Source organism: Panicum virgatum, chromosome 5N (genome assembly GCF_016808335.1).
Source record: "Panicum virgatum strain AP13 chromosome 5N, P.virgatum_v5, whole genome shotgun sequence".
In the NCBI taxonomy this organism is placed as follows: Eukaryota; Viridiplantae; Streptophyta; class Magnoliopsida; order Poales; family Poaceae; genus Panicum; species Panicum virgatum.
The window spans coordinates 69,495,664-69,634,144 of record NC_053149.1 but is presented as its reverse complement, the minus strand read 5'-3'; the positions used below and the strand labels follow the sequence as shown (position 1 = coordinate 69,634,144).

At 47.1% G+C, this 138,481-nt stretch overlaps 13 protein-coding genes, 3 long non-coding RNA genes, 2 other non-coding genes and 1 pseudogene across 26 annotated transcripts; 12 read left to right on the top strand and 7 right to left on the bottom strand.

Annotated features, from left to right (window-relative positions):
- The first annotated feature begins 15,259 nt into the window (after positions 1-15,259).
- Positions 15,260-16,615, top strand: LOC120675117. Its single transcript, XM_039956206.1, has one exon. It carries the CDS (start codon positions 15,260-15,262, stop codon positions 16,613-16,615), a length of 1,356 nt encoding a protein of 451 aa, XP_039812140.1.
- Positions 16,616-28,756: 12,141 nt separating this feature from the next.
- On the top strand, positions 28,757-29,929 carry LOC120672227. The gene has a single exon (XM_039952550.1). The coding sequence runs from the start codon at positions 29,017-29,019 to the stop codon at positions 29,704-29,706; it is 690 nt and encodes a 229-aa protein (XP_039808484.1). The 5' UTR covers positions 28,757-29,016; the 3' UTR covers positions 29,707-29,929.
- Positions 29,930-32,280: 2,351 nt separating this feature from the next.
- Positions 32,281-32,931, bottom strand: LOC120675116 (uncharacterized mitochondrial protein AtMg00810-like). Its single transcript, XM_039956205.1, has one exon. The coding sequence runs from the start codon at positions 32,929-32,931 to the stop codon at positions 32,281-32,283; it is 651 nt and encodes a 216-aa protein (XP_039812139.1).
- Positions 32,932-37,621: 4,690 nt separating this feature from the next.
- On the top strand, positions 37,622-43,866 carry LOC120673169. 3 transcript variants are annotated; one of them, XR_005674539.1, is made up of 4 exons: positions 37,644-38,029; positions 38,138-38,219; positions 42,131-42,353; positions 43,369-43,866. It is a non-coding gene; the product is annotated as an uncharacterized LOC120673169 (long non-coding RNA). The 3 variants fall into 3 exon arrangements; XR_005674538.1 differs by having other exon boundaries at positions 37,646-38,219; XR_005674540.1 differs by lacking the exon at positions 42,131-42,353 and having other exon boundaries at positions 37,622-38,219.
- Positions 38,636-43,623, bottom strand: LOC120673168 (potassium transporter 5-like). Its single transcript, XM_039953892.1, has 9 exons — positions 43,433-43,623; positions 42,841-43,063; positions 42,162-42,410; positions 41,800-41,850; positions 41,439-41,699; positions 41,245-41,297; positions 40,895-41,009; positions 40,552-40,806; positions 38,636-39,951 (listed from the first exon to the last, which is right to left on the bottom strand). The coding sequence occupies exons 1-9, from the start codon at positions 43,589-43,591 to the stop codon at positions 38,993-38,995; spliced, it is 2,325 nt and encodes a 774-aa protein (XP_039809826.1). The 5' UTR covers positions 43,592-43,623; the 3' UTR covers positions 38,636-38,992.
- A 2,878-nt stretch (positions 43,867-46,744) lies between the features above and the next one.
- LOC120673170 lies at positions 46,745-47,749 on the top strand. Its single transcript, XR_005674541.1, has 2 exons — positions 46,745-46,801; positions 47,453-47,749. It is a non-coding gene; the product is annotated as an uncharacterized LOC120673170 (long non-coding RNA).
- Positions 47,750-48,459: 710 nt separating this feature from the next.
- Positions 48,460-49,860, top strand: LOC120673539. Its single transcript, XR_005674680.1, has 2 exons — positions 48,460-48,911; positions 49,681-49,860. It is a non-coding gene; the product is annotated as an uncharacterized LOC120673539 (long non-coding RNA).
- Positions 49,861-51,971: 2,111 nt separating this feature from the next.
- On the bottom strand, positions 51,972-53,501 carry LOC120673538. Of its 3 annotated transcripts, XR_005674679.1 has the most exons (3): positions 52,990-53,501; positions 52,465-52,874; positions 51,972-52,417 (listed from the first exon to the last, which is right to left on the bottom strand). XR_005674679.1 is itself a non-coding variant. In XM_039954417.1 (2 exons), the coding sequence occupies exons 1-2, from the start codon at positions 53,182-53,184 to the stop codon at positions 52,521-52,523; spliced, it is 549 nt and encodes a 182-aa protein (XP_039810351.1). In that variant the 5' UTR covers positions 53,185-53,501; the 3' UTR covers positions 51,972-52,520. The 3 variants fall into 3 exon arrangements, 2 of the variants coding, with proteins under 2 accessions (XP_039810351.1, XP_039810352.1); XM_039954417.1 differs by having other exon boundaries at positions 51,972-52,874; XM_039954418.1 differs by having other exon boundaries at positions 51,972-52,875; positions 52,994-53,499.
- A 3,943-nt stretch (positions 53,502-57,444) lies between these two features.
- Positions 57,445-57,525, bottom strand: TRNAL-AAG. The gene has a single exon. It is a non-coding gene; the product is annotated as a tRNA-Leu (tRNA).
- A 330-nt stretch (positions 57,526-57,855) lies between these two features.
- On the top strand, positions 57,856-58,559 carry LOC120675647 (anther-specific protein RTS-like). The gene has a single exon (XM_039956851.1). The coding sequence runs from the start codon at positions 57,928-57,930 to the stop codon at positions 58,288-58,290; it is 363 nt and encodes a 120-aa protein (XP_039812785.1). The 5' UTR covers positions 57,856-57,927; the 3' UTR covers positions 58,291-58,559.
- Positions 58,560-60,134: 1,575 nt separating this feature from the next.
- On the top strand, positions 60,135-64,865 carry LOC120675114 (annotated as a pseudogene).
- A 1,615-nt stretch (positions 64,866-66,480) lies between these two features.
- On the top strand, positions 66,481-69,263 carry LOC120675989 (carbonyl reductase [NADPH] 1-like). The gene is made up of 3 exons (XM_039957194.1): positions 66,481-66,846; positions 68,283-68,477; positions 68,595-69,263. Exons 2-3 carry the CDS (start codon positions 68,379-68,381, stop codon positions 68,991-68,993), a joined length of 498 nt encoding a protein of 165 aa, XP_039813128.1. The 5' UTR covers positions 66,481-66,846; positions 68,283-68,378; the 3' UTR covers positions 68,994-69,263.
- Positions 69,264-71,109: 1,846 nt separating this feature from the next.
- On the top strand, positions 71,110-71,190 carry TRNAL-AAG. Its single transcript has one exon. It is a non-coding gene; the product is annotated as a tRNA-Leu (tRNA).
- Positions 71,191-73,379: 2,189 nt separating this feature from the next.
- Positions 73,380-77,976, top strand: LOC120672427 (leucine-rich repeat receptor protein kinase HPCA1-like). Of its 2 annotated transcripts, none has more exons than XM_039952820.1 (9): positions 73,380-73,956; positions 74,251-74,378; positions 75,673-75,896; positions 75,997-76,178; positions 76,401-76,527; positions 76,611-76,682; positions 76,830-77,013; positions 77,157-77,277; positions 77,427-77,976. In XM_039952820.1, the coding sequence occupies exons 3-9, from the start codon at positions 75,749-75,751 to the stop codon at positions 77,688-77,690; spliced, it is 1,098 nt and encodes a 365-aa protein (XP_039808754.1). In that variant the 5' UTR covers positions 73,380-73,956; positions 74,251-74,378; positions 75,673-75,748; the 3' UTR covers positions 77,691-77,976. The 2 variants fall into 2 exon arrangements, with proteins under 2 accessions (XP_039808754.1, XP_039808753.1); XM_039952819.1 differs by having other exon boundaries at positions 73,380-74,098.
- An 85-nt stretch (positions 77,977-78,061) lies between these two features.
- On the bottom strand, positions 78,062-79,518 carry LOC120672428 (photosynthetic NDH subunit of subcomplex B 5, chloroplastic-like). Its single transcript, XM_039952821.1, has 5 exons — positions 79,201-79,518; positions 79,058-79,112; positions 78,858-78,926; positions 78,708-78,766; positions 78,062-78,534 (listed from the first exon to the last, which is right to left on the bottom strand). The coding sequence occupies exons 1-5, from the start codon at positions 79,465-79,467 to the stop codon at positions 78,298-78,300; spliced, it is 687 nt and encodes a 228-aa protein (XP_039808755.1). The 5' UTR covers positions 79,468-79,518; the 3' UTR covers positions 78,062-78,297.
- A 437-nt stretch (positions 79,519-79,955) lies between these two features.
- LOC120672426 lies at positions 79,956-85,647 on the bottom strand. Its single transcript, XM_039952817.1, has 17 exons — positions 85,631-85,647; positions 83,822-84,159; positions 83,149-83,243; positions 82,916-83,029; positions 82,664-82,768; positions 82,501-82,572; positions 82,031-82,143; positions 81,812-81,943; positions 81,666-81,734; positions 81,458-81,545; positions 81,271-81,342; positions 81,084-81,184; positions 80,870-80,987; positions 80,678-80,737; positions 80,463-80,573; positions 80,243-80,360; positions 79,956-80,161 (listed from the first exon to the last, which is right to left on the bottom strand). Exons 2-16 carry the CDS (start codon positions 83,928-83,930, stop codon positions 80,262-80,264), a joined length of 1,458 nt encoding a protein of 485 aa, XP_039808751.1. The 5' UTR covers positions 83,931-84,159; positions 85,631-85,647; the 3' UTR covers positions 79,956-80,161; positions 80,243-80,261.
- Positions 85,648-87,623: 1,976 nt separating this feature from the next.
- LOC120675200 (long chain base biosynthesis protein 2d) lies at positions 87,624-91,534 on the top strand. 2 transcript variants are annotated; one of them, XM_039956303.1, is made up of 12 exons: positions 87,629-87,974; positions 88,114-88,179; positions 88,790-88,878; positions 88,960-89,105; positions 89,209-89,333; positions 89,416-89,509; positions 89,592-89,755; positions 89,938-90,099; positions 90,195-90,321; positions 90,407-90,573; positions 90,738-90,845; positions 91,028-91,460. In XM_039956303.1, the coding sequence occupies exons 1-12, from the start codon at positions 87,849-87,851 to the stop codon at positions 91,121-91,123; spliced, it is 1,470 nt and encodes a 489-aa protein (XP_039812237.1). In that variant the 5' UTR covers positions 87,629-87,848; the 3' UTR covers positions 91,124-91,460. The 2 variants fall into 2 exon arrangements, with proteins under 2 accessions (XP_039812238.1, XP_039812237.1); XM_039956304.1 differs by lacking the exons at positions 89,209-89,333; positions 89,416-89,509 and having other exon boundaries at positions 87,624-87,974; positions 91,028-91,534.
- A 17,479-nt stretch (positions 91,535-109,013) lies between these two features.
- LOC120673411 (protein LAX PANICLE 2-like) lies at positions 109,014-115,561 on the top strand. The gene is made up of 5 exons (XM_039954232.1): positions 109,014-109,226; positions 109,303-110,044; positions 110,338-110,388; positions 110,857-110,935; positions 115,230-115,561. Exons 2-5 carry the CDS (start codon positions 109,452-109,454, stop codon positions 115,443-115,445), a joined length of 939 nt encoding a protein of 312 aa, XP_039810166.1. The 5' UTR covers positions 109,014-109,226; positions 109,303-109,451; the 3' UTR covers positions 115,446-115,561.
- A 93-nt stretch (positions 115,562-115,654) lies between these two features.
- Positions 115,655-119,694, bottom strand: LOC120673410 (RNA polymerase II subunit 5-mediating protein homolog). Of its 3 annotated transcripts, none has more exons than XM_039954231.1 (11): positions 119,110-119,691; positions 118,722-118,781; positions 118,468-118,570; positions 117,876-117,936; positions 117,067-117,416; positions 116,914-116,985; positions 116,755-116,785; positions 116,508-116,599; positions 116,281-116,337; positions 116,116-116,193; positions 115,655-116,013 (listed from the first exon to the last, which is right to left on the bottom strand). In XM_039954231.1, the coding sequence occupies exons 2-11, from the start codon at positions 118,730-118,732 to the stop codon at positions 115,939-115,941; spliced, it is 930 nt and encodes a 309-aa protein (XP_039810165.1). In that variant the 5' UTR covers positions 118,733-118,781; positions 119,110-119,691; the 3' UTR covers positions 115,655-115,938. The 3 variants fall into 3 exon arrangements, with proteins under 3 accessions (XP_039810165.1, XP_039810162.1, XP_039810163.1); XM_039954228.1 differs by having other exon boundaries at positions 115,734-116,013; positions 118,468-118,635; positions 119,110-119,693; XM_039954229.1 differs by lacking the exon at positions 116,914-116,985 and having other exon boundaries at positions 115,734-116,013; positions 118,468-118,635; positions 119,110-119,694.
- Positions 119,695-138,481: the final 18,787 nt, after the last annotated feature.

Sequence of the window (138,481 nt, the reverse complement as noted above, 5' to 3'; positions counted from 1 at the left end):
ACAGCAGTCCTGGATACTAGAGTACTTGTAACAGGGTAGTGAAGTACGTAAACTTAGGGTACATTACCAGGCTAAGCTACGCGGAGCTTCTCTACCCCAGGATACAAGCACCACTTCTCCAGAGCAGGTCCTCAGGGGTCCGGACTGCCTTCCAGCTAGAAGGGGTGTCTTCACCTGACCATAAGCTAGCAACTTAACTTGGATTGTTAGCAACAAGGAAAACTCCGTTTGGGAGGAAAAAATGGTTAACCGAAAAAAACAGCCAACCAGAAAGAATGAATGTAACCGGGGTGGAGCCGAGATAAGGTCAAGAAAGAAAATCTCCTTTATCATTGTGGTTATCATGGTATACATCAGAGGTCGGGATTACGAGGTCAGACCTCCACCGCTCCGGACCGCTTTTGCCTGTTTGTGTGATAGGGCCAGAGGTCGGGTTTACAAGGTCGGACCTTGACCGCTCTGGACACACACGTAGACGCCACGCTATTACAAAGGAGAAACTCTCTCATTCCTTTCTTAGGAGTAACCTACGGCTGCATGCTATACAGCGCGTTCTTCTTCGGAGGCGAAGGCGCCCTGGATGTGCCTGAACCGCATCATCCAGCATCACCTCGGGAGCTCGGGGGACCCCTCCTTGCCTAAGAGCTGTCACATGCCTAGATGGCATGAGACAAATTCTTTGGCTTTGAATGGGAGAGGCCCCCAGCCGTCGTCGTCGTCTGCCGATGGAAGCCAGACGCCCTTGCGCAGCAGATGGACCGGACGTGGAGCGCGGAGAGGTGCGGTCGTTCGCCGGCTTGTCCTTGGTGCTGTCTGTAACAGCACCAAGAACCTCAGGCGGTGCCGGACACGACGACACGGCCGGCTTCCTCCGGGATGGCCGTCGGCTCCAGGCTCCATATTGAGAGAAAGCCTTGAGCCGACACCATGCCACCGCAGGGGGAGCGTGGCCGTTGCTTGAGAGAAAACCTTGAGCCGACACCGGGATGGCGCGGGGCGGCACGCGACAGGCGTCGCCCCCGCGCACCAACGTGCCGGCTCTGAGGCGTCGCAGTGGCGACGCACAACAGGCGCAGCTGCCGTGCACCGTCGCACAGAGGGCGCTGGCGCCCCAGTGCCACAGCATGCGGCGTGGGTGACGCCCTGCCTTCCTTCATCTTCTTGTTCGTCGTTGCAGAGGATGAACACGGCCCCAGAAGCCTGAAGATCCAGTCAGCGCCTGTTCTTCCCCACGGACGGCGCCAAAATGTTGTGGGGTTCTAGGGGTACCCACAGCCGGGTGGTGGAACGCACCCGCCTATTCCCAGTGAGGGAGTACTCGGGGAAGTACTAGGCGATGGGGCTGGATCTACGCTGAGACAAGGACTCAAGAACACAGGATTTAGAGTGGTTCGGGCCGCCGGAGCGTAATACCCTACGTCCACTGGGAGATGTGTTGTTCTTGGTGGTGTGTATGAACCTATCCTCTGCTGGCCTTGGCTCTTGCCCAGCCTGAGGTTTTCTAGCGGCACCCCCCCTTTTATAGATCAAGGGGGAGCGGATACATAGGACGTTGATGCCCCAACAGGTGGGCCCAACGTGACTGTGGCTACAGTGGTAGCGAATCTTTCCTCCGATATGCACACTGCTGCTCTTCTGACTCAGGGGGGTCTTTTCTTGTCCCGTCAGCTAGGCGCCCGTTGGAGTAGCGTAGCTTGCGGCGTGGCCTGCTGAGGCTATTATGTAGCGTCATAATGAGCGAAGCTGAGCCGTCGTATCCATCTGTCACGGCAGGCTAGCAGATGCGGTATGGGCGGCGCCAGCGGCTTCACTGCCTTGGTAATACGCGATGAATAGTGTCCCCTGGTCAATGAAACGCCTCAGCTTCTGTCATATCAATGCAGACGTCCACCAACCGCAATGAATGCAATGGTGGGTGAACGTTAGTAAGGAAACCCAAACGGCCATATCTTGCAGACACGTGGCGTCCCCAGACCACCCCGACGCGGGGTGCCGATTTCTTCCCTTAGTGAGGGGTCCGGTTACTATACAGGGGGTCCGGGACCCCATGAGGGGTCCGGGACCCTGCGGGGGTCCGGTCTCCTTGGGAGGTCCGGAGCCCCGGCTGCTTGCGCACGAGTTCCTGCCTCTTCCGGGACACGTGGTGTCTCCGGACCTTTCCCAACTGTGGAACGGTCCGAGCCGCTGCTGGGAGAACAGGACTCCGGACCGCAGGGGTCCGGCTGTTTGGATGTAGTTAAGGATAACTACAAGATCCTTGCCTGGACACAGCAAGAGGGGGTACCCCAGTCCTGGGGTACCGACAGTGTCGATTAAGGACCGTATTGTTGTTGGCCCTGCTGATCAAGTTTGAATTGTACTAGCCACATACCGGGAGTAGGAGGTAGTCAAAACCGGTGAGCCTAGTACTGCCTCACTTCGAAAGTACAGAACTTCATCACCACCCCTTAGGGCAGTCGAGTAGCCGCGGAGAATTGGGATGCATATATTTATTTTTGGTGGTTTCTCGTAGGGCTCGGCTGACTATATGTAAGTGGGGTGGTTTTGTAGTTCGAGGCGGGGAGAGGAATGGTTGGCTCGTATAGTCTGACGGGGCAAATACGTGTCGTGTTGGTTAGGTCCACCTTGCAAGGTTAAACCGGATCGATTCGCCTTCAGTCGCTCTCGGATATGAGTACCTTGGTCACCGCGTCGCATCGTAGTAAAGGATGATATGGAAACGAGATGGTAAAGTGTGATGTTATCTAATCAATTGTTTTCCCACCCTGGTTGCTATAGAAATGCCAACTTAGAAGAATAGTCAATCAACTCTAATTTTGAGCTAAAATATTGAAAGTAAGGATTCATTTTTAGTTGTTTTTAGCAAAACAAACCCACTAGCCAAAAGCCTTACATACTAGGAGTCGGCTAAGTATATACCAATAGCCGGGTAAGTCTTGCTGAGTATTAGTTGCTCAGGGCTCTGTTGAACAATTATTTCAGGACCTGCACATGTGGATTTCTGTTCGTGCTGCGCCAAGTTCGTTCGCATGGACGCGGAGGGCTGGAACGTCGAGGACCCGGACGCGTAGTTTCGGAAGTACGAAATTGCGCACTCGTGGGCTGAGCGTGTAATTCATCTTGGCAAATATGTATATAGTTGTTAGTTTAAGTTTGTCAGACTTTGTTTCAAATGGCAGTTGGAGTGGAAAACTTATGTGAGGGTCGGAACTCGGTTTGTAAAACTTTATATGTCGTACTCAGTATGTAAAGAGTTATGTTGACTATGTCATATTTGTACCATTCGAGCCCACCTTCGTGTGGGACTACTAGTGTTGTTTCGATCGGGTTGTGGGTTGAAACAGGCTATCAAATTATATTTAATTAAGGTAATGTGCTTGATTTGTTCATTAATGGCCGTTACATTTAATATTAAGCTGATTTAATTTGGCGGTTCTGTCCCGGTCCTAGAGGCTCCGGGGACGAACGCCGATGAAGGCGTAGGTAGACCTTTCACATGGTTGGTCGTGTCGTGGGGCGACGCCGCGCGCCACCGGCACACCTTTCACATGGTTGGTCGTGTCGTGGGGCGACGCCGCGCGCCACCGGCACGGCGAACTGGGAGATCGCGCTGGCGCCACTGGCAACTCAAGATATCACTGCATGACCATTCTGTAATTAATGTGTCAGTCATATTTCAGTTAATTTTGGTGTACACCTATCCAAGACACAAGTTTGTTCTGTTTCAAAAAAACCAATACCTTGTCATACAAAAAGCAAGCAAGAAGACTGACAGCTCATTATGATTATTGCACGATAGAACTGAACAATATTGATCAAGATCAGGACCAATTCATATAGAACTGAACATTCACAATCAGAGGATCAGGACCAATTCACCAAGAACCAAACTAGGCATCATGATTAACTGAAATATTACTTGAAGTACCTTGTCCAAACTTAAGTAAAATTGAACCAAACTTAAGTACCATGGTTGGATCAGTAGCAGCTGGGATATCTTAAAAAGTTTCTTGAACACCATTCACTAGGAGGTCCATGTAATAGCCTGAATCCGTATCACCTGTGTTGTGGGGTTCTAGGGGTACCCACAGCCGGGTGGCGGAACGCACCCGCCTATTCCCAGTGAGGGAGTACTCGGGGAAGTACTAGGCGATGGGGCTGGATCTACGCTGAGACAAGGATTCAAGAACACACGATTTAGAGTGGTTCGGGCCGCCGGAGCGTAATACCCTACGTCCACTGGGAGATGTGTTGTTCTTGGTGGTGTGTATGAACCTATCCTCTGCTGGCCTTGGCTCTTGCCCAGCCTGATGTTTTCTAGCGGCGCCCCCCCTTTTATAGATCAAGGGGGAGCGGATACATAGGACGTTGATGCCCCGACAGGTGGGCCCAACGTGACTGTGGCTACAGTGGTAGCGAATCTTTCCTCCGATATGCACACTGCTGCTCTTCTGACTCAGGGGGTCTTTTCTTGTCCCGTCAGCTAGGCGCCCGTTGGAGTAGCGTAGCTTGCGGCGTGGCCTGCTGAGGCTATTATGTAGCGTCATAATGAGCGAAGCCGAGCCGTCGTATCCATCTGTCACGGCAGGCTGGCAGATGCGGTATGGGCGGCGCCAGCGGCTTCACTGCCTTGGTAATACGCGATGAATAGTGTCCCCTGGTCAATGAAACGCCTCAGCTTCTGTCATATCAATGCAGACGTCCACCAACCGCAATGAATGCAATGGTGGGTGAACGTTAGTAAGGAAACCCAAACGGCCATATCTTGCAGACACGTGGCGTCCCCAGACCACCCCGATGCGGGGTGCCGATTTCTTCCCTTAGTGAGGGGTCCGGTTACTATACAGGGGGTCCGGGACCCCATGAGGGGTCCGGGACCCTGCGGGGGTCCGGTCTCCTTGGGAGGTCTGGAGCCCCGGCTGCTTGCGCACGAGTTCCTGCCTCTTCCGGGACACGTGGTGTCTCCGGACCTTTCCCAACTGTGGAACGGTCCGGGCCGCTGCTGGGAGAACAGGACTCCGGACCGCAGGGGTCCGGCTGTTTGGATGTAGTTAAGGATAACTACAAGATCCTTGCCTGGACACAGCAAGAGGGGGTACCCCAGTCCTGGGGTACCAACAGTGGCCCCCGGGCCCACCTCGGGTGAGGTACGAACCCGCAGGTGGGGCCACCATCGTGATGTGTTCCTACGCAAGTTGATTGCGTTGGTGTGCTCATGGAGAGAGCGGGCATCCCGGACCCCTGAGTCCGGTATGCCTGTTGCCAGGTTCAAGTACTAGAGTGCTCTCCATTGGGCGACGAAGGTGTAGGCTTAGGGTACGGAACCAAGCTAAGCGGCTACACAGACTTCGGATCGCTCAGGGAGTAAGCACCACTTCCTGGACCCGGCTCTTGTCGACCGTGGCGAGCGGTCTCCGCCGGAGCGGGCCACCGGAGTGGACTTGTAGCGACCGTGGCGAGCTGTCTCCGCCGGAGCGGGCCACCGGAGTGGACTTGGAGCGACCGTGGCGAGCGGTCTCCGCCGGAGCGGGCCACCGGAGTGGACTTGGAGCGACCGTGGCGAGCGGTCTCCGCCGGAGCGGGCCACCGGAGTGGACTTGGAGCGACCGTGGTGAGCGGTCTCCGTCGGAGCGGGCCACCGGAGTGGACTTGTAGCGACCGTGGCGAGCGGTCTCCGCCGGAGCGGGCCACCGGAGTGGACTTGTAGCGATCGTGGCGAGCGGTCTCCGCCGGAGCGGGCCACCGGAGTGGACTTGTAGCGACCGTTGCTGACAATCTGATGAAGCATGTTACCGGACCTCATAGTAAGGTGCAAAGAAACCAAGCCTTATACTAGGAGGGAGCCCGGGACCTCTAAGGACAGCAGTCCTGGATACTAGAGTACTTGTAACAGGGTAGTGAAGTACGTAAACTTAGGGTACATTACCAGGCTAAGCTACGCGGAGCTTCTCTACCCCAGGATACAAGCACCACTTCTCCAGAGCAGGTCCTCAGGGGTCCGGACTGCCTTCCAGCTAGAAGGGGTGTCTTCACCTGACCATAAGCTAGCAACTTAACTTGAATTGTTAGCAACAAGGAAAACTCTGTTTGGGAGGAAAAAATGGTTAATCGAAAAAAACAGCCAACCAGAAAGAATGAATGTAACCGGGGTGGAGCCGAGATAAGGTCAAGAAAGAAAATCTCCTTTATCATTGTGGTTATCACGGTATACATCAGAGGTCGGGATTACGAGGTCAGACCTCCACCGCTTCGGACCGCTTTTGCCTGTTTGTGTGATAGGGCCAGAGGTCGGGTTTACAAGGTCGGACCTTGACCGCTCTGGACACACACGTAGACGCCACGCTATTACAAAGGAGAAACTCTCTCATTCCTTTCTTAGGAGTAACCTACGGCTGCATGCTATACAACGCGTTCTTCTTCGGAGGCGAAGGCGCCCTGGATGTGCCTGAACCGCATCATCCAGCATCACCTCGGGAGCTCGGGGGACCCCTCCTTGCCTAAGAGCTGTCACATGCCTAGATGGCATGAGACAAATTCTTTGGCTTTGAATGGGAGAGGCCCCCAGCCGTCGTCGTCGTCGTCTGCCGATGGAAGCCAGACGCCCTTGCGCAGCAGATGGACCGGACGTGGAGCGCAGAGAGGTGCGGTCGTTCGCCGGCTTGTCCTTGGTGCTGTCTGTAACAGCACCAAGAACCTCAGGCGGTGCCGGACACGACGACACGGCCGGCTTCCTCCGGGATGGCCGTCGGCTCCAGGCTCCATATTGAGAGAAAGCCTTGAGCCGACACCATGCCACCGCAGGGGGAGCGTGGCCGTTGCTTGAGAGAAAACCTTGAGCCGACACCGGGATGGCGCGGGGCGGCACGCGACAGGCGTCGCCCCCGCGCACCAACATGCCGGCTCTGAGGCGTCGCAGTGGCGACGCACAACAGGCGCAGCTGCCGTGCACCGTCGCACAGAGGGCGCTGGCGCCCCAGTGCCACAGCATGCGGCGTGGGTGACGCCCTGCCTTCCTTCATCTTCTTGTTCATCGTTGCAGAGGATGAACACGGCCCCAGAAGCCCGAAGATCCAGTCAGCGCCTGTTCTTCCCCACGGACGGCGCCAAAATGTTGTGGGGTTCTAGGGGTACCCACAGCCGGGTGGCGGAACGCATCCGCCTATTCCCAGTGAGGGAGTACTCGGGGAAGTACTAGGCGATGGGGCTGGATCTACGCTGAGACGAGGACTCAAGAACACACGATTTAGAGTGGTTCGGGCCGCCGGAGCGTAATACCCTACGTCCACTGGGAGATGTGTTGTTCTTGGTGGTGTGTATGAACCTATCCTCTGCTGGCCTTGGCTCTTGCCCAGCCTGAGGTTTTCTAGCGGCGCCCCCCTTTTATAGATCAAGGGGGAGCGGATACATAGGACGTTGATGCCCCGACAGGTGGGCCCAACGTGACTGTGGCTACAGTGGTAGCGAATCTTTCCTCCGATATGCACACTGCTGCTCTTCTGACTCAGGGGGGTCTTTTCTTGTCCCGTCAGCTAGGCGCCCGTTGGAGTAGCGTAGCTTGCGGCGTGGCCTGCTGAGGCTATTATGTAGCGTCATAATGAGCGAAGCCGAGCCGTCGTATCCATCTGTCACGGCAGACTGGCAGATGCGGTATGGGTGGCGCCAGCGGCTTCACTGCCTTGGTAATACGCGATGAATAGTGTCCCCTGGTCAATGAAACGCCTCAGCTTCTGTCATATCAATGCAGACGTCCACCAACCGCAATGAATGCAATGGTGGGTGAACGTTAGTAAGGAAACCCAAACGGCCATATCTTGCAGACACGTGGCGTCCCCAGACCACCCCGACGCGGGGTGCCGATTTCTTCCCTTAGTGAGGGGTCCGGTTACTATACAGGGGGTCCGGGACCCCATGAGGGGTCCGGGACCCTGCGGGGGTCCGGTCTCCTTGGGAGGTCCGGAGCCCTGGCTGCTTGCGCACGAGTTCCTGCCTCTTCCGGGACACGTGGTGTCTCCGGACCTTTTCCAACTGTGGAACGGTCCGGGCCGCTGCTGGGAGAACAGGACTCCGGACCGCAGGGGTCCGGCTGTTTGGATGTAGTTAAGGATAACTACAAGATCCTTGCCTGGACACAGCAAGAGGGGGTACCCCAGTCCTGGGGTACCGACAACCTGACACAGCAAGTTAAACAAAACATTTTATTCAACAATATGGCTACATAATTCAACGAAAAGGTAACAGGCAAACAGCATTGGGTCAAGGATACATCATGGAAAATAGTTTCCTGTCTAACCATGCACTTCAATTCTGCCTCTATTGACAATATGCTCTGATCTCTGAAAGGAAACATAGCTCCAGCTTCCCTAAAACACATGTTCAATTCACGGAACATATATATGCTAGTAATAATTGAAAATACATGTTCATACTCAAATGGTCTACTATTTCCCTAGAATCAAACCTGAACTGAATTTTTATATGCACCTATGATTCAGTGACACAGTTCTGTTACCATTCAGGGTGTTCGGTACAGCTGCTGCTGCTGCAACATTCAGCAGATAGAAAAAGGGTGACTTGTCTTGCAAAGTATCTCTAGAACATTCTATTTTATTTCTCAAAGGACGGCTTCAGCTAGTTGTTTTTAGTTGGTTGTATGAGTAGTTTTCAGTTTTCACCCCTCATAGTTAGATTTGTCTATAGCAAATTCATTGGACACGGCTTGAACAATGATATTTGTCTAAAGCAAATTTAAGCCAAGTTAGATTTGTCTAGATCAAATCATGCAAGTTAGATTTAAGCCCAGTTAGAGTTGTCTAGATCAAATCCATGGCTACAAATTCATACAAGTTGACACTCCAAGATTATTGATACTAGTAGACTCTTCATGGAAGTATGGAACATATCTACAACATCACAAACATCAATACTGGACTTCAGACTCGACCAAATGTCATTGTGAACCTAGCTTAATCAGCACTTCATTGTGACCCTACGACGATGCAGCGGAGGCCACGGCGCGGTCACCATAGCAATAGCCAATAAGGCGGGCCCTCCTCGGCTCATCAGTCAGCAGAGGCACCACGGGTACGCGAAGCTGGATGCACGCGGCTGGGAGGAGACGGGAGGCAAAGCTCGGGAACGATGCACTCCGCGCAGCGCCGCGGAGTCGCTGCCGGCAAGCAAGGTGGCCGCGTGCATGCAAGCTAAGGCGGGGATGAGAGGCGCCGGCGAGAGCAGAGGTAGTCCTAGAGGCTCCGGGGACGAACGCCTATGAAAGCGTAGGTATACCTTTCACCTGGTCGTGTTGTGTGGCGACGCCGCGCGCCACCGGCGCGGCGAACTGGGCAGAGCGCCGGCGCCGCTAGCGAGCGGTCCCAGCGGCATGCCGGCATCCCCGTCCAGGCCGGACGGTATTTCGTTTACCGTCCGGTCCCCCAGTTGCTTTGCGCCGTTGGATCTAAAGAGTGCGGTCACGATTAAATCTGTTGATCACCAAGCCGGAGCGCCCTCTGGGCCGAATGGAGGCCCAACTACCTGAGGCCTTTGATCAAAAAAAAAAAAAACTACCTGAGGCCTCGCTGCAACGTCGAAAACAAACGATCCAACCAAACTCTTGGATGCCTGGCTGGACACGCGCTTTCGATCCCTGCACGCCGGCCGCCGGGCGATCATGGCGGACGCGGCGACAGACACCGAGGGATGCACGGGCGGCGCTGCAGCACTACATGAGGACGTCCTCTTCGAGATCTTCTCCCGCGTGCACGACGTCAGCGACCTCCTCCGCTGCGCCATGACGTGCAAGCCGTGGCGGCGCCTCTTCACCGATCGCGCCTTCCTAGGGCGGCTCTGGCCGGAACAGGGCCAGGGGCACCGGTCACGCCTCCTCGGCTTCTTCCTCCAGATGAGGGGTTTCGTGCGCAGGAAGAAGATGATGAACGCACGTGTGAAGCAGCACTCCTCCGCCTTCGCGCCCGCCTTCCTGCCGGCGCCGGGGTCGCCGCTCGGCCCCGTGGAACGCGCCATCACCGCCTTCGTCGAGGACGACGACGGCACCTTCAACTACGCCCAGCCCCTGGCGGCGCGCCGCGGCATCGTCCTCATGCGCCTCGTCCCCCGCGACTGCTTCAGGAGGACGGCGACCACCGGCGGCCTCGCCGTCGGCCTCTGCAACCCATTGACCGGCGAGTGCCACGTCGCCCCGCCGCTGGAGTGCTGCACCTGCCTCGGCCGGCATGTGGACGGCTACGCCATCCTCACCGCCGCGGACTGCAACGTCGACTAGCGGCCATCGTCATTCTCTCGGCTGCTTCTCACCGGCTACCACCAGGACGACCGTCACCTCCACCTCCATTCGTACTCCGGCGCCACGCGCAGACAGAGTTCTAAATAGCCGGCTATAGCTTCCGCTAAAGGCGGCTATAGTCTCTAGGAAAGACAACCGCTATGGCATTTAGTCTACTAAAGTCAACTATAGCCCGTTAAATATCGGCTATAGCTCGCTAAACACTGTAACGGTGATCTTGCCGCTAAATGCCTTAGCCGGCGATTTAAAACCATGCGCGCAACTGGAGCGCCAATTCCGCCACGTGCCTCCACAGCGACCAATTCCGCATGGCCGGGGCGGCCGCCGCCGTCGTCCACCGGGGCGCGGCGCACTGGCTGTAGCGCAGACCCCAAGACGACAGGTACGACCTGTACGCGCTCCGCGCGGAGGTGAGCACGGCGCGCGTCTCCATGACAAAGCTCCCCGCCGCCATTGCCGGTTGGTCGCCGTTCCTGTGCGTCAGCGGAGACGGCAGGCTTTCCATTGCTAGCGTGCATGCCACGCGCGTGGAGGTTTGGACCCAGCAACACGGAGACGACGACGGTGATCCGGCAGCGGCATGGCTCAGAACTAGGTCGATCCAGATACCACCTGCGCAGCCGGCGGCGGTGTGCTCCTCGATGTTGCATAACAGATACTGGTTTCACTTGAACAAGGGCGCAATGCTTGCGGTGTACAATGGCGATGGTGCTGGTGCGGTCTTGGTCGTCGACATCGAGAAGAAGGTGGTAGAGAAGGTCATGGACTGCTCCCCACGATTTGGATATTACAGCTTCGTGCCGTACGAGATGGATTTGCCCGAGTTCTTCCTGTTACAGCTTGCTGGTCGTAATTAGAGGCAGAGTTTATTTATTAGTACTATTTATTAGTAGGGAAAAGTCTGTTTTTCAACCCTGAACTATCACGCTAGTCCGATTTTGGCCCTTGAACTACGAAACCAGACATCCTACACCTCCAACTAACGAAACCGTTTGAAAAACAACCCTGGCTCAGCCAAAGGCGGTTTTGCTACAGTAAAATTTCCGAATTTCTGGAATTTCACACATCTCTCAATTAAATAATAAAGAAAGCATAGTTAATATTGTCTAAAAATCATGATATTTTTTTGGGAGGTAGATCAAAAGACAAGGAATCTATTTTGGCTAGATGTGCTACAATAGACATAAAGGAATTTGAATTATAAAATTTTAAAAATAGGTAGAATTCAAAATTCCTTGAATTTTTAGGTCAGCTAAACCTATGATAAAAATGCATTAAAAATATAATAATTCATAATTTTTTATTTAGTTTAGTTAGGTACTTTTTATTGGCCCAAGTTCTATAGAAAATTCATAAATTAAAATTTGAGGAATCAAATTTGATTCAAATTTGAGCATTGCGAAGTAATTCAAAAACTTTCATAAAAACTTGGGCCAATAAAAAATACCTTATTAAACTAAATAAAAAATTATGAATTATCATATTTTTATTTCATTTTTATCAAAGGTTTAGTTAACCCAAAACTTCAAGAAATTTTGAATTCTACCCATTTTTAAAATTTTATAATTCAAATTTCATTATGTTTAATGTATCACATCTAGCCAAAATAAATTCCTTGTCTTTTTATCTATCTCCCAAAAAATATCATGATTTTTAGACAATATTAACTATGCTTTCTTTCTTATTTAATTGAGAGAGGTGTGAAATTCCAGAAATTCAAAAATGCTACTGTAGCAAAATCACCCTCAAAACAGCTTGCTACAGTGCTCGAGGGGGTGATTCGGACGGTTTTGCCAGTTCGAGGGCCTAGGTTACCCGGTTTCGTAGTTGGAGGTTGAAAAACGGACTTCTTAACTAGTTCGAGGTTGTAAAATAGACTTATCCCTTATTAGTACTAGCAGAGACACGCACGTGCCACATGACCTATAGTTACTCAACTTGGATTCTCGACTCGAGCTGGATTGAAAGCTTCTAATAATACGGATGATATTTGCTAATTTGCTATCTTTATTTTGGCAATTATATTTTTGCAACCTCCACACACGAAGATAATTATTCGCTATTTTTGCCGATGTGGTACGCCATGTCACCCGGCCAGAGAGCATGTGAAAAGACCATTGTACCTATTACCTTTCTCCTTCCCCAGCAAAAAAAAAAAAGAGCAAGCCACAGCCATAGCGTCTGCTTCTCCCTTCCATGCTCTTTATCCACTGAAGCAAGCAAGCCACGCCCACCAAATCCAAGCTCTCTACGCCATGGATCTCTGCTTCTCCATTCTCTGTTCCAATCCATTCTCTGTTCCAAGAAAAGTAGTACACAAGTTTGCAATCTACATCACATGCGACAAGCACGTGTTTTGAAAATATCCTTAACAACTTTGGATTATACTTGTCTGTGTAATGTAGCTTTTATCATGTAAAAGAAAAGGAGGAACTTTAAACATTGGGACAAACAACAACAGCAAACTTGTTAATTCTGGAACATAGTATAAACTTAAAAAGAAAAATATCACTATGAATATGGCCCATTTAGAGAAGTCCTCGTCAATAGTTTTGTTATACACTTTTACTCTAGAATATGGAATAAAGCATTTTCTGGTATAGAAATTCGTGACCATGAAAGTGATCATATATATGTTAAGTTGTTCTGTTGTTCACATTTGCATGGTGACTTGTTCATCTTTTCTCTTGCATTTTAAATGAAACATTTTACAGTACAGAAATCCATGAAATCGATCATAGATATTCAGATTTTCCATACAAGATCACTTCCATTAAACAATTTTTTGAAAGGAAAGATCACTTCCATTAAACAACCACCTATCTAGGCATCCCACCAGTTACAAACTCATATATAAACTCCAGGGCTCCGTTTAGAACCATGTCAGAACCAGAGTATCTATCGCCACAAAACCTTAACACCATTTACCTCCTTGGTAGGGGAAGTTGCATCAAGATCGATCTTGTATGTTCCCTCGTCTAGTAGACTCCATTTAGCTTGTCCTGAGTCTGTTCTCTCTAGATCAGATTTGCACATCCCACCAGGTCATGGAGCATATTATATTCAGTTCATGCCAAGATGTTGGAGCCACAAACTCAGTTCCATCAGCAAGTGCAATCTAATGGATAACATGCAAGGGAACTGCTCTCGCCTGGTCCTAGTCATGGATTATTTTTGAAAAAGATATCCTGTCTATTGATTGTAAAATATCACTGAGCCATCAAAAATCCAACTAACATTGCTCACATACGGACATGATGGCATAAGATGGTGTATCCATACCAATAAACATGATTAAACTGTAGACTTAAAACCAGAAAATAATTTTTTTCCTAACTTAGAGAGGTCATAATAGATAGAAAAAGCAAACTTACCCATCCATTTGTTTTTAGAATTCATAACATCCACATCAGAGCATTTGGAATCATCATTCATTAATTAAAAAACTTTAACAGACACCCCAAGCTAACTAAAACTGAAGTACAGTCATCATTCCTTGCATGTATTCAAGATAAATTTTTGAAGTAGACTGTCACCAATAAATTGTGGATGGCATACAGGTTAACTAATTACATTTCAGAATGTTTATGTAAATGCTGAAATCCAGTGCTTAATGCATCTAATTGACACTAAGAAATAAATGCTTATGCCGGAGTGGAAGTGCTTATAGATACACGAGCCATCGATCTGAAACAAAGACGTGATAACTTCACAGTGCAGCAGATTTAAAACTCCTGATGTGTCTAAGCTATCACCAGAGCACAAGCAGAAAGCAAGTGTTGCACAAGCACTTCATATTTTGAATTTAGATTAACAGTAGCAATCTATAGATGATTGTCAGTTGTCGCACAAGCACTTCATATTCTTCCATTTTAACTAAAATTGCAGTCAGATATTGGATAATTAGAATGAGATCAAAGGCCACATTTACTTCTAATGACAATTCATTTTAATTGTAAAGAAATTTAGATACGATACATGTACAAGCTGTTGTAGTTACCTTGCTCTGATCTTGCCTTAGCCTTTCACCACGCCCTGCCAGTCAAGCTGATTAAGATCCCTTAATCTCATGGTGTCAATTGCATCCAACATTGATGTCCTAAATCATTCGACAAGTTAAACTTAAGGTGGTGGCGATGGCCAAAAAAGAGATGAATGCTTCCAGAAATTCCACCGACAGTTACATATTAGTGTTTTTCATGACCAAATAAGCTTGCAGTCCATACTAATTTAGACACGCCGGTCTCTTCGAGCGCCGCGGTGCAGGCGGCAACAGGTCATGGCGTCAGCTCGGCCTCTCCCGGGCGGGGTACGGCAGGCTGGATAGAAATCGCGGTGACAAAAATAACTCTTTTTATGGGTCTCCACCTCCTCCCACCTATCTGGACCCTGACAGACGGATCCAACGTGAGGGGTAAGGTGGGTTCGATCTGAGTAAAAAATATTTTCAATTGTTTTCGATCTTTATAGAATAGATAGATAGATAATGCATGGTCAATGCTGTAAATTTGGGTGGCTTTGTTTGAAGCCAAACTACAATTTGGTTAAAAGCACACGCTTCTTACGATTATATTCCCAACGGCTGTGAAATTTGGGAACTGCTCATTAGTTGATGGCATGGAAATACGTGGTCGATGCCGAGTCGATGCCCTTTTCTTCTCCTACGCGGTGTGCTGACGGTCCCAACTTCGACTCCGATCAGTTTTTCTGCGCGATATTCAGACGGCGTTGTGTTATTACAAAAAACACAACAAAAATAAAAACAAAAGAAAATAAGGCACACAGATCGATCCTGAACAGGATCCAACAATCCACGTTCATGACCTACGCAAATAAGATCTAAGTTATCTTAAAAGGAGCCAATACGTAGACAGCACCTGCCCATCGCCCAAATCCATCCCTAGAAGCAAATCGTTCTCCACCCCTGCACGGACGCAGCAAGGGCTTACCGGGAGGATCATGGCGGCGGTGGCGGCTAACAAGAAACCGACAGGCGCAGACGGCATCGAGGCCTTACCGGAGGAACTCCTCTTCGAGGTCTTCTCCCGCGTGGGCAGCATCAGAGACCTCTTCATGTTCGCCGTGACATGCCGGCGGTGGCTGCACCGCTTCACCGACCCGGCCTTCCTCCGCGGGATCTGTCCGGGCCCCGGCCAGGGGCACCGCTCGCGCCTCCTCGGCTTCTTCTCCCAGCCGACAAGATTCGTGCGCTGTGAAAGGATGATGAAGATGCGGACGACCCAGCGCACCTCCGTCTCCGCGCCCACGTTCCGGCCGGTGCCGGGGTCGCCGCTTGGCCGCACGGATCGTGCCCTCACCTCCTTAGTCGCCGACGACGACGGCACATTCAACTACGCCGAGCCCCTGGCGGCGCGCCGCGGCGTCGTCCTGATGCGGCTCGTGCCCCGGACCTTCGTCCTCCACGGGATTGCAGACACCAGGAGGCACCTCCTCTTCGGCCTCTGCAACCCTCTCACCGGCGAACGCCACGTTTTCCCGCCCACCTGCTTCGGTCACTACGTGGCGTGCGGCTACGCCATCGTCACGGCCGCCGACGGCGACCTCGACGCGGAGCAGCGGTCGCCACCGCCGTCGTCAGGGCGCTCCACGTTCTCGCAGCTGCTCCTCATGGTCTATCTAAGTGGTAACTACTCCAAGCGGTACCTCCAGTCGTACTCCGCCGCCACGGGCACCTGGAGCGCACCCGCCATGTGCCTGGACGGCCGCCGCTTCGAGCTGGCGGGCGAGAGCTCCGCCGCCGTTCACCGGGGCGCGGCGCACTGGCTGTGCATCGATCACGCGGCCAGAGCGCTCGAGCCATGGGATGATCATTACCTGTACAGGCTCAGCGCGGAGCTGGGCGGCACGGCGCGCGTCTCCCTGACAAGGCTCCCCATCCGCGCCGGAGGCAAGCCGCACCTCTGCGTCGGCGGAGACGGCAAGCTCTCGGTCGCCTGCGTGTACCCCGTGCACGTGACCGTCTGGACCCAGCAAGACGGGGACGGGGACGACGGAGGCGAGGCGTGGCTCCGCACTCGGGTGATCCGGATGCCAGCGGCCGTGCCGGACCCGAACGGGCTCCAGCGCGACGAGGAGTGGTTCGAGTTGAGCAGGGGATCGATGCTCGTGCTGTACAGGGGCGGCGGCGCCTTCGTCGTCGACCTCGGCAAGGGGGTGATGGAGAAGGTCATGGACTGCTCCCCGCGCCAGTTCATCGACAGGTTGTACCATAGGTACGTGCCGTACGAGATGGACTTGGTGGAGTTCTTCGTGTCCTGTCTCGGTCGGTGGTCGTGTACTCGATTGCGTTCCTGAACGAAGACCAACAACGGGCTGTAATAGAAGAAAGCCCGTCGCTGCTAGCCTGCTATTAAAAGGCCCATGGGCTCAAACTAAACGGGTCAGTAGATGACTATGTTGGGCTCCTAGTTTTTCGTCTTGTACCTCGAAACCCAGTACTCTTCACGAGACACGAGTGCCAAGTTCTTTCCTCTCCTACGCTGGTCTGGACAGTGCTTACTAACTCCTATTTAAAAAAAGGGTTAGTTGGATCCATACCACTCCAATTTCTTGAAATTGGATCTCATGTTGAAAATTATGCCATTGAGTGGCATGATTTTGAACGTGACACCCAATTTCACGGAGTTGTGGTGGCATGAATCGAATTTTCCCTTAAAAAAATAGCTAAGTACTAACAACCATAGTTGATCACTCGATCTAGCCAATTCAGTGGTAGACGACGTTTCCGTCGACAGCGAGACGCCTGTGGTGACTTAATCAATCTCGAGGATTTGCTGACTCGGTCTTCAAATATGCTCATAATGTGTTTATAGGAGTGTGAGTGTGTTTACGTTGTGAGTGTCTGAGTTGTACCATGTAATTTAAAAAAAACTCGATCCAGCCAAAACCTAGCCGAGATGGAATGTCACGAGCTCGGGATCGAGATGGCCTTGGCCATGCCATCATGACAGCACAAATACAAGCTATGATTTGCCTGATGGACGCTGTCGCTCGGCAGAAAACCATGCCGGGCTCGCACTACCTGAGCACTTGATCAGCCGAGAGAATGGCGAAAGGGACCAAAAGGCCAGTGCCCACGGCACCGCCTGAAAAAACAACAATACTTGCGTGTATGCGCTGCGATCTTCTCTTTTTTGGCACGCATGGACTTTCCGGGGTTCAGAATCCTGCTTTTCTTTTCCCAGGCTTTCCAGAACAGAAAAACTTGAAAAGGCAGCGCAAGTTGGACTGGTTGCCGTCTCACGACGATGGATGTCTAGCGTCGATCCGTTCCCTGCTAAAACGAACTCCATGAGAGAGAAAGCACATAGCTAGGTGTCAACACTGACAGCTGCCTGCATGAAAAATTCTTCGTCCCTTTGAATGGAATTGCTAACTGGACCGACCGACATTAGCGCCGCACGACACGACCAAGCCTTTACAGTTTTTTTCTGAAAATCTTTTGCAGTGGCAACATAGATTAGAGGGTGATGGTTACCTGCACTGCACAAAGTAGCAGTATTTATGAGAAGTATGCAGGCTTTAATCTGGTCAGCTTTCAGGTCTTTTTTAGTTATAAAGCCCTTGGGGCTAGCTTAACTGATCCACTGATCCGTGACATGTCAAACTGTCAGAGTCCCGGGCGTGAGCACTTCCTTTAGTCCTATTTGTGGCTCGGGGTTGCTTATCTCAACTCTCAAGAATTGAAGAACAACCAACCCAAGTATGGTTCACATTATTGTTTGCCAAAAAGAAGGCCCTCACGTTGTTCTCCGTGCCTGCTTTTCCCTCGGGGTCCTGTGAAAAGGACTTGTTCAGGTGTGAGATGAAGTCCGGGGAGATGGCTCACGGCTGCCGCTTTGAGGCTGATCCGGCCGGTGTTGTCAAAAGGTCACCAGGTTAAGGAAACAAGATGCGAGCAACACGTGGCTGCCGCCAACCCGAGAGAAAACATCACTCTTGGATCATCTATTCATCCGATTGCTTGGTATGATTCCCCTGCAGCTTGATGCATGATCGCATGGAGTTGCCTTTTTGTCTCTGAATTTCTGAATGGTCCAAAACATTCAGAGAAAGGGATCAGGGCACTTGTCCTCCGCTCCCCAGAGCTGCTAGCTATTATTTTATTATTTGGCCAACAAACGAAGACTCCACATTCGCTCTCAAGGCCTAGAAATTCTCACGTTAATCAGAGAAAAAAAGAAAATTTAAAATTACACACTACTGCCATTACAAAAAAAAATTAGCCTAAAATACCCATATGCCTAATTAAAAATCACCCACCAATACCATTATGACAAATTAAATGTGAAGTACCATTTAGCTATGTATCAGTACAAACATATATTATTAATAAAAACAAAAGCTAACAACAATCAATCAAAATAAAACAAAAATAAGAATAATTATATGTATAATATTATTAAAGCTCAACAAATCAAATTGTTATTATAGGTAGATCAAATTTGAATTGTTTTAACCAACAATAAGACATAATTTACGATAATGAACATGGTGATGTATGGTAAAAAAAAGTATAATCTTTAAGTAAGAATATAACGACATGTGGATTTTTGAATTTTCAGTACTAGCCGCGCAAATGCGCGGGATATACGCCTAGTTTCCCTGATAAAGGGTTTATTTTTTTAATGTGGCATTCATGTCATCATATGTGCCAACATACAGCCGGCAGTAAACGGGCGTCCCGTTTTGTGGAAGAAAGAACAAAAAGTGCAGGCATGGCTGTAGAACACGGTAAAAGAACTCTCTCTCTCTCTCTCTCTCTCTCTCTCTCAATGAAGATTGATGCAGCATTGGCACCTGAAGGAAATATTGATACTCGTATTCATTTCCTGGTAGAAGAGGAGACGAAGTTGTAATATCGGTCGATGTCGGTGACTCGGTCCGGGTTTTCGTTGCCTCGTCGGTACTGTTTTCCGATGCAGTACAAGTACGTGCAGAGCAAGCTCTTGGCTTGGACTTTTGCATGCAGCAGCAAGGATGGCAAAACAGAATTCCATACACAGCTGGTAGGAATAATGCAGAATACTAATCATGGAATGCTTTCTTCCCTTTGAACCAAGAAGCTGGATGGAGCATCGCTACTTTGATTAATTAATCGGCAAAACCAAAACTGGACCGACAGGAGTAGTAACTTCAAGTCATGAATAGAAGCTATAGAGGAGAACTTTTTTTTTCAGAACAAGAGCTATAGATAGAGGAGATAAGATAATCAATCACCTTCATGAAGTGTGGATTAATTAGTTGGCCTTCAACTTTGGTCGCAATGCAAGTCCATGTAACGACTAACGAGAGCGTGAGCGTCCTGTCGGTAACCGTGGCTCTTTTTTTTTTAAAATTTATCAAGGAACGTATCCCAGATTTTATAGAAAGCATATAAAATGGGGAAAGCTATAGTTTGCTCGAGTGTTATTGGCGCGCCTGTCACTCGATTTTTGCCACCGTCCGATATCTGAGCTGTTTTGCCTCAACTCGTCTGATCTGCCTTGTTGATGATTTTTGTTTTTGCCGGCAGGCCTTTTGTGGGCCCAGTTTGTTAGCTTCTTTATTTAACTTTTTGGGAAGCACGCCCATTTTCTTATCACACGGATTGGATTCCTTCAGACGGACCAGGCGCTTTTCGCTTTCCCCATTTCGTCTTCTCGTCGGCTCCGTCCAGGCGATTCTTCCGAATCCACCTGGTGAGGTGCCGATTCCTCTCTTGCTTTTTGGTTCTGCTTGTTTGATTTTCATGTTGCTTGCCTGTGCTGTGCTTTTTGCTGGGGATCAGAGTTGTTTGGAGGCGTGTGGGTGGTCAATGGGGGTTGTTTGAGACACTAATTTTGTTAATATTTCTGAGGATTTCTTTTGCATTTTTCTAATCCCCGCGTTGTTCCCCATTCATCATCTGCTCTGGTTGCGTTGATTCCGCCCCGCGTTGTTCTCGTGTTTCTAGCGTTGATTCCACCCCGTGTTTCAATATGCTGTTTTAGGTTGATTCAGCTTGAACAACCCGCTCTGTTCGGTTTGTGTAGCATGCTATGTTGTCTGTAGCTGTTGCTCTGTAGTCTGATATTTTCTCGATCTAAATTGATCTGTTATGAATTTTTTGGTGTTACAGATCCGCCTGATCTGCATGGTCACCCACTTGAATTATAGTTGGATTTGAATGCTTAGGGTTAGCTCGTTTGTGATTTATTATTTGGATAGTTCCTTTTCCCCTTTGTGTGAGTCACGGAATGAGCCCATGTGGGTGTTGGACATTTTGGGGAATGCATTTACTTTCTGAGCCACATCATGTGTACATTTCGTTCTCTGCTGAGCGTATGAGTGCTAGGTGAGGCAAAATTGTGTAGTATTTAGATTATTTTCCTTTGTTATACTCATATATTTGGTGATTAGCTGGAAAGGTACTTTATCTGTATGTTGCGCCCTACTATCCTGTAATTTTATTTTTTCAAATCAATAGTCATGTCTGGAACCCATTTGTGTATGAACCATTCAATAAATAAAATGTATGACCACATGCATCTTTACAGTATACAAACTATTTTTTATCATCTTAACTAACATGTTCATCTAATAGATTTATAGAAATTGCTTTTCATCGCAACTGACATGTTCATCTAACACATTTACAGCTTCTTTATACTACATTTATATACCCATCGCAACTGTAATATGTACAAATTTCAGCTGTAATTTTTGTATAACTGATCTGTAAATTTAAAGTATGCCATTTTAAGATGTTTTTTTTTGCAATCTACAAACCGCCCATCCTATAATGTGTGCTTCTCCAAGAATTATTTGGCCCTCTCTAACTGTCCCTCCCTCCGATTTTTTGTTTTCAATGTATCTGAATCAACACTAGTTTTTTTCTGTGTGTTTTCAGATAATCCAATGATTTCCAAGTTTTTGATTCAGACGGGGTGGGTGGGGGTGTACTGGTCACCAATGTTTTATTTTTCAAATGATCCAATTTATTCTGCTCTGCAATCTGAAGAACTATTTATTGGAAGTCATCAAATCAGCATTCTCAAAGTATCAATTTGCTAATGCTCATCCCGTTGATTTGTTGGCGGGCAAGTTGATGTCAGTTTAACAGAACTATAATTACACTTTCTTTCTATTATATTTATATGCCCCGCTCAACCGTAATTTTGTGCAAACTGAACTGTAAGTTCATTCAATGATTATTGGGCCTTAGCATCGTTTTGGCTTCTCTATTTTCTGGGCCTCCCTCTCTTATTTATCCATGGATTAGGCCTGTTTGTTTTTCTTTATTTTTTTGGAATTCAAAGAGTCACCCATCAACAGTACCCCCACTAATGCCCCCGACTTCTTTCCTACTGGTGGGCGAGAGAATTTATTACCGCCTCCTCTGCTCCCTCTTAACCCCAAACCCCCCCTCCCCCCTTCATTTTTTTCTTGTTACCAGTGATCTCTCCTCTAGTGATCTTTCTGTTCTCCAACTTCCCAAGGATTCTTATCTTTGGCTCCACAAACCTTTTGGAGGTTGCAGTTTTTATTCATCTCTCCACCTCTTTTGTACTATGAATATATGTGTGTTTTTTGTGTTTTTAGGTGGAACGTTCCACTTTTCTGTTCACTCTATTCTGTTCAATATTTTTTAGAGTTCCATTGTAATTTCTTTTAGGTTGAACTATAGTATAGTTGATATAACATGATGGTGTGATTAATTTTTGCATTGGTGTGGTTAATGTTTTTTTTCTGGATTATGTACATGTAGCTTGATTTGTTCATCATATTTTAAGTTTTATATCTACATGTGTTGTTCTTACAACCTGTCAAGTAAGACATGTTTGACAGACTATATATCATTTGCTTGAGTTCTTTGGTGCTGATGTAGGTTGTAGGTTATCTTTATTCATCATGGCTATATATATTGGGGGGTAATTACATTTGTTGACAATTAAAATTACAGGCCCAGTAGTACTGTAATTTATAAACAAATAGACTGTAATTTATATTATCTTCAACTATAATAAAGTTGAAACAGATCATTTATGCATTATACATCTTGTGATTTGATTGATTATAGTAAATATTTGCTTTATTTGTTATTCACATGTCATTTTATTTTGCCACATGTGTTTCTTTTACATTCCCGTACTATTTGCATATGTAGGATTTCATTTACAAACCAGGAGGGAATTTTGTAATTTGACTGAATATAATATATATTTGCTAAATTTGTTTTTTCATATGTCTTTTATTTTGCATATGTAGGGTTTTATTTACAAACCTTTATCTCAGTTTGGCTCAGCAAATTAGCAGCTCAGTGTTTCAGCTTGAATTGTCATCCTATTCTGTGCTTTTGTGCATGTCGACATAGGAGTAACAGCTCACTCTTTTTAGCGTCTCATTTTTCCTTTTTGCCATCTCGTGCATTCAAGATCGACTATTCAATAGCTATTGGCTAATCATTGCATTGGATTAGTTTATTCACTTGTGCTAATTCTTCTTAAATTTGTGCTACCTTTTTTATATATAGAAATATAGCCTAAGGTTGTTAGCCCGAGTGGTGTGAAGTAACTGGCGGCACTCCACAGGTGGGAGGTTCGAACACCCACCGGGGCGAATTTCCCCGCCTGTGGGGAAAAAACCCCTCGCTGTGCTCCTGATGCTTGGGCTGTGTAGTCAGCCTGGCCCGGCCTGGCGTCATGGTTTCCCGGCCCAGTGGGTAACAGTCCCGGCCCAGGTAACGGTTCCAGGAAATGGCACCAGACCCAAGGTCAGAAAGAGCCGGGGTTCGGGGGGTTTCTCGGCCTGCGTTAGAAGGCCTCCTTCTTATAAGAATGCTCGGGGGGCGGCTAGCCCCTCGCAGGTCGAGTTTTTATATATAGAAATATAAGTAGTATAATCCTTATGTATATTGGAAAATTTTAAATCTTAAACTATGAAATCAAGTTAGTTATTATATAGATGTTTATAATTGTATTTTAGTACTTACAGTTCAATCATGTAAAAGTTGCAATGACTTCAAACTGTAATTCATATGTAATGGTGGTGTAACATGTTCATATATTTGCAAGGACTATGAGATCCCCCTGGTTTGGTATTAGGGACAATTTCATTTCTTAACTTAGTTATAGTAAAAGTTCTTATTGTTTATCTACTTCCCATTTGGATCAGCCTAGTTTTGTCCCCTACTTAAATTTAGAAGCCTAACTTAGTTAGAGTAAGCCTAGTTTCTTATTAGTGTTAGGCCCCTTGTTTTGGCTTCCACTCTATATGGCCTTTTTGTCTTTGGTTCTTCAGATGAGAGATAGGTACCTGTCAGAACATTTTACCACTTCAAAGGTATATGCTTATATCAAAATTATATGGTTCTCCTAAAAATTGTATTTTCATTAAAAGGAAAATGGTTGAAATAGATGCTCTCCTCTAATAAATATAGTTAATTTAAGTGCCTCTAACATTTTAATTTCACTTATTGATAATTTTTCTAGTCAATATGCATTTCGTATAAAATTAATTGTCATTGGCCCATGATTTAGTTGAAATTTTCATATCTGTGTTGTTTCATTCAGTCCAAACTATTTTTTGGCAATTGACTGAACATAGAAACAATGTTATCATTATATTTTCAAATTTGTCATTTGCATCTTATGGGTTTTGAACTTTCAATCAAGCCAAACTATGTATACTTTGACTGCCATAGAAATAATCTTAACTTCTATCACCTGTACATTCAGGATTCACTTAGGACCCAAGTTATGTTTATGACTATATGTATATGTATATTTGTCATTTGCATATGTGGGGTTTCACACATTTAGATAAACTATTTGTTATTTGACTAACCATAGAAATATTTTGAGTATTTGAGTTTTTTTTTCACTTGATATTTGTATTTTTTGGATTTCAGTTAAGACCCAATCTATTTTTTTGACGGGCCATAAAAATGGTTTGATTTTTTTTGTTCATTGCATCTTTATGGATTGACTTGGGACCCAAATTTAGTGTTATGACTACCATATTAAAAAGTTCTAAATATATTTCATTTTCCTCGGAGCACGTATTACCCAAAGACAATAGAATAATATGAAAAAAAATTATATTTTTTAATTGTTACTTGCATGTTTCTTTCTCAAGGTATGTTTTGTCTCTATATTTTTCATTTATTTTGTTCCAGTGCTACTCGTACCATCATTCGAATTCTAACAACCATATTTATTAAATACATTCCAATTTCAAAATTGCTCAAGTACTTACAGTTTCTGGATTATAAAATTCCAGTACTCAGTATACTGTAATTCCTATTGAATCAAGGTGTAAGCCTTATGATTTGGTATTTTTAGATTAAAAAGTTGTGACCTTGGTGGTTATTATGGAGATTATGTATAATATTGATCCAAGTGAAAATTTTATCCTTTATGTATACATGACTCCGGACATATTATATGTTTATCTTCAACTTAAGATAATTCATTATTATATATATTTATATGTAATGACTTCAAAATTATTTGAAGATAGTTTGTGCTCGAGGACTATACGTCTATGACTCTGCAAGTCAGGATTTGTTCATTATGTATCCTGTGTTTCTGTACCGATAGCTTATTCAGGTTGGACAAGGCCAGTGAACTTTGATTATCTAGTGAAAACCTTTTCTGCTACCATTTGAGTGTGACTGGTCAACAATGAAGGCTTGTGAGGACATGCTAGTTGATGGAGTATCTGCTCAAGTATGGTTCTATGGAACCTTTTTTATGAATTATATATATCAACTATGAAGACTTGTCGGGACATGTTAGTTGATTGAGTGTCCTATTGATACAGTTTGCTTGTGGTGCTGCACTTTGTGAATACATAAGAAATCTGGTGTCAGGGGATACTTGTTACATTGTTTGTAATCTAGTGTTGTGAGGTTAAACACTTATGAGCTCATGTCTATTCGATCAAGCTCTGCGAAACATGAATACAACTATTGTATATGCTTCTCTGTCCATGTGATTTGTGGTTTATTAAATTTCAGAATATTTGTCTCATTGGATGTCTGAGATATGAAATCTAAAATCTAAGTGTCACAACTACAATATACTAGGCGAGATGAGAGGACCAGCTGCACGTACCGTTAGTATATATGGTGGTTCTAAAATCAGGTGCTAGCTTCCTGAGAAACACTCGATTTTTAACCTGAGTGCATTGATGTGCCCAGGCAAACCAAAATGCTCGGGTGTTCAATCCTTCCAAAACACCCGAATTACAGATAGACAGATCCTATAAAATTTGAGTACATCATGCTGGGGAAACCAGCTTTCGACAGAGGTCCAGGAAAAGAAAAGCCGAAACGGACAGGTAGAAATAACAAGTCAATCCTTCCACAGACTCCTAACACAAACAACTACTCAAAGGAAAATGTCCTCCGCAATCCTGTGCCGCGCTTTGTTTGAAAAGTTCTTCAGCCACCGCTTTGAAAGGTTTCTGTACGTCTCCAACTTCTGACGGTCATCATCCCGCAGGAGAATCCTCCATTGCTGCATAAACACATCAGATTTATATAGCACGTCAATCGGAGAAGTAGGAAAAGTTTTTTCAATTGTCATCTTGTTTCTGTTCACCCAAATTGCCCACGCCACCACAGCAAATTGAAAAAGCTTTAGACGATAATCACTACACCCCAAAGGAAGCCAATTATTTAAGAAATCTGGTAGGTTCGCTGGAGGTCTATCCCACCCCAAGGCCTCCATGCAGCTCCGCCAGATGAAAGAAGAGATGACACACTCAAAAAAGATGTGATCAACTGATTCTACTACTCTGCACAAGATGCACCTGCCATCCCCCTTCCAATTTTTTTTAAGGCTTCCCCTGACTGCAGCCTGTTTTGGAACAGCAGCCACATAAACACTTTGAGTTTTGTGGGCATCCTGTTGTTCCATAAATTTTGCAGTCGTTTGTTGATCACCCCCTCAAAAGACAACAGTCTGTACATGGATTTGGTTGAGTACATCCCCGATTTTTCCAATTTCCATTTGATCTTGTCCTCACCTCCCCCAATCTGGACACTGGCAAGCTCTTGCATGAGGCTCTCCCATTCCTTTAATTCCAAATGTCCAAAATTCCTTCTGAAGTTAATATGCCAGTTTCCATTGGTAACCGTGGCTCTCAGAGCAAGGCTAATAGATTTCGCCTGTTGCCGGCGAATAGAAATGCCACGTCATCCGTTCATTCATTTTTTTATTCTTCCGCACCCTGCACATTTACTGCTCATCATACTATGGACCAATAGCAGCAGTAGTATCTGTATTCGCCCACACGAAGCTGGCGTCATGCAAACCGGCCGTTCCATTCTCTCCTCTCTTCTCACTCCTCTACGTAGGATCTCGCTAGCTACTCGTCTGACATAATACTTGCTCTCAAGGGCCGGCCGCTGCGTCGTCCGTCAACTTCACATTGTTTTCCGTGCCCAACGCTTTTCTTCCTCTCGGTCTTGTGTTCGCCGTGAGATGAAATGTGGCGGGACGGCTCGTGGCTGCTAGCACTTCGTCTTTGATTAGGTCGATCGGCATCGTCGTCCCAGGGTTTACGTTATCACTGATACATGGTTTATCAGTGCCCTCCGGTATCGATAATCGATTGGAAATTAGTGAAATATCGCTAAAATCGACTGATAAGGAAGGTCAAATTCAAATATCGATAATCAATGATTTATCATTGATAATCGATGCAAATCGGTCGATTTATCGAAAATTCGGCTGAGAAATGTATTTAGCAGATGGAAAATAGAAATTTTTATAGTATTTTTATTTGGTTTGTTAAGTATGGTATTTTATAAGGTAAATTATACATACATACGTAGCTTACGATAGAATTGCATTAGAAATAAACATGTACATATATTTTGGACATAAATTGAATAAACTATAGATACATATTACACATATCCATGTTATGTATAATTATGCAAACCACACAAATAGGCATACACCAAATGAAATTGCACATAAATACAAAAAAGTACATAGTCCATACAAACCACATTGTCCATATTAGCATAAATTGACACAAGTTTTATGCAAATTGGTAACAGACTCATATGACCACATCCATAATTCATACAGAAAGGCACTTAAAACATCCATTTTTCATAAATGACACTTTTTTATAATAATTATGTAAACCAGTTAGACATAGTTTTTTTAGTATAAGCATACATATTATAGTCAACATTGAAGCCTATTGTATCCTAACTGATTTAACAACAAGTCAACATTGAAGTCTTTCTTCCCACCACTAATATTTAACACTAATCTACATTGCAAATTATCAGTATAACCATCCATTTGTAGCATAATATACAACAATATAGTAAATACCCCATGCATATTTGGTCAAGTTGGTGAAAGGAAATAGAAAATCAACCAAAATTGTTGAATATCAACTGATTTGCATTGATTATCGATGGATTTGCATCAATTATCAGGCTTTAGTATTGGAAACATTTTTTTGTCTAAGCAAACGGTGGTTGTTTTTAATATGTGACATCATTCTAGACTATAGAGAGGCTCTAGTTTTTTATAGAATTTTTTCCACACTAGTTATAAATTTCTTTGAATTTTTGAAATTTGGATCGAAATCCATCGAAAAATCAATTGAAAACCGATATCAGTCAACATCGGTAACGGTAAATTTCACCGATAATCGCGATTATCGAGCGGTTTTGTATTCCATGTGTCGTCCTCAAAGGTCACCGGATTAAGGAAACAGGATGTGTGCGACACGTGGCTGCCGCCACAAGCACTGATCTTGACCTGCATGCTGCCTGCGATCCTAAAGCAATACCTCGAACCCTTTCCGCATGATCGCTGCCACGCAGCGTCGAACCTCATCACGCTACTACATACGACTCTCCATCGCCAGGACGCGTGACGACGACCGGAAACATTCACATGCGGCACAAGAGTCGATTAGTTGCTGCCGTGCAAGTGCGTGTCCTGCAGCTTTCATCTCGAACCGTGACCCAAAACTAATAACCGCGAACGAATCAGGCACGGGCAGACAGCCCGGCCCGCCGGCCGGTTGCAAAGAAAAGAACGAGAAAGGGGGGCCCGTGGGAGGCCGCTGGAGCTTCCCGAATCCTGATTCAGTCGTCCGGAGAGCTAGCCAGGCCGATCAGAGCACGCATGATCCGTACCAATCCCCTGCCGTGCTTTGGCCCGTGCAAATGTGCAATGCGAGCGGCGGTTGGGGTGGCCGGCGGGAGCGCCGCAAAGCAAGCGTCGGAAACTCGGAACCGGCGGCGCACGCAAAGCGGCCGCAGCAGGAGAGAAAAAGGCGGCATCCACTCCAATCAGAAGCGCCACAACGCACCTACCAACCAACCGATAACGCGACGGAAATATCCATCCATATATCCATTATGTCGCTCCCCGGCGGGCCACCGCCGCCTCACCGTCCGTCTCAGACGCGCGCGGCCATGCCTTCCAGGCTAAGCGAGCTACAGCTTCCTTCCTGCCGTGCCCGGCCGCCGGGGTTTACGTTATATATACCTCCACCACCCAGCCCGGCAACACCCATTGCCAAACACCACGACCCTACCGCCACCACAGCCTCCACAAGCCGCGCGCCCATCGGCTACCTCTCCTCCGATCCGATCCCACGCCCTGCTGCTCCGCCTGCTCGTGCATGACATTGATCGAGCCTCCTGTCCGACCACTCCCCCTCTCCTCCTATACCTACAGCGGTCATTAATGGAGGTGCCCGCGGCGCCGGCGGTGGGGAAGCGGATGTGGAGCTACCTGCGCGCGATCTTCTTCATGGCGCGCAAGGGCCTGCTCTCCAACAAGCGCAAGCTCCTCCTCGGCATGCACCTCCTCATCAAGCGCCGCAACAAGGCCGTGCCGCGCACCGTCGCCGCGCTCCTCTCCCACCACCACGGCAGCAACGCGCTGCGCCGCCGCGACTACGAGTTCTCCTGCAGCAACAGCCCGGACCCCGCCGCCGCCGGCTTCTCGGCGTCCAGCAGGCGCCACCTCGCCTACTTCCCCTGCCTCGGCGCGGTGGCCCAGGAGGACGACGGCCGCTACGTACACGGCTCCTCCCTGCAGCCCGCGCCCGTCGGCAGGATCGAGTACTACGCCGCCGCCGCCGCATCCCCCGCGCCGTCGTCGCCGGGGATCCTACTGCGGGAGCTCGCGCCGGGGGAGCCAGCTGCAGAGGATCAGTCGTCCTACTGCTGCGCGTCGCCCGCGCTGCAGCTCGGCGGCGGCGACGGCGCATTCTCGGTGCGGGTGTCCAACTACTCATCGGAGGACGAAGGGGGCGCCGGCGCCCAGGCCGTGGACGACGAGGTGGAGGAGTTCATCCGCCGCTTCTACGACCAGCTCCGCCGCCAGAACACCGTCGCGCTGCTCCCGTACATGCAGGAGTCCGCCGCGTGATCGATCACGCCGGCCCTCGCCGGAATTGCTTGCTTGGCGTGGTGTGCATGCAAGGAATGTTTGTACAGCAATGCATGTAGACAAGTACAGAACTACTACATCTACAATAGTTTGTAACGTGCCCACGTTTTGCATGTATGTATGTGTACGTATTGTAAGGAAAGATGTTGATTAGCCCCCATGCTGGTTTTGGTTGCTGGGACAGATTAATAATTTCAGTTAGTTGCGTAACACATACTTGCACACCCTTTTTTCCATCACATCTTCTATATATTTCCTCCGTCCTGAAATGTAAGTCATCCTGGGAGTGTTTTACTGTATCCAGATTCATAGAATATTCAATGAATCTGGACATACAGTTTTTCTAGGTTCAGAGAATGTTCAATAAATCTGGTAAAATGCCAGAATGACTTACATTTCAGAACAGAGAGGGTATATTTGTTTTTTAATTTATACAACAATAGTGTATATACCTGCACACCCTTTTTTCCATCACATCTTCTATGTCTGTTCTTTAATTTGTATAGCAATAATAGTATGTAGTCATAAGATAAATGATAGATCATATCTGATAGAACCCGCTGGGGTTAGTTCCCGATCTTTCAATGAGAGTGGGGGGATAACTCGATTTGAGGAGAATCGACGTTGTGCTGCCCGACTACAACACCACAAGGGCTGCGCTGCATCTTAGCGACAGTTACACCGCCTCCAATTTGTGTTGTTCTTGTTGTACCAAGAACAAACCTTGAACCTGCAAGCAAATCGAAGAAACTCGCAAGAACAAGTGAATAAGGACTGAAATCGCAAGAGAAATAACAAGAACTCAGCCTGGGTTGAACAAAAGTAGGGTTCCGAATACAAAGAGACAGGCGGCTGGATCAGCACGTGCGCTCCAGGAGAAGTAGCAAGTGATAGTTCATGAAAACAAAACCCAAGTGTTTTCTGGTGGCTGCTACTGGTTTATATAGGGGGGAGAGCAGCCAAGAGGGTGCTGAACACGAAACCCAAACTTAAAATGGCCCCTAGTGGGCTGGATGAGATACAAAAGACTCAGCCCAAGTATGGACGTCCGAACATCATTTTGACGATAATTCTTAGCTCCGTACGAATCTGATGATGAGGTTGGATCCATCTGAAAGTAGACTTCATAAGCTTTCCATGAAGTACTTGAACGCCCCAAACGAATTCCGGATGAAGTCGTGGGCGCTATTACAAGTTGGTGCTGTCTTGCTGTCCGAAACCAGTCCACGCAAAGCCGCTCCTCTTCTTATCCTCTCCATCATTCCTAAGCAAAACAAGAGTACGTGCGTTTCCATTGTATAAATATAATGAACACAAGGTTAAGAATGAACTTACTCGATGATTGAGTTGACGGGCACGAGCACGAGTAATGGGTCCAAGCGGCGGCGGTGCCGGTGTGGATGTATCGTTGGTGTTGATGTCCTCATCAATATCCATGGATATAACATATGGTGTAAAAATAAAGCATGTCAAGTACACAGTGCTTTGCCACCTTAAAAAGTGTCTTGTTCATCGCCATCCGGAAAACGCATGATTTGTATAATGTACTGGGCCGGAGTACTATCCTTTTTCTTTTCTGCTTTCTGAAATTAACTACTACTACTACTATATTATCTTCTTTGCTAGTCTTTGAGATGAGTACTGAAGGCAACAGCTGCACGCAGGGGCTGCTGCGTTAATTTGTGGAGGCACGCATAACACGCATCATCAGTTAAGCAACAGTGACAGTGTAGTCTCGGCCTTCAATAACAACAAGAAACGAGAAACTAAGTTTTCTTCAGAGTTCGGAACTACCACGATCCATCTGACAGTCTCTGAATACTTTCTTAACGTACTAGCGACTAAAAGTGAAGTGCCATGATGCGTGACCTGCACCAGCAAGCAGTGAAGATTGTGCCGAGCATACGAGACAAGACTATTATTGTTTCCATGGAATGGCTAACAACGGAATTAAGACGTGTGCTTGATGATTAATGTGGATAATGGATAATCCTCCTCCTCATCAATCATCCATGTAGAAAGAGTTTTGGATCAACCACACTTGTATTGATCCCATGAATGGGTATATATAGTTGTACAATACACATTCGGTTACAGGCAACGCATGGCGTGCGTGCCGGGCGCGCAGAGCGCGTCGAGCGCGGCATGCGCGTGATCGTGGCGAGCGTGGCGCGCGTCAGCTGAGCGAGTCACACGGGAGAACGCAGCGGCACAGCCTAACCACCATTCCAACGCCCCCCCCCCCCCCCCCCCCCCGCGCGCAGTCGAAGCAGTCGTGTCTCCGACGCAAAGGCTGGAACGGAAATCCTCAAACAAGGCGGTAGGAAGGCCCTTGGTGAAGACATCCGTGAACTGACGATCACTTGGAATCTGCAACACCCGAAGCTCGCCGAGCGCCACTTTTTCACAGACAAAGTGAATGTCCAGTTCGATGTGCTTGGTACGCCGGTGGTGGACGGGGTTGCGCGCCATGTACACGCTGGAGACATTGTCGCAGTATGCAACCGTGGCCTTGGGGACGTCGTAGCGGAGCTCGCGAAGAAGCTGTCGAAGCTAGGTGGACTCGGCCACGGCATTGGCGACGCCACGGTTCTCCGCCTCTGTGCTCGATCTGGAGACGATGGTCTGCCTCTTGGCGGACCAAGAAACAAGGGAGTCGCCGAGGAAGATGCAGAACCCGGAGGTGGACCGACAGGTGTCGGGGCAGCCCGCCCAGTCCGCGTCCATGTAGGCAGTCAGTGTCGGCGTGGCCGTCCCGTGTAGATGAAGGCCGAGATGCGTGGTGCCCTTGACGTAGCGTAGAACGCGCTTGAGCAGCGTAGCGTGGCTTGTCCGTGGCGCGTGCATGTGGAGGCAGACTTGTTGTACCGCGTATGCTATGTCCGGCCGTGTGAGCGTTAGGTATTGCAGGCCGCCGGCGATGCTACGGTACCAGGTGGAGTCGCTGATGAGTTCGCCATCACCGCTGGAGAGCTTGGCCTTGGTGTCAACTGGAGTCGGAGCTGGCTTGCAGTTCCCCATGCCCGCGCGTTCAAGAACATTGCGAGCATAAGAGGCCTGGCTAAGGACGAAGCCAGACGGCGTGCGGCGAACGTCGATGCCGAGGAAGTAGTGAACCGGGCCGAGATCCTTCACCTTGAACGCAGACCGAAGGTTTGCGATGATGTCACGGAGCAAGGCGTCGCTGGATGCCGACAGGATCATGTCGTCCACGTATAACAGAAGGTATGCGGAGGCGCCATCCCGACTGTACACGAAGAGGGACGTGTCGGAGCGTGACTGCCGGAAGCCGAGAGAGGTGACGTGCTCAACAAAGCGCTGGAACCATGCTTGTGGCACCTAACGAAGACCGTAGAGAGACCGGGAGAGGAGGCAGACCGCGTCCGGCTGGCTGGCGTCCTCGAAGCCGGTCGGCTGTTGATAGAGAACGCGCTCGGAGATGTTCCCGTGGAGGAAGGCGTTGGAGACGTCGAGTTGATGTGCCGGCCACTTCTTGGACGCAACGAGGGTGAGCACGGTGCGGATGGTTGCTGGCTTGACAACAGGCGAGAATGTTTCCTGGAAGTCAATGCCGGGGCGCTGGTGGAAACCGTGCACGACCCAACGTGCCTTGTATCGTTCGAGAGACCCGTCGGAGTTGAGTTTATGCTTGAAGACCCATTTACCGGTGATGACCTTGGCACCAGGAGGCCGGGGAATGAGAGTCCAGGTGCGGTTGCCCTTCAGTGCGTCGAATTCCTGCTGCATCGCGGCTTGCCAGTTCGGATCGCGGAGGGCGACACGAACGGAAGATGGCACCGGGGACAGCACAGGGGTGGGGGCAATGAAGGCATACTTGGGGTTCGGCTTGACGATGCCAGCCTTGCCCCGAGTCACCATGGAGTGGCGAGGAGGATTAACGGCTAGAGCTGGTGCGCTGATGTCAGACGCGGTAGGCGGTGCAGCGTGGTCGGCGACGGCAGAAGGTGCTGTGGCCGCAGTGGACTCGGCGACGAGCACGCTGTGCGGGGGCGTCTGGTCACTAGACGATGAGGACGCCGGGGCGGGAGCGCGGCGCGGAGCGTGGACGACAGGCGGGTCGTCGAGGTAGGGGTTGTTGACGTTGGTGGTCGTGGGCGCAGGTGAGGAAGCCGACTTCATGTCGTGGAACGGGAAAGTGTGCTCGATGAAGACAACGTGGCGTGATGTGTAGACGTGTCCAGAGGCGATGTCGTAGCAGCGGTATCCGCGATGGTCAGACGGGTAGCCCAAGAAGACACACGCGATGGACCTGGTTGCGAGCTTGTGTGTAGTCGTCGCTGAGGTGTTGGGGTAGCAGAGGCAGCCGAACACCCGGAGCTCGTCGTAGCGTGGCCGGCGTACTGAGGAGTAGCTGGTGAGGCGTGATGGAGCCGGTGGCGCGACATGGACGCCGGTTGAGCAGGTACATGGCTGTGTTTAGAGCTTCTGCCCAAAACTGAAGAGGAGCTGCACTGTGAATTAGCAACGTACGTATGCTATCGTTAAGGGTCCATAGACGCGCTCGGCCTTGCCGTTTTGCTGCGACGTGTGCGGGCATGAAAGGCAAAAGACGGTCCCCATGCTGGCGAGCAAAGAGTGCGTGGCATAGGAGTCGAACTCCTTCCCGTTGTCTGTCTGCAGGGCAAGAACGGGGAGGCCAAATTGTGTTTGAACGTAGGCAAAGAAGGAGCGAAGAACAGGGAGAACGTCGGACTTCTGCCGTAGAGGGAACGTCCAAACGTAATGTGTGAAGTCATCTAGGAGCACAAGATAATACTTATAACCAGAATGACTTGAAACGGGAGATGTCCATACGTCCGAATGCAATATGTGGAAAGGGAAATATGTTTGAGTCTGAGAATCAGAGAAAGGCAGCCGTGTGCTCTTGCCAAGATGACAGGAGTCACAAGAGTGCACGACAGATTTATTACATTGAAATTGAAAATCTTGAAGGACTTGTTGGAGGACTCGTGATCCCGGATGTCCTAGACGGCAGTGCCAAAGATCCACCGAAGCATGGGCTGTGGCGAGCAGGGACTGGTGAGGTGCAAGCCGGAGAGGGTAGAGGTCGCCGGTGCTCCTACAGTGGGCCTTCACTGCCTGAGTGTGAGGATCCTTGATGGAGAAACCATCGGAGTCAAATTCAACAGAGACATTGTTATCACGAGTCAATTGCTTGATGGAAATGAGATTCTTAACAAGAGAGGGAGTAACAAGAACATTGTGGAGGTAGAGGGGATGAGATGAAGTCGGGATGGGAAGGCTGCCGGTATGAGTGACCGAGAGCTGGGCACCATTGCCGACAGTCACAAAAGTGGAGTATGGAAGAGGGTGTGTGTGCACAAGGTTACCAGCAGTGGATGTCATGTGGGCGCTGGCGCCGGTGTCGAGGAACCACTCGCTGGCGCTGGGCGGAGTGGTGGCGACGCCGGCGGAGCCGAGAGCGGTGTAGAGCGCCTGCATGTCCCAGGGCTGAGCACCGGGTTCAGGAGTCGGCGCCGGGAACTGGAGCGTGGGCACCGTGGGCGCCGTGGGCTGGTGGTGCACCGCCATGGCCTGCTGCTGGGAAAGGGCAGTCGAGGGCCCATAAAGCCGGCAGCAGGTGCACGGAAAGGCATCGGCCATGCCTGGACGAGGCCCGTCCATGGGTTGTACCCAGCCGTCCACGACGTCGTAGGGGACGCAGGGCGTGGCGGCTGCTGCTGTTGCGGGGTGCCGGAGGAGCCACCGCCGCCGGAAGACTTCTTGTTCCTGGGCTTGGACTTGTTCTTCTGGCGAGATCCAGAGCCCGATCCGCCAGGGGAGGAAGAAGACTGACCGGGCGCGCCATGGCCATCATGAGCGGCGAGGAGAGCGTGACCGGCCTCCAACTTGTCGTCATACGCCATCTGCAGTTCTTCGAGCGCGAGGAACGACCGTGCGCTCAGGAAGGTGTGCGGCGGCCGCTTGGAGGTGATGACCGGCTTGACGTGACAGTACTTGGGGTTGAGGCCGCGCAGGAGGTTTAGAACTTGGCTGGACTCGGAGACGGGCTGCCCGATGTCGCGCAACTTGTCGGCGATCCGCTTGAGGGAGGTGCAGTACTCGTCGATCGTAGAGTCACCCTGGACGGCGGAGTGGAGCTCGGCCTCAAGGTAGACGGCGCGGTGCAGGTTGTTGTCGAGGAAGAGCCCCTCGACGTCGCCCCACAAGGTGAACGTCGAGGTGCGATGGCGATAGACGATGTCGAAGACGCTTTTGTTCACGGTGGTGTAGATCCAGTTGATGAGCGTCTGGTCGATCTGCCGCCACTCGGCGGTGCGCTCGGCAAGGGGAGGCACAGAACGCACGAAGTGGTCGAGCCCGAACTTGCCGAGAACCGACTCGAACAGGCAGCGCCATTGCCCATAGTTGCCGGAGGGAAGGTCGAGGGACACCGGAACGTGCTAGCGAATGTTGATCTGTTGCACAACGCTCGCTGGAGCAGGTTCAGGGGCGACGAGGGAGGAGACGTCGCCGTCGGAGGAGGAGCCGGGGGAGGAGCGCGTGTCGGACGCCATGGGGGCGTCGCGGCGAGCGGCGGAGAGAAGGAGATGCGGAAGCTAGAAACTAGGATCTAGAGGTAACCGATACCATGTAGAAAGAGTTTTGGATCAACCACACTTGTATTGATCCCATGAATGGGTATATATAGTTGTACAATACACATTCGGTTACAGGCAACGCATGGCGTGCGTGCCGGGCGCGCAGAGCGCGGCGAGCAGGCGCGAGACGCGCGCGGCGAGCGCGGCATGCGCGTGATCGTGGCGAGCATGGCGCGTGGTGGCGAGCGGGGCGCGCGGGGCGCGTCAGCTGAGCGAGTAACACGGGAGAACGCGGCGGCGCAGCCTAACCATCATTCCAACAATCCATGCGGGGCAGGCAATTATTAGTGCCGTCGTTGGCGCGTCCTTCCCCGACATTAGGTCGTGTTTGCTTTACACTTTGAGACCTTGGCACCGCACCTAAACAAACTGGAAACTGGGAAGCAATGCGAAGGCAAAAAAAAAAAAGGGCCACCTGACAGCGCAGCGCTGTCGTTTGGTGCACGGCAGCTCGCACAGCAACAGCACTGGGCTGGAGCTGGGCAATGATCAGGTCTACTCGTTCTAGCAACTACTACAGCTGCGGCCACTGCATGCCTGTCTTAAATCTTGACGCGACTTTATTTTGCTGCTAATTATGTGTACCATGATAGTAGCTGATGATAGCAGCAGCAGCTCAACCTAATCCACACTCGTGTACAGAACAAATTCTCGAGTCTGGAGTCGTGAATTAATTATTGAATTAACACAAAAAATTGGAGTACTATTAAACAAAGCAGAGCAACTCGTTTGAAAGCATAGCTGCCCGATTCTGTATCGGTATGCATGCACGCTGTGCGTCGCTAGATGCGGCTGTCTGCCCGACGTGGCCTCATGGTCTCCCGGTCCTCGGTAACCAACAAGCGACGTGGAATCTGACTGACTCCCCACGAACAGCAGACGATGCATGTCGGTCTGAACCGTCTGTCGATTGACTGTCCGAGTCAGTGCTGCCGCGCTGTCCATTTCTCGTCCAGGCCGTTCTTTTCTTTTCATGGAAGGTCAGGCAGAATTTGCACGAAGCGACTATATATTTCCACCTGGTGAAAAAGTCTGCAAAAATAACAAAAAAAAACGTCGATCGCCGCTACTAATCTTGCTGCGAAGCAGTGTCTTTCTGTCAGGATAACGGCTGCTACCATCGATCACCGTCACGGCATTACGATGAATTGGACCATATTGCCTCCAAGCAAGCCCGTCGTGTTACGGTTACGGCCCAAGAAGGGCCCGTGAACAACTGTGGAGACCTGGAGGGTCAATGGACCCGAGTTAGATCATGAAGAAAATCTATCTTAATGGCATGACCCAATACCACCGCGCTACTCGCTTCTGTCCACCATTGCTCCTCGCATGGGGCGACATGCCCTCCCGCTGCGGCTTCCGGCCGGTTCTACGCGGGCGCCATGGCAGCGGGCGAGCAGCAGCAGCCAGCAGCAACTCGGCACCACGCTGCGCAGCGGACTCAAGTCCGATGAGGAGAGAGGACGCCCATGTGTCGTGGACTTCCTCCGGGCCAAGCCCACATCATCAATGCGCTTCGAGATTTTCGTTTCGTGACGCCCGCGGCCCGCGCTTCCTTTTCGCAGGCGCGGCGCGAGACTGAAATTTCTCTCTCCACCGCGCTTCCGCGGCAATCGGCGGCGATCACTTCGGTCTCTCGGTCACGCCTCGCGGGGGGCAGCTTTCTCTGATCATCGCTGGTCAGCTTGTCTCTCTCACCGCGGTTTCCCCCCGTTCCATTTCCCTTTTTTTTTTTGGCATCCGAACTCTGGCACGATCTGCTGGGCACGCACTCTGATGAATCGCAGAAACGAAGTGGCGGATCGGGTACCAGTCGAGGTAGCAATGGTTCATCGAGCAAGTGAATCAGCCGGGGGGTGGGATGCCAAGGTACGATCTCGTCAAATGTCAAGGTGCTTCAGCTTTTTTTGCATTTTCCCTTTCAGCTGTTTGATGAAATGCCAAGGTACGATCTCGTCAAATGTTTGTTTGTTTTTTTGCATCTTCCCTTTCAGCTGTTTGATGAAATGCCCGTGTCCAGTCTCGATGCTCTGTTTTATCACTGTGGTAATGTTTGTTTGTTTTCGATCGGGACTTGTGAGATGGTTTGATCCTGTTGGTAGAGACGTCGATTTAGTTCCCCAATCGCTTGCTGATTTGGAGACTTGAGTCAGTGCCAATAGCTGATGCGTGTTTTGTCCGCATCTGCTTTTAGAAACAGAGTTGGGCCCGTTTGTTTTTAGTAAGAATTTGCCCACATCTGTTTTTAGGACTAACGAAGTAACAATATAACACCACATACAATCTGTAAGAGCATACTTAAATGGATTATTTAACTTAAAAAAGAACTAGTTGTTCTCCATTTTACCATGTGGCGTTATGCACTTTAGACTAGTTTTCAAAAGAAAACAATTGATCAATACCACTAGGAGCACAATTACATGCTCAATGCATGCTTTCTTCCAGTTTCTCCATCTGTAAGCATATAGAACCTTCAATCCCTTTAAAATTCACTCCAGTATGCTGGTTACTTGCCTGTACCATTTAGCATTTGCCTTTCCTTGCTTGATACTGAAAAAAGGTCTACTCAGTTGTCAAGTATCTAACTGCCTGGGTGTTTTTTGTTTACCAAATTATGGTATTTTACCAAGTCTAGCATTGCTCTAGATCTCGTATGTCATTCCCACCCGTAACAGTCTGTTATGAGGGACACAGGTTATCTTCTCTGGTTGCCTGAAGTTCTTCCTCATGAAATTGTAGGCATAGTCGACTATTATCTTCTTAAAGAAATATGCATTTGGCTCTGCCACCACATTAGTTTCTCCTAGCATATGGACAATACCGTCCTCCATCTCTTTCTGTATTATTTGGATCTCATTGATGCTTCCATTTGGTGGAGAAGTTGTGATTCTATCTGAAAAACTTTTGGACAATCTTGCCTCTTGAACTCCGACAGAAGGCTCTATTGTGTCTCCTAATTCTTCTGTTAGATGATATCGTTGGCTGTAGAATGATTCTTCATGTATGAATTGTTTCAAATGTTCAATTAGTAAGCCCTCGAATTCTCCTGGATCTTCTACTTTATCATTGTATCCATAACGCACCACACATCGAAATACCCTGTAATCTGTTGGCTCCACATATCGGAACAGGAACCGTTCGCTTGTTTCTATCTTACTGATCGGTAAATACTTTATTGAGATAATCACTAGAACTGAATGGATGCAAGGTACTCTCTCTACCAAGTGAGGAAGTATGGGTGGGATGCCTTGCACAAGCTCAGAGTACAAAAAGCCTATTCCTGGCAACCTGGCCAGATTTTGCCTTGAGGCCAATTCTGCCATATAGTTACTTGAGACTTTGTTTTGGAGCTCATAGTTGTATCGGTGAACATGGACATAGTGCCACGTGGCCATTATAAACATTAAGATCGCTGCAAAAACCAGCGGCAAGTACCCACCTTGAGTAAACTTGTAGAATGCTGAGGATAAATATATGAGCTCTGCTCCACCAAATATTACTAGAAAGAGTGCAATCCATAGCAGGCTTGTCTTCCATATCATAACCATTACTAAAGTGACTAGAAGTGTTGTTATAAACATCACAAAGACAACAGCAATACCTGCATAATATGATGATGGTATGAATATCTGATCATATAAGCAACTGATAATTTATGGATTGAATAAGATGATGTATTTAGGGATGTTTATCATTCTTTTATGGTATCTTACATTATCAGGATAAGCTAGCAGATCAGCCCCCTACTTGCTCTAACAAAAAACTAACAGATCACCATGCCATTGAAAATTGCACTATTTTTTATATATAATCAAATTGTCTTCATTCACACACTAGCACATCTTACTTTGGGGCTACTAGATCGTTAACAATCTACGATGGTTTCATTTGTTCTGCTTTCGCCTTTTGGTACTGATGGAATAATAACCTATCTGTTTACAATCTAAGGCAGATATATGAGAGTGCATATCAAGTTGGAAGCAACTTTAGTGCATCTTTTAGTATTGAAGTCCATTTGATGTTAAATAACTTCAAGCAATAGATACATGTTATGAACGACTAATAGAAAACTGCACTAAGCCACTAATCAGATTATTGCCAAAGAAAAATTATATCATTTAAAATGATTCTTCGGATACTGAATTATTAATTTCCTACTTTATATGTTGGGAGGGATACTTGTCTAGAGTTGAGAATTTACCATATGCATTGCCAATCTTTTCTGTTGTTTGGAAAATAGCTGTAACAGCTACACATAAAATCATCAATGCATAGTTGATCTCTGGGATGTAGACTTGTCCTTCATACTTTGTTGATGTGTGGGTCACACGAACACGTGGAAAGCAACCTAGAACTTGGGATTGAGCAATAATTGCAAAGGCACCAGATATCATAGCTTGGCTTGCAATTATAGCAGCAGCTACAGCCACCACAAATGTTGGCCAATATAATGGACCTGGCAACAAAGTACATGAGTTCGCATTAGATTTAATCATCAATCCCTAATCCATTCCATTCCTTAGTTAATTATTATATGCTCTTACCTGGAATTGATTTGTAGAATGTATTTGCAACATTTTCCGGGTAGACACGAAGATATGCAGCTTGTCCAATGTATGCCAGCAGTACTGAAGGGAACAGAACTACTGAGAAGCCAATCTGCAGTGCAATTAAACTTTGTCATAAATATCTAGCTGAAGCAACATAGAAAGCTAGAAATTTTGAATTTCAAGCTTCAAACTATTTCTATTAGAAGATGGAATAGTATTTCGCTTTTTAGGATTGTTTTCTCCACAAGCACAGCTTGCTGGAATCTGTTTCCTCCATGGCTCAGTTTTTGTGCACATACATTCAGAAAATAAATGGCTCAGACTTGGGAGAAGTCATTAATTACCTGAATGGCTCTAACATTGAAGTGACCAAGGTCGGCAAACATAGCTTCTGTTCCTGTTTTATAAAAATGTAATGCTCATTACAAAACTTTTGATAAAAATTTCCATGTTTTGTTGCTAGCAAAATATTAAGGTGAACTCATAGAGATCAGGGTATGTTGCAGAGCTCTATCATGGATTCTGGGAGTAAAAGTACCTGTAATGCATAAAATAACCCCTCCTAGAGAAATCCATCCCTGTTTTCCATTTCTTTTGAAATAGTCCACGATATATTTCGGATTGAATGCTTTCAGAACACCGGTATCATGTTTGGTCAAATTATAAATTCCAATACCAGCAATTAACATGAACCATGTCAAGATTACAGGGGCAAATGTGTACCCAACTTTGTCTGTGCCAAAGCGCTGAACAAGAAAGAGGACAATCAAAATGGCTATTGCTATGCCAGCAATCTGTCCTGTTGATTGGTCAAAAAATGTCAGATTAAGTTGTCTTTGTGAATTGTAAAGTTATTTAAACTGCCGTATCTCGCTGGCATGATGCATAGATTGGTGTACCTTGAGTCAGGGTTGTTGCTTTTTGCTTGATCCCCCCAACTGCACTAAGCACTGCAAAAGAAATATTTATGGGTTTCTTTTTGAAAAACAATCCTTATGAATATATTATATTGGCCAATGAACATGCATCGCCTGTCAGTAGTAGGATAATAGCTCTCTGTTTTGTTATTCTGATTGACAGTTTTCCTCTTTCATATTTGAACTCAGAGGACACTTCGAGCATTAGTGTATGGTGTGGAATTAGTTCATTAGAGTGATATCATGATTTATTTATTTATTTGAAGAATCCACATGTATTCAACTATCCACTGTATGCAACATTTCTTACCAGATATGAGCAAAAGAAAGGAGACTGAACTCACCTGAGATACATGGGGTTAGAACACCATCACCAATTACCATGGATGTTGCCAGGACTGTTACTAGGAAAAGCATGACCTTAAATTTTGGACTGTTTTCCATCTTGTTCTTGATCCAATGAGCCCTCTTGGTACGATTTGTGGGGGACTCTAACTTGTAGCGAGAGACCATTGCATCTTCAGCCTGCTGATTAGGTATCAAGCTAATCCTAGCATACCGTGATATCAATGAATAAAGTGCAAATGTGCCTCCTGCAATATTATTAATTGATAATACATGTCAACCTCTCCCATGAAACAAATAATGATGTTTGACTTTGGTACTTTTAAATTTTTCTTAGCAAATTGTGTGCTTGATGCTCACGGACATACTTACATATTCTTATGTTTAATGTCTTCATTAAAGGTAACCTACAATGTTTTTAAAAATTTAAAAAAAAACAAAAAAGATATTGTGATGGAGACTTCAAGTCTAGTTGATTTATCAATTTTTCACTCATCTGGCCCTTTGTGACCATTCTCCATTCATTTCTATATTTTTTAACATTCTTTTTAAGCAATTTTATTGATCGTAAATGGTAAAAAAAGCATTTTCTTTTCCAGTTCTTAAAAATGCTTGTCTGTAGGCATACTAGAAGTTGCATCGAGAAGATTTTTGGGCATATGGAGCTTATTTACTTACCATCACCGTTGTCATTAGCTCGCAGGACAATAAAACAATATTTTATCAACGGAAGGAGAATCACAGTGTAGATAATTAGAGACGTGACTCCAAGGAGGTCATCTGTGTTGTTGATCCCATCTGTAAAGGTGCTGGAGAAAACGTAGAGAGGAGAAGTCCCCATGTCGCCATAAACCACACCTATGCTCTGGAATGCGAAATGTAGTGTGGTTGCCCAGCCAGCCTTTGGTATTAAAGTGCAAACTTCGAATCAGATTGTGTTTAGCTCAAAAAAAAAACAGACCATATGCTTTTAATCATTCAATCCTTAGATGACTAAGTAGCTGCTACAGTGGTATGCTTAGTTTGTTCACATAAGATGGTGCTGGACATGATAATTCAATGATTACTTCAGGTGTTAGCAGAACCATGCTTTACAAAACTAAACATATATCGTCTAGACAGTTTTGTGCAAAATGATACCTTTGTATGAAAATATACTTTGAAAATCTGCTTAAATTGATGAGAATAAAAAAAATGTCCTTGCAGTTATTCAACTTCAAGCAATTGAAGGATCATTGTCTAATTGAAGAAGAGTAACTGGAGAACATACCTTGGCTGCATGTGTTGATACACCAGGGATCTTTCCAGCCTCCATATGAAGTGAATCGAATCTCTGTAACCTCTTTGGTGGCATTTTCTCTGATGCATATTGTGGGTCGGCATCACCATGAGCAGCTCCATTGCTGCTTGTGTGCTGAGGTTCAGCCATCTCCAAGGTATGGAGTCTTGCTCTGGCTGACCTTTTGTTTTATTTTCCATAAGTTGGCTTTTATAGGCGTACTGGGAGGGGGCAAGCATGATACCAGGCAGTTATTTTCTTGCCGCCGTAAATGCCTGGCTTACAATGCTGGAGTATGAACGTGCGCTTTCTCTCCTTTTTCAAAGACCAGTATGAACATCTTCTGGGATAGACAGGATGCTCGTGTGACAAACAGATTTCTCATTGCGTGCTGTTAAAGTCAGATGCTGTTATCATTCGCTTCACTTGCCAAAGTCTTCATTCAACGCTGCAGCCATGAATCTTGTGATATGCTTTACATAAGCCAGGAACGTGGATGGGTGGGAGGGTGTAACGAACATGGCACCATTTATGCCATTTCGAGTGATTTTGGTGATCGAATAACAACGCAATCAATGGGACTAATGATATTGTTAAGTGAACATTTCTAGATCCCAGGGATGAAGTAAAAAGGCCATGCAAAGCAAAACACGAAGAAAGAACTCAAAGAAACACTGAATTGGACGAGTTCTACTGAAATCAATAGCACCGGAAGAACCGATGCTATAGGCATCGGTGCATCCGATGGTTGCCGGATGATCCGACGGCCAGGCTATTGGCACAAGTCTGTGCGCCTCTGGAGATCATGTGAAGATCAAGTGAAGCACCGGTTGAACCGACGGCTTCAAGATAGGCATCGGTGCATTCAACGTACCATTTTCCAGAGACGATGTCAAGCGCGCAGGAGCCAAGTCTTCAGCACCGGTTGAACCGGCGAGGCATCGGAGCATAGCATCGGTGCATTGACGTCAGCAAAAGAGGGAGGCCCAACGGCTAGTCCAGTTGCTGTGTGTGACCGGTTGAACCGACGCCCTAAGCATCGGTCTAACCGATGGTCCCTGGAGTCGCTGCAACTGTGTCAGTGAAGCCAACGGCTACTTCAGTTGCTTAGAGTGACCGGATGAACCGACGCCATCCCTGGCAGAAGCATCGGTTCATCCGATGGTACGCAGATTTCTGCTGACCGTTGGAGCAACGGCTCCACGACTTGGAGGCCTATATATATGGCATCCCCCGGCCATTTGAAACTTGCTGGAGTTGCTGGAAGTCACACACACACCCAAGATCATCTCCAAGCCATACAAGAGCCCATTGATCATATCCTTAGCCTTTAGCACTAGCCTTGTAAAGTGTGAGTGCTAGATTAGCTCTTAGTGAGTGAGATTGCAAGGCCTTAAGCCTTTGTGTTGTGGTTCTTTAGTGAACCAAAAGAAGAGCTTGGTGTGCCGGCCCCTTGGAGCTGTGAAGCTCGCCGGCAACGTCATCGACCCTCCGACTTGGTGTGGAGCGGCGACAACACTTTGTGCGGGGGACGTGGAGACCCTCATCCTTTGTGGAGAAGCTCCTTAGTGAAACCCGGGGCCAAGGTGACCGTGATTGTGTTCACGAAAGAGACTTGGTGGCCGAGTAGCAATACTCTTAATGAGTACTACAACAACGTGGATGTAGGTGTGCCTTTGTGGCTAACCGAACCACGGGATAAATACCCGCGTCAAGAGTTTGCTATCTCCTATCCCGCTCATTAAGCTTCCGCATTTCATACTAGTAATTTGTATGTCTTTACTTTCATATAGTAGTTTCTCGATAGAAAAGGCTATAGGTTGCTAAACTCTTTTGGGATAGGGGTTTCACACTAGAACAACCATAGTTGCACATCTAGATAGTTTGTTTTAGTTTAAATTTTGTGCAAACTAGTTGGGGCCATAGGTCTAATTTTTTTTAGAAACTAGTTGAAGCCATATGTCTAATTTTTTTAGAGTACCTAATTCACCCCCTCCCCCTCTTATGCTAGAGCACCCGATCCTTACAGAGGGCATGGTGACTTTTCTTCATCAGCAGTTGTTGTCACTCGTAAGTGTGAAGCTGCACTAAAACTTCCCATAAGCATCGGCAACAGGGCACTTCAGTTCCAATTTTACACATATATACTCACTGACAATGAAAAAAAATCCTATGTAGCTAGCTATAGACGACATGTATGACTAAAAGAAAAATCAATAAATCATGTTGAGTGATATACGGATCATTTTTTGGCGTGTTTAGTTCGCGAAATTTTTTGGGTTCGGCTACTGTAGCACTTTCATTTTTATTTGGTAATTAGTGTTCAATCATGAACTAATTATGCTCAAAAAATTCATCTCATCATTTACAGCTAAATTGTGCAATTGGTTATTTTTAAAAATTATATTTAATATTTTATGCATGTGTCCAAAAACTCGATGTGATGGGAAATTTTGAAAAATTTTAGGAACTAAACATGGCCTTTGTAGAAGTCCAAAGCCTATTTTAAAATTTTGATAACACTTGTTTTTTCAACGCATATAGAATATAAGCATATTTATTACAACTCTGAAATTGAAATTCTAATTGTCACAAAAACCCTACACAGCTGCCTATCATATATTCCGAACTTCGCTTTCCTATTGTTGCACTTAGAGGTTCATTTAGGCAAGTTTGTATTTTCATTATCAATACGTAAGAAGACGGGATCTTTGAACAGTGTGCAACGGCCCAAAAGATGCTGCCAACAGTATTGACTTTGAATCTTCAATACAATGAGCAGCTATAGTTGGAAAATATCAGAGCCCTAGTGTTCCTTTGCAACTTGGTAGTTTTAACTCACTTTCGTGCTGGAGTGCACCGTGGACTTCCTCGAGCAGGCTCCGTTTGGAGGAAAGCTCTTTGTGATGGTGGCATGTGGAATATACCACTCACAACAAGTATGTGAATTCCTCGAAAGGATTGACAGCCTCAGCGACTGAGGCTCTGTTTAGTTCTTATTCCGTAAACGCAAAAAAAAAGTCACTTTCGACACATGTATGGAGTATTAAATGAAGTCTATTTACAAAACTTTTTGTATGAATGAGTTGTAAATCGCGAGACAAATCTAATTAGCCTACTTAATCTATGATTTTGCAACAGTGATGCTACAGTAACCATATGTTAATTATGGATTAATTAGCATCATTAGATTCGTCTCGCGATTTACAACTCATCTGTGCAAAAAGTTTTGTAAATAGATTTCATTTAGTACTTCAAATTAGCAAGATTTTTTCGCAAAAAAATTTTGCGTTTCAACTTTCAACTAAACAGGGCCTGACTGATGGGACAAGATCTTTGACCATGTGCGCAATTTGGAAGGTAAGTCTGGGCAACTAGGCTGCTTCTAGTACTGGTTGTACTGGTTGAACTTTCCAAGCTTAGTCTTTTCATAGTACATGTAGCATGGCCCAGTGGATTAAGGTGTGTTTAGTTCACTTTGCATTTTACATTTTTATGTTTTTGGAAAATAATCTTTAATATTTGAAGTATTAAATATAGATTAATCACAAAACTAATTACAGATTTCGTCTGTAAACTACGAGACGAATCTAATGAGCTTAATTAATCCATTATTAGAGCTTGTTTACTGTACTATTACTGTAGCAATTTAGTGTCTAATCACGTCCTAATTAGACTTATTAGATTTGTCTCGCGATTCACAGTCCATTTGTGTAATGCGATTTATTTTTTGACTATATTTAATACATCATGCAAACGATTTACAAAAATTTTGCATTTTGCGTTTTGGAATCTAAACCAGGCCTAAGAACTTGTAAACGCCATAATGTTAATGCTATTAGTCTACTTTCTATAATTCCTTTGTGAGCTGTACTGTGGAAATTTGTCTTGAATAGTGTCAGCTGTCGTTCTAAAAAAATTAGTGTTAACTGCATTATCAAGGCTTAGAAAGGATGTACTTGGATGAGCTCTGGCAAAACTCGTAATGACGAATTAGTGATGACTTTGTAGGTGCAGCCTATGCAGCATTCTGTTACAAGACTTTGCTGTACTGACGAAACTGCCTTGGCATCTTTCTCCTTATTTTCCCAATCTTCCACTGTAATAAAACTACGATTGAACAAACTGGGGAGTTCCTTGCTTGCCGATTAAGATATCTACTTTGGTTGGCACAGATCAAGAAGCGGTACGTAAGCTAGCTAGACATGCTCAGCGCCTGCTTTTGACGGGTTGTTCCTTTTGCTGGTCGTGTGTACGAGTGATGCCATAAATGCTCTCCGTTATATATCCAGTCTCCTTTCGGATCCAGAGCCCGTTTAGTTCCCTCCAAAAAATTTTTGAGTGCTACAGTAAGAAGTATCTGACAATATTTGACCACTAATTAGGAGTATTAAATGTGAATAATTGATAAAACACATTCCACGACCCCGAGTGAAATTGCGAGACGACTCTTTTAAGACTAATTGGACAATGTCGTGCTATAGTAACTAACTTCTAATGACAGATTAATTAGTTTTAATAGATTCGTCTCGTGATTTCCCGTCCATCCATATAATTAGTTTTATAATTAATCTATGTTTAATACTTCTAATTAGTGGTCAAACATTGTCTAAAACTTTTCACCCAAAAAATTTTGGGAACTAAACTCCCCCCCACCCCCCCCCCCCCCCCCCCCCGGTTGCAGCCATCCTTCTTGAACCTTGACCAATTTTCGTTCGTCTTTTCCTTTAATTAAAGAGCAGCGGCATGGCAGCTACCTGTATGTGTAGACAGTAGGAGTTTTACTTCCTCCCGTGAAAAGTAGATTTTTCTTGTCAGATGTGATCTACGTTACAGTTCCAATTAACCTCATATTAACACGTGCTGGGATTTGAATGTTGGATTCCAAGTTAATCCCATAACTGTTTTGGTATGAGGACTATTAGCAGTTGTGGGCTTTGTTGCCGTCCTGTTTTTTTTGTTTTTGAAAATAATCGACAAAACTATTGTAAAGGTAGGAAGCGCACATGATGGTAGCCAACTAGGCGATTTTAGCGAATCCAGTGGGCTACTGGTTCGGATAGACGAACACGCACAGCTACTGGGCTATAAAGCCCATTTTTTAGGAGTTTACTGGGCCTTCAGGTTTTGCTTCCCTTTTTTTTTTCGCGGTAGCTTTTGCTTCCTTTGACTTGTGGGCTGTGGCCAACACCCTCCTTTTCAATAGCACATAAACTAATCTTTTTTCCATTGCTCAGTTATTGCAATTTTCACTGTGAAAACCCCAAATTTAATTTTCACGTCTTCACTCATAGAATTTTCATGCTGTGAAATTCTTGTTGCTCTTCAGGAAAAGAAACACAATATATCATATGAATTCCAATTTTATCAGATGTCTCCAAAGAGAATATATCATATGAATTCTGTATGATGTAAGGACAACTCAGGTGGGCATCTGCTTGATACACTCCCAGCTGACTGACCGCAAAAGGTCAGTTTTAATCCTGTAAAATACCTGGCAATAGCACAAGTAACGTTTCAAAAAAAAATCAGCCTATAATGATCTTGACATTTTTCATATCTGAATTTGGTCATTCTGACCCCGTGAATTGTGACTGAACTCCCTTAGTGTAGTATTTATATCAACCTTCTAGTTGATATTGGTGTTGTCAATGGATGTCGTTCTCAGTGTCACACTATGGAATTTAAATACTAGTACATAGTACACAAGTGGCCCCTCAGGAATTATGCTGCAATTGTAGTGGAATTCCGAAGGCTGTCTCTTGTCTTTTACAAGTGGGCTTTTCCTGCTTTGTTCTTTCCCCCTGTATTCCATTTCGTTTTCGCTCTAAGTGAATCGCTCTTCCTTTAGGTCACCCACGTGGCAATTTCAAGCACGCTAAACTGCTAAAGGTGATGGCAACCAGATCATCTGAGCTGTGCTTGACTGCATTTGACTAATCCCACATGAAACTCCACTTGCCATTGCCAGATGTGCTTGTATCCTGTAGCTTAGTGCCGATTCTAATTTCTAGCTACCTTATTTGCATGTATCCTCTATTTAGCATACTCCTTGGATAAGCAGGCAATTTCTATGTGAAGTTCCAATCGAAAGGGATAAGCTTAGTGTTTCTCGTTTGCTTTATTTATAAGCATGTCACAGTCTGACAGTCGATAGAAAGATTTGTATGTGTGACGTTGTGGCACAGAAGCAGTATATCGGCGTTGCTAACGCGTTGCCTCCAACCATTTTCTTGCAGGATGACATATTGGGTGTGTTTAGATCCACCAAATTTTGGGAGAAAAATGGCACATCGGATACTATATCACACTGTAGCATTTTTCATTTGTTTGTGATAAATATTTTCCTACCATGATCTAACTAGGCTCAAAAGATTCGTCTCGCAACGTACATCAAAACTATGCAATTAGTTTTTTTATTTACCTATATTTAGTACTCTATACATGGATTATTTGTTATATTTAATGTTTCGATGTGATGGAAAGTTTGGAAATTTTGTGGGAACTGAACACAGCCATTATGGTGATCCAGGTAGCAGTTCCATGATGACAGTGATGATGACGGAGCAGGTATGTGGAAGTTGAGAACACCCCGGCGACATGTCAAAGTCCAAATCCGGGGCAATGGTATTTGAGCTTGACCTGCTTAAATTGAATTCGAGCTTTAACTTGATCGACAGAAACAACAAAGAGAATGCTTGAATTTTTAACTTCCAATCGAGGTGGCTTTATTTCAAAAATACTTCATCGCATATTTGCCGCGTTAGATTTGCAGTCGAATAGGAAGTGAATATTTATCATCTACAGTAATTTGGGGTTAATAACAAGGGACTTATTAGCAGAGTTACGAGTAGAATCTCTTCTCTCTTTTTTCCCAAACAGATTTAGTACCAGTCTTTAGTGACCGTGTCGAGGATAAAATTTCCAGTGCATGAACTCAACTTTCTTTCACAAAAGGGAAATCATTGCCGAGGATCATGGTACAGTACATTAGGTCTGGAGGATAGCATCAATCATTTATCAGCCACACCGCACTTAATGGTGATGGATAACCTATCTCCCTGGAAGAACGCCCTCGTTTCTCGCCTGCCGAATAGATAAAAGAAATCAGGAAGTGGGAGGCGATGGCGACAGGAATCGGGGAGCGCGGAAACAGGGGATGCATCCGTCCAGGCAGGACACTAGTGGGACAAGGCCCAAGAGTGCACGCGAGCACAAACTCGCCTTTCATTTCCTGCCTTTTGAATCACCAGCGACAAAGCTGTGTAGTCAAGCCCCCTCATGGCCTGGTCAGACTAATGGGGATAATCGTAGCTGTTGACACCCCGGCCCAACCTTTGAATACTTGAACAGTTCAAAACTACTCCTATACATGTGTTAGATTCTGCATCAGATTAAGTTGACAACAAGATTTGTCCTTGCTTGTCCATAATTCAGATTTGTCTCTTCTTAAAGAAATGAAAAGGAAAGGCAAACACCTACTATGTATACAGCTGACATAGTAGAGGCAAGAACGAGGTAAATTCAGACTTTAGAAGCTCACCAGGTGGACTAAGTAATAAAACTAAACAAAACACTGGGTTGGAGCAGTAGGAAAAAACCATGCACTCCAGACAGACATGACACTAACATGATGGTAAAACCAACAACAAGAACAAGGCGAGCAGGCAGAGACAAGCGCGCACGACTTGCTTGCTTGGTTGATTCTGTCGCCGGGCAGACGGCCGTCACCGTCACCCGGGCGGCGGCGTCGCCTCCTCTGCCTTTGCCTTGCCGCCCGCGCCCTGCCTGCTCCCCTTCTCGCTTTCTTCCTGGGAAGCTTCGTCCGCGGCCGCGGCGGATGCGAATCACAGCGATCCTTGGGTTGGGTGGGCCGGCACGTGATCGGCCGCGGTGAATCGTGTGGCCCTAGCGCGGGGAAAAGGCGGTTGCGGCTGGGCCGGGGTTCGTTCCCACACGCTCGACGCTCCGGTGCCCGTCCGGCCGTCCGCGTGTGCGCCCGACGGCGACGCAGCCGGCGCGACGTGGTGGCGTGCGCGTCGCAGGCCGAGAGCGGGTCGCCGTCCGGCGGTGGATGGAGCACCGTCGAAGCCGAGGCCGCCACGCCACTCCCCCCTCCTCACGGTCGTGTGCGCGGCGTGCCTGCTCCTCGGATCGGGACGGCGAGGAGGCGGTCAGTCAACGGCGCGTGCGGGCAGCGGCGACCGGCGACGGGGGTGGGGTTCGCCCTCGCCCGCCGGCCGCTCGCTGATTTCCATCCCATCCCACTGTCTACGACTACTACAGAGTGCAGCCAGGGATCTCAGTTGGTTTGGAGTCCGGAACAGCTCAGCCTGCCTGTCCAGGACGGAACGATTTGCTTGCTCCGGCACCAACCAGCCGGATCCCGAATTTCCCGTGGGAGGGGCGCTGCCAGTTGAGCCACCCACCATTCTTTCCCATGATGCCCATCATTAAGCTAGGCATGGCACGATTGCACGAACACGAGCGGATTTTTTTGTAGACAAAAAAGAAAGAAAGAAAGAAGATATGAACAGCTCAGAAATGATTGACTTCTTGATTACATATCATGTTATGTACACAGTTCTTTATACATACAACCATGGTTACATGGAGGCGGTAGCTTCACGGCTTGCTTAAGCAAGCAAAAGCCATCTTTGTTTACCATCCCAGGACGGACTCCTCACCTAGAACATTGATTGATATCTATATCTACAGGACGGGCGCCCGAACAACGAACAAGAGATGCTAGTTTACAACACAAGACGAGAAAACCTTGCTGCGAAAAAAATTTATAAGAAAAAAAATTCCTCTCTCCCTTTGACCATCCCCCTGCTGTGTATCAGTGATCATCAATCTACTCCTCTTCTTAACGATCTCTCTCCCTCTCAACATCCTATGCTGATCTGATCTGCTGTCAATAAAAAGCGTTTGCTGTATATACCACAAAACACACGTAAGCGTAGTAGTAAGCTAAGACGGCCGGCCGGCCGGCCGGCGAAAACTGTACAAGATTCGAGGTGTTCCCCCTGGGTTCGGCGGCGCCCCGGCTGCCGGAGCTCCGCTCCGCCTCTCGCGCTCACGCGCGGGCGGACAGCACGCGGCCGCCGCCGTTGGAGTGGGCGCTCCGGCACGCGGCGACGTCGAACCCCTGGATCCTCACGGCCGGCGCGAACGACGGGGCAAAACTGTTGCTGCTGCTGTTACTGCTAATATACGTGGGGCGGTGGCTGTAGTTGCTGCGGCTCTGGTGGTCAAAAATCCCGAGCTCCAACGGCGACGAGTCAGCGGGGTGGCGCTGGTTGAGCAGGAAGTGGGGGTCGTGCACGAGCGGGTTGTCCGCGCGCGCCGGCGGCGACCCGCCGAACAGCGCCCAGCCCCCGTCCTCGTCGCCGTCCGCCTCCGGCGCCTTGGTCTTGCCGCCCTCCTTGCTCTGTGATGGCACAGAGACAAAAGAGATCTTTGTCAGAGAACACGAACAGGAAGGGGCAAAAGGAGGGATTTTTTCCAAGGCAAGAACAGGGGTTGGTGTGGATTTGACCCGGTACCTTGTTGTTGCCGAGCAGGAAGGGCGGCGGGCCGAGGATGAGGTCGGCGCTGCAGGGGTGGACATGGGCCCTGCGCGGCCTCGGGGCGCAGAGCACCGCCGCGGCCGGCTCGGCCTCCCTGCCGCCGCCGCCGCCGCCGCCGGACGAGGACGACGACTCGACGAAGAGCAGCCGGTTCATCGCTCTGGAAGGCATCCTCCTCCTCCTGCAGGTCGTCTCGAAGAAAGATCTGACCCACGGAGAAGTTCCTTTCCCGGAGGAGCTCCGACGAGTCTCCCTGGCTATGTATCTATATATCTACGTCTCCTCCTCTCCTCTCGCTGCTGCTTGCAGGTCGGTCCAGGATTAGATATGGGGTGAAGGAAATGGGACGCAACGGACGAACTGAAGCAACGGGGGAGGAGGAGGGAGGGGACGGCTTGGCCTCGGCCTCGCCTCGCCTGCCCTTTCCTTGAGGCTGGTGAGGAGGCGGCGGCAATGCGGTGCTGACCGCCCCGGGGCACCACAAATATACCAACCAACCGCCGAGTTGGCGCCGGGTGGGCAGGTGGACCACGTCTCTCGCGCCCCTCTTTTTTTAGCTCCTGCTTTTCTTTTTATTCTCTGCAGTTTTTGTTTTTTATTGTATTTTCCTCCCTGTCCACCGCCTCTTCGCTAAACAAATGGGGAAATGTGTACGTACCGGAGAAAGGAAAAATATCAACGGTTGGGCCATCACGACTCCCTCCATCATTGCCCACTCTGTTTGCTGTTTGGTTCCACCAGCCAGCCAATAATATTTTTTTTTCACACAGTTCTAGCACCAGCCTCCAACCACCAGCCAATCAATAGTATTTTTCTCTCACATCACTCTAGCACCAAACATCAGCACCAGCACAACGAACTGAGTGGTATGCATACACACTCATGTGCACCACTCGTACTTGACTTAGTAGCCTGGAGATGTTCGACGGGTGATGACGAACTCTTAAGGAGGGATTTGAAATATCTGCTCCCTGTTTCTCCATTGCATAAGCGATCTCCTTTTTCAAACCCAGCGTTGCTCACTTTTCATTTTTCACAATCTTGTCTGCCTGGTCTGTTTCCAAAAAAAAAATAATCACAATCTTGTGTGTTTGATGTTCCCCAATTGCTTTGCTAATCCCTGGCCACCAATCACAAAATCACCATACTTATAACCTGAAGGGAAATAGATCTTCTATGGTACTTCTCCCTGCAGTGCAGTTGAGTCATTGATATGTGGACCCCAACTCATGCATCACTGATTTAAGTGCAACTGTAGCTACTACAGAGGATATCCCTGTCCAACCTAGGAAACCTGCATTGTGACCACTACTCCTAAAACCTAGCAATTCTCCTATCTTGTGATGCGAAAGGCCGGGCGGCCAGTTGGCTAGCCCGGTCCAGTAGCATCGCGCCCCAATAGGTTCTGAGTTCGATTCTCATCAGAAGCGAATTTCTGGTTGTTGAGGTAAAAAAAAACCCTCGCTGTGCTCGCCGCGAGGCTTGGCCCTCTCGGGCATGGGCCAGGGTTTGGGGGTTTTCTCTACCCGGGTAAGCCGGTGTGGCTTCCTCTTAATGAAAAAATGGTGGGGCTGTTTCCTCCCCCGGTAGAGTTTTTCTCCTATCTTGGCATGAGGATCAAGCCTTCGATGGTATTTTATCGTCTGTTATGTTATATAGCTCTTACTTAATCTTCCTTAATTGCTATGAAACCTCATCCAGAGATTAGAACCAAGCAAGAATCGCAACACCAACCGTGCCCATCAATTCGACTATTTGAGCCTCCTCTTGATGAGTTCGTCGCAAAAGCATCAGATTCTCAATTTGTAAACACACATAAACCACAAGAATAAGGATTATCTCCTCCTACTTAAATGTTGTCCACAACAACAAAACTCATCTCGGACCACAAATTTCGTGTACTCTACTAGATAGCTTTTCTTGCTCACGAGCAGAGCAACCCGTATTTTGATTGTTCCTTTTAAGAAGTATAATTCTCTCTATTTAGTAGGCGTAGAATAATCCTCCTAAAATTCTTGACACACCAAATTGTACCAAACAGTGGGGGAAATACTTTTAAAATCCTGAAAACGGGAAAGGACTTATCAGCGAATGGAAAAATAGTTCATTTCAGGATTTGAAAAACAGGTGTTTAATTACTAAAGATCTGCCGGTTGCTGGGGCAATTAAAAAAGGTACTCGTATTAGCTTTGGGGCTGTTCGGCTGATCTTGACACAACTTGTCTTGACTTATCTCTTCTCAAATAATACTATTTATTCTACCAATTAAGTACTATTCATTCTAACAATCAAACAACTTTTTGGTCCCGAGACGGGCACCTTGGATCTCACGCCAGCGATGCAGATCTTGGCCAGCATCGTCCTGACACGCACCACGCACCGACCACGTCCTGTCCCCTCTCTCCCTCTCTACACTTGCACAGGCCAGATTTTTTTCCCTCTCGCGACCAAATGACCAAACTGCCCCCCGCCCGTCAGGTTGAGTGCTTGACCCCGCTTCTCTCGCCGGCGGCCGGCCTCGTCGTCGTCTACGGCTACGTATGAATACGCCTTGCCGACTTGCCGCCGTAGACGACCCTGGCCGTCGGATCGGGGGTGGGTGCCCTCGCGGTGGTGGTTGGGAGGCGTGCCACCGCGGCTCCGGTACGAGGCGTGTGGGCCGGAGGCCCATCCGGGAATTGAATGGAAGGCTGCCATGCCACTTCGCTTTTCACTTTCCTGTTTCCGTAAGCAAGCCGCCCGCGCGCACGAGACGCCCATGTGACTGGGCCATGCGAGTGAGCTGTGTGCTGGTTTATCATTGCTTCAGCCTGAGCTAACCTTGGTAGTAACCTAACCTAACCTCAGCTAGTCTCCTGACTGGTCGTCGTTAGGGATGGCATCCGCGGACGCCGGTTTAGCGAAGATAAACTTGTGGGGTTGGAAAAAAACCTGCCCGCAAGTAGATTTGCGGGTGCATTTCTGGACCCGCACCTACACCCGTGGGTTTCGGGTGCCCTGGCGACAGGTATAATAAAAATTCATAAATTTATCAATTTAAACAATCAAACAAAATATTTCTATAAGTAATAAGGACAAACTAACAATAAATCCATAAGTTCAAAGTAATAAGAACAAACTAACAATAAATTCATAAATTTCTGTGCTCATTTTATAGTTACGATAGTTGGGCTGAACTTTATCTAAGCAGGCTAGACTGGTTTTTTTTGTTTTAGGATGGGTGTGGATCCGCGGCAGGTGGAATCTCAAACCCGTACCCGTACCCACAAATATGCGGGTACGGGTCCATTCATGAGTGGAACATCAGATCCGCACTCGCACCCTAAAATCCGCAGGTGGAATTGTCATCCTGGTCGTCGTCCGAACAGCTCAACCATTGGTCGGTGCTGGCTTCTCAGCGTTCATCATACATTTTTTAGTAGACATTTTGGCCTGTACGTTAAGCAGGCTGCTGTTGGATCTATGAGCATGTATGGGCTGCCCACCACCGCTTGTACCTTGTGCAGTGTGGGCTGGAGGCCCATATGGAAAGGCGAATTGCCTGGCCTTTTTTACGCAGCACGAAGGGTTTGGACTTCACAAATATTTCACCAAACGATGATGAATTGAAGATGCTACTGCTAAAATTGAGAATTGAAGATGTTGCTGCTAAAGTTGAGAATTGGGACTGGAGGAGGATAGTTTAGTGCAAAACTTTCACAAGCAGAACTTGGTGGGCAAGATAACTGAACGAGAAAGATACTCTGCCGGTCGACCGCTTGCGTGAGTGACGGCACAAATTAGCAGGTGAGAATCTGGTGGTTGTGGTGGTGCATTGTTCATGCCACACTGTCAGCCTGTCACCTAGGCACAAACACTGCCGATTAATGCTTGAACGCCTCAACTAATCCGACCACTGACCAACCACAACATGCGCATAGGCATAGCATAGTACTGCCGCGCCGCTCCCGTTCCTCCAAACAGCGACCTAACTTGTTCGCAGCCCCTTCCCTTCTTTACAACTCGCATCTAATCAGTCAGTAGCTGCACGTTGGTTCTCGAGGACTAATGGTCGCCGGCATGGCTGGCGGCGGGAGAATTGCCGTGTTGGTGGCGGTGGTCGCCGCGGCGCCTGGTCGGAGCGGTGCGTGCGGAGGTGCGAGAGGGGCATGCTGTCGTGCGCGGCGGCGTCGAGGTGTGGCCAGCGTGAGGGCGACCACGACCGCGTCGCGTCGCGGCGAGATGGAGGAGGAGAAGGTAGCTGGGCGTGCGGCATGCAGAGGGCGCGAGAACGAGTACCTTGGCTGCATCGACGTCTGCTAGATCATCTCTAATTCTCTAGTTCTCGGCCACACTCTTCTTCTTCCAGAGAGCTGGACAAATTCAGCACAAATCTTTTCATGCTATTTCGGAAGTTGATTGGAAAAACAAAATTGAAATCTGAAAAATACATGTTGAGAGTGGGATATGAACCCACGCCCTTTCAGACCAGAACCTTAATCTGGCGCTTTAGACCAACTCGGCCATCTCAACCTGATACATGCGCTGTTCAATTCACAATTCTTATTCGACCCACGTCTTATCCAACCTGGCCAACAGCTACCGTACCTGATGGATGGCTATTGTCGAGAACGGCAAGTACAGTTCGGCCGCAGTGAACATGCATGCTGCAGGGGCCTGTTTCTGTTTTGCTCACACAAGGCAAGTGAGCACGTTCCGTCTCGGGCGCTGCATGCTTCGTCACGTATCTCTCGTGATCGTGCTTGCACCTTCTCCGAAGCGACACGCCAACTCCGAGCCGAGCTACCTATGCATGTATATATAGCTCAACCAACCCAACATACAGCAGCTCTGTATCGATCGTCACCTTCATCATAGTACTCCTCATCAGCGATCGATCGGACTTCGAAGAATTAACGCGTGCGCGCGAGCACCATGAAGAAGGCCGGCGCGGCGACGCTCCTGCTGGCGCTGCTGGTCGCGGCCGCCGCCGTGGCCCCGTCGGCATCCGACGCGGCCAGGCTTGGCGACGGCCCCGCCGCGGCGGTGGCGAAGAACACCGGCGGCCTGCAGCACGGCCACGGCCCCCGCTGGCGCGACCACCACCACGGCGGCAACCGGTCCCCCCTGGCGGGGCTGACGGAGTGCGTCACCGTCTGCGGGACCGGGGTGACGGGGTGCATGCTCGACTGCTACAAGCCGGCGCTGGGGCTGGACCCAGTGCAGCTGCCCGTCTGCCTCCTCAAGTGCACCAACGACGCAATGGTCTGCGGCGCCAGCTGCTCAACCAACCTCTAGCTAGCTAGCTAAACGATATGATCACACACAAATATATACTATAATCCCGCACCACTAATTAAACGATACATGCCACCCCATGCATGCAAAACTGGTGGTATATATACCACTAAGATTAATTAATTATGCCCCTCCCACACATATGGTTGTACTTGAAGATGCATTCCATACTAGATACTACCTACCAATGGCTTGCAAACTCGTGCTTATCATGAATAATGCAATGGCTACATAATTATATACCTGATGATGGTAATCGTTCTAAGCTCTTCGTTCGTTTGTTTTTTTTTCCTTTTCTGCATAAACGAACTTCATTACTGCATGGCATGCCTGCAGTGAAATGGTGATCGCATTTTGACCACGTATACCTAATATGAAGTTTTCACATATATGAAAAATGTTATGAACAGCAAACTGGGCGATAGCCCAGCGGTTGAGCAGGTGTCGGTCCTGCCAATAACCGACTAGGGCTCGAACCCTGGAATTTGCACCAAAAAAAAAATCCTCCCCTACCACATGTCCCAAGCACAGTTGGGCTCACCGCGCCTCTGGTTGCTGGTCCCCAATGTGTGTGGATCGCCCATTCTCACGAGATACGGGCACTATGTACGGATGTGGTGGAGATTCGGAGGTTTTCTCGGCCTGTGTGATGGGGTGAGGATTCCGAGGTTTTCTCAGCCTTTGTGAGAAAGATTTTTTGTGAAAATACCATGAGGCGGTCCCCCCCCCCACAGTATAGGTCGATTTTTTTTAAAAAAATAGTATGAACAAAGATGGATAAGAAATTATGACAACACTTGAAATTTACAGATTTCCTTTTAGTTTGAGTGGCGTTCCGCGTTCCGCCCCGCGAAAAAGAGGCCCATAAACTTCCGTCCCTACTATTGGGCTTTGCCTGATGGCCATTTCCGATGGATGATGGAACTTCCCGAGTCCGAAACAAACTGTCCGCTAAATGATCAGGTCTAGTATAAATATAGATATACTCCCTCCATGTTGGTAAAGTTGTTTTGAGTTTGTCTTAAGTCAAACAATTTAAACTTTGACTATAAATAATTTTTTTTAGGTTGAGTTTGAAAATATGAAACTGTAGTTTCATAGAAGTATATATTACTATATTTTATAATTTTTTATAGCAAAAAGATAATGGTCAAAGTTATTTTTAGAAACCGTGTTGATGTCCGAAACAACTTCCTTTACCAACCTGGAGGAGTAGATTTATTTTGGATCAGAAATGAGAATAGGTATAACGAGAAACTCATGGTATAGATACAATAAGATAAGAGATTAGGTGATCTCTTATTCTGTACTAGTAACTATTTACAATAAAACCTGTTATAAATTTTTTAGTGTAATTATTTTCAGCCCGAAATAAATTTTAACTTTTTATTGTACCTATAATTATTTTCGGCTCGGATGGAGTGAAAGAGTGGAAGATAGAGAGGGGATTTTTTTGCGAAAGGGGTTGTATTAATACGAAAGCACAGTACATCCCTAGAGTTTTACACAAAACACCCTAGAAGAACAGAAAATTACAGCACAACACCGCCATCGGAGAGGCAAGCCTCTGAACTCCTGGCCGCCGGCGATGAGCACCCCAACCAAAGATGATCCACCCTCCTCCACGAGCGACTCCAAAGCATGGTTGCACCGCATGAGCCAACGCCTGGACACGTCAGCACGCATCATAGACCCTGAACGAACATCGGTCGCCGACACGCCGCCGCAGCCGCCATGAGCCCAAAAAGAAAGAAAGGAGAAGGGCACGTGACCCCGACAGCCGCCGGAGGATGACTCCAAGGCGGAGGACGAGTCGAAGGCGGAGGCTGGCGTCGAGGTCTCCAATGGAGACGCCGTCAGCCCCAAGAAGCAGTCCTTGCAATTGCAAGGTATGAAAGATGCTACCTCCCGACCAGTCAAGCCCAAGAAACCATCCAAGGAGGAGCGGAAGATGGCAAAAGCGGCGTAGCGCAACCAGAAGTCGCAGCCGCAGGAGGAGGGCGCTGGCGGAGACCTCGTGGCCGTCATCGCAAGGAGGTATGGCGACCTACCCGTGCGGTTCTTTCAGGCAACGCTCGCAAGCCCCCGACCCCGAATATGGGCGGATGTTATTGAAGTTGTCACGGATGCGGCTGGGCGTGCTGTGCTACTCCGTGGATGGGTCCAAAACAATTATGTTAGTCGGAAAGAAGATTGTATTCTTGATCTTGCGAGATCGTCTGTCTACGGTGCAGTGTGTTCTGGTCCGAGGAGACAATGCCTTAGCCAAGGACCAAATGCTGAGTTTTGTGCATGATCTTCCAAGAGAGAGCTTCGTTGAAGTAGAAGGACTTGTTTCTCTGCCAATCAAGCCTGTTAACTACACAATGCAGCAGATATAGTATATCGATCCTCTTTGCTTCATATCCTCTTCCCCTCATGGGCAAAAGCTATCTTTTCCACATATGCAATTGAAAGACCAAAAATAAAATTAATTGACATGTGGGTCATGGTAGCAATCCGAATCTTAGTGACTTTATTTTCTTACTGCAGTAAACATGTGGTTGAAATTTAGCTGTTCTAGAATTTGTATGTTTGTCTAAGAGATTTTTCTGATAAACACTGTGAAAAGACCCAAGGGAAAGGAGTTAAAGTTGCTTTCCAAGAACATGCCCATAAAATTTATCTTTTGTATCTATTGTTTGATTTAAATTGTTTGTTCACTGTGTCATTGCATGACTTGCCAGGTCGAGGTGTCAGTGGAGAGAATATACTGCATCAATAGATCAATCATTAACCTCCCATTTAATTTCGAGAATGCTGCCCGGAGTGCTGAGTAAGTTATGGATGCTGAAAGTGTATGTCTTGTATCATGCGAACATTGTGTGTCTCTTACTTTTAGTTGGTGCAACCAATAAAATTTTATTCAGGTTCTTTTATCCTATTGATCTCTTGATATGATTTTCAGAGAGGCGAGAGGCTGCCGTGTGTGACTTTAGATACCCGACTCGACAACCGAACCATTGATCTTAGAACATCAGTGAACCAAGCTTGTTGGGAAACGAAGTGGAACCAAGCTTGTTGGGAAACAAAGTGGCCCTAATACCCACTATGCAGAGAATGTACACCTAATATACATCAACTCACACTAGAGTCGGTTAGTCTTTTCAATTTCTAGCTACTTAGTGTATAAGGTCCGTTCGACGGCAGAGCCGCCTTCTCGCTTCCGGGTGGCAGAGCCTACAAACAGATGAAGCTGGCTTCCGGGAGGCAGAGCTTTCCTACGATGAAGCCCATACCCTTTGTGATCCCGGGTGACACCTACGATAGATCACAACTTATACACTAAGTACTTAGAAACTGGGAGACTAACACTTACAAGGTAACTCAAACCTTTATTCATAACTCAACATGATACAATACAAGATAACACTTACACTCTTTATGTGCATATCCTATGACTCACCATGACACACCTACACACTCACACCATGGCAACCTTGCCATGCTATCTAGGACTCAAATGGCACTCCAAGTCATAGCACTTGGGGGAGGGGTGGCACCCCTATTTATACTAGTACAAACATTCCACACTATTCTAGTCAAAATATACAACTCTAGAACATTCTTATACATATCCTAATATCTAGATATTTCTTACCATACATAAATATCAGGTTCTAGACTCTTCTTTACATTGCCATGAAGAAACAATTCCAGATTCTTACATGGCAAATATCTTCTCTTTTATGCTTTCCAAAATATTCTAGAATGTTCCACAAGTATGCATTGTCATAATTCAACAAAGCTATTTTCAAAATCCAGAGTTTTGTGGATTCTGTGAGTATTTTTGTAATTGTTCTCCAAAACCTTTACTACCAATTCATTCAGTTATTTACAGCTGCTAGTCATGAATTTCATGCAGAAGTTCAGTGAATATTTGCTATCCAGAGGCTTTATGGATATCCACACCCCTAAGATCACTCCTGGAATTAGTGAGGGTGGATCAGCTGTCTTCAAACTAAACTATGTTAATGGTGACATTGCATCTTTAGCTCAGTCGCCATAGTTGTATAAACAATTGGCTATCAATTCGAGGATGAAAAAGGTCTTTGAAGTAGGCACCATTTTTCGAGCAGAGAAGTCTAGGGCCTGCTTGGATTGGTGCCATGCCAAAGTTTTGGCTAGCCAAATGTGGGGCAAAAAACTTGTCCACATTTTGGTAGGGAAAATGTGAGAGGTGGGCAAATTTTGACACCCAACCAAATAGTGGCCAAAATTTTGGCTTGCCAAAACTTTGGCATGCCAAAATTTTGGTATCAATCCAAGCAGGCCCCTAATACCCACAAACATCTGTGTGAATACATAGGACTTCATGTCGAAATGGAGATTAAGGAGCACTATTTTGAGGTAATCAAGAAAAATCTGTGTTTATTTGCAATAGCAGCAGTGCAAAAATTAATAGGTTTTTCGTGTTTGTAGGTTTGTGATATATTGGGCACACTGTTTGATGATTTGGCTGAGAAGTGTGGTGCAGAACTTTTTATCATCAGGAAACAATTCCCATGTGAACCTTTAAAGGTACGGGTACTAATTTTATATTAGGGAAATTTCAGGAGCGGTGATTATCTGAATACCATCCCAAAGGTTCAAACTTTCGCCTATGTTAATGTTTTCCCTATTTTATACCATCTGAAAGGCCATTCTGCCCTCGGTGAATTAAGTTAGTGTTAATCTTTCGAAAAGTTAAGTCAGTGTTCCCTTGACAATTTAAAGGCAGATTTATTGCTTGATTCATCACACCTTCTAACGTTTGAAATTATCTCAACTGCAAAATTATGAATTATGATGCCTTATGTAGACATTTTAACCCTTAAGTTGTTATGAAATGTGTTGCCTTGAACAAATTACTTTCTGATCATGTATTTATGTCCGACATGTGGCCGGCAGTGTTATAACTTATAATTATATGGATGCATTGTTATGGCTGTGAATAAGTTGTCATTCTAAACACGCCAGTGTTGTGGACGAGATGGCTCTAGTGTAGTCAGGTGGCTCCTTATGCGAGCTGGTATAGCGTGGTCTGTGCTCTGAGTGGTATTTGGAGAACTGCAACTTAAGCAGTAGAAATTTCACCTAACTCTTAAGACTGAATACTCTCTCTCTCTCTCTCTCTCTCTCTCTCTCTCTCTCTCTCTCTCTCTCTCTCTCTCCTCTCTCTCATCTCTCTCTCCTCTCTCTCATCGTCTCTCTCTCTCATCTCTCTCTCTCTCTCTCTCTCTCTCTCTCTCTCTCTCTCTCTCTCTCTCTCTCTGTGTGTGTGTGTGTGTGTGTGTGTGTGGTCTATGCTCTGAGTGGTATTTGGAGAACTGCAACTTAAGTGGTAGAAATTAAATTTCACCTTTATATTGCATCTCTTAAGGCTGAATACTATCTTACTAATGCAGTACCACAAGGAGACTCTTAAATTGAGGTATGCTGATGCTAAAAAAAATTGAGGTATGCTGAAGGCATCAACATGTTAAAGGTGCTGAATGCCTAAATCTTTTACCCTGCTCCCACCTTTATTATTGTTACAATTTTTTTTTACTTTTGCTTCCCTTTCATGTTACTACTGTCCAGTGACATTATACCCATTTTCTCAAATGTAACTTAACTGCAGGAATCAGGGTTTAAAATTGAGCATGGCGATGATCTAACAACCCGAGCTGAGAAGAAGCTTGGTCAACTAGTTCATGACAGGTATGTTTTCTAGTGATTTTATCAAAACTATTATTTAAATTTAACTTCGTTACCCTCTGTTTTGCAGGTATAACACAGATTTCTTCATATTATACGAGTTCCCATTGGCAGTGCGGCCATTCTACACCATGCCTTGTGTGGAGAATCCAGAATATAGCAACTCATTTGATGCGTTCATTAGAGGTCAGTTATATGTTTTTTCGAGTTGATCTCAAGTGTTCAACTATACACATGTTGCATTTGACCCTTTTTTACTTGTGACTTCATCCATTTGAAAATGTTAAGGCATACACTGTTCTTAAGAAAATGATCATATCATCAGATCATGTGAAAATACTTTCAAATATAAATAAATCGAATTTGCATATTACAATGCTAATTGCTCTGAAGAATAACACATTTTGATTGTTGAAGCGTGTCCATGCTATTACCCTTGAAAAAGTGAAAAAAGTCTGAATATGCATTGATGTGATCTTAGGTGAGGAGGTCGTTTCGGGTTCGCAAAGGATACACTGCCGTGATCTACTCCTTCAAAGGATTTCCATGTGTGGAATCGCAAATGATACTTTGGCATATTTTACTGACTCATTTCAGTATGTTTCTCGTTCTACAAACATTCTCCGTTCTTACGTTTGCAAGCCTGATCACCTAATAAAGATTGCTAATTTTCTTTTAGAAAAATAAAGATTGCTAATTGCTGCCTTTTGTGCTTCTGCCTTTGTTGTAGGTATGGTTGTCCCCCACGTGGAGGCTTTGGTGCTGGCCTCGAAAGGATAGTCATGCTTTATTGTGGTCTCTCGAATATCAGATTAGCATCATTATTCCCACGAGACCCCCAGCGCCTAAAGCCATAGCTGAAACAAATGCCTGTAAAAATTCCCATCATACATAGCTCTAATAGATGATACATGGAGGTTCACAGAAGCTTACTAGTTGTTTGTACATGTGCGTCTGCCTGCCTTGATTGGTTGAACTTCTGAATGCATAAAGCTGTGCGAAGTGAAGCCTGATTGTAATTTTTTCAAGTGTAGTGCAGATTATTCCTTGAACGAATACGGATTTTGTATGTATATAAATGCAGTGTCCCTTTTGCTCCACTGTTATGTCATAGTAGATTGTATGGTTGACAGCAGTGTTTGTTGTTGGCCTGAATATAGGATGTTAAGCGTCATAGACAATGTCAATGTCATTCTGCTGCACTGAGATGCATTACTCTTATCGATCGAGTGGCGTACGCACATGAGCTGTCATTCCTGGGTAAGGTTTCCTTATTCCTTGCCACCTGGTCAAATTTCTTCGAGGTTTCCTTGTTCCTTTCTGTTTTTGATGTACTGAAAACTTCTGCTTCAGATTGATGAGTGATGACTCGTCTCATCATCCTGCGGTGCAAAGACGAAGCCCGGCTCTGGCGGTGCCGCTCCTTCCTCGAATGAGGTTATTGTTAGAAGCGACGGCGAACAAATGACAAAGAACAGAAAGATCAAATCACAGGAGACATAAGAATTTAACGTGGAAAACTCCTCTAATGCGAAGGGGAAAAAACCACGGGCGCCGACCAGCAAATCTTCACTATATCGGGGTGAGTGTTTATAGCACCAAGCGGCGGCTTATAAGAGGAATAACACAGCGAGGAGCAAACACTAAAGGGTACATGGGGCTCCGCCCCGCCCCCCTCCCGGCGACGGGCCTCCGCTACGCTCCGTCGGAAGTCGGCTTTTTCTTGTACAATGAATTTGGATCACAACATAATAGTTATCCTTTAGCTCCGTTTGTACCTCGAGATCCGGACGTGCACTCTATACGTGTACATGTTCAACTCCTTAACCTCCTGCACCGTGCGTGCGATGCGTGGTTGTAGCCGGCTCCCACGAGGGGGTGACCACGCGGATCGCGCGCTTCGCCGCCACCCTGACCCGGGAGACCGCCATCGACGTCGAGGGCGTCGTCTCCCTCTCCGAGAGTGGGAAGATCCTTGCCACCACTCAGCAGGTGGAGGTTCAGGTGACGAAGCTCCGTGCCATTGAGCATGGTTCTTCAACCAAGCTGCAGGATGATGGCAAGTTCCAAAGATCTCGGGCCAGCATCACCCCAAGGCCTGTCAAGGTGGAGGAGCGTGCGGTGGAATCATAGGGATACTGCTTTTCGTTAATGTTCTAATTTCTAAAGCAATTCGTTTAGTTAAAAATGGCTCTGTAAACAAGCTCCTATTTTAGAGTGGAGAGCAAAGTATGACATACGGCATCCTGGAGAATTTAGACAGTTTTAAAATAGTTTGTGTTTTAGCTTTTCAGCCTATGAATGATTTGTCTCGTCTTGTAAGATCATGATCATGCATGCAATCCTGAATCAGTCTGAAGTTGGGGCGAAACGCACTAAGGCCCATACATAGCGGCTGTAAGTTGTTACGGCCCACCAAAAAAAGGCCCACGTACTTCCATCTCACGCCACGCAGACGCGGCCCATACAGGGAAGGAGGCGGCGCGGGAGCGGCGCGAGCAGCGCCGCCGCGAGGTCACCCTCCTCCGCGCCCTCCCCTACGAGCCCCACCAGAGGTGGTGGGATCGACTGGAGCCGCGGGCCGTGGCGGTGGTCACGGGCGCCAACCGTGGGATAGGGTTCGAGGCCGCCCGCCAGCTCGCCCTCCACGGCCTCCACGTCGTGCTCACCTCCCGCGACGCCGCCAAGGGCCAGGACGCGGCCGAGAGGATTCGTGGGGAGGCTCCCGACGAGGCGTGCGTGAGCGTGGAGTGGCGGCAGCTCGACGTAGCGGACGCCGCGTCGGTGGAGGCCTTCGCAACCTGGGCTCTGGAAACCCACGGCGGCATCCATGTCCTTGTAAGCGCATTCTCATCCCCTTTACAAACAAACTCAATTAACCAGCAATGGTAGGCATCAATACTCGTTCTAGCACTTGTTCCTGGATGCTGCAGTCTAATTGATTGATAGAATGGGAGGAAAGGACTGGGGCAGTGGACAGGGGCGGGCCCAGAATTTGGGGTTGGGTATTCAAAATTTCAAGTAGTGAAAAAAATTATAGCCTAAAGTACACTGTACACAAGCACATAATTGAGTAATTGAGTACCGATAATACAAACTGTTCATAATTTGAAATTGTTTAACATATAAATAATAGACATACTAAATGGTCAACATATCAAATTAGGAATGTCTGAAATAAATGGAGGATATTGATAAGGATGCTTACAAATTACAAGATAGCCTTAGGTTCCATCATGGTTGCTAATTTTTCACAAATCCATTAGTAATCACAAATTACAACGACATATTTTCAGAAAATATGAATACATTTATTAATCCTTTGCTCACCATGGTTCACGGGCAGATTAGCTGGCTGTCTTTTTGGTCAATGGCTAAGTGCGCGTGCGCCACTGCCGGCCTGCCCCTGGGCGGCCCTATGCAGTGCGGCGGCGCCCCTGTGGCATGCGCCGCGGCGTGGGGTGGGCGCACGGCAGGCGGCTGGACGGCAGAGAGCAGGGGCGGGCTCGCAGCGGCGTGGGCACGCTGCAGGCGGCCGGAACAGCGGAACAGGGGCGGAGCCGCGAGAGCTAGCGCTGCGCCAGCCTGTGCGCGCCGGCCTCGGGCACCGGGGGTGACGAGCGTGGGCGGCCGGTGGCGCGCTAGGGCAGGCGCCAGGCGGAGGCGCGGAGCTGGGGAAATTGGCTGGGAGGGGCGTCGTCGGGCTCGGGTAGGAGCAGCCTGGCGTGGCGTCAGGAGGCTGGGCGAGTGGGAGGGGGATTGGGCTAGGGCAAACGAGTCTGACATGAGATTTGGGCCGTGTGAGGTGTGAGGGTACGTGGGCCGACGGTGGGGGTGGACTGCTGAGGGGTTTTTGGGCTAAAAGAGATATTTAGACTTGATCTGTTGTATGATTTTCATTTTTTTTGAATTATATACATGAAATATACTATATATACAATGTTTTTGTTCAAACAATAATGGGTATTCAATTGAATACCATTGAATTCAATGGGGCCCGCCCCTGGCAGTGGAGCCACGGCCAAGTCAGAAACAAACAGTAAAGACATCGGCCATGCGACATATTTGAATTGCGTTTTCAACTCCTTAAACGTGAAATGAGATGAAATATTTTTTTTTCAAAGGAAAGAGAAAGATGAAATAAGATTCTCTGTATTGTTATGCACATAGCCAAGCGGGTAGGAAGCCAATTCCTTAAACCTTAATATGCCTTGACAGTGTTGCTTACTGACAGATGCTTGCGTACATTATGCGTCTTCCTAACCCTTCTACAGGTTAACAATGCAGGTGTAAACTTCAACAAAGGACCAGACAATTCTGTCGAGTTCGCTGAACAAGTCATTGAGACAAATTATTATGGAACGAAAAGGATGATTGATGCCATGATACCACTAATGAAACCCTCTCCTTATGGTGCTCGGATAGTGAATGTCAGCTCAAGGCTTGGTAGAGTCAATGGCAGACGAAATGTAAGTATGCTTGACAGATTCCTATATATTGCCAATGTGATCTTGTGTGACCTTTAACATGAGGCGCCCTTGGATTGACCATTACTTTACTATTTATCGATCTTATTTTTATTTCAGAGAATTGGTGATGCCAGCCTAAGAGATCAGCTATTGAATGATGATTGTTTATCAGAACAGTTAATTGATGAGATGATCAAGAAATTTCTGGAGCAAGTAAGGCAAGGTACTTGGTCCTCCGATCAGTGGCCTCAGATGTACACTGACTATTCAGTCTTGAAGCTTGCTGTTAATGCTTATACACGACTCATGTCAAGGAGGCTCTCGGATCGGCCTGACGGCCAAAAGATCTACATGAACTGTTTCTGCCCAGGCTGGGTAAAAACTGCCATGACTGGCTGGGAAGGGAATATTTCTGCTGAAGAAGGTGCTGATACAGGAGTATGGCTGGCCTTATTACCCTGTGAACAAGGTACAAATGGGAAGTTCTTTGCCGAGAGACGTGAGATAAGCTTCTAAGGTGACTACCTTATTCATATTCTTGCTTCCAGGTGCAAGTAGGAAACTTTAGGACAAAAGATCTTTCAACCTATACTTGCAAAACTGCTTTGATTGCTGTTCACTTACTGGTATGTGGAACTATTAAGGTTTATGAGCTATAATAGCTACAGATAGAAGTTACCAAGCAAGATTGTGGAGAGTGCTCTTTGACTGTAGTGCTGTAACTGCTTTGCTTATCAAAATGGTTTCTTTGACGGTTTCTAATTTGGTACCATTCCTGTGTAATCAATATAGGCGCCTCATGAAGACTGGCATGCTTAAGAGCAATCATATGGCAAGCAGATAGTCAAGATCATTGATGGGTACCACTATGTCCCATTAATGGAAAGCCCATGACCTCTAATTTGTTAATTAAGGTGATCTACTAAATGTTTCTTGGTCATGAATGAAGTGTGATAAAACCGGAATGTTCATCAGGACCACCAGAATGGCAATGGGGAAGCATGACCAGCTGGCTGCTTCCTACTTGTGCTACAAGCCTACAAGAATGACCTGTATCGAAGTGCTCATCACCCCAAGGGTTGCGTTGGGTTTCGGCTACTTCCCTAGCGAGTTTCCCTTCTTCTGTAGTACATGTCTGGTTGGTTTTACCATTGCACTTGTGCTCCGGCCAGGATGAATCTGCAAGTCCAGAATTACTGTACCATCTTTCAGACTGAATGCCTGGACCTTCTAGGTGGGAAGCAGATTGGCTGTATGCTCGCTGAAGATGCCCCTCTCAAATCAACGGCGGTCAATCAAGCTTATCCCTTGCAGATAAAGAAGCACAGAGCCATGGATATCCATCGTGCTTCCAATCATATGAACCTGAAAAATCCAGAGCAAGGCCATGCCGGGCAGGAAAACATGCTGCTGCTGCATAGCTGGTCTTCAGAGGGTCATCCTCATCGTCATCATCCTGTGGCCTGTGGGCGCCATCGGTTTGTGGGGGTAGAAACTAGTAGGCAGGCGTCAACAATATTAGTTTAATTCGGCATCAGCCAGCCACTGCCTGCACATGTGGTGCTCGGGTTTCTAGGCCACCTCTGCCTCAACTTGCCTGCCTGGACCTTGCGAGTTGCATCCTCCATTGGAGGTGTAGCTGACCTCCAACTTGTTTCACTGATGTAACCATTAATAAAAGCGTGCATACTGACTCTCGGTGTAAGCTGGAGCTGTCACAGTCAATCTAGCGCCTGATTGATCTGACAAGCATGCCTTCCTTTTCCTATGCAAGGACGGTCAGTTGGATGGATACTGCTCCTGCATTTGGCGGGAGCGGCAGGGGTGGCATTGGCGAAGGCACTAGATCACTAGTGGCGATTGCTCGTAGCGAAAAAAAAAGGAGAAGATGCTCAAGATCGAGCTGCTCTGGTTGTCATGCATAACGGCAGAATGCCTTTCAAAAACCATGCAAAACACAATACAAATCTTCTACGACTCAACTCCATATAGAAGAAACACATTATAATTAATATTGTAGCCGCATGAGCTGTGCGATATGTTATGTGTACCTCTCCCTTAGACCATCAGAGGGTGATAATCTAAGGGAGAGGTACCGTGTAACATTCTACACGGCCCCTCCCTTAACTATCCCTACCCTTAAAATCATTAGAGGGCGAAGTGATGGTCTAAAGGAGGGGTACCTGTATAACATTCTGTAGAGTCCCTCCCTTAGATCATCCGAGGGTGAAAATGATGACTTGAAAGAGGAGTACTCACGTAATATATTCCACATTCCGTGCGCTACCATTCAAGTAAATCATATTACTCTCCTTTTCACACGGGATCGAGTTGTAGGAGATTTCTATATATAATATATCCTGCACGGGTCATGAAAGGTATTACACCATTTTGCAGTTTTGGTGTTAGTGGTTGCGGCATCAACACAATCGATGGGTTATCTTGCTTCTTGATCTGGAAAATGATGGAGGTTTCGCTTCCCTCATCTCCATCAACCAGCCACCAGGGATTTCATCTCACTAGCATAGCATGGTGGCCCCACCATTGCCGTACCGTGGATGGCCTGCAAGACGTGTCATATAATGACCGTGGAATTATATTATTAACGTAACAGAATAATAGAAGGCATCAGGTTGAGATGGCCGAGTTGGTCTAAGGCGCCAGATTAAGGTTCTGGTCCGAAAGGGCGTGGGTTCAAATCCCACTCTCAACATCTACTTTTTTATTTTTCTCGTGGCTTTGATTTTTATTTTTTCCTTCCAGCTTATGCATGGAGATTTTTTCCTCGTGTCTACTAGTTTTCTACCACTATGATCATCACAATATCTGTTTATAATCCTATGTTCAGTTCAAACAGACCATTTGTAGCTCTGTTAAAGAACATGCAGCGCACATGTTTGAAGGTTATAAAAAAAAAGATCCACTATTCACAACTTCTTTTTTTTCGAAAGATCCGGACAGGTTCCGGCGTTAATTGATAAGAAGAGACACAACTTCTTTTACAATGTTTGGTTATTTTGTACTGCTGAAACACATTTGTTTCGCTTGTCCTCAAAAAATAAAAAAGACACATTTGTTTCTGGGGCCCCAACCCCAACCATGTTCGATGCCCTTTGCTAGAACAAAAGCCCGATGATTGATCATGGAATGAAACCCCACCCAGCCAGTGACGTAAAAAGGAGAAGGAAGCAACGTAAGCAAAGCCATGGATCCATCACTAAAGGATGGATCTAGACATCCGAATTCTTAGAACAAATTTGATATTTTAAAATAAATATGCTTAAAATTATATGCTAATCTTTTTTTATATTATCAAGCGTATTATTACACATAAGAATAAAATTTTGTATAAATTTTTTTATGTATTATTTGCTCCCTACAATTAAAAAGGTGAAAAAAGATCCGAATCCGTATCCGATCCGCATTCGAATTTTTATATCTATTATTTGAGAATATATATGATAAATTTGAGGTTTAGTTTTTATGAATCTTTACAAAATCAATGTTAAATACAAGACTATAAATTTACATAGTAAACTCTATATCTTATTTTTCCATAATCGAAGAAAAATAACCAAAAATCTAACATTCGAATAAACATCCGAATCCATCCTCCAACATCCCAATCATTAGCGTCACGGCCGGGATCAACCTTGTACTAGACCACTCGCCGATTACTTTATCTTGTGACCTGCCGGCCACTCATTCATGCGTGGCGGAATCATACCTCCTGATGGATGCCAGGTCAGGTACTCTGCCTATTAATCGAGCCCCGCCGGCGCAACGAAGACCCAGCAGCAGAGCGTGTCTCAGCAAACGGCGGAGCGCGGCTCACGTGTCAGCGCCGGCGACGAGGCAGCAGCCGGGGCAGCCAGATGGACGCCGCGACCGGCCGGCGGTAGCGAGGAGATAAGCTGCAGCCTCCCGCTGGAGGAGGCATCGTCATCGTCAAAGGTCAAGGCGTCCAGGCCATCACAGCTGTGCTGCACTCATCAGCGTCTGCAGTCGCCGCTGCTGGTGCGGTCATGCAGGATCGCGGATATGTTTTCCATGTCGCTGACGTGTCTGAAGAAGCTGCAGGAGAGGGAGCACGCGTCCCGGACACCCAGCGAAGGCGGCCCAAACCATTGCCGTCAGCAACTGACCAACCACCCCCAACAATGAGTCAAAGACCTCAAGGCTAGTGAGATGTGGATACAAGTGTGTCATTGTTCTCGGAGATGAAAAGAACGAAATAAACATCACATCAGGCTGTCAGACAGTCTATTAATCATCGCCCTATCGAGTGAGCCAGAAACTTCAGAGGACCAAACAAAACAAACACAGTAGCTTTCTGATCCTGAGTTCCTGACGGGATGCGAAAAATCATTATTGCTGCTCAATCTCATCCTTCAGGTAGCAGCATCTTCCATTCCATTTCTCATTACTGTGGCGCTGGTGACTGATGATTCAGTAAACACAGAAACAGAATCGAAGATTGTCTTGTGCTCATCAATCGTAAGAGGAACAGGGCCGGTAACTGACGCTTGCCACTTTTCTCAAGGAAACGCTTTCCACTTTAACAATGGCGTTTTGGAGTCAGCAAGCAGGACGGCAGGAGCTGGTAACGGATGCAAGCAGTAGCAGGCCAAGCGAGGTAACGCGTGCAGATGCAGGAGAATGATGCACAGCTCACGGCCTCTCTGTACTCTGTAGGGCTCGCCTCTTCCTTGGACGCTAGCTTGTCTATGCATGCTGGAAGAACAATTGTAGAAACGATACAATGACGATTAATCTGATTAAATTCTTCGAAACCATACGCTAATCTGGGACTAGCAGACAATCCTCTGCCACTTCACAGCCCCATCATAAAGTGAAAAAATCCAACACCAGCAGGTGAAAAAAATCCAACACCAGCAAGCACAGCAGCTCCTGCCTGTGTCTGTCTGTCTGTCTGTCTGTCTTCCAGCTCGCTGAGCCCCCATCATCTTCTTCTCTCCCCCGGCAATCATTAGCTTCGCTCCCCTCCGCCCGTCCCCATTTTTCAATCCCACCTGTTTCACTATTCAATTCCTTTGTTTTTGTTGCTCGCTTTGATCGAACGGTCATGCATTGCGGCAAAGATAGATTCATGAATGTAGGTGAAAGGGAAGAATCGAAGAACTAATAAGAAAAAGGGTAAAAAGGGGAAATCTGCTGCGTCGGCGCAGTGTCGCTATCCCAACGAATTGTCGCCTCTGGTTCAATCATTGGGAGATCCATCCAGTTCGAGTTCTGGGGTTACACAAGCTCACACTCAAGGATGCAGCGCAAAGGCGCCGGATAAAGCTGGGGATTTTCTTGGCTGTTTTGTTTTCACCTGCAACGGCCGCGCCAAGGCCGCGTTTTTTAGCATCCTCCGCTCCGCTTTCCTTTGATGCCTACAGCTCAACCCGGCCAGTTTGTATATATACAGGCATGTTTGTTTGCTGCTGGTTTACAATTCCAATCCGCCCCACCGGTGAGTGTATTCTTCTTCACTTTTCTTGTGGGCGCTCCCCTGCCCCCATTCCTCCCTCCCCAAAACCTCCCAGCTCATCTCGCCCACAATCACACGCCAGTACAGCGATAGACCCACCTGAGGAGAGTAGGAGGACGCAGAGGTTTCTTGCCTGCTTGCTGCGTCTCACACTTTCCCCCTTTTTCCATGGATTCTCTCTAGCTTTGGAGACCTATGCACACTAGATATTTCCTCCGTAATTTGCCTTATTTTTGCATTTCTTGATTAGCTCGATTTATTTTCTTGTGGTGACAGGAGGAAGAAGACGAGCAGAGTCAAGAATCGGTGGGATCAAGTTTTGCTGTCTGCAGAATGGATTCAGCATTTGATGCTACTGCCGCGCTTGGACGGAAATGATGCCAGGAGGCCTGGGCAATCTGCAGGTATGGTGCAGCCTTCAATTAAAATTTGCAATTTAGCATACGAGGGTGGAATCGCTGTATTTTTGGGATAGAGTTTGAAACATGTGGATTTTTTTAGTTACCTTAATTTGTGCTTTGCTCAGTAGTGATGATTTTTTTTGTTGATCATAAGGAAAATCAGCAGTCCTTGTTGATGAATACTTCAAACGGTTTCTGTTACTGAGTTCAGAATTCAGATAGCAGCCAATGCTACATTGTTCGATTTATAAATGACATCAACCAAACATGTATGTGCACAGCTTCAAGAAGCATGCAGTTCAAGCAAGAATGCATTCATGTTTTGATGTACACTGTAGCTTAATCATATTTGTTTGAGTAGTAAGAGCATACTTACAAGTGCAGAATGTCATAGCAAAAGATGTTTTGTTGCACATTTTGGAGTCACTGTCTGTAACTTGTCATTTTAGTTACGGTGACAATTTCTTCTGGTCCGTTTATGGTGCAAAAAAATTGAATGATGGTCTGCAATCATTATACCAGGAAAAGAAAGGAAAAAAAGTTCAAAGCTCAAGCCGTGTCACCACATAATGTCCAATTGTGGATATCCGACAGTTCCCTGTTTTCTGTTTGATAAAATAATTGCCTATTCTGTCAAGTTTAAGCGTTACTAGTTGATTCGTTCGTACCACTCATGTCATGGTCAAAATGTGCTTTCCTAATTTTGCCACTGCACGTTGCCACATAATGTCCAATTTCAGATATCCGACAAATCCCTGTTTTCCCGTTTGATAATATAATCATCTTTTTCGCCAAATTTATGCGTTACTAGTAGCGTCATGTGTGCCGCCATTGTCATGTGCGTTCCTAATATTGCCACTGCACGTTGCCACATAATATCCAATTCTTGATATCTGACAGTTCCATTTTTTCTGTTTGATAATATATTAGTCTTATTCTCTAGATTTATACGTTACTAGTAGCTTCATCTGTACCGCTAACACCACGATTAAAGTGTGCTTCCCTCTGCACGGCGACAAATCTGAGAGACAGACATGTCATACTGAGACAAAATTAAAGTTGACGAGAAAGTGATGCATTTGCCGATTTAACTTTATCCATGGTTTCTGGGTCAATACATTACTAGTGATTTAACTTTATCTATTGATCAATCAATCTATGCGGCACACTTGCATTTGTCAATTCACTTTCTGAATTAGTCTGTAGTTCACAGGTTGGCATAACCAGCAATCAGCACATTCATGTTCTTATGAATTCAAAATATAAACTCAGACAAATTTTATGTACTACTCTTTAGGTTTTAAATCTGCAGACTTCATCACTGTGGCTACAAAAATTATTGCCATATCCTGAGAGAGGATATCCCATACTAGATGTCAAGACTTCTTGCAGCAGCTCTAGGTGCTGTAGGAGGCTTGATAGTACTAGGTATTGTCATAGTTGCAATTGTACTTTGCCTGCGGCATCGCAGAAGAACTTCAGACTCTTCAGAAAGTAGTTCATCAGGTCAAGCTCTACCAGGTACTGCTTAAGTTACTTCTCATAAGACCTTAAAACTTCAAATAATTCATCGAAAGATCCGATTTTTCTTTAAGTAACAGCTTCTCCTTCCATCTATCAGAGTCACAGGGAGCAAGATGTCTGACTTTGGAGGAACTAAATTTGGCTACAAGGAATTTTAGCAATGCGAATTTTATTGGACAGGGAATGGTTGGAGAGGTATACAAGGGTTTGCTCCAGGATGGCACAATTATAGCTGTTAAAAGACGGCATTCTCCTCCTAGCCAAGAATTCGTTCAAGAGGTAATATAATTTTACTTATCCAAATGTTCTCTTCAGTAATTTCTGGTCCTGAATTTGTCAAATGTACTGTGTATCAACACTATTCTTTCCCTCCTGAAGGAAAGATCCTGTCTTCTAGCAAAGGGTTAAGCCTTACTTTCTTATATAATTTAAAATTTAACACAACTTGCTCCACACCCTAGATTGTTTCAAGCTCAAGCATCAGTGCTGTTTTCTTCTCAGGTTAATTACCTATCATCTCTCCAGCATCGGAACCTTGTAAAACTTTTGGGGTACTGCCAGGAGAATGGCATGCAGATGCTTGTTTATGAATATATCCCCAATGGCAGCGTCTCAACACATTTGCATGGTAATTTTCATTGTATTTTCTATTATATTACTCTAATGTATGATAATGGTGTCGTTGGTAATTCTTCTGCTGTCCTTTCGTAGGTAACAGCCATGCTCCAGGTGTGAGGCTAGAATTCAAGCATAGACTTTCTATTGCTCATGGAACTGCTAAAGGTAAGTCTAACATATAAACCAACTGTACACTTTCCCTTATTGTTCGAAATATAATCTAGAAGCTCATAACTTCATATCCATTAAGACTCATTCTCTGTATGAATGATATTCTGGCAACTACATCAATAATCTTTTCTTGTTACTCAGGCCTGAGCCACCTGCATTCTCTGAACCCCCCTGCGATCCATATGAACTTCAAAACTTCTAATGTACTTGTGGATGAGGATTTCGTACCAAAAGTTGCGGATACTGGGATTCCAGGCTTGCTTGATCGACTTGGTGTTACAGGACTGTCTTCCAGAACACCTAATGATCCTTTTGTTGATCCTCGGTAACAAAGGCACACATATTCGTTGTAATTCTTAAACTCATTGATCACATCAGATGGATACAAATCATCTGCTTTCAATGTGTTGTGTCCACTAGTACCAATTCATTACTTGAGTTTGATGGAACTTCCTGTTGCATGATCAGAATGAGGGAATCCATGAACTTGAACTTTTCCATACAAAGGGATGTCTACAGTTTTGGTGTGTTCCTTGTCGAGTTGGTTAGCGGACGGAGAGCTGTGTCTGATCAACGCATCATTCAATGGGTAACTTCCAACACTGCTGATGCTTTGTCCATCTCTTTTGTTTGAATAATACACCAAATTTTCCCTTTCTCTAGTGACATCTTTAACTCTTCTCTTAATTATCATACCTGCACTAAAGTACCGTACATTTTTTATATGTGGATATGCAGGTGCAGAACTTCCAGGAATCAAGTGATATCTCTGCAATTGCAGACAACAGAATGACCAGTGGTTTCACCTCAGAAAGCATGAAAGAATTGCTGCGCTTGACATCATGGTGCGTGAACCCAAAGAGCGAGCAGCGTCCAACGATGAGCTTGGTGGAGGCTGAAATACACCGGATTCACGAGCAGGAGATCAGCTCGACGACAGTCATGGCAGGACGTACCCCAACTGTGACTCTTGGCAGTCAGCTCTTCAGAACATCAAGGTGAAGATCGGAATGCCTAGCATCTTGTAGCAAAACTAGTTCTCATCAACGCAGTAGATTAGCATTGTTCTCTTCCAAAAGATTTCTCGTCTTCATAGCGAAATCTCGAGTAAGCTGCATCCCAAGTGTACAAAAAAGGAACAGCTGCGAGGCTTACCCTTCTTTTTGGATTTTCTTACCCTGGTGTGTTTTTTTGTTCTTCCTTTTATTCTGAAAAGATTTCAAGGAAAAATGGCATTTCGTGTTTGTTGGATACTCCTATATAACAAGATTGTGTGGGTGGTGCCAAACCAGAAGCTCTAAATGTTTGGTGAATCAGTCCTGCTTCTGTTTTCTCAAAACATTGGAGAAAACATGAAGAAACCATGCAGGAAGTCGAAGCAACAGCTGCTCGCTATTCTGCAGAGCATGTTCTGCAAGACGCCTGACATACATGCATTATGTGAGGAGATAAAAACAGATTTTCAGGTCCTCCTTTTGTTCCAGGGCTGAGAACCTCAGTCATGAAGATACACACATTGTTATTCTTTCATTCAAGAGCTTTTTCCTAGCAGCTATGCTATGATTGATTTGCTTTGCATGGAAAGGCATGTGCCTGCCACACATGACGATCAGGTTGATTTGACAATGTCTTCCCTGGTGTTGACGGTGAAGTCCCAGAGCTCGCCGTACTTCTCGTTGAAGTCCCAGATGTCCATGGAGTTGTAGTCGGCGATGAGCTTGTCGCGAGCCGTCCTCTCCATCATGTAGATCTCCGGCTCGAAGTTGTGCGGCTTGTCCGGCTTCTGCATCTCGATGATGCAGAACACGATGATCCAGAGACCTGCCCCGATGTAGAGGTACTCCCCCTATTAGTAGCACAAGCAGGCACATCTCCAGTCAGTAATTATTACATAAAGTAGGGTGAAAAGTTAGGCATCTGGAACCCAGGAATTTCACATGAAGCAATTCAATTCACACAGAAAACTGGAAAAGATTTCGCGTGCTCTATCAGGGCACAGTAGAAGTATTCAGTCCATACCGGTACATTGAAAGCCATGCCAAGGATGATTGCAGGAGGAAATGCCCAGGAGATGAGTGCTGCAAAGAGATTGCCATTTATGCTGATGAGCAAAGGTTTTTTCACTGCCACTGAAGGAGAAAGATCTGAGGGGCTAAAAGAGTACAGTACCTTGAAAGCCCTGAGGAGGCTCAGCTTCTTGGTACCATTCGGAGACATCCTCCCAGAATCCCTTCTTGTCTTCAGAAAGTGCATCGGCATCGCAGTTGTTTGCAGGGTTTTGTTTCACCACATCACATAACAATCAGTGTTCCTTCTTGCAAGGATACCAGTACAGGGATAAAATGACAAGGAAGGTTTTAGGATAAGACCATGGCCTTCATGATAGGTGTGGTGTCCATCGTACACTCCGAACTCAAAGTCCTCCTGCAGCACTCAGATCATTGTCCAGTGTTATCCATGAACGTAACGAACGCTATCCTAAAGCAAATGAATTGAGAGAGAAGGAACGGACCGGGCTGATACCGGGGGTGCGCCACCGGTCGATGGGGTCCTCGTTCAGGTCCGGCTCGATCTCCGACAGCCCCCCGGGCCCGGCCTTCGCCACCACCGCGCTGCCCCTGCCGTTGCTTTGCCGGCGGCGGCCGTGCAGCAGCTGCTGTGGCTGTGGCTGCGCTACCTTTATCCTCAGCTGCTTCACTGCGCCATGGGGACGGCGAGCACCAGCTGCTGCGGATGGTGACGCGGAGATGCTGCCGGACACCACGTTGCTGCTGCTCATTATCTCACTCCAAGCGATGAGCTTGGCTCTCTGCTCTCTGTTCCACACCACTGGACCGACCCTGCACTTATAGCTCGCTGCAAAGAGACAAAAACACACTGGATAATGCTATTGGACATGTAGCGTCCAGGAATTTTGCTGCCTTTTCCTTATCCATTTTTCAAGTCTGGAAATAATTCAGGGATCGAATTAATAGTAATCGACTCACAAGAACTCAATATGATGCTGGTGCTCTGGTTAATCTGTGATTAACCTACAATTTGTTTGCATCCTAGCATCCTAAATTTTCACGGAATGCGGAGCTTGCCGTTCACAGGTAAGGAAACAGCAATACAAATCAAGCTGCCAATGTCAGTGGCTCAGTGTGCACACTGCAGAATGCAGTGAACCATCAGCATTACCTGCACTGTGATCAGCTCCCATGAACATTAATGCTCAGTTCACAACATTATTTACCGCCCTTGTACCATGTGTTGGAGAAATTTGCGTTAGCAGAACAATTATTTTCTTTATTAGTTATGGAACACCCAACAGTCTCGTTTGCTATAAAAACAATGCTACATGCTTACAACACACTTCAGACATTCCGCAATACAGCAGATCCTACAAAAAGAAAAAAAAAACAATTTCCCGTAACTTCTCACTGGAGAACTATCCTGCCATTCTGGAGATGGCCAGAATGTATTTACCCCACCTGATATGCAAGAGTTTAGTATTAGGCCTTCCTGGAGTACCATAAAAGTTGTAATGAGGCAAGAATTTACAACAGGATTACCTTGTTCAAATCAAGCTCGCTAGCTTTGCCTTGCTTTCATAACCAGCTCTTCCGTGGTAGCACCGATGATCTCATTGGCACGCTTTAGAGGAACACAACAAATTCTTCCAATAGAATCCTGGATGGAAAGCAGACTTCATTATTAGGGTGGGTAGGGAGTAGAGAAACCACCCACATGCTTTGAAAAGTGGAAATAAGAGAAAAAGATGTGAGAACTCACTCTTGTAATGATACCAAGCCTCTCCAGCTTTTGAACAGCATCCATCACCTCAAAATTGCATTGCAAGCCAAACTCTTCCTGGATTAACTCCTCACATTGCAAGTCAAGATCCTTGCACATTGAGAACACACAAATATTTAATTTTAATTATTCTTCCACAAGAGCAAGTGCAGGAATAAAGTATAAATTTTAAAAGGGAAGAACAATATATATACATCACTGATAGCCTTTCCATTTTCCATCAAAATATAGTAGGCTATTATGACCTCCTTGACCTGAACATTTGAAACCACAAGGATGGAAGTGAATTGTTAGCAATGCTTCAAATTACAATGTCTGAACTAACGCTTGTCTCTTTTTGGGGGGTTGGTTCTCAAGAGAATACATTGTGTAGAGTCTAAACCTACCTCCTGTTGAATTACATCATCGCAGAGGTGCAGTAGTGTGCCTTTCCCACTATCTAGCTGTTTATCATACATGGATTGAGTGATTAGGTTTTGGTAGGTTGCCATGTTCTGTTGAAACCTGCATAAAAAATTCCACCATTTTCCATTGTCTTTGTAATAAAAATTACTGATAGAACGAGCATAATAAAAAAAACAAATCAACCAAGATACTCACGAGAAATAGATCTTTGCACAATATCCAGCCAGAGCAGAAAGGATGGCGATTACAACCCAGAAATCAGCTTTAGGCATTTCGAGTGAACTGATGAGTGTAACCTATGTGTTGTGACATAAGTAAATTAGAAGGTGGAGTTACTGCAATTCAAAAACGAAACGAATGAAATCGATTTCAGTCCACTTACGAGTCCAATGACAACAGAAACAATAAATTGAACCCAGTCCATTGGTGTGAGGCTTGGGTTTTTCTTCTCAGGCTGCCATGAGTACAAATTTTTCTTCAGCTTAAATCCAGTTAAAGAAATAAATATGAATGTGAAAAGGCAACTTTTTTTTGGAACCCAATGTGAAAAGGCAACTCCCAGTGCTAACCAGAACCAACTCCATATCTGCCATTGGAATATTTTTGAAGTGTTTGACATGAATTGCTCTATCATCCTGGCCCTTTGGACTTCTCCTCCTGAAGGAGTACATAAAAAATCAGTTCACGCTGTAATTCAAAAAAATCATACAAAGAACCATTTCAGAAACAGGACAAGAAAGTTTTATCTGCAGCTTCCAATCGTTTTATAACTTTTACCTGTACAAGACAATCACCTCTTCAAAAGTAGGCTCTTGAATTGTAACCTTGCCAATTAAATTTCGCAAGCTGCAAAGTGGAAACTGTGAGACCATGAGAGAAAGCGATAAAGATTGTGACAGCATAACATGTCAAAGAGAGCAAACCTCAACTCCATTGTTTCAAGCCGTATACGTTCAACATATAAATCCTTGTCTACTTCACTTGCTAGATCATCATTCTTCTTGGAATCCATCTTTTGTTTACCATTTTTCTTTCTTGAAAAGAGCTTTTGCAATCTGAAATTCCAGGATGGAAAAAAGGTAACCTTTTCGATGAGCAAGATAAAACACACAGGGCATTAAAATGTGAAGAAGATAACATACCTCATCTTCTCAAGGAACCTTCGCCATGCACGAGCTATGATCATGTCCACTTTCTCCATGAAGAAAAAGTTGCTAGTGCGGTCCAATCCAATGCCCCTACGAAATATAACATACTGGCAAATAAAAGGATTATGTTAGCTAAACAAGTTGTTGTTCATGAACATATATGAGTAATACTAAACAACAGGTCAATGGCACTAGGAGAGAAGAGGTCTGGACTCTGAAGAGGTACACTAAAAAGATAATTATACAATATATAACACATGAAATTTTAAGAAGGATTAGCTGATTGCTAAATTTGAGTTCCCAATTTTGCATCTTTGCCTACTTGGCTGGTCACAAAAAAATAGAAATTATTGCTTATGAAATAACATTGACCTGATGTAAAAAAGAACAATTTATTAAATGAATTTAGTTAGGGTTTCATGATAAAAGAGAAATCCATCTATGTCGCATATAAAAAACATCACCTTATCAGAGAAGTCAGGTAGGTTTTCATGACGGTGCTCCTTAAAATACTTCGACAAAAGCTTGTTATCTAACTGTACAATCAAACAATAAAATTGGAATTTCACACCGGAATTTAGTGAAATTTAGATAAAGAGACATAGTTTGCAGGAAAAGCACAATAACCTTTGATTCATCAACTTTAATGGGAAGATTCAACAGATATTGTCCAGAATGAGCAAGTTCAACCTCATCATCATTTACTATGTTAAAATTGCTTTTTTCCATCACCTGCACTTCAAATAAAGACATTTCAAAGAGCACATTTACAGAACATGTTTCGATTCATCGCAACACTAAGAAACTGCTCCACGCCTCCGTCCTTCACTTGGAGACTAAACCTATAAATTGTTATTTCTCCCTGAATAGGCCCTTTACCTGAAAGAAATAGGAGAGGAAGTTCTGCTCAAGCATGTCAATTTCCTCAGGTGAGAAGTTCTGCTGCTGCAGTTTTTTAGCACCATGCACAGGATCGAAGAGAGCGAACAGTTCCTGCAAGAGTACCAGCCTGAATAGATCAAATATCATTTAAACACTGAAGACCCTAGAGATGGTTGCATCAATTCAAACCAACAAATGCTGCATATGTATAATTAATAAACTTTCCTCACCATCATATCATCAAACTGGAGATGGTACCAAGCCCTTATGGTGTATTCAACCCTCTTGCAGAGTTTCAAGAATTCGTCTCTGTCAGATTGATGTTCTTGAAGAAATACACAATAGTGTTAATTGTGTTGCATGGTCTTGTATCCAAAGCAACATATTTGCTCAGCTTGTTGAAAACAAGACAAGGAAACATTTTTTCCACCATGGGCAGAGCCCGAATTTCATTAGCAGAGAGTAACGAAATTACAAAGTAGCAAAGTTGAGCCGCGCAGTGTTTGAGAAGGAAATATTTAAAGAAACATATTTGATGGCCACATGACAAGGAGCGCGCAGCCAAAGGCACTAGTGATCTGGTCTGAATAATGTATTGCAGTCGCAATGCCTACACAACTTCTCTATACAGGTTCCACTTTACATGATCCAGGAAAATCAATCAAAGCAAGATTCTAGCATCTCCCTCGAAAGAGACAAGAATATCGCAAGATAACAACTTGGCAGTAGAAATAGGATAATCACGATACCGTAGCATCCCTTTAAACGCTCAATAGAGCCCAACCATCCCTAGCTCGACCGACCAAGAAACGCTCATCGCCTATGGTGTGCCGAACCTTTATCTAATAATGGTGTGCCTGAACGGAACAGACAAAAGTAGAGGAATAGACAGGGAGGAGATACCAATGAGGTATGCGAGCTTCATGATGAGCTTGGGCTTCATGATGGGGATCACGGACTCCCGCTCCAGCCGCACCACATCCTTCTCCTTCCCGGCCTTTGCCTTCGCCATTGCCTCTTCCTACCTATCCACCGTGGTCCGATACCCCGGGTTCCTTCCGCTCCTTCAACTCCTCAAGATCCCTTCTTGAAGACGCGGAGGAGAAAATGCAGTTTGGAACGGTAGACGAGGGGTGAGGATTGCAGGCGCGCAATTGATTAATTGCTCTGCCGCGGATGAGCTGGGAAGGAAGTGGAAACGCACAACGGTTACAGATCCACACTGTGTTTGCATCGTCTTCCTCTGTGTTTTTACATTTTTACCATTATAACCGTTATAACGAATTGTACTCATCAGATTATCACTATTATGATATCACCTACATCTATACCATAAGAGAGAAGTTTGACAGGATATGGCAGCCACGAGACCGGTCCACGCTGGCGCTGAGTCAGCAGGCACCGACGCCGTTCGGCCCGTTACTGCGCGCTGGGCCCGGTAGCGCCGCCCCCCGTCCGCGCCCTCCCCGCCGGCGTAGCAGGCCCACGACGCGCCGCACGCCGCTGCTCCCGGCTGGCCCAGCTCGCCCCCGACGCGCCGCCCTCCTGCTCCCAACCGGCCGGCGCGCCGCACGCACCAGGGCCCCGACGCGCCGCCCCTCTGCTCCCGGCCGGCCAACGCGCCGCACGCAGTAGGGCCCCGACGCGGCGCCCCCAGCCTGCACACCCCACCTGCCACCGATGCGCCGCACGGCTCTGCTCCAAGGTGATGCTCTCCGTGGATCTCGTGGCCCGCGGCCGCGGCAGGGATAACGACGCCGCCAGCAGGGACAAGGACAAGGACAAGGGCGGACGTCAGCATGTCGGGCGCGTGCTCCACGTCCGGCGGCTGCGCTGGAAGTTCCGCGGCAGCGAGCGGGTCGACCTCGGCGGCGGCGACGGCGTCCAGGTCTCCTGGGACCTCCACAACTGGCTCTCCCCCCGCGGACGCCTCGGCGCACGCCCACGCCCACGCCTTCCGGTTCGACCTCGCCAGCGGCGGCGGCGGCGACGAGGAGCGCGACGCCGATTTGGGGCAGGACCCCTCCCCCGACAAGGCCGCGAGGCGGAACACGGGCGTCTGGGGAGGGTACCTCGTGCGGTGGGGCAGCGGGAGTGGAGCGAGGCGGGCAACAACGGGGAGCGGAGGAAGGGGCGAGCGCGGAGGCTCGCCAAGGAGAGCTCGTCTTCGTCGGCGTCCGTGGTGTCCTCGACGGCGTCGTGGGCCAGCGGCTCCACGGTGATGGACTGGGCCAACCCCGAGGAGGCCGAGATGCAGCGCGGCGACGGGTTCTCGCTGCTGATCTACGCCTGGAAGAGCTAACACCACCGCCGCCGGCGCGCGCGGCATGGCTCGGATCGGCGCATTCGTCATCCGCCAACGACAGCTGCCCCAGCATCTTGTTTTGTGCCCGTATTGTGTATCTCATGTGTCACATACTACCTGCTGAAAAAGCGAATCTAATCTAGTAGTATCAATCAATTAGTTGTCGCCGCAGCGTATCGGGGACCAGCGTGCAACCGGGCCCAGCGTGCAGTAACGGGGCCGAACGGCGTCGGTGCCTGTTGACTCAGCGCCAGCGTGGACCGGTCTCGTGGCTGCCACATCCTCAAATGTGGTAAATTTGTAAGTCAAACTTCTCTCTTATGGTATAGATGTAGGTGGCATCGTAATAGTGATAATCTGATGAGTGCAATTCGTTATAATGGTAAAAATGTAAAAACCCCGTCTTCCTCCAGCCGGCGGTACGACGAAAGCAAGCTCAAATAGTAGTACGCCTGCCCACCAAGAAAGCGTATTTTAGCGTCTTCAAAACCTTGGCTCGTTGCCTGTTGAAGTAGTAGAACAAGAAGAGAAGCATAGTTGGGCCGAGCTCCTGGAAACTGACTGTGGGCCAGATGGCCTTGTACTATGTATATGGGCTAAAAATGAACCGCATCAGAAATGTGCAACTCTCCCCTCCCCTTTTCATTTTTGATATTCTCTCTCCGGAATACACAAAGCATGTGCAGTATTGCAACCTTCGCGTTTAACCATAGTTGTGGCGACCTGACAGAGCAATAGTGTTTGCTAGTTGGTTTCTACCATCATGCCAGAAAAATATTGTAATTTGATCAAAGAAACACTGCACGCATTGCGAATTGGAGTGGCGTGGTTTATTTTGAGCCGTTTTCAGCTCAAAATCTGGTGGATCAAGCTGAGGCCATCCTCAATAACACGAGCATATGATTTTTTAGGTCAATTTTCACTCTTGTGTCCTGTTGTTTTCTTCTGAAAAGTCAGGCGATGTAGTTAACCGCTCTTTTAAGGAAGCTGGACTTTTCTTGAAGTCGCCATTGCAATCAGAAGACTAACGTTGCTAAAAAAAAAGAGAGAAGAAGAGTAACGTTGCTGTCATTTGTCAATGCAGATGCTTCACTTCGAGGAGGCAACACTGCCCACGGTTCCGGAAAATGTCTGAACCAGAATGGAACATAAACATTTTCCACAAAGAGCAGCTGGACCATTTTGTCGCCATGCTGTGAAGGCCAATCTCTGTATGATCAGATCAGATGCTACCGTTCTTGACTTTGAACGGAGATCTTCATAGCCAATCGAATTCCAATCCTGACCGAGTCACTGCAAGAACTGTAACGGCCAATCTCAATAAGAGTGTCATGATTATTAAATTTGCTGATATGACATGAGGCTGTTCGGTTGGTAGAATGAATAGTGATCGGCTGGTAGAATAAATAGTATTATGTGAGAGTAAATAAGCCGAAATAAGCCGAGACAAGCCGTGACAAGATCAGCCGAACAGCCCCATAAGAGAGAAAAAACAGTGTCATGAGATATGAGATGAATGTCATCACCATGACACTCCTCCAGCTCGGTTACCTAGTTCACAGTCAAGGTAATCGTGCGATGACACTCCCACCCACTGAGACTTATCTAAATAACTCAGTCCTATGTTCACATCACTCTTCTGTCATGAGTCAATGCCATATTTTCTCCCGAATTTGTTTTTTTTTTGTGAATATACATTTTGGTCCCAAGGAAAATAATATAAATTTTGCGTTCGCATGCTATTTGACTATTTTCGAGCCGGAATTAATAACTTGAGATCAGGGTGTACTGTGTTTCTTAAAGAAAAAAACTTGAGATCAAAGGAGAAATAAATAAAAAGAAAAGAAAAAGATGAACAGGGGTTGATTCGAATGCGAGCGTAGCTGATCCGGCGATGCGGTGCTCCGCCAGTGAGGGCACCGCGGCGGCGAGGCATCCCTGATCCGGTGATCCCTCTTCGTCGTCCTCGGCGTCGCCGTCGTCCACGTCCAAATCCACGACCGCTGCCCTTGGCCGTGTTTGGATGAAACCATCAAAACTTTTGCAAAAAAGACAAATGCATGCATGAAGTACTAAACGAAATTTATTTGCAAAACCTTTTTAGGAATGGGTGTAACTTTTCGAGACGAATCTAATGAGTCAAGTTTCATCATTATTGGCTACAGTGATGCTACAGTAACCGCGCTCAGTCATCCTCTAACCATGCGGTCAAAGACCTCATTAGCTAGAGCAACTGCTACAGTACCACAGTTGTGGAGGTAATTTTGTAATTAGACTTTATTTAATACCACTAATTAGTAGTCAAAGCATCGTTTCTCTCTCATCAAAACTTTTCCGCCCTTCATCCAAACACGGCCCTTGATCCCGATCAGCGCCTCGGATTCGTTACTAGACCTAGTACACTAATTTGATTTATTTAACTAATAATCGGCCGCCACCTGCTCTCCTCTCTCTCGTCGCCATTAACGACCGCTTCCACTCCCCCCGCTCCCTTCCTCGCCCGCCCGCCCGCCACCGCGTGGATTCGCGGCTACAAATCCCGCCCCGCCGCCGGGGCATCCGCATCCGCCACCGCCCACCTCCGTTTGCTGCTCGCGCTGTCCACGGCCGAGGGGAGGGGGAACGATGGTGCGGCTCCCGTACGTGACCGCGCTCACCACGCTCTTCAGCTACGGCCTCCTCTTCGCCTTCGGCCAGCTCCGCGACTTCTTCCGCAGGATCCTCGACGCCCGCAAGCCCAGCAACCTCAAGGTGCGCTGCCCTCGCCCTCGCTCTTGCCTGCCCCAGGCTCCGCGCCGGTGGACGGCCGCGCGGGGAGCTACGCTTCGGATTCGTCCCGTTCGCTGCTCCGTCTCGCGGCGGCCGTGTCTTACTGCTAATTTCGTCGCAGGGTTACGCGCCGATTTGCTTGGGCCTCGAGGATTTCTACACGCGCCGTCTCTATCTCCGCATCCAGGTGAGGCGATTGTCACGGTTTCCATAACAATAATCGTTCCCCCCACCGCTGGCTGCAATGCTCACGGGCATGGGAGCATCTAACGCCACGGTGGCTCAATTATTTCTTAATGTTGTTGCTGATGCATTCCTTTCTGATTAGACCGACCAAGCAATAGATAACAAGTATTTTGACTCCCTTGGTAGATAGATTACTGCTGCCAGTGAAACTTGTATAGATTGTTATTACTGATAGTCTGTCTGATAAACCTTTGTTGAAGAGCTCCAAGCTCAGAAACTATTGAACTGGAACTTTAAAGCGAAATAAGTTGAAGAGCCAGAGAAAGTGAAGGTCCTCTTTTCAATTGATGGGTGGTGGCTGAATGAACTGAAACGTACTGCCTCATTTTGCGTGCTATTCCAAATTTCCAATACTCCAATCACAGAGTTTTCATTAGCAGAAACTAACCTTTCGTACGAGTAGGTGCGTATGAACAATATACAGTATATATCACTTCTTTTATATAAAATCTTACTCTTTTTTATGTCCGGGATCCAAGGGATCACACTTCACCATTCACCTACTAGAACAACATACTCTTGCTGACTTCTAGTCTCAATTGTCATGGCAGGACTGCTTCGGCCGGCCAATTGCCAGTGCACCAGATGCTTGGTTTGATGTGGTTGAGCGTTACTCAAATGACTGCAACAAGACACTCCAGTATGTTACTTACATTCCATCCCATTCACATGTTGTCTTGGCATGGGTGTCAACATCTGATTCAGTGTATCTTTGATGCAGTCGTACCGCAAAAACATCCAAATGCCTTAATTTGGGTTCCTACAACTACCTTGGTTTTGCTGCGGCTGATGAGTACTGCACCCCTCGTGTTATTGAGTCACTGAAGAAGTACTCTGCAAGCACGTGTAGTGTTCGAGTTGATGGAGGTTGGTCGTTATGTTTATCAAACTATTCCATAGTTTGCCTTGGTTGGGAGCATTAAATAATATATAAAAATTGTAAGCTTATTTGATGATTATACAACATTAGGTAACACTAAGTTGCACACTGAGCTTGAAGAACTGGTTGCGAGATTTGTTGGCAAGCCTGCAGCAATTATTTTTGGCATGGGCTATGTGACAAACTCTGCTATCATTCCTGCTCTAATTGGGAAGGTTCGTTGCGAAGATATACTCATGCTCTCTCAGTTATGTTCCTTTTTATGGGCTGCAGCTAAGACTACTGTAATAATTGCAGGGAGGCCTGATAATAAGTGATTCATTGAACCATAATTCTATAGTCAATGGAGCTAGGGGTTCAGGGGCCACCGTTCGTGTTTTTCAACATAACAGTAAACAACTAGCAGTTGCATCATAAGTACTGGGACCCATTGCTCACTGTAAAGTTTAATGCTTTCCGTATTTCTCTACCAGATCCTGCTCATTTGGAAGAGGTATTGAGAGAGCAGATCGCGGGAGGGCAGCCTCGTACACACAGACCATGGAAGAAGATCATTGTGATTGTTGAGGGAATCTATAGCATGGAGGGGGAGCTATGCAAACTCCCAGAGGTTATTTCTGTATGCAAGAAATACAAGGTTCGAGGATTTTGCTTTGTATTAGGATACTTGTGCATCTTGGTAATGGCGACAAATAATTTCCTGCGTATTGGATGTGAGCTAGCATGCGACTACTCTCATAGCTATCACTAGAGCTTTACTAGTGATTTATACCGGCAATGTTGTACTGGGTAGACTAAAGTACTTTCGCATCTGAACAGGCTTACACATATTTAGACGAGGCACACAGTATTGGAGCAGTTGGAAAAACCGGGAGAGGTGTATGCGAGCTACTGGGAGTGGATCCAGCTGATGTTGACATTATGATGGGTACATTTACGAAATCATTTGGATCATGCGGAGGTTACATAGCAGCATCAAAGGTACGAAGTATATAGTCCAGTAGCTGTTCATGACTGAACAAACTTTGAATTTGACAAATCTGACCCACTAAACGTTCTCTATATATTCTTTTCAGGAGATTATTCATCATCTAAAGCATACATGCCCAGCTCACATTTATGCAACATCAATGTCACCTCCAGCGGTCCAGCAAGTCATTTCAGCTATAAAGGTTATCTTGGGAGAAGATGGAACTAACAGAGGTATATCATAGATAATATCAACATTCTGACATCTTAGTGGTTTATCTCCTGTCTGGAAGTCCTAATGTATTAAGTGTTCTAATAGGGGCCAAGAAACTTGCTCAGATTCGAGAGAACAGCAACTTCTTCAGGTCAGAGCTTCAGAAAATGGGTTTTGAAGTTCTTGGGGATAATGACTCACCTGTCATGCCTATCATGCTTTACAATCCTGCTAAAATTCCTGCATTTTCAAGGGAGTGCCTGAGGCAAAATGTGAGTACACGACATCTGTTAGACACCTAGTATACGATGTTGACAGTTCTTATGACACTGTCTCAAAGCAATTCATCTCTTATGTTTGAACTAGTTACAGAGATTTTTTCCCATATGAAAGGTTTTTTTATTGTTTACTAATATGACCTACTCCATATTGCTAGGTTGCTGTTGTTACTGTTGCATTTCCTGCCACACCACTTCTACTTGCGAGAGCTAGGATATGTATCTCAGCTTCCCACTCCAGGGAAGATCTCATTAAAGGATTAGAGGTAAAGCACCCTATCCTATCTGTTTTACTAACTTGATGGTGGTTGGTGCAAAAATGGTGCTTTAGTTGCAAACCATGATTGTTGATCCTACTTTTTTTTGTTGTATCGATCAGGCCATGTATTCTGTTGTTGTACTGATTGCTATGCAAGTTACAGAACTAAATTTCATCCCAATTTGTCAGGTGATCAGCAAAGTTGGTGATCTCGTGGGTATCAAATACTTCCCAGTTGAGCAAGAAAAGACTGTGGTTGTTGAGAAACTGAAGAAGATCCAATGAACAGTGCCAGGTGCAAACAATCTTCTGCTACAGTGCTAGTTTACTGGGCCAATCCTGGTGTGCACCCGTATGCCTTTGTTTGGCCCCTCCGTGGTCTGTGCACCTCTGGGTCCTTTTTTCTTGCCCTTTTGTTTCTGAAGAAATTTTAAATGATTTTGTACAGTATGTATCATCCACCGTAGTTCGGCACATAACACACAGATAGACATTGTTTTATCAAATTTAGAAAAATCAAGTTTTCGGGCTCTGAAACCTTGAGGGGTGAGACTATGAGTGAAACCATGTAGCTATATGCAGTTTTATTATTGATAAATTCAGTTTGTTTTGAATTGAATAACGATGGCTCCAAGTTTGTGTAACCAAGTAATAAACCCAGAGTACAGAAATGCAAAAGCAGCAGAGTTGAATCTGAATCTTTTCGTGAGTGTCTAGTGTTGATTCATTTGGGTGAAGGATCTCACCAGAGTCCCATAAGGTGCAGTTATTCAGTTGCTTCACTGCAACTGCAAGGGACATGGAGATGGTGATAGAGGTTCTGACTTGGTGATCAATGGACGCTAACCTTTTGGCAGTAACTATTACGAGATGGGCCTTGGGCCCTTGGCTGAATGTGAATGTGAAAGTGCTGATATTCTCTAGCAGGAGTGCCGGGACAGGATACGTGGGCCAAACCAGTCACTGAAGAGTTACTATCAGCTGGAGAGAGAAGTTGCTGTGACAATGGTGCTAGGAGTGCACAAGGCATGAGAGTGAATTGAACTGGAGCAGCACGGTTTTCCTGGTTTAATGTGCTTCTGTTTGTCTTGTTATGTCTTGGTTGGTAGCATTATGATCAGAAAAAAAGGAGAGATGTGGTGTGTGAGTGTGAAGCTGAAGCATGTCTAGGGGCCAGAGCATGAGCTGAGAGGCTTGTATGGTCATGCCTGTTATGATGCAAAATGCCTGATGCAGTGTACTGCTCCTGCTTTGCATGCACAAAAGGGCCTCGATATCTCTCTGTCTAGTCAAACAGCAGCCTGCAGCAGTAGTGCAGTACAAAACTATATAGTCCTGGTATTATATAAATATGCTGGTGGATGGATTCAGAACTTTGCCTTGACGGGGATGAGTGAGATGTCTGTGATGTGGTTCTTTTCATAAAGGAAGCTTGCTAGGTGGATTCTCTCTTGGGTCATTGGATGCATCAAGGATTCAGAGTTTCAGACTACATATGTTTCTGTAGCTAGCTGTACTATATATAGCTAGGCAATGGAAAAAGACTCAATCCAGGAGCGACACTGTAGCAGAAGAACAGTGGCAAGTGCTATGATCTTTGATGTGAAGCAGCAGACAGCTTCTCCTACCTATCTGGTGCATGCAGAAGCAGAGAAGCATCAAGAGCGGCCAAACTTCAGATTGGTTTGGATTGGATTGGATTGGATTGAGTTGGGCCTATTGTTTAGGGTTTGGAATAAGCAATTTGAGCAAAGCTTGAGCAGATTTCTGTTGGACCTCACAGGTGAGTCCCTGGCCATCTGAATTCCTTTTGTTGTTGCTGATTACATACTAGTAATTTCATTTCTTGGCTGTGTTTAGATCCCCGGAAAAGTGGGAGAAAAAGTCACATCGGACACTGTAGCACTTTTTGTTTGTTTGTGGTAAATATTGTCCTACCATGACCTAACTAGGCTCAAAAGATTCGTCTCGCAACATACATTGTCGGTACCCCAGGACTGGGGTACCCCCTCTTGCTGTGACTAGGCAAGAGCCTTAGTAGTCATCCTTGACTACAACCAAACAGCCGGACCCCTGCAGTCCGAAGTCCTGTCCTCCCGACAAAGGTCCGGACCTGTTCCGCGGCCGGGGAAGGTCTGGGAACGCCACGTGTCCCAGGAAAAACAGGCGCTCAAGCGCAAGCAGCCAGGGCTCCGGACCTCCCAAGGAATCCAGACCCCCGCGGGGTCCCGGACCCCTCATAGGGTCCTGGATAGCAACCGGACCCCTCTCGAAGGGAAAGTTTGGACGCCCCGCCTCAGGGCGGTCCGGGGCCGACACGTGTATGAAGTCCTTGGTCTCCATATTGAGGTCCACCTACCTTCGCATTCATTGCAGTAGGTGGACATCCACTTTGATATAGTGGAAGCCGAGGCGTTTGACTGACCAGGGGGCACTATTGATCGCGTATTACCAAGGCAGTGGAGCCGATGGCGCCGCCCATGCCGCGTCTGCCAGTCTGCCGTAACAGTCGGATACGACGGCTCGGCTTCACCCATTATGACGCTACATAATAGCCTCAGCAGGCCACGCCGCAAGCTACGCTACTCCAACGGGCACCTAGCTGACGGAACAAGAGAAGACCCCTGTGACAGGAGAGCAGCAGTACGCATATCGAAGGAAAGATTCGCTACCACTGTAGCCGCATTCACGTTGGGCCCACCTGTCGGGGCATCGACGTCCTATGTATCCGCTCCCCCTTGATCTATAAAAGGAGGGAGCGCCGCTAGAAAACCTCAGGCTGGGCAAGAGCCAAGGCCAGCAGAGGATAGGTTCATTCACACAACCAAGACAATACATCTCCCAGTGGACGTAGGGTATTACGCTCCGGCGGCCCGAACCACTCTAAATCGAGTGTTCTTGAGTCCTTGTCTCAGCGAAGATCCAGCCCCATCGCCTAGTACTTCCCCGAGTACTCCCTCACTGGGAATAGGCGGGTGCGCTCCGCCACCCGGCTGTGGGTACCCCTAAAAATCCCCACAACATTTTGGCGCCGTCCGTGGGGAGGACAGGCGTTGGCTGGATCTTCAGGCCTCTAGGCTGTGTTCTCCCTCTGCAACGGCGAACTTGAAGATGAAGGAAGGCACACTCACTCCGCATGCTATGGCACCGGCACTCCGACGCCCTCGGTGCGGCGGCGCACGGCAGCGGCGCCTGCTGTGTGTCGCCACCGCGACACCTCAGAGCCGGCGTAGCAGCGCACAGCGGAGGCGCCGCTGCGCGCCGCTGCTCCTACGTCGACTCAAGGTTTTCTCTCAAGCAACGGCCACGCCTCCTCAGCGGTGGCATGGTGTCGGCTCAAGGCTTTCTCTCAACATGGAGCCTGGAGCCGACGGCCATCCCGGAGGAAGTTGACCGTGTCGTCCCGCCGTCTCCAGCGCCGGAGATCCACCTCAGCGTTGCTCGGTGCTGCTGCAGACAGGACCCCGCCTCCTCGTGCGGGGGCCCCTGGCGCTAGCACCAAGGACAAGCCGGCGAACGACCGCACTTCTCCACGCGTCGCACCGGTCCATCTGCTGCGCAAGGGCTCTGGTTTCCATCGGCAACGGCGACGGCAGGGGGAGGGGGCCTCTTCCATTCAAAGCCAAAGAATTTGTCTCATGCCATGTAAGCATGTGACAGCTCTTAGGCAAGGAGGGGTCCCCCGAGCTCCCGAGGTGATGCTGGATGATGCGGTTCAGGCACGTTCAGGGCGCCTTCACCTCCGAAGAAGAACACGCTGTATAGCATGCAGCCGTAGGTTACTCCTAAGAAAGGAATGAGAGATTTTCTCCTTTGTAATAGCGTGGTGTCTACGTGTGTGTCCAGAGCGGTCAAGGTCCGACCTTGTAAACCCGACCTCTGGCCCTATCACACAAACAGGCAAAAGCGGTCCGGAGCGGTGGAGGTCCGTCCTCGTAATCCCGACCTCCGATGTATACCGTGACAACCACAATAATAAAGGAGATTTTCCTCCTCAGTTTTGCCTAGGCTCCACCCTGATTACATTTATTCGCCTTGGTTTAACTATTCTTTTCTCTTGACCGGAGTTTCCCTTATTGCTAACAATCCAAGTTAAGTTGCTGGCTTGTGGTCAGGTAAAGACACCCCTTCTAGCTGGAAGGCGGTCCGGACCCCTAAGGACCTGCTCTGGAGAAGTGGTATTTGTATCCTGGGGTAGAGAAGCTCCGCGTGGCTTAGCCTGGTAATGTACCCTAAGTTTACGTACTTCACTACCCTGTTACAAGTACTCTAGTATCCAGGACTGCTGACTTTAGAGGTCCCGGGCTCTCTTCTAGTATAAGGCTTGGTTTCTTTGCACCTTACTATGAGGTCCGGTAACATGCTTCATCGGATTGTCAGCCACGGTCGTTCCAAGTCCACTCCGGTGGCCCGCTCCGGCGGAGACCGCTCGCCACGGTCGTTCCAAGTCCACTCCGGTGGCCCGCTCCGGCGGAGACCGCTCGCCACGGTCGCTCCAAGTCCACTCCGGTGGCCCGCTCCGGCGGAGACCGCTCGCCACGGTCGTTCCAAGTCCACTCCGGTGGCCCGCTCCGGCGGAGACCGCTCGCCACGGTCGCTCCAAGTCCACTCCGGTGGCCCGCTCCGGCGGAGACCGCTCGCCACGGTCGCTCCAAGTCCACTCCGGTGGCCCGCTCCGGCGGAGACCGCTCGCCACGGTCGCTCCAAGTCCACTCCGGTGGCCCGCTCCGGCGGAGACCGCTCGCCACGGTCGCTCCAAGTCCACTCCGGTGGCCCGCTCCGGCGGAGACCGCTCGCCACGGTCGCTCCAAGTCCACTCCGGTGGCCCGCTCCGGCGGAGACCGCTCGCCACGGTCGCTCCAAGTCCACTCCGGTGGCCCGCTCCGGCGGAGACCGCTCGCCACGGTCGCTCCAAGTCCACTCCGGTGGCCCGCTCCGGCGGAGACCGCTCGCCCCGGTCGCTCCAAGTCCACTCCGGTGGCCCGCTCCGGCGGAGACGGTCGACAAAAGCCGGGTCCGGGAAGTAGTGCTACCCCCTGAGCGATCCGAAGTCCGTGTAGCCGCTTAGCTTGGTTCTGTACCCTAAGCCTACACCTTCGTCGCCCCGTGGAGAGCACTCTAGTACCTAAACCAGGCAACAATCATACCGGCCTCAGGGGTCCGGGATGCCCACTCTCTCCAAGAGCACACCAACGCAATCAAGTTGCGTCGGAACACATCACGGTGGTGGCCCCACCCGCGGGTTCATACCTCTCCCGAGGTGGGCCCGGGGGCCACTGTCGGTACCCCAGGACTGGGGTACCCCCTCTTGCTGTGACTAGGCAAGAGCCTTAGTAGTCATCCTTGACTACAACCAAACAGCCGGACCCCTGCAGTCCGAAGTCCTGTCCTCCCGACAAAGGTCCGGACCTGTTCCGCGGCCGGGGAAGGTCTGGGAACGCCACGTGTCCCAGGAAAAACAGGCGCTCAAGCGCAAGCAGCCAGGGCTCCGGACCTCCCAAGGAATCCAGACCCCCGCGGGGTCCCGGACCCCTCATAGGGTCCTGGATAGCAACCGGACCCCTCTCGAAGGGAAAGTTTGGACGCCCCGCCTCAGGGCGGTCCGGGGCCGACACGTGTATGAAGTCCTTGGTCTCCATATTGAGGTCCACCTACCTTCGCATTCATTGCAGTAGGTGGACATCCACTTTGATATAGTGGAAGCCGAGGCGTTTGACTGACCAGGGGGCACTATTGATCGCGTATTACCAAGGCAGTGGAGCCGATGGCGCCGCCCATGCCGCGTCTGCCAGTCTGCCGTAACAGTCGGATACGACGGCTCGGCTTCACCCATTATGACGCTACATAATAGCCTCAGCAGGCCACGCCGCAAGCTACGCTACTCCAACGGGCACCTAGCTGACGGAACAAGAGAAGACCCCTGTGACAGGAGAGCAGCAGTACGCATATCGAAGGAAAGATTCGCTACCACTGTAGCCGCATTCACGTTGGGCCCACCTGTCGGGGCATCGACGTCCTATGTATCCGCTCCCCCTTGATCTATAAAAGGAGGGAGCGCCGCTAGAAAACCTCAGGCTGGGCAAGAGCCAAGGCCAGCAGAGGATAGGTTCATTCACACAACCAAGACAATACATCTCCCAGTGGACGTAGGGTATTACGCTCCGGCGGCCCGAACCACTCTAAATCGAGTGTTCTTGAGTCCTTGTCTCAGCGAAGATCCAGCCCCATCGCCTAGTACTTCCCCGAGTACTCCCTCACTGGGAATAGGCGGGTGCGCTCCGCCACCCGGCTGTGGGTACCCCTAAAAATCCCCACAACATTTTGTACAAAGGAAAAGATTTTATTCCCAGTTCGCCTCTAAGGATGTTACATTCCAATTTCGATCTACGCATTCTGTTTGCGCTAACCCCCACGTGGCTTCTTACTCTTGTGCGGTGATTGTGGTCCGAATTGAGTTGGCTAGTTAGTGACTTAGCTCGAGACCCCTCATGGAAGAGAGGGGTTCGGACCCCTGGGAACCTGCAGGTTCAGGGAAGCGCACTCATTCTCCGGGGAGGTCCGGAGCCGTGTAGCCGCTTAGCCTGGTTCCGTACCCTAAGCCTGCACGCACCACCTCCTGTGAATGAGTGCCGTAGTACCTAGGACTGGGAACCTGGAGGTCCGGACTTTCTCTTAACCTAAAGGCCGGCCCCTTGAGCTTCGTTCACTGAACCTAGCTATCCATCTCAAAGGATTACAGCCAACAGGATTTGGGACCCGTGGGCACGCTACTAAGCATCTACCTTGAGTCATGTGCAGGTCCAAACGTGATGATGCAGCAGGTGACCCAAAGGATGGACGATGCAGGGCAAGACCCTTGCGGCGCGCACCGCTGGGTGCCAGAAGCAGCCAAGTTGCTCACAGTAGTGGCCCCACCTGCGGGTTCGTTGCCTCTCCCGAGGCGGGCCCGGGGGCCACTGTCGGTACCCTACAACTGGGGTACCCACTCCTACTGTGCCAAGACTCGCGTAGTTATCCGTAACTACGCCCTAAGGAGCTGAGCAGCCGGACTCCTGGGTTCCGACTCCATCTCACCGGACCAACGGTCCCGGACCCGCTTCCCGTTTGGGGACGGGTCCGGTGTCACCACGTGTCCCAGAGGTGGAAATGCTCAGCACCTGTGGCCGCGGACCCGGACCCCCGCAGGCGGGTCCGGGACTTCCACGTGCCATCCGGACTCCCGCAGGCGGGTCCGGGACCTCCACGTGCCTATCCGGACCCCCGTGAGCTCTCGGCTCAGCAAGCTGCTCGGGTGGGGTCCGGAGCCGCCACGTGTCACGCAGACGCGGGCGCGGGCGCCAGCCTTCCGCTGGAAGCTCCCTCACCCACCCGCATTAAGTGCGAGTGGTTGAGGCGGGATCTGCTGCCTCTGGGCACGAGGCAGCTTTTGTCAGTCCACACTGCGGCTCGTCTGTTACCGAGGCACGCAGCAGTGTCTCAGCGCCGCGCGCGTGGGCGACGAGTCATGATGACCAGCTATTAACTGAAGCAACAGTGCACGCTGCTACAGTGGACTGAGTCAGTAGTTCGGCGCTTCATCATGACCTCGACGCGCGACTGCAAAGGCTAGACTCTACTCTGACAGGACAGCTCAAGACCATCCCTGGTCAGAAGCTACGCACGGAAGCCGACGACAAGATCTCCGGATCTGAGCCATTGAAGGCCAAAGTGTAGTTTATAATACATCGCCGGGTCCACATGTCGGGGCCCCGCTCAGTGTACGTGCTCCCCTTGGACATATAAAAGGGAGAGCACGCCCGCTAGAACACAGGAGGTTGACACATCATCTCCACAATACAGACTCAAGCTCTCGCACCTCCTCACTCTCGTGGGAAGGCAATACAACACACAGTGGACGTAGGGTATTACGCTCCGGCGGCCCGAACCACTCTAAATCCTGCTGTGTTTCTTGTGTTCTTGAGGGAGATCGATCTAAGACTAGCTACCCCCTGAGTACACACCCTCTGGGCTAGGGCGGGTGCCTTCCGCCACCCGGCCATGGTTTGCAACACCACGACATACATCAAAACTATGCAATTAGTTTTTTTTATTTACCTACATTTAGTACTACATGTATGGGTCATTTGCTATATTTAATGTTTTGATGTGATGGAGATGTGATGGAAAGTTTGGATTTAGGGGGGTAGGGGCATCTAAACACACCCCTTAATTCATTCTAGCTTTATGGAGATTACCCAGTCACTGAGGCCTGTCTCCTGGTCTGCAAGCCAGGGAGGCAAGGAGCAAGCTATAGCCTATAGATTTAGAGCTACAAATGATTTTATACTATAGGATCTGAGTTGCAGAGTTAATTATAGCTGTTAAGCACATACGTGTGCGTGCATACGCTTTTTACACGCATGTCAGCTTACTGGCTCTTTTTCCAGAGACGTGCATGCATGCATATGCAGTTGGCCTGTACTAGGAGACTGTAGCTTTAGGTGTAGTGGAAGTAGCATCCTAGCCCTACCCTACCAATTTACCAAAGAAGCATACAAAAACAGTAAAAAGAGCAGAATATGAACAGCAAGATACCCTCTCCCCAGGCTGAAGGCAGAAGGCTGTTCCTACTGCCATTACAAGCTTTGTGGTGGCCTGCCAAGTGAGGTAGCCAGCAGTGAGCACCACTGCAATGCAAGAGCCTTTTTTCAGAGACAGCTAGAGACAAAGGAAAGTAGAGAACAAAACACTTAAAGGTGACACTGAAACACAGAGGAGAGGACCGGCCGGACCCTTGTTTGGTTTAGCGGTTTTGAGCTGGTTGGTTGGTTCGCTAGTGATGTGTCTTTCCATGGCATCAGTGCATGGCTGCAGGCCTTGTTGCTGCGGCATGCAGCATTGCAAAGCCATTGTGCTGCTGCTGCTACTGCACTGCAGCTGCATGCATCCATGTGTGATCGATGTGCATGGTCCACAAGATCTTCCTTGACATATCACGAGGAACTATGATCAAAACCCGGACCGGGACCCAATCCAAACATCTTGTCATGCACAGAACAATCTTTCTTTTCCTCCTCCCATGTCCTACATCCACCTCGGAGAGCGAGAGAACTATAGACAGAGAGAAAATCGAGGGCTTTAAGTATTGGCGTGTTTATGTGTGTGCACGCTTTATAGGCATGCAGAAGTGTGGGCTGGTCAAGAGAGACTGCTCAGGCTGCTCCTGCACTGCACTGAAATCTAATCGAGAGTATGGAGGTGCTTCAATCCTATGCAACATTTCAGAATGCCAGTCTGAAGGGAGCCAAACAGTGCCGCGCATCAAGTGCCCATCTCTCATCAATTCTCGAGTACTCTTGCCTCTTGGCTGCCATCATGAGCGTCCAAACAAAGGAAACATATCATAAAAAAGTTGCATGTGTCTGTTCTTCTGTGATGCACTGATTGACTCAAAAAAATTGCAAACCGGAATCCAGCTTTGTTTGTATATGCAGATACATGTTTGCTACTGCATACAATTGGTGCATTATGATGCTGAGTTGCTGATAATGGATGATGAGGGGAAAATACATTGGAATGAAATTTAAAAAGTTACACCTAAGAATAGTGTTGACTAGAAACCTAGGGCGCGGCATTGCCGCGCCAGCTGGACCTTGCCATTTGTAGAAAATTTGTGATTAATTATTGACAATATGGGTTTATCATATATATGTTCTTTGTATGATGGAAATACTGATTCTCCCTCACAATTAAGAACTCTTGCACTGCATAAGTATAATTCAATGGTGTTTCCAATATAAATGAAAAAAAAGATCGGAAAAGTAATGTGTCACAGAAATTTCGATTAGAATGTGAGTATGGCAACATAAATTAAAAATAAATAATCAATCCCTTTGTCGGTTAATGGATAAGAAGGGGAACATCACGACAAAGGTTCAAGCGATTAGCTCATTTTGTGAGAAGCTGTGGAAGAAGTTGTTTAATCACCAACCTATTCCCTTCTGGTACACCTTGTAATAATGCATCAAAGGTATAAGCAGAAACATGAAGCATGCCTTGCAAGCAATTGAGATTATAGATCACCTAAAACTTTATACCATCTACAATTGTGAAAGTGAGGAATTGTCCAATTAAATAAGGTATTTATATTTGATTTTATGACAAAAAGTACTTGTATGGTGGGTTAGCCTGATGGAGGAGTGCTGAGACATGATATACTATGGTGAAAACTTGGATCCAGTAAATTATTTTATTTGGCACATCTAACTATCTAGCGGAACTGAAAATTCTTGTTCGTACATGGGATATTCGAACATGGAGATCATTTTTTTATGTATCATAAAGATACTATGATATTAGGAAGCATATAAACTACGGATCATGCATCAACATGTATATCTCCTTTTAAATGCAGAAGCATAATTTCTTGGTAAAAATGGTGAGCAAATTACCTAACATAATCTAAAGAGTGCTTCAAGAAAACAAAATATAAGGATAAACAGGACAAAGATATGATATCAGAATCACATAATAGGCAGTAGCAACATCTTTATCAGAAGTTTTTTTTAGGAAAATAGCAGGTGATCTACCCTTTCATTATAGTAGGAAGCAAAATATTTACAATTTGAGTAAGTGAAAGAAAAGAAGATTATGCATATGTATAACGATAGCCGATTACTCCTGGTCCAAGTGCACTAAACTGAAGTTCTGTAGGTCTGGCATGATGACCTCTGGAACTATGAGGACCTCTGTGTCCTGTTTTCGAGGAGCCCCCGACAATGCTCCTTCCGTAGATTCTACATTGTGTCTATGATGACTTGCAAGTGTGATTGTATGTTGTTTGCAGCAGTTGTTCCAGCCCACCATTCTAAGCACATCATTAAGTTGGGGGATCACCGGTTGATTCATGCCACCGCCATGTTCCACACTTTTTCTCCATACGAGCACTTGGCCATAAGGTGTATTGTCGATTCATCCCTTGCTTGACACAACTCACAGATCGGATTTGCTTGCCCTCCACGCCTGATGATACAGTCAACTGTTGGCACTCTCATCTCCAGAACTTGAATCAATCAGAGCTACAGCATGAATAATATGTAAGCTTCTCTGAATCATGCACAAGGGACACACATAGCTATTCCACATAACTTGGAAGAAATGGGTAGACCAGTGGCCAATATATGTACTTTCAGCATTTTATTTTTTCTCTATAACCTGTCCTAGCATTTATGACAAGATTCAAACTTTTGTGATCCACCATTATTTTTATATGGATTTGGAAAATCAGTTGTAAGCAGAAGTGTTAACATGCATCAACTAGCTAGCTTGTTCCATCTTCTTGGCACAAGCGCATCTCGCAGCAAAAAGAGGCTTGGCCAGTTGCTTCTATGTTTCCCAGAGCAGCATACGACAGTGCCTAGGAAGAAGAGCGGCACCAAGCCAGCAGATCAAGATGAAAGATCCGTCTCACAGACATTTGTTCGAGCACTTGGTGTGCAACAGCTAATCAAGGGCGAGCAGAGCAGAGGAATGAATCAAGGAAACCTGCAGTGGCTACATTATCATGCGGAGGACACCCACATCGGCCGCAGCAGCACTCAGTGACGCGTTGACCGGCAGCATCATTCCACACGCCGGGTGACGGCGGCTCCATTTCTGCGACGAATTGAAGGAGGGAAGGCCCGGGTGGGTCAGCTTACCATGAGGGCCGGCCATGGCTGCGACGGTGGCTTCTTTGCGTCGACGGCGAGCCGTTGTGCAGTCAACTAGGGCTCCGCCCGAGGGGTGGGGGAGGTTCCCTGGTGCGGAGGCAGAGGTCGAGGCTGAAGCAATCGGTCCATGGATGGGCGCCCACGGCGGATTTTGCCGGCGGTGTCGTCGTCTTCCAGCAATTGGCGCCTCTGCCCCCATGGGCCGCCTCTTCTCCCCGCGCTGGTTGTTCCGCTGCTCCGTCCGCTGGCTCAACTCCTCCCTGAGCAGGCTCTCGTGGCCGCCTGCGAGGCTCCTTGCGGCGCCGCCGATGAGCCCGGGGCTGCGTCCGCGCCCAGGAACAGGATGGAGGCGACGGTGTGGCTGGAGGACGAGGGCGGCGCCCGTGCGGCGCAGGACCAAGCAGGCAGCCTGCGGTGCACGCCGAGCTGGAGGGCGGAGTCGGCCAGGGACGCTTCCTCCCGTTCGTGCCCGATCCAACGGTTATTTTTTTTACTATAGACGTGGCCCAATCTTGTGCCAGAGAATGGACCCACGCTTCGTGTTTTAAAGATTATTGAACAATTAATACTCAGAAAATTAGGAATTCAGAAATTGTGTGGTACTAATGGACTGTTCTGATTTGGGGATTGTTTTAGTTCATATCCGAAATCAATACAAAAAAAATCCCTAAGATACAGATACAGACCCTACTTGTCTACCGAAATCTATATATAGGGACCTTTCAGCTGCCTTTGTTGTGCTTTCGACGTGCTGACTGGTCGGTGTCATCTTCGCATCATCCTATGGAGACTTAGTCAATGTTTATCTGTTTCCTGTTAGCATCAGGGCTACTCAGCCTCTCGAATCTCAATGTACCTTATGGATGGCAAGCTTATTTGTAAAGCTATCCAGACAATCACCAATCAGTCAGTGCATCATATCAGAGAGCAAAAATGTGCCACCTGAATTTAATTGGACTACTACTGTCATTTTCTCACTGCTGAAGAATTTGTCTTGCTAACCGAAGGCAGATCAGTTGTACAAACCATAAACAGGAAATCAGTTTGGATTTGAAACCTCTAGAGAGAAAGAGATCGACGATGATCTAAAGAAAGGAACAGTTGGAGAGTTCAACAGACATGCTTTTATCACTATCTGCATAGGAGTGAATTCAGCATATATCTTCTTATACAAGAGGAGTACTACCTACCTTGTTGATAGATCATTTCTTCCTATATATTTCTTTATTCCAACATCGATGCATGAAGATTAAGACCATGAGAGTTATTTTATACTGCAGGTACCAGGTAGTGATCAGCACGTAATCCATATATGCATGTATATATGCTAGCATGACATCTGAAAGTGTTGACATTCTATACGGTTGTGTACTTAATATAATGCCAGAATATCCATTTGCTGAATGTCTCTGGCACAAAGAAAGGTTCGTGGCCAGGATTGCCCATATATGGCACCGATCCACAATGTGTCCAAGATAACTTTAACAAAGCAAAACAAAACCACTACTCTGGTCAATATTGTTTCTCTGAACCTGATTACTTTCAGCAATAGCAAAGCAAGTGTTAGCAATTAAAATTTAGTGCCCCCATAAGCTACTGTGTTAACGGAATGGATGAAGTAATCAAGTAGTAGACCTTGATAATTTCCCCAAAACAATGGAAGTTATCCCATTCTTCTTCTTTTTTTCGAGCATACGCAGGAGGGCTGCGTATCATTTCACTAAGAAGAAAAGATTGTTCAAAGTTTACAACGTGGTCCAAAAAGGGGCGTACGCACACCTCAACCGAAACTAGAAGAGGACTATACGGCCGTAGATTACAAACTACTGTGTTATCCCATTCTTCATGTGCCATACATATCTGATCATGCACAAAATGAAACGGTGATTTCAATGATCATAGACAATGATGTTTTGTGACTAGTCCACCAATGTGATTGAGCAAACTGCTTCTTCCCGCTCGTGGTTGTGCTGAGAACAATACACATTGTGTATTGTGGATTATTAGAGCGACCAAATCAACAGCACAGCAGTTCTTGGTTTGAATTGATACGTCCTCCATATTTTATAAATACTGAATTTACAAAGCGTATATGAGATGCATGCGACGTGTACGTGAGGGCTCCGTCAGTGAACATGATTGCAACCTTGAGCGTCTCAGCACAATGATCCTATAATAAATCAACTAAATGGACATCAAATACAATTGTCGTTGACCTTGCACATTTGTTTTCTGTTTATGTGGTAGATAGACTATTGTGTTCTTGTGCAGCTCCGCCAGTACTAGTCCAACAGAGTAGTAGTTTTGTCCTCATCATGAGCCATGAGGCCGATACTATAGTAGATATGTCGTCTACATGCTGGAGAGATCAGATGGCCCATGCATGGATGCATGCACTCCCTTGATCTTTGTTTAGTTGAAATGTTTTTCTTTAATAATCTCTCCTGCATTACGTGATGGCCTTACCCACTACTACAAAACAGGCCTTTGTTCCTGGCCATTTGTCCCGGCAGCCTTTGGGCCCGGGACAATAGGTGGCTTTTGTCCCGGGTCCAACGGCTAGCCGGGCCAGCGGGGGGAAGGGGGCCTTTTGTCCCGGTTGGAGACACCAACCGGGACAAAAAGCCCCCATTTTATTCCGGTTGGTGGCTCCAACCGGGACAAAAAGTCCCGCAGCCCTTTTGTCCCGGTTGGAGCCACCAACCGGGATCAAAACGGCATTTTTAGTCCCGGACCAAGCGGACACCCGGGACAAAAGAATTTTGTGCAGTCGTCTGCCATTCTCTCTCCCTCCTTATCTTCTCATCTCCCACGACTCCTAGATCTCCACCCAGTCATCCTCTCCCCACACTTATCCTCTCTTCTCTCTCCCTCATCTCCATCGGACCCCAAGCGGCCTGCGCCCCAGGGCCCCAAGCGCAGCTAGGCCACGGAGTGGGCGGCGCGGCCAAGTCGCGGCGTCCGGCGTGGGCGGCGCGGCCAGGTCCCGGTGTCCGGCGTGTGCGGCGAGGCCAGACCCCGCGAGTGGCGGCTCGACGTGGCCTTGGCGAGAGGTGCGTCTAGGTCCTGACGAGCGGCGCGGCCACGCCCCGCGCGAGCAGCGGCGCGCGGCCAGTCCCCGGCGAGCGGCAGCTCGGCGTGGCCCCTGCGAGCAGTGCGGCCTAGTCCCGGCGAGCGGGCTGCGGCCGGTGTAGCACGGCCTTGGCCAGGCCACGGGAATCTTCTGTACTTGTGAATGATTTTGTGTTTGTCATTGATTTTGTGATTGATTTTCCAAATATGTATATGGACCGTGATTCTTCTGTGCTTGTGCTTGTGAATCTTTTACTTTATTTTCCAAATATGTATATGGACCGGGATTCTTTTGTGCTTGTGATTGATTTTGTGAATGATTGTTTTGTGATTGTAATTGATTTTGTTATTGTAATTATGGAGAAATATTTGGAACTGGAGAAGAGGACGTGTGCGCAGACAAGCTGGCCTGCGTGCGCACACGGCGCTGATTTTTTTTTTTGTGAAAAATCAATTTATCCCGGTTGCATAGTTGTCGGGATAAAAAGATCGGATACATTTGTCCCGGCTAAGCAGTCCCGGTTGGAAAACCGGGATAAAAGCTAGTTCCCAACGGGGACTATTGTACATTTCTGCAGTAGTGACCGGCAATGATTGACAACTAAGTGCCCAGCCGATTGCCTGCTGTAAATCAAGCATTAATTCCTGAAGATACGTACTTATACGATGCTCAAGTTGATGTAATAATTTCACGGAATTAATAGTCTGCTCACAACCTTACAGTAATGAGCTGCCATTAATCAAATTTAAAATGATTAGAGTTGGAGTCAACTGAGAGCTGTCAACTTATATTGGAAAATGCATGCATGTGGTACAAGAATATGTGAATATTTGTTTACAAGAACATATGAGACACAGTAAGTACTGTTCCATCAGTTTAATTGTTGAAAGTTTCTTTTTAAAGAATTATGGAAGTTGGGTAAAATACTTATGTAATTTTTGTGTATTATAGTCTGAATGTTAAATAAATAATGCATATCATTCTTATACTTCAGCAGTACAAATATATATATATATATATATATATATATATATATATATATATATATATATATATATATATATATATATATATATATAGCTGTCAGCAGCTAAAGTGGTACTTGAAAACGTAACATTTTTTAGGAAAAATTAAGTAAATCCAGTGCAGTCGTGTTGCACACGGACATTCTCTTCATAAACAAGAGCTCTTTTACAATGATTGTAAAATACCAATGGGTACTTTCGGGTACTTTTATCTTGAACTTTTTTCTAGCCGTTGATCTATGGAAAGTATTTATAAAAATTAAATTAAATTAGTATTCAATCTCATTTTTTGGTACTTGGTCCTACATTTTGGAAGTACCAAATACTTTATCTTAGATACTTCTAGGTACTTCCTACCTTCATCACCGTATGATTTTATCAGATGTACGGCTCCTATTTTTTCGATCATTGCAAATTTCTCCATAAACAATTACTCATGCGTAAATCTTCTCATAATCATTGGTACTTAAGATGCTTGTCAGTGATGTCGCGTTTCAGAGCTTGCACTACATAATTAAATTATTATGTACTTATCAGGCAGCACTACATTTCCTTCACCACCAGTCGACATATATGTAATCAGATTAAGACTGGTGGAATAGACAGTTGGTGTGTGTTTATTTAATTTTTGTAAAAAGAACATATATATCATGTACTTTCCCCCCAAAAAAGGCATCGCTTCTTATTTTCGTAAAAAAGAGTACCATTTCCGTTCATGTATATATGCAATATCTTTTGTGATATTTTGCTGATGTGAACAAATGTTCTTATCAGACTTTAGCATCAGAAGCTTAAGGTTTCTGATCAGATTTGGAATCTTGCGAAGTGACCAGCTGCTAGTAGCTGAACAGGGACATGACAATGTCTAATTAAGCTTAACAGGATCATAACAACATAACCTCCACAGAAAGGTACCGAAGAACTTCTCTCTTAATTATATGCCATTCATTTCCAGTTGATTAAGTAGATAAGAATAATTAATTACACAGCAGTAAGAAAGGGAGAAATAAAGGGAAACGCTGCAGTTGCTCATCAAGGGTGGTGAAAAGCTACACCTGGGGTCCTGGGCTGAACATAGCAGTAATAACCTTGGTCACGGATTTGTAGGAACAAAAGGTTAGCAAGGGTAGTGGAGTTGCCATGCTGTCACCTCAACGTACAAGACACTTCACTTGCTCCCACTCTCCTACCGTTTTCATTCTGAAATACTCTCCCTGAAGCCTATGCATGGCGCTACACCTCGATCTGTCTGCATATCACTAGCAGCCTCCATCCTCTCTACCAATCCCACAGATATCGATTCTACTGCAAGATCATGGCATGCATAACCTTAAAGTAATGTTAACTAATTTTCGACACAAAACACACGCTAATAAAGGGTGTCCTGAATGTGAACACCTTTTTTTACAACTACTAAAAAATGAGTGCATATATAGCAAGATTTATAAAAGCACTTCCAAGTCGATACACTTTGATTATTTATCAGCTATCACCTGAAAAGTAAAATGGGTTAAAAGTATGTGCATATAAGCATATGAGAGACTCAGTTGACGTGCTAAGTCATAAAGTGAATAATTTATAGGCTTATTATGCATCCTTTTCTTAATTTGTTTTCTCTCTCCGCTAGCTTCCGCAAGGAACTATTTGATCCGGAAATCCAATTCAACAAACGGGCGTTAGTAGGTTTCCTGACGCACGACGAGACAGCAACTCAATATGCCTGCGTGAGTATGTCGTGTACTCGTGTATGTCTATCTATGAGACAGAGGTTTAGCTGTCTAGTTTAAGCCCGTACGTGAGACTCTCGTGCACACAGCACACGTATTACTTTTACATTTTTTCCTTTTCTTTCTAAAGTGTTCCTTTGAGTTCGGTTAAACTAAGTTTTCTTTACCAATATTTTTACATTCTATTATGTTATCTCTTGAGAAGTTTTTATTTGATAAATGTTTCATTGAAATTATGCTAAAAAATTTTTATGGAAAGTTGGATATAGTGAACTTATGTGTAAAAGTTGTGCGAGAAATTTTTCTGATAATATTATCGTGGGAGTTATGCTAAAATCCTCCGATAAGTTTTCTTAAAAAAGTTATACATGTAAGTTGTATATCATAGAAAAGTTATGCTAAAGAATATCTTCTGCGAAGTTGATTGAAATAAGTTATACATAAAAATTTTGTGTATCACGAAATTTTGGTGAAAAAATATTCCCTGAGTAGTAGTTTGGAAAAAATTATACACAAAACTTTTATGTATAAGTTATAAGTTTCCAAATAAGAAAGTGGAGGATGAGAAATATTACCTAAAAGGAAAAAACGCGGCCCTGTCGGAGATCGCGCGCTCGCTGGGCTCCTGGCGCGCGCGCGCTGATTAGATGGCCCCTATTTGATCTCTTGGCCACAAACGTCCAGGCTCGAGACCAAAGGGAAAGTGAGGCCCTCATCATCTCCTAGACTCCTACTGCTCTAGCATAGCTCTCCCCTTTAGCTTGCTCCCCAATAGGAGAATCCTCTTCTTCCTCCTCCTCCTCCTCCTCCCTTTCAAGTCATTTCTCTCAGCTAGCTTCTTGATCTTTCCTTCTATCTAACTCCTTCACAGATGTATGTATCTCTTCTTGATCCATACATGCATATATATAAATAACTAGCCAGTAGCTGTTTTGCACTCATCTAGCAGAGCCGTGATGCTGGAAGTTAAAGGATTGGGATATGAGATGCACCACACGATCGATGAGCTGTAGGCTGTAGCTAGAGAGAGATCGATCGATCGAGACATGAGACGTACCACACGGTCGAGGTCAGCAGCAACAGCAAGTCGCCGCCGCCATGGTCCCAACAACTAGGAACATGTTGCACCATGACGGCAAGAGCAGCAGAAAGCCGTGCTACCACCCCGTCCAGTACTGCGTCGGCATCGCCGCCCAATTGGAGGCATCGGCGGCGGCCGCGCGGCAAGACAACCGCAAGCCGTCAAGATCCCCACGGCTCGCCATGGCCGACGACGACGAGCCAGCCGCAGCGGCCGGCACGAGCTCCCGGGGCGGCGCCGGCGCAAGAGACGACGGAGACTGGCTCCAGCTAGGCCTCGCCGCCGCGGCGTCGTCGTCCTCCGCCTCCTCCTCCGGCGACAACAACAGTACGGATCCGGCCCCGCCTCCTATGGAGCTGGACTTGTTCACCTACGACAAGCGAAACGCGAGGATGAGGCCGCCGATGTTCCCGCTGCCCCTTAGGAGCTACCAGACGTACGGGCGCGGACGGTATCGACCGGCGGCGGCGAGCGGGTCCTTGTCGGCGCCGTCCTTGCCGTTTATGCCTCCGTTCAGGACCTCCGGCGATGCCATGAGAGTCATTAGCCCGCCGCGACGAACGGAGGCGGCCGCCGGGCTGTGGCTGAAACTTCAAGCAGCTCCCAACCAGTAAGTTGCATACATGCCCACATCAATCTTCACCACTGTACATGCGTATCTGTGCATAAGGCATACCTCTGATCATACATACCATGCATCCATACAACATACCTACTAAGACATAAGCATATGTTCTATGTACCATACCATATTAGGTGAATAATGCATCTGACATCTGATAATACTGCAATTGCAACAAGGCGTAGATGATAGCTTATTGTTTAGATTTTCAGGCTGTCCTTGTTCATGTTGCGTGGAAATGCAAACTGCAAAGTACTTAACTATTCTTTTGATGCTTGCAGAGTTAGAGAGCCTATTTTGCCGCAGATACCAAAGAGCTACTTAAGAATCAAGTAATTTTCTTTCCTATCGTATTATATGATGAACAGCTCTTAATTGCATTACTATTTGGTCTCCAAGTATAAGCCAATTAATCTTTCTGACCATTGGATGTGTGCCTATACGTTGACTTGCTGATTGATTGGATACTATTAATCCAACAGATAAAATTTGGAACTTAGCTTATCCAAATAAATTACAAGAAGAGACACTGTTTTCTAATAGATATTCCCAAAGATTAAATGCTTAACAGTGGTATACTATGTTTGTATCTGCAATAATGCAGCTCTCATTGCTTTGTTATTGTCTGAAAGACCTATCTATAGCTAGCTAGTAGCTAGCCTTTTAGTTTCTAGATATGTATGTATGAGTAGTACCCATCAAATAAATGAACTTTCCATTATGCAATGAGAGCATTATGAGTTGAAAGGTCTATAGACATCGATCTCAAATAATATGCATTCAAACTAATTTTCCCGCAGGGACAGCAACATGAAGGTGGAGATGGTGATGAAGTACTTGGCCGAGAAGCTAGGGCTCTCACAATCTCATCAGCAGAAGGTACGTAAATACACTTGGATACGCTTTATTAGCCGCGAATCAATAATAATTAAGCATCCATGCATATATAGTGGTCTTTAATAGAATCAAACTATGAAGTTTTTGACAAGTCGATAATGGCCGACGGAGCGATCATTAGTGAACAGTGGTGAGCACTTGTTGAATTTGGCACTAACTTGGACTCATGAAAGAAACATTCACCCCGTTCGGCTGGTGGGGTGGGGGCTGCTTCCGTCTGTTGCTGTGCTGCTCGCTGCTGCTGGTTGCTTCTGCTGCTGGTTGCTGCCGCCGCCGCCAAGAGCAGCCCCCACCCCACCAGCCGAACGGGGTGATTATACCTAAGCGTACCACATAGCTAGGCCGGGATCTCTTTGGTTTTGGGATTAATTATGGAACAACTAGAGAAAACAATAGGTCAGAGGCCCACATCATGCATGATCGACCTATATATGCAGTTACATATACATTTTATATCGTCACATCATGGAAATATCCCATGATTATATGTTAGAGATTGGTGCTGGAGTTACTCCCATGTAAAGAAAAAAAAAGGAACTAGTGCTGTTAAAAAGTAACCAGTCGTCATTTAGGTCAAATTCTACTCAAAGAAGCTAACGTTGAACTGTCAATTAATGTAGCGCAGATGTGCATAGCTTGTGACCCTAACTCACCAACGACATGCTGCCAACTTCACTCACCTGCACCAATTAACCGATTAACTACATGGTGACGGGCCAGATCAAGTAGCTAGCGAGGAGGCCGGCACGTCACCTGATCGCCATGCTTCACTAGCAATGCTGCTATATATGCAACCACCGCGCGCGAGCCGAGCTAGCATGTATATGCATGCTAGTGGGCATCGATAATAATTTTCATGTTCTCACAATTTATAAAAGGAAAGAAACTACTCCCTATGTTCCACATTATAATTCGTTTGATATTTTTTACCTCAAGTTTAATCACTCTTCTTATTCAAAAAGTTTTTGCAAACATAGTTAATTTAAATCATACTTGAAGAACTTGTATTGATAAAGCAAACCAGAATAAAAGAAGTGATTATTGGTAAAATTTAAGTTATTTTTGAAGAACTTGTACCCATAAAACAAACCACAACAAAAAAGGGGGAAAGTCCAATTTTCACCCTCCAACTATCACGAAAGTCTGGTTTTCAACCTTAATCTACAAAACCAGACATAAAAGGCCATTGAACTATCCAAACCGAACAAATTAGGACCTTTGGGTGGTTTTCCATTTGTGAAAATTAGAGAAAAATAGTTTAGTCTAAAAAATACATAAATAAATCATTTTTATTCAGAAATATATGAAACCAGTACCAAAATTTTTCTAAAATGTTATATATCTGTCGGTGCTCTATTGGGAGCCATTTTCATTTGATTTATTCCTATTCCTAATATTTTTAGAAAAAGTAATAAAAACTAGTAACTTAATCATATAATATTCAAATAATTCCAAACAATGCACAAATAGATAGATGGCATTTTTATTAAAATTTTGGTACAAGTTTTATATTTTTCTAATTTAGAATGAATTAGTTATGTTTTTTCATATTAAATTAGTTTTTTTTTACTTTCACAAAATGGAAAACCACCTCCAAAACTACCTAAAGAGCCAAATTTGCACGGTTTCGACAGTTCGATGGCCTTTTGCATCCGGTTTTGTAGTCTAAGGTTGAAAATCAGACTTCTGTGATAGTTTAAGGGTGTAAACTGAATTTTTTCCAAATAAAAATAATATTTTGCACATAATGTTTTAGACAAGTGGTCAAATTTGAAGTCAAAAAGATCAAATGGAATGGAGGGAGTAATTAATAAGATGCTAAAAGAAGAAATGTTATGGTCGATCAGCACTGTAATAATCTCGCAGCAGGTCGAGGTAGGTATCTATCGCATGCATGTGGCCTGCGGCGTGACAGCAACCGCGCTCGATATCGACACGCATATTATGGTGGGTATACACGTGTGCGCTCTCGATCGCACGCGCCGCACGTGTGTGTACGATCGACGACCCAGCCCGGCGCGCGGCAACGATATAGCCAATCAAGCAAGAAGCAAGAAACACACACCTTTGTGAAAATTCGTGCAAACTACGGTAAAAAAATTATCTAAATTTACTAAAAAAATCATACATGTAGACGATATAATGATACACAACCCTGTAATATATCTTTTCCAAACTCGACTTCGTTTGTGAGATATAAAAATAACAAATTTCAAACCAGAAAGGTGCCCAGATGATTTGTTAGAAATTTGTTATTTTTATATCTCACAAACAAAGTCGAATTTAGACAAGATATTTTACAGGATTGTGTATCATCGTATCATCTACATGTGTGTTTTTTTAGTGAATTTAGATGGTTTTTTTATCGTAGTTTGCACGCGTTTTCATGAAGAATGTGGTTTCCAGCAGATCAGATATGTTCGCATTATATCGATCATAGATGGAGCCTGCACGGACTACGCTGAGTACGTAACTATAGCTAGGCCGGCCGGGGAGTGTGAGCATGACAAGTCGTACGTAGTAGTAGTACTAGCTCGTTAGGCTGCGGACCAGATTTATATGTCACTGTTGACAACGTACGTATATGCATGTAGACCGTATGTAGCTACAAGGGTTGGTCACCACTCACCAGTCAGTCATCTCCTACAGCGCACACGTATGTGTTTGCTATCTATGTGCTGATAGATGGGGCAGGGTCACGCTCACGCACGGCCTGACCACACAAAGCCTCATGCGTGCGTGAAAACCCTGTATATCCCTCATGCATTTCAGGCTTTATAAACTGAACAACAGAATATTTCATTCTTCAGATAAGTCCGAGGTATATTTCATTATATATATGCATGAGAGAACTTGCTAGTTCTTGATCAGTGGGTCACCGAAACATTGATCTTCTTGGACACACTCACTCACGCATGCATGCTTCAAGAAAAAAAATGCCTAATAACTAACATTTCTTCTTTATCATACACTATACAGTACTACTTCTAATTAGTTTAGCCCTTGTTTAGTTGCAAAATTCAAAATTCTAAATCTATCACATCGAAAGAGAATCTTACATGCATGAAGTATTAAATCTAGATGAAATAAAAAAATGAATTGCATAGTTTGCTTGTAAATTGCGAGACGAATCTAATGAGTCTAATTAGACTATGATTAGACACTGAATTGCTACAGTACATATGCTCTAATGATGGATTAATTAGACTCATTAGATTCGTCTCGTAGTTTACAGACAAGTTCTACAATTGGTTTTGTAATTAGTCTATATTTAATACTTTAAATGTGCAAAGATTCAATTTCAAAAAATTTATGGGCGCAACTAAACGAGGCCTTAGTTTCACTTCTTTACCATACACTGCACACTATTATATAAGTATAGGCGTGGCTAGTAGTAATAAGGACAGCAAGGGATCAGATGGAGAGAAGGGGAATATCAGGAAATAAAAGCACCTTTCGCCTCCACCGCAGCATGCCTAGCTATGTCTTGGCTTTGCAGTGGTTTCTACGGTAAGGCGGGCCGACCGGGGCGCGTGCTCCGCCCAACCCATGGTAGTGCAGAGAGAGGTTGCATGCTGATGAGGATATGTGGATGGATGGATGGCTGGTTGGCTGCACTGCACGACAAAGGCAGCCTGACGGCGGCACGCAATTGCTCTGTTCGCTGGGCTAGAGCTGGTGACTGGAGTAGTGTGAGAGAAAAATACTGTTTGCTAGCTGGAGCTGGTGGCTAGAGTGGTGTGAGAGAAAAATACTATTGGGCTGGAGCTGGAGCTGGCTGCCGAACGGATCAAATATACCCATCAAATCACCCAAAGTCGTTGTCGTACGTCGATCTAGCTATAGCTACTGTGTAAACATCTTCCGTCTGCATCATGCAGACGTCTACATGCCATCACGCTTATGTTGCGGTAGGCAGACAAGATACCAACGCAAAAACCGGTAGGCAGACAAGATACCAACGCAAAAACCAACACACAAGACAAGAATGTTAATTAACTTGGTTGATCGATCATGAAAAGTTCAAGGTTTGGTAACATTTCAACAATGCAAGGAGAATTGGAGGTTTTCAAAGTATCATTATTGTTCCGCCTGATTAGCATTTCGCTCTTAGCTATTCCCTCCGTTCCAAATTATTAATCATTTTAATTTTTCTATATAATATATATCTAGCTAGATGTATAGTAAAATCTATAAATCTAGAAAAATTAAAACGACTAATAATTTAAAACGAGGAGTAATCATTGTGAAGATTAACAAGTGGATAAAATAACAGGTGGAGCTGACATGCAGAGGGCAGCTTCTTCCTCCCTCCTTGCTGGTGAAACACGTGAGAGATAGCATCTGGTGCGCGACGGCGCCGAGGGAAGCAGAGACGCCACTTGTCGAGCTGACGGCTTCACGGCGCTCCCCGGCAGCGGCAGCTACTGACCATGTCATGACACTCTGTTACAGCACAACTAGGAACAGCAAGCTAGAACTCAATCTGTAATTAATTTATTGGCCAAAGCTCTCCTGTTATTCTTTTACCTACTTCCCCTGCTGATGGTTAACTAATACCATGTCTGAACGGCCCAGATTAATCAACAAACCCTCCCGTCACCTTTTTCTTGTTTTGCTTCATTTCCATGAATTTAATTTCGATCGATCTTCTAATTCATTATCTTCATCTTCCACAACATCGATTGGTTACCGTACGTCTCCTGCGCTTCATCTTTGGACATCTGTTTGGCTGAAGGATTTGCAACCTGTAGATACAAAGGGTTCTAGAAGAGAGACATCACCGACAACCTAACTGAAGTACTGAACAGGCCATGTATACACAAACAGTTTCACTGAACATGCGCTCCGCGGTCCGTACAAGTTGATCACTCCACAAGGACATGTTTCCTTCCCAGATAAAATTCGTGCGAACAGTATCGACACTACTTGTGATTGTCCCACATGCAGGTACCGGCCGCAAAGATCCATCCTGGTGTGGAGAATCACCGCTCTCCTTTCTGCATCTGCATCTGCATCTTGAATCTAGACATGGGCCTTGAAGAAGCAGAGGTACCAGGCTGCCAACCATTCATGAAAATAGTAAGAGAACAGGTCAATGCGGATTTCTGTAGCGACAGCGAGAGACTCAAAATAAGAGGAAGAAACAGAAAATAACTTACTTTCGCCAAAGAACTACTGCCTGGAGGTTGAATGGGTAAAAGATTGTCATCACGTTCAACAATGGATCCTGTAAAGGCCTGCAAGGTGAATAAGTCAACAAACTAAAGTTCAGGTGCAAGTTCAGAGGGTGAAGAAATACATCTGACACAGCACAAGAAAAAGACCTGTCGCCCACTTGATATTATCTTTCGCTCAGGAGATGGAGGTGGGTTTGAAGAACCCTGCAAATATATATTAGAAAAAATGATTAAAACATGGGGGTAACAGTGAACTGTGGTACATGTTCCACAATGTCAGTGTACAAGTCCACTGAAGAAAAATTCTCGCTGAGAGATTTATGCAGGTAAAGGAATGCAGGCAGAAGTTATGCAAGGAGTAAAACAGGCAGTACCTTCAACCCTGGAGCAGGGTAAGATGGATCCAGTGGCAAGGAAGGAGACTTTGACGAACCAACTACATGTTTGTCATCTTCAAAAGAAACAGCTGCAAGTAGAACATGTGGGGTAACACAAGAATAAGCATATAACAGGCAGATAAAGTGCCGAGAGAAGTTCAGTTCCATCTCCAGCCACAATACATGAACAAGGTGTCAGTAGTACTATGCTAAAAGTTGCATCAAACCATTGAGCAGAACTAACCTTTACGAACCCGGACTTCAGAATTTGTTATCTGCAAATGAGAAAAAAAAAATGCAATGTCAGGACCGAAGGAAAATGTACAAATTAATAAGCTGTTCATGCAGGAACAATGCAGAATGTCTACAAAGAAGGATAAACAAAAGTTTGGTCAGGAAATACTGGATGAGATGTGTGGGCAGATGGTGTATGGGATTGGGAAATGCCTCCAGGCTTCTTTAGTGCACTCTTCAGCTATTAGTCAGGGGATCAAAATAAATAATTCCAGCACATGAACCAATCTATCATAAGTCAGATCTGTTTAGAAACATGTACCTGGATATTCCCATGACTCCTATCATTTAAAACATTTCCAGATTCCTCATTTTCCTCATCATCCTCACTTGTTCCAGCACCCTCATCATCTTCATCATCGTCACCATCACCACCGTTTCTAGAAAATGAAGTGCCAAAACTGGAACTCTGGTGCTCATTGCCATCACTTAAAGCATTTCCAGATTCCTCATTTTCCTCACCATCCACACTTGTTCCAGCGCCCCCATCATCTTCTTCTTCAGAAGTACTTCCAGCTTCCCTTTCTTCCATTTCTAGTTCATCTAACCTTGCCATTATCCGAGCATGTTCCTTATCTTTATCTGACCTGCCCCCGCTAGCAACTGAAGCATCTGAAGTAGACAAGTAAAAAAAACACTAAAACAGTCATGTCGAAGCAGAAGAATCAATTTGCTTGCTATGCATATAAGCACCAAAAGTTAACTGCCATCTTTGTACAATCGAGAGGGATAATAATATAACCAGAACAGCATGTCATCATGTCATGCCTAAACATATATAGAAAAGTACAATATACACCCTTAAAGCCATCATTTGCTTGCAAAATGAAATAGGGAGATCAACTTGCGGCAAGATAACTTAAAACTTGGCGAATTCAGGATTACTGAACAAGAATGTTCTACCATGTCAGGAGGATTTAAAAGATAGCAAGGATATATCTTTGGAATAGACTAATAATGAGATATCAATATATTAAGAACTCGTAAGGAGGCAAACAAATCGTAAAGACAAGAAGTAAGCATATTAGTTTATTGCCATTAGATAAGTAAAAGGAAAGTCCAACTAGTTACCTTTTGATGAATTACTCTCTGTGTCTTCATCATACTCTTCCCTGATTTCCACTAGACCCTCCTGCCCACATCCACATAATTAAGCATCCAATTTAATGTAATTGTGCACACAAAGAATGAAGAGTGAACACCAAGATGGCAACAGCTTTGACTTAAGTTAACACAAAATGGAGTGAACTGGACAAGCATAAAAGTAGCTCTGTTTGTATCAGGTCTACAAGGCTATACTGTTGTACCATAAGTGCCTAAAACACTATATAGTCAGATCATCGCTTGTATTAAGCATCTGTAAGCAGTGTAGCATTTTCCAGGGTGCGATTTAGCCCTAGTAGCAAGAACTGGCAAGCAGCATCCGTATTTCAAAAATCTAAAAGAAGGCTATGGTGGAGGTTTTTCTGCACTCCAAGACACAATAACTGCAATTGATGGGTCTACATGTCAATGAAAGCCTGTTGTAATCAATTAATCATTTTTCTTTCTTCTCCACTTCCCAGTGGCCTAAAAGGAGACTAATACTATGGTCACCTTCAATAAGTAAAACACTAGTCAACCATTGCCCATATATTACATGACAATGAGAAAGGAACCTTACAGAAGCCTCGACGGCAGTTGACTCAAAGAATTTTGCCTCAGCTTCTAGGTCAGAGATAGTTGCCTTCATCGCTTCCACTTGAGCTTCCAACTCCACCCCCCTCCTACGCAAAATATCAGTTGTCTGCTTAGCAGACCTTTCAGCATAGTACCCTTCTCCTAGAAGTACCTAAGCCATAATGCAACTAGTGAGCATATAGGTTGATAGGCCCGTGTAGACTGAAAACCAAAACTGTTCCACAATGGAAACCATACCAAGAGTTCATTAGTGTGGATTAAACGACCTGGAAAAAATGCGGCGCCACCAAAGGGAACCTGCAAGACATAGTTCTTTTACCAAAAAAAAAAGTTGTTTGCAAAGTATATAAAGCACACATGGTGAGACGAGGAGCAACTATTACATCCACATCCTGAGGTTGCAAATTTAGTCCAATTCACCTCCTTATTCACTATGTATAGCAACAAATTTCGCACAATGCGAAGCAGTGGACGATTGGAGGGGATAAATTAATAGTTGTTTAGTTTCCAGACTCGTCCACAAACTCATCTCATCAAAATAAATACTAGCAGGTAAGCTACCAAATCTATCTCCAAATGAAGACATGACATCTACTGTTTCAGAATTCTGGAGAGAAGGAAAGACCATGATGTCGTGTGAGAGTTCATCGGGAAGCCTGTTGCCGAGGGACACGAGGGCGGCGTTGTCGGCCACGAAGCCCTGGAGGCGCCCGAGCTCGGCGCGGCGGTCCGCGATGGACTCGGACACCCTCGCCACGGCCCTCTTGGTCTCCTCCGGCGAGAATACGGCTCCCAGCGGCGTCGCCGTCCCCTTTCTCGGCGCAGCCATAACCTCACCTCCGCTTCTCCACCTCCCGACCAAAACCCCCCACGCTATAGCCAACTCAGTACGGCGGCGGCCTCGTGACCGCCGGCACCTTCTCGCCGGTCGCCGCGCTCGCCTCTGCGTACGTGGCGCCGCCTTCTGGGCCGAGCGTCTGCGCGAGTCGCTTCTCCCACCTTCTCGGCAGAGAGGAAGGCCGAGGCCAGCGATAAGGAAGGCGATGAATCGAGCGGCGCGCCTGGAGGATGCCTCAGCGTCAGCGATGGAGGTTGGGAGTGGATGCGCCGAGGCGGCGGGGCCGGAGAGTAAACCTCGAGGAGGAGGAACGGGGGAGGCGGCGGCTGCAAGCGCGGCGCCGGTGGGGGTAGGGGTGACTTTGTTGGACTCCGCCTGGCTGAACCGAACCACCATGAACCGCAGGTGTGCGGCCCAATTAAATTAAATGACGGTGTGCGGCCCAGTAACGTTTGTGGCCCGTTTCGAGCAGCTCTCTCTCCCTCAAAAAAAAAAAAAAGACTCGTGCGCTGCCGCGAGCACCACCACCACGACGGCCGCCGTCGTCGACCTCCAGCCATGATCCATCCCTCGCTGCAAGTGGAATGCAACGAGGAGCGGGACCAAGCCAGCAGCCCCGAGCTGTAGGAGCTTGTGCCGTATCCCAGCGCCAGCGCCGCCGCCGCTGAGGGAACTCGTCAGAGGCTCACTGACCTGGCGGAGGGTCTATCCGAGGTCACCGGCGGCAGCGAGCAGCGGGGACCTCACCGGCAGTTGTGCCCGTGTCGCCGGTCCAAGTTGTTACAGGTAGGCCCCTGAATATTTTCAGATACTTTCTGATTTGGATCGCGATCTGATTTAGGAGATATTAGTAAATATGCTGATGCAGATCGCGATCCGATTATTAACAATACCCCTGATTATTTGTAAATGGGCCTCCGCTCTACTCTACAAATATCTCAGTACCTGATTTCCCATTTCTCATGACAGTATATATTTCTGATTTCTCTTTCCGTTTCAGGAATGGATGCAGCTTTAACAAACAAACAGGGCCGGCTCTATAATTTTAAGGCCCTTGGGCGAGAAAGAAGATAATGGCCTATTCAACTAATTTTTAGTGTCAAAATCATACTATATAGTACGAATAAAAAATTATTTTGCAATATATGTATAGCTCAATTAAAATATAACAATAGTGTAATAAAAAACTAACAATAGTGTTGCTTATTGTGATCGCGTTGCTGTCTTGCCAGTTGCCGCTCGCCGTGCGCGGTGTGGAACAAATCAGATCGCATCGTCGTCTCCTCTAATCTTCTACTCCTCTCCGTCCTCCACTCTCAAGCAGACCAGTAGATCGTCTGCAAGCCTCGGAGCAGCCTCACCCTCACGTCATGGGCTCGACCTGGTCATCTGGATGGATGATTTGGCTTAATGGACTTTCAATTAAAAGCTTATTATACCTACTAATACTGTAGTTACATATATGATCTTGGGCCCCCTAACCCCGTGGGCCCCCGGCGGTCGCACCTGCCGCCCAACCCCTAGAGCCGGCCTTGCAAACAAATGCAACAAGCAAATCTATCTATATTGCTCATTGCACACTGAGTCAGAGATGATATTACTCAGGTCCTGTTTAGTTCTCAAAAAATTTCCTACAGTACCCATCACATCGAATCTTCAAACACATGTATGAAGTATTAAATGCAGTTGAAAAAATAATTAATTACACAGTTCAACTGTAAATGACGAGACGAATCTTTTAAGTCTAATTAGTCCATAATTAGAATAATTAATTGCACAGTTCAACTGTAAATGACGAGACGAATCTTTTAAGTCTAATTAGTCTATAATTAGACATTAATTGCCAAATAACAATGAAAGTGCTACAGTACCCAAGTCTAAAAATTTTCACGAAGGCCTCATTTTCTGATAGAATAGTGTTAGAAACTTGCTGGTCCCCTACTAGTCTGCTGGCATACACTTATGGTACTCTCTTTAAAATGGTCGCAAGGCATGGTACCTTGGTACGGGTAAATACTTGCCAAGGGACAGCTCTGTCTTGACATAGGTGATAGTAAAGGGAAAGGGCATGATTCAGGTATTCTCATAACAGTGTTTTTTTTATGTTCAAAAGTGAAGTTAGTAGAAGATATAAAATTTCCGTGTCATATTTTACATCTTGTATTTCACTATTATGGTTTGCACATGCCATGAATGCACTGGCCATAGACCATAGTTGTTTTAATTAACGTTCCATTGCACAGGGTACCTCTGCCATCGGTGCATTTTCTGACCTCCTAGTCAACCCAGCTTAAATCAATGTGACACACCCGGAAGAAAACAAGCAAGTTTCACCTGCTGAACTTGGCCTGTTGCTGAAGAGGCTTTATAGAATACTGACAGAAAAAAGGTTTGTATTCTGTATCGCCATTGCGCTCTGCATAACTGGATAATTTACAGTGTGCTTGAGAACTCCAATGGCCGTTGGAGATCATGCTTGCAAACTCAGAGTCTAAGTCTGAACAGATACAGTTTCAACAGATGGAAGCATTAACAGCTATGGGTCACTGTGGCTATATAGGTCACACAGGGATAATGATCGACATAGTTGGTGCCTATTTGTCGTTGACCTCAGCCAGATTAGACAGATTGCTGCAGATAAATGGCCTGTCAGTGGAGATTTCAAAATGTACATCACTGCGCATGCACAGAACAAGAGTGGGGCTAACATCAACCGACGGTTTTAAATTTCAGGCAAGCTGCTCTACACGATCTGAGCTAAATGTGTTGCAGCCATGGGCAGAAAGTTTACCTGGACCAGTGACTACAAAATCTGTAGAACTAGATTTTGGTACTAAAGAGTGCGACTGTTTCCTTCAAGCCATCTCTTCATTGGTCTCTAATGCAATCATCATCCAATGATATTTATAGAGTTGGGACAGAACTGGCTGCAACAATGCAATTCGGCCCACCTATAGAAGAGCCTTTCCTTGATGAGGACCTGGGCGTGGAGGACAGTGGTGAGGTCTCGGTCGATTAGTAGGCAAAAAGAAGAAGAAGAAGAAGAAAAAGAAGAACAGGAAGGAAAGGTGTTCCACAATCAAAGATGTTCTCCTGTAAGCTGTAAATCATTTTGTTTTCAGTCGACATCACCAGCAATTTGAGTTGTTGAATTCGGCTCACGTTAGCTCTCCTACGAGCAAAGAAGTGAGATGAAAAAAGGATATAGGCCAATTAGCTTCACCTTTTCCTAAAAAACGGTAGGTCATTAGTTTCGCAGTGTGGTCAAGCTATTCCAAGCTGCTTGCAATTCGTTTATCTTGGTGTATTAATGATTTTTTTTCAAGGAGTCCAAGTGTATCCATAAAGAGAAGTATTCTTGACAACTTCTTATACACCCAAAATCTGGCGAGGGAGCTTTCCCATGTCAAGAATCTGTTACTGTCTCTGAAATTACAAAGGTATTCGATGTATAAAAAATATTAATATTTTTCATAAGAAAAGAGAAAGGTGTTCGGCTCCATATGATGTGACTACTTGATGATGGTTTTGCAACAGTTGAGTTTCAGCATGAAATGGAGGTAGTGGATTTATAGGTAGATGGCTCAGCCCTGGACACATTAGTTGCATAGCTCATGGTTGCTCCACATTCATCTCATCTGTGCATTCATATTTATTTTCTATGTTAATTACAGATTACTGGTAGCAAAGCCAGGCTAATTGTGTGGAAACAAAAAAAATTGCTTTTTTTATGAAACAAAAAAAATTGCTAATTGTGTGGGCATCATGCTGCACCATTGACATTAGAAACAAAATCAATTGATCAAACTTAGGGAGAAAAAAACAATTGAAGAAATTAATAGTTCTCCTTTCATTGACTGGAGTAGGAAGAATAAGACACAGCTCGAGGACACAAGCACAGCACTGTCTAGCCTGCTTCACAAATCTGAATGAAACTCCAAAAGCAGAAGAGGGAACACTTAAAAGATCAAACTAGGCTGAGCACGCATGGCGCAAAAACATACTACGGAGTAATAAGCTAGATCATCTCTACGGTTTTGCCTACCACTCCCCCTTGCATCTTGCCGGGCTGACCTGCTGCGCCCTTGCCTTGGGGCTTGTTGCTGGCCTTCATGAAGCAGAAGCAGGAGCAGCAAGGGCACTGGAACAAGAGCTTCATGCCTTGTCGCTCGATCTTCTCGTCTCTGATCTCGACCTCCGTATCTCTCCAATGATCTAAGCACGCACAGGAAAGTGAAAGCAGTGTGCCAGCCTGCGATAGATGTGCTGATCTGATCTGACGACGCACGCTTGGATTCCCTTTTAAAACGAAGGAATGCAAATGGCCGGGTTGCTTTCAGTAATAGGGTGATGCAGCATGGCCCGGCCAAACCATAGCCATGGACACGCATTAGCCTCTAGAGTGGTAGCTAGCTCCATAGAGCATGCATGGCTCTGCCGCACATTCACCTGTTACACCTGTACTGCCTGGCCGTCACTGTTCTGTAACAGCGTGTCTTTTTTTCCTCTGTGGATTTGACAGCTGCATTTGCAGTCTAGAATGAATCTACTCCACAGACTACTAGCTATTAGGTTGTGTTTAGATGTTTTGAAAAAAAAATTGCGATCAAATGTTGTTAATTTAAAGTACTAAATGAAGTCTATTTACAAAACATTTTTGCACAGATGGGTTGTAAATCGCGAGACGAATCTAATGATTAATTAATAATTAGCGGATGGTTACTGTAGCATCACTATTGCAAATTATGGATTAAGTAGCCTCATTAGATTCGTCTCGCGATTTACAGCCCATCTATGCAAAAAGTTTTATAAATAGACTTCATTTAATACTTCATACATGTGTCGAAACATTCGATGTGATGTTTTTTTTTGCAGAGTTTATGGAGTCGGAACTAAACATGGCCTTAGTGTGTGCTGATCAAGCAGATTGGCAGGCAGCACTGGTGCTGGGGAAGAGGTTGCAGAGGAACATACATGGAGGACTGGAGGGTGACAGCCCAGGTGGCCTCTCTGATCTTCCCCTGGTTACACGTCGTCTGTACATATTGACTGCAGCTAGCGTCTGTCGGTGGTGTACCTGTGACATCTCCAAAACTCACCAAAATAAATCATGCGCTAAATTTGTTTTTGTTGTTGAGCTCGACTCAAACCCTAACCCTAACTTCCCGGAAACCCTCCTGCTCCGATCTCCCGATCCCTGGAGATCTGACCCGACACCCGAATTCAATCCACGTCTCATCTCTTTCCCATCCAACGCGACGCGTCGTGACCAGCCGCCGCGAATCCCGCCCCCTCCTTTTTCCTCTCTCTCCCCTCCGACCGCGTGCCCCACCTCCCGCGGCCGCACGCCACGCGTGGCCGACCGCAGCCGCGGTCGCCGCTGGCGCGCAATGCCCCTCCCCCTCCTTTTTTTCCCTTTCTCTCCCTCCCTTTTCCCCATTTCCTTTTTCTTTAATTCTTTTTCCTATTTTCTTTTCCTTTTTCCCTTCACCCTTTTTCCTTTTTCTTTCTTTTCCTCCCTTCCTTCTCTCTCTCCTCTCCTCCCTCCCCTGTCGCGCGCCCAGCTGCGCCGCCCGCCTCCGGCCTCCCTCCCGCGCGCGCACCTCCGCTCCCGGCTGCGCACGCGCGAACGCGCCAGGCCGCCCCGAGCCGCACCCCGCCTCCCCCGCTCGTCCTGCACGCCCCGCCGAGCCGGTCCACCGCCGCGCCACCCGCCGCTGCCAGGCTGCCCGCTCCCGCGCCACCCCGCTACGCCTCGCCCCGCTTGCGCGCACGCGCAAGCGGAGCACAGGGCCGTGGGCGAACGCGCCGGGCCGCAGCGACGTGAGCTCCGCCGAGCCCACGTGCGCGCCTGGCCGCGCCGCGCGCCGTCCGCCGCTGCCCCGCTCCGCTCGGCGGCGCCCACGCGCACGCGGCCGCGCACAACACCCGCCCTCGCCGCCGGGCATACAGCGCCGCCACCCTGCGACAAACAACAGCGCCTTTGGGGCCCTCCTCGTGCACGCCCTCCTCCAGCACTCTGTGCTGCTGCCCGAGCCGTCTTTTCGCTCCAGCCTCGCCGTCCGCGCCGCCGCGTCGCGACGCCGGGCGCCATTAAGGCACCCCGCGCCGCTCGCCGGCCTCCCACCAGCCACCACTGCTCCACCGCCAATCTCCGGCTATAAAGAGCCCCCGCCTCGCCTCCGAGCCCCCACAACTCGCAACGCCGCCTAGCCCAGCGCCTCCCCACCGCTATCGCCGCCGCCGCGCTCTCTGGTGCCCGCCACCGCCCGCTCCCGCGGCCGGAGCGCCTCACCCTCTCCCCACCCGGACCAAGGGCCTAGGTAGGACCCCCTATGACTCCTCCCACTCCCTTCCATCCCTCTGGCCACCCCGAGCCTCGCAGCGGCGCCACCACGGCCGCCGTCGCTCGCCGCTGTCCGCCCCACGGCCAAGCCGCCCCGGGCCACCTCGGTCTGGGCCATGGCGGGGAATCGAACCCGCCCGCCTTCCTCCTCTCTTTCCCCTACCCCGGGACCACCCCCGAACTCCAGGCCGTCGGCCCAAGGCTGCCGCCGGCGAGTCCTTCCCCTCCCCTGTTCTCCAGTGCGAGGGGAGGAAGGGGATGGCTATTTTGCTAAAAACCCCTCCCCCTTTCCTTTATTTCTTAAAGAAACCTTCCACCCTTTTGCCTTTTTGCAGAATCACCCCCCCCACCTTTATTATATTTGCGAATAAACCCTCTTCCAATATAAACTTAATCTCAAATATACCCCTGACCTCTCCAGAATAACCCAAAAGATTCCAAAAATTACAAATAGACCCCTGCCTACTCAAGATTATTCACAACCAGGCCCCTGGCCCCTTAACTAACCCTCGAACCTTTATAAAACCTATCATTTCATGTACCAAACAACCCCGGATCAAACCAAAACTCTACCCTGCCTAATTTAACTCAGTCTTGGCCATGTCACTCAGAAAACACTCGAAATTATCACTCTATATTCTATATTTTATGTGTCTCCAGTACGAGCTCAACGATAAACCTTTTATTTCCTGTGTCTTGATTGTGTGCGTGTTTGTTTGCGTCGTAGACCACGGTGCGAACGAAGGAGAGCCCGCTAGCGAGCAGTACTATGAGCAGGAGAACGAGGATCAGTTCCGCGACCCCGAGCCCGAAGGACAGGACTTCCCCGAAGGCTACGAAGACGGCAAGTTCAATCCCATCCTTTGATGCATGTTTCTGTCCTAGTTTTTATCAACACAACCCAATGGCCTGCTTTATAAAATTTCATATGTGTTGCTTGCATGAAAACACGGTTGGATAGCCACCCCTTGATTTGTGATGACCTTTCCTTGACCACCTAGGTTAATGTCTGATTTTGCTTGGACGTTAATCGATATTAGAACGCTTAGGACTTTACTCATAATACTATTTATTTTATAAAGAAAATGTGTGCGTGTGGGATGGGATAAATGTGGTGTTTTTGTAAAGAAAGTGTAGACGGGATGGATGGCATTTCTACGGATTTGCCATTTGGTGTGCTTGTGCCAATGTGGCAAGGCAAAAGAAGGGAGATATCCATCTTGTCGTGTTTAAGGACCGAGTTGGTGTGTCATCTCACCTAACTCCACTATCGTGCAGACCACTCGACCGTTGAATGGGCAACGGCGTAGCATAAATCCCACTAGTTGGTGTGATAGCCATCAGGAGAGCTGAGAGCAACGGGTGACTAAGGAGAAGGGATAAGCCCAGAGTGACTTATGCCCGGTTATACCTAAGTGAATGGTCGATGACCCCTTGGTGCATCCCGTGATGGCTAGTCAGGCTTAGCTATGGTGGGTAATGGCTATGTTGGGATCTACACCGACACGACGGTGTTCGAGTTGTGGTATCCTACTTGTGGGTAAAGTTGCACACCTCTGCAGAGTTAAGAATCTATTCGAATAGCCGTGCCCACGGTATTGGGCGAGTTATGGTGTGGTCACATAACTAGTGTTTCTTTGGGATGGGCTGGTGTGAGTTGTTTTGGAATTGGTTCCGGCAGTTGTGCCGTGTGCTACGACGGACGGGGAGTCCGGTAGCAGTTTTAAAACCTGAACTCTGTGTTACTGCAAAAACTGATTTCTGAAAGGTTTTTCGTAAAATAAACCCCTGCATAAAATGTCGTTTTTCTGCAAATTAAACCGTAACCTTATCCTTGATTTACCTAGCATATTATTCTGTTATAACCCCCTCCGTGGGTGTGGTTGGACTTGCTGAGTACGTTTGTACTCACCCCACTCTTACTTTTTACAGAAGAAGACCCGGACTTCGTACCAGACGACGCCGAGTAGGGTTATTGTTCTACACCCAACCTTGCCTGGGGAACCGGCCCTGTTGAGATGCCTCCGCTGTCGCAGTACTCTGAGCCCGTAGTAGACCCTATGTGGTTCGCGGTCTGGTGTTATGTCGTAGCCTGGTTAATTATTATTATCATCTGTATCGAGTGTCCGCCAAGGTTTGTAAGGTTTTGAACCATCTGATGTAATAAATGTGGCATCAGCCTCCTGGGACTGATGTTTTGTAACACATTTAAGTCTTCTCTTATGAGGGGACGCTTCAGGTGGTATCAGAGCCGTAGGTTGGCCGTAGGACATGACCCTAGGAGCGAAACCCGTTTTCAGGACCTTTCACCTTAGGACTTTTCTATCCTTAATCCTTTCCTCACACAAACACTTACCTTTGGTTCTTGCCCTGTTCCAGATGGCTGACAATGGATGGATTGGCGGAATCTGTTTCGCAGAGCCCGGCCTTCCCAAGTTGTTGATACTCAGCCTGGAACGCATCGGAGTTGTGGATCCACCAGAGTTTCTCTATCGGGAGTACGACTCCAAGGGTACTCTTCGGTGTGACCTGATGATCTTCATAGCAAGAAGCACCCGCTATCCTGATGTGGACCCTTGGTTCATCTCCACCACTGGATTCCGTTTCCCGGATACCTATCGGAAAGCCGCCCGTAAAGCCCTGCGACGGCTCCGAGTGATCTACAAGCATCACCTTCAGCGGACTCCTATGGGGTTCTTCCCGCCAACTGAAGGAAGAGGACGCACCTAGATCGCCCGAATGAGAGGACTTGGGAGGAAAGAAGAAGATCTGGAAGACACTGTATCCCACCTGTCCATCTACCTCACCGGCCTGGATGAGCTCTACCGTGAGCAAGCAGCACAACTAAAGCAACAAGTTCACAGAGCAGAAAAGGCAACCCAGGAACTGGATGAACAGCGGACAAGGACCGCACACGCCGAGTATTCCCTGGCTGCTCTCCAAGTCCAAATGGATGAAAAAGAGGCAGAACTGGAAGAGCAGCGGACAAGGGCCGCACGTGCCGAGAACTCGCTAGCCGCTCTCCAAGCTCAGATGCGGAGATACGAGGCTCGCTGGGGAATAGGTGGATGGATAGAAGAAGACGAAGAAGAGGAAGAACCCATGGAAACCCATTGGGACGTTGGCACTCAGACTGAAGAAGAAGAACCCGAAGAAACTCACTGGGATAAAGGAACTCAAACCGAGGATGATGTGATAGATTAGTACCTTCCACTGAAGAAGCGCTCCTTTAGAATTGAGGAAGAATCCCCATGATAGGAGTAGTCTCTAAGCTAGAACCTTTGCTCTAATAATCATGTACCCATGAAGTTGTACCCCATCATGATGCCATAAATAAAAACCATCTACCCCTTTGTGTACCGCAAATATTCGTGCAAGATCTTCACTCTATCTTTGTTTTCAGATGGCTGAGGAAGGATGGACCCAGGGCGACTGCCAAGCTGCACCTGGCTTCCCCAGCCTGTTGATCAACGCCCTGGAAAGCCTTGGCGTTACGGAACGCCCAAGGTACTACAGCAGAGAGTACGAGCATCATGGCACTCTCCGCTGCAGGGTGATCATAGTCATCGCCAGAAGCGAGCGCCACCCCAACATCCAGTCGTGGCGAGTGACCGCTACGGGATTCAGGCACCAAGACACCTATCCCTTGGCTGTCAGAAAGGCACTTCGGTACCTATGCCGGATTTTCGAAGAACACCTAGCACCCACGCCAATGAGGTTCTTTCCGCCGGCCATCAGAACCCCTGTTTGGGAAGCCCGCATGAGAAGCCTGGAACGGCGCCGCCATGAAGTAGACCCTTTGTACCAAGTGGCTAACTATCTGGCCGCTTTGGACCAACTCTTCGATGAGCAGGCCCACCTGCTGAGGGAGCAGACCAATCGTGCCGAGCAAGCTGAACTCGCGGTGAGGCTCCAACAGGTCCGAGCAGCCCAAGCCGAGGCAAGAGCCGCAGCCGCGATCAGCAGTGAAGCAGTGGCACAGGAGAGCCTCAGACAGGCCCGAGACCGGCGCATGCAAGAATGGACCAGGAGTGGGACCCCAGTTCCGGCCATCGGAGAAGACCATGTTCTACTTGGGACACCCGTCATAGGATGGGGAACGCTCTTTGGAAGCCCTCGAGCTCCACCCGAGAACCCCAAAGGGTCTACTGCTGTCAGAGAAAGAGAAGTTGCTGCTCAGCCCCAAGAGAACGGGAGCCCAGAGGACGACGAGCCGTTTGTTTCCCCGGAAGCACGTACCACCCCAGAAGAAGACTCGCCCCGCGAGTAGAGTGTCCAACCCTACCCTGTTGTTGTACCCTTCTAGTCCTTCCAGTTTAAGTTGTATTCCTAGTTTGAACCTGTACCCGGACGTGTAGTACGCGTTCTAGTCTTGTTCCTGTGTTGTACCCTACCTCGCTTTAGAAAAAAATTGCTTGTTTGCCTTGTTGTGTGCTTGTTGTGTGTGTGCCTTTCGGCAGAAGGTTAATTCTGTTTCTTTTTTTTTTAAATACGAATTAAATAACTTAAACAGCACCTAATCCCAATCTCACAAAAACCCTACCAAATCTGCAGATGGTTTCCCGAAGCGTCACGAGGGCCTCCCGTGTCAGGGACCCTGCAGCCGCTGATGCAGGAGTACGCCTTAACGGGCAAAACCATCCTCAGGAAGAACAAGAAGTGAGTCAGGGCAGAGGAGAAAATCAGGATGCACAGCTACCACCACCACCACCCTTCGTGGACCTGGCACAAGTGATCCATAACCAGACTCTCATACTGGAGACACTGGCCAATGCTCTAATGAACAGGCAGCCACGAGAGCAGACCTTCAACGACAAGCTAACAGCCTTTCTGAGGGCCAAGCCACCCACTTTTGCCGGATCCAGCAACCCCTTGGACGCAGATGACTGGCTCCGCGTGATCCAGAGGAAGCTCGAGCCGTTTGGGTGCCAAGATCGGGATAAAGTCCTCCTGGCAGCACATCAACTCACCAGGACCGCCTTAGCCTGGTGGGAAAATTACTGCGCTGCTGCCAGAGATGCCTCCACCATCACCTGGAATGAATTCGTGAGAGAGTTCCGCCGCTATCACATCCCCTCAGCTACCATGAAGCGCAAGGCAGATGAATTCCGCGCACTCCAGCAGGGGAATATGACGGTAGAGGAGTATACACACCAGTTTATGGAATTGGCTCACTATGCACCCGAAGAAGTGAACGACGACGAAAAGAAACAGGACATGTTCAAGAAGGGACTAAATCCAGAACTCAGGACCCTGCTCACTCCTCAGATCTACCCTGATTTCAACACCCTGATGAACAAGGCAATCCTCACGGAGAGGGCCAAGATCGATGAAAGAAAGGATAACAAGCGCAAGTTTTTGGAGAGCAAGGCACGCCAGCAGGATCGTTTTCAGAAGACTAGAAGTCTCAGCTACAACGCACCAAGGTCCCAAGCCCCAATGCAGTACAAAATTCAGTCCCAAGTGACAGGACCACGGGCCCCTAACACACAGCCCAGAAGCCAGAACACCATGAGGGCCTCACAGAATAATGCGAGCCAGGTCACCAATAACAACAGCAATGTGAGGGCCTGTTTCAACTGCCGAGAGACAGGACATTTCATCGCTGACTGCCCTTATGCCAAGAACAAGCCAGCTACTTCAGCTTTCTCCAACACAGTGAACGGACCCAAGCCAGTGCTGACCGGTGCCAACCGAGTACCCCTCCGCGGCAACAGCAACAACAATAACAACCAGCAGAGGCAACCTCAGCAGTCTTTTGGACGAGCCCGTGTCAACCACATCGACGCACAGGAAGCTCAAGGAGCCCAGGGCGTAGTACTCGGTGAGTACCTAGTCAGCTCAACTCTTGCAACAGTACTGTTTGATTCTGGAGCATCACACTCATTCATATCTTCGAGTTTTGTGGAGAAACATAAAATACCTACGGTACTACTAAAAACACCCCTATTAACCCGGACGCCCGGAGGAGACATCAGGTGTCAACTGGGTTGTCTACGGGTAAGGATCAATTTAAGTGGGGTAGAGTTTTTAGCAGACCTAGTAGTGCTTAAGTCAGAAGGGATAGATGTGATCCTCGGAATGGACTGGCTAAGCAAACATAATGGCCTCATAGGTTGTACGGACAAGGTAGTACACCTAACAAACCCAGAAGGAGTCCGAGTGACCTGCCATACCCGGGAAAGTGGAGCAAACCCGATGGTGTTTAGCATGGAAGCCAAGTCCTTGGAAGAAGTCCCAGTAGTGAATGAGTACCCTGATGTCTTTCCCGAAGAACTTCCCGGTATGCCACCAGATAGGGACATAGAATTTGTCATTGATCTTGTTCCTGGAACCGCCCCCATAGCCAAAAGACCCTATAGGATGGCAGCCTCTGAGTTGGCAGAGTTAAAGAAACAACTAGAGGAGTTACAACGGATTGGCTTCATCAGGCCAAGTTCGTCTCCTTGGGGAGCCCCGGTTCTATTCGTCAAGAAGAAGGACGGAAGTATGAGGTTGTGTGTAGACTACCGGGCACTAAACGAAGTCACTATCAAAAATAAGTACCCCCCTTCCCAGGATCGATGATCTCTTTGATCAGTTAAAAGGAGCCAAGTACTTTTCCAAGATTGACCTAAGGTCCGGATATTTTCAGCTCAAGATTAGGGAAAGCGACATCCCGAAGACAGCCTTTGTCACCCGATACGGACAGTTTGAGTTCACAGTGATGTCTTTCGGACTGACAAATGCACCGGCCTATTTCATGAACCTCATGAACAAAGTGTTTATGGACGAGCTAGATAAGTTTGTCGTAGTCTTCATTGACGACATACTTATTTACTCAAAGAGTATTCAGGAGCACGAGCAACACCTGAGGGTAGTTCTAGAGAAGCTAAGAATGCATAGGCTATACGCCAAGTTCAGCAAGTGTGAGTTCTGGCTGGAGAAAGTAGCTTTCCTTGGTCATATTCTGACCGCAGAAGGAGTAGCAGTGGATCCCGAGAAGGTCGAAGTAGTCTCCAATTGGCAGCAACCAACTAATGTCAGTGAGATCAGAAGTTTCCTCGGATTAGCGGGGTATTATCGGAGGTTCATTGAGGGATTTTCTAAGATAGCCCGGCCCATGACAGAGCTGCTCAAGAAAGAGAAGAAGTTCACCTGGACGGAGTCGTGTGAAAGAAGCTTCCAGGAGTTGAAGCGAAGGTTGACGACGGCCCCAGTGCTAACCCTGCCGGATATTCATCGGGATTTTGTCATCTATTGTGATGCGTCCCGATAAGGATTGGGTTGTGTACTAATGCAAGATGGGAAAGTTGTTGCATATGCTTCCCGCCAGCTCAGGACTCATGAGCAAAACTACCCAACCCATGATTTGGAACTTGCAGCCGTAGTGCACGCACTTAAGATTTGGAGGCATTATTTGATTGGAAATAAGTGCGAAATCTTTACCGACCATAAAAGTCTGAAGTATATTTTCACCCAACCGGACTTAAACCTGAGGCAGAGAAGATGGCTAGAATTAGTCAAGGATTATAATTTGGAAATTCATTACCACCCGGGAAAGGCAAATGTAGTAGCTGATGCCTTGAGTCGGAAATCCTATGGGCCCAAGAATGACCATTTACAAGAGGAAATGGCGCGATTAAACGTGCACATTGTCCCTCGAGGCTCCAGTCAAGTGCTGAACGTTCAATCCACTCTAGAAGAACGAATCAGGGAAGCCCAGAGAGCGGACAAGGGACTGATGGAAATCCGGAGGCAGACCGGAGAAAATAAGGCACCAGACTTTAGAGTGGATAATAAGGGAACGTTATGGTATAAAGAAAGGATTTGTGTGCCCCAGAAGGGAGACTTCAGACATATAATCATGGACGAAGCTCATAACTCGGCCTACTCCATCCACCCAGGATCCACCAAAATGTATATGGACCTAAGACAGAAATATTGGTGGAATGGGATGAAGGCAGATATTGCACGATTTGTCGCCCATTGCGATACTTGCCAGAGAATTAAAGCTGAACACCAGAAGCCGGCAGGATTATTGCAACCCCTACCCATTCCAGTTTGGAAATGGGATGAAATAGGAATGGATTTTGTGGTAGGGCTGCCCAGAACCCAGAAAGGACATGATTCCATATGGGTAATAGTGGACCGACTCACTAAAGCGGCTCACTTCATACCCGTACGGACCAACTACGGCGGAGAGAAGCTAGCCAAGCTCTATGTGGAAAATATAGTAAAGTTGCATGGTGTGCCCAGTCGAATCGTCTCAGATAGAGGGACCCAGTTCACCTCTAGATTTTGGAAAAGCTTGCATAAAGCTATGGGCACCAAGCTAGACTTTAGTTCCGCTTATCACCCGCAGACAGATGGTCAGACAGAAAGGGTGAATCAGATTATGGAAGATATGTTGAGAGCATGTGTTCTCACCTACGGCAAAGATTGGGAACAGAGTTTACCCTATGCCGAGTTCTCATACAACAACGGGTATCAAGCAAGCTTGGGCATGTCGCCGTTCGAGGCTCTCTACGGAAGGAAATGCAGAACCCCTCTGATGTGGTCAGAAGTTGGAGAACGTGCTCTAGTCGGGCCCGCCCTCATAAAGGAAGCAGAAGAAAGGGTGGCCGAGATTAGAGAAAAGCTGAGAGCAGCCCAGTCCCGACAGAAGAGTTACGCTGACAAGAAAAGGCGGGAAATAAATTTCAGTCCAGGGGATTTTGTGTATCTCAAGGTATCACCCATTCGAGGAACCCGAAGATTTCAGGTACAAGGAAAATTAGCCCCTCGGTACATTGGACCATACCGAGTTCTGAAGAAAGTTGGAGCAGTAGCATACCGTTTGGAACTGCCAGAAGAAATGTCAGATATACATCCAGTGTTCCACGTCTCACAGCTAAGAAGATGTTTGAGAGTACCCGAGGCAGAGCACGTGCCAGTAGAAACAATAGATCTGCAGCCAGACCTACGATATCAAGAAGTACCGGTCAAGATTCTCGACACGGTAACCAGAAGGACCAGAAACTCTGAAGTACGAATATGCAGAGTCCAGTGGAGCAGACACGGAGTAGAAGAAGCGACGTGGGAACGAGAAGACGCTCTGAAGAAGGAGTTTCCCCACCTGTTTAGGAACCAGCCGAATCTCGAGGACGAGATTCATTTTAAGTGGGGTAGGTTTGTGACATCCCGAAAACTCACCAAAATAAATCATGCGCTAAATTTGTTTTTGTTGTTGAGCTCGACTCAAACCCTAACCCTAACTTCCCGGAAACCCTCCTGCTCCGATCTCCCGATCCCTGGAGATCTGACCCGACACCCGAATTCAATCCACGTCTCATCTCTTTCCCATCCAACGCGACGCGTCGTGACCAGCCGCCGCGAATCCCGCCCCCTCCTTTTTCCTCTCTCCCCTCCGACCGCGTGCCCCACCTCCCGCGGCCGCACGCCACGCGTGGCCGACCGCAGCCGCGGTCGCCGCTAGCGCGCACCGCCCCTCCCCCTCCTTTTTTTTCCTTTCTCTCCCTCCCTTTTCCCCATTTCCTTTTTCTTTAATTCTTTTTCCTATTTTCTTTTCCTTTTTCCCTTCACCCTTTTTCCTTTTTCTTTCTTTTCCTCCCTTCCTTCTCTCTCTCCTCTCCTCCCTCCCCTGTCGCGCGCCCAGCCGCGCCGCCCGCCTCCGGCCTCCCTCCCGCGCGCGCACCTCCGCTCCCGGCTGCGCACGCGCGAACGCGCCAGGCCGCCCCGAGCCGCACCCCGCCTCCCCCGCTCGTCCTGCACGCCCCGCCGAGCCGGTCCACGCGCGTGGACCGCGTGCTCGGGGCACCGCCGCGCCACCCGCCGCTGCCAGGCTGCCCGCTCCCGCGCCACCCCGCTACGCCTCGCCCCTGCTTGCGCGCACGCGCAAGCGGAGCACAGGGCCGTGGGCGAACGCGCCGGGCCGCAGCGACGTGAGCTCCGCCGAGCCCACGTGCGCGCCTGGCCGCGCCGCGCGCCGTCCGCCGCTGCCCCGCTCCGCTCGGCGGCGCCCACGCGCACGCGGCCGCGCACAACACCCGCCCTCGCCGCCGGGCATACAGCGCCGCCACCCCGCGACAAACAACAGCGCCTTTGGGGCCCTCCTCGTGCACGCCCTCCTCCAGCACTCTGTGCTGCTGCCCGAGCCGTCTTTTCGCTCCAGCCTCGCCGTCCGCGCCGCCGCGTCGCGACGCCGGGCGCCATTAAGGCACCCCGCGCCGCTCGCCGGCCTCCCACCAGCCACCACCGCTCCACCGCCAATCTCCGGCTATAAAGAGCCCCCGCCTCGCCTCCGAGCCCCCACGACTCGCAACGCCGCCTAGCCCAGCGCCTCCCCACCGCTATCGCCGCCGCCGCGCTCTCTGGTGCCCGCCACCGCCCGCTCCCGCGGCCGGAGCGCCTCACCCTCTCCCCACCCGGACCAAGGGCCTAGGTAGGACCCCCTATGACTCCTCCCACTCCCTTCCATCCCTCTGGCCACCCCGAGCCTCGCAGCGGCGCCACCACGGCCGCCGTCGCTCGCCGCTGTCCGCCCCGCGGCCAAGCCGCCCCGCGGCCAAGCCGCCCCGGGCCACCTCGGTCTGGGCCATGGCGGGGAATCGAACCCGCCCGCCTTCCTCCTCTCTTTCCCCTACCCCGGGACCACCCCCGAACTCCAGGCCGTCGGCCCAAGGCCGCCGCCGGCGAGTCCTTCCCCTCCCCTGTTCTCCAGTGCGAGGGGAGGAAGGGGATGGCTATTTTGCTAAAAACCCCTCCCCCTTTCCTTTATTTCTTAAAGAAACCTTCCACCCTTTTGCCTTTTTGCAGAATCACCCCCCCCACCTTTATTATATTTGCGAATAAACCCTCTTCCAATATAAACTTAATCTCAAATATACCCCTGACCTCTCCAGAATAACCCAAAAGATTCCAAAAATTACAAATAGACCCCTGCCTACTCAAGATTATTCACAACCAGGCCCCTGGCCCCTTAACTAACCCTCGAACCTTTATAAAACCTATCATTTCATGTACCAAACAACCCCGGATCAAACCAAAACTCTACCCTGCCTAATTTAACTCAGTCTTGGCCATGTCACTCAGAAAACACTCGAAATTATCACTCTATATTCTATATTTTATGTGTCTCCAGTACGAGCTCAACGATAAACCTTTTATTTCCTGTGTCTTGATTGTGTGCGTGTTTGTTTGCGTCGTAGACCACGGTGCGAACGAAGGAGAGCCCGCTAGCGAGCAGTACTGTGAGCAGGAGAACGAGGATCAGTTCCGCGACCCCGAGCCCGAAGGACAGGACTTCCCCGAAGGCTACGAAGACGGCAAGTTCAATCCCATCCTTTGATGCATGTTTCTGTCCTAGTTTTTATCAACACAACCCAATGGCCTGCTTTATAAAATTTCATATGTGTTGCTTGCATGAAAACACGGTTGGATAGCCACCCCTTGATTTGTGATGACCTTTCCTTGACCACCTAGGTTAATGTCTGATTTTGCTTGGACGTTAATCGATATTAGAACGCTTAGGACTTTACTCATAATACTATTTATTTTATAAAGAAAATGTGTGCGTGTGGGATGAGATAAATGTGGTGTTTTTGTAAAGAAAGTGTAGACGGGATGGATGGCATTTCTACGAATTTGCCATTTGGTGTGCTTGTGCCAATGTGGCAAGGCAAAAGAAGGGAGATATCCATCTTGTCGTGTTTAAGGACCGAGTTGGTGTGTCATCTCACCTAACTCCACTATCGTGCAGACCACTCGACCGTTGAATGGGCAACGGCGTAGCATAAATCCCACTAGTTGGTGTGATAGCCATCAGGAGAGCTGAGAGCAACGGGTGACTAAGGAGAAGGGATAAGCCCAGAGTGACTTATGCCCGGTTATACCTAAGTGAATGGTCGATGACCCCTTGGTGCATCCCGTGATGGCTAGTCAGGCTTAGCTATGGTGGGTAATGGCTATGTTGGGATCTACACCGACACGACGGTGTTCGAGTTGTGGTATCCTACTTGTGGGTAAAGTTGCACACCTCTGCAGAGTTAAGAATCTATTCGAATAGCCGTGCCCACGTTATTGGGCGAGTTATGGTGTGATCACATAACTAGTGTTTCTTTGGGATGGGCTGGTGTGAGTTGTTTTGGAATTGGTTCCGGCAGTTGTGCCGTGTGTTACGACGGACGGGGAGTCCGGTAGCAGTTTTAAAACCTGAACTCTGTGTTACTGCAAAAACTGATTTCTAAAAGGTTTTTCGTAAAATAAACCCCTGCATAAAATGTCGTTTTTCTGCAAATTAAACCGTAACTTTATCCTTGATTTACCTATGCATATTATTCTGTTATAACCCCCTCCGTGGGTGTGGTTGGACTTGCTGAGTACGTTTGTACTCACCCCACTCTTACTTTTTACAGAAGAAGACCCGGACTTCGTACCAGACGACGCCGAGTAGGGTTATTGTTCTACACCCAACCTTGCCTGTGGAACCGGCCCTGTTGAGATGCCTCCGCTGTCGCAGTACTCTGAGCCCGTAGTAGACCCTATGTGGTTCGCGGTCTGGTGTTATGTCGTAGCCTGGTTAATTATTATTATCATCTGTATCGAGTGTCCGCCAAGGTTTGTAAGGTTTTGAACCATCTGATGTAATAAATGTGGCATCAGCCTCCTGAGACTGATATTTTGTAACACATTTAAGTCTTCTCTTGTGAGGGGACGCTTCAGTACCGTAGCGCGATCGATCTCCGGCGCCGGCGCCGGCACCGCTGCCTGCCTGCCTGCATGCTGCCTGCTGCAGCGCGATAGATGTAACGGTAACGAGATGATCATTGGCAC

Excerpts from the sequence above, each read along its gene's own strand:
- LOC120672428 (XM_039952821.1), bottom strand. The coding sequence starts at position 79,467 with ATGAGCAGCAGCAACGTGGTGTCCGGCAGCATCTCCGCGTCACCATCC. Across the intron at positions 78,927-79,057 it reads CACCTATCATGAAGGCCATG|ACAAGAAGGGATTCTGGGAG; the intron begins GTCTTATCCTAA and ends CACTTTCTGAAG. Across the intron at positions 78,535-78,707 it reads GCATGGCTTTCAATGTACCG|GGGGAGTACCTCTACATCGG; the intron begins GTATGGACTGAA and ends TGCTACTAATAG.
- LOC120672427 (XM_039952820.1), top strand. The coding sequence starts at position 75,749 with ATGTCAAGACTTCTTGCAGCAGCTCTAGGTGCTGTAGGAGGCTTGATA. Across the intron at positions 75,897-75,996 it reads ATCAGGTCAAGCTCTACCAG|AGTCACAGGGAGCAAGATGT; the intron begins GTACTGCTTAAG and ends TCCATCTATCAG. Across the intron at positions 77,014-77,156 it reads GATCCTTTTGTTGATCCTCG|AATGAGGGAATCCATGAACT; the intron begins GTAACAAAGGCA and ends TTGCATGATCAG.
- LOC120673411 (XM_039954232.1), top strand. The coding sequence starts at position 109,452 with ATGGTCCCAACAACTAGGAACATGTTGCACCATGACGGCAAGAGCAGC. Across the intron at positions 110,045-110,337 it reads CTTCAAGCAGCTCCCAACCA|AGTTAGAGAGCCTATTTTGC; the intron begins GTAAGTTGCATA and ends TGATGCTTGCAG. Across the intron at positions 110,936-115,229 it reads CACAATCTCATCAGCAGAAG|GTGGAGCTGACATGCAGAGG; the intron begins GTACGTAAATAC and ends ATAAAATAACAG.
- LOC120673538 (XM_039954417.1), bottom strand. The coding sequence starts at position 53,184 with ATGCCTTCCAGAGCGATGAACCGGCTGCTCTTCGTCGAGTCGTCGTCC. Across the intron at positions 52,875-52,989 it reads TCCTGCTCGGCAACAACAAG|AGCAAGGAGGGCGGCAAGAC; the intron begins GTACCGGGTCAA and ends GTGCCATCACAG.
- LOC120675116 (XM_039956205.1), bottom strand. The coding sequence starts at position 32,931 with ATGATCCTGTCGGCATCCAGCGACGCCTTGCTCCGTGACATCATCGCA.
- LOC120672426 (XM_039952817.1), bottom strand. The coding sequence starts at position 83,930 with ATGGCGAAGGCAAAGGCCGGGAAGGAGAAGGATGTGGTGCGGCTGGAG. Across the intron at positions 82,144-82,500 it reads TACCTGACTTCTCTGATAAG|TATGTTATATTTCGTAGGGG; the intron begins GTGATGTTTTTT and ends TTTATTTGCCAG. Across the intron at positions 80,574-80,677 it reads ATGGAAAGGCTATCAGTGAT|GATCTTGACTTGCAATGTGA; the intron begins GTATATATATTG and ends TCAATGTGCAAG.
- LOC120675117 (XM_039956206.1), top strand. The coding sequence starts at position 15,260 with ATGGCGGCGGTGGCGGCTAACAAGAAACCGACAGGCGCAGACGGCATC.
- LOC120672227 (XM_039952550.1), top strand. The coding sequence starts at position 29,017 with ATGGAGGTGCCCGCGGCGCCGGCGGTGGGGAAGCGGATGTGGAGCTAC.
- LOC120675200 (XM_039956303.1), top strand. The coding sequence starts at position 87,849 with ATGGTGCGGCTCCCGTACGTGACCGCGCTCACCACGCTCTTCAGCTAC. Across the intron at positions 90,322-90,406 it reads AGAAGATGGAACTAACAGAG|GGGCCAAGAAACTTGCTCAG; the intron begins GTATATCATAGA and ends GTGTTCTAATAG. Across the intron at positions 90,846-91,027 it reads ATCTCATTAAAGGATTAGAG|GTGATCAGCAAAGTTGGTGA; the intron begins GTAAAGCACCCT and ends CCAATTTGTCAG.
- LOC120675989 (XM_039957194.1), top strand. The coding sequence starts at position 68,379 with ATGATTGATGCCATGATACCACTAATGAAACCCTCTCCTTATGGTGCT. Across the intron at positions 68,478-68,594 it reads GAGTCAATGGCAGACGAAAT|AGAATTGGTGATGCCAGCCT; the intron begins GTAAGTATGCTT and ends TTTTTATTTCAG.
- LOC120675647 (XM_039956851.1), top strand. The coding sequence starts at position 57,928 with ATGAAGAAGGCCGGCGCGGCGACGCTCCTGCTGGCGCTGCTGGTCGCG.
- LOC120673168 (XM_039953892.1), bottom strand. The coding sequence starts at position 43,591 with ATGGCTGAACCTCAGCACACAAGCAGCAATGGAGCTGCTCATGGTGAT. Across the intron at positions 41,851-42,161 it reads TCTAACCCCATGTATCTCAG|TGCTTAGTGCAGTTGGGGGG; the intron begins GTGAGTTCAGTC and ends TTTCTTTTGCAG. Across the intron at positions 40,807-40,894 it reads ATTCTACAAATCAATTCCAG|GTCCATTATATTGGCCAACA; the intron begins GTAAGAGCATAT and ends CTTTGTTGCCAG.
- LOC120673410 (XM_039954228.1), bottom strand. The coding sequence starts at position 119,313 with ATGGCTGCGCCGAGAAAGGGGACGGCGACGCCGCTGGGAGCCGTATTC. Across the intron at positions 118,782-119,109 it reads AACTCTCACACGACATCATG|GTTCCCTTTGGTGGCGCCGC; the intron begins GTCTTTCCTTCT and ends TATGTCTTGCAG. Across the intron at positions 117,937-118,467 it reads CAACTGCCGTCGAGGCTTCT|GAGGGTCTAGTGGAAATCAG; the intron begins GTAAGGTTCCTT and ends GGATGTGGGCAG.